We start from the raw sequence: 144,179 nt of genomic DNA, 5'->3' as shown, positions 1-144,179 counted from the left end.
CAAAGATATCATACTTTCACTCACTATTAACTGTGGAGGGCACAGAGTCACTTGGTGAGCCAAATGTGGATTCCCATGAACACTAGGGGAGAAAAAAGGCTCATGAGGCCATGAAGAAAAACCTAGTATCTTTCCCCAGCCCCTGAATCTACATGGGGCCTTTCTACGCAGGCCTTCATCATGTCCTGCCCATGCAGTCTGCATTGGGAGGGTAGTCTGGTAAAGATAAAATGAAGTATCTGCTTATGGAAACTCATTCAATTAGAATGCATTCTTTTTTTCACTTTTGAATGCCTAGCGCCTACAACTATGCCAGGTAACCTATAGGTATCCACTTATAGAATGATTTCTGCACTGTCTTGTGAATTGACTTACTTTTCAAAAACTTTCCCAAATTTCTTGGTTTGACCAAATCAAATGCCATTAAAAGTAAACACAAAAGAATAAGTGAGTATCATAGTCAAAGTAAAGATAAAATTAGTGTTCACTGACAATGGCTTCTCATACCTCTACAAAGGAATGATATGCTTCCAGTTGATTCCTCCCTTGAAAGGGATGAGTCTGGTAATAACTGCATCTTTCAGATCACTGCTTAGCTCCAGTGAACCTTCATTTCTGGTAATTTGCCTTGCTCTTATGGAGAAAGTGAACAGGGTCTAACTGCGTGTCAGTACTGCTTAGCTCCAGTGAACCTTCATTTCTGGTAGTTTGCCTTGCTCTTATGGAGAAAGTGAACAGGGTCTAACTGGGTGTCAGTGCATCATTTTTGCAAGCAAGGTAGGCAACACTGAAAGTGCTTTTTAAGAAAGAACACTTCTTTGCCTCTTCCTAGCCTCTGGTGGTTCCCAACAATTTTTGGTGTTCCTTGGCTTATAGATGCATCACTCCAGTCTCTGCCTTTATCTTTATATGGCCTTCTCTGTGTGTCTCTGTATCTGAATCTCTTTTCCCTGGTCTTACAAAGACACCAGTGATTGGATTTAGGGCCCACCCTAATCCAGTGTGATCTCATCTTAACTAATTGCCTCTGCAAAGACCATGTTTCCAAATAATGTCATTTTTATTTTGAGGCTGTGGGTAGACATGAATTTGGGGAGGACACTATTCAGCCTATTACAGATGGGCAGTAGGAAAGAGCACACTCTTAACTTAGGCCTGAAATGGAGATTAGGTATACACACCTTTAGTGTGGAGTCTTACATTTATCTGGCTAGGAGTTAGGATACTGTTTGCCATAAGCTGTGGTTTCAGAGGCTGAAATTATATCTAGTGGCCTTGTTTTTCTCTCCCATTTTGTTTTTGAGTTTTCCTAAAGCCTCCTTAAATGGGACCTGAGGTTTGCAGTTCTTTAGCTGTAATTCTATGTTCTATAGAACTAACTGAGGTGGTTGTTAAGTATTAAGGGTGGAACAGAATTCTTTAGTTCTGTGATCAGGTTTCAGTCTTTCAGTGAGTCTGAGTTGGGTAATTTCCTTCTCTCATGTAGAAGACTAGGGAAGGCTTGAGTTGAAACTTCCTTTTCTACACAGAAGGCTAAATGGGCCTGGAGTTGGGTATTTCCTTCAATGCATGTTGGTTAGGCTTTGATAAAATAGTTTTCCTTGCAGGAAAGGCCTTGTTAAGGAGAACAGACAGCTTTGGATGTACTTCAAAGGTACTATTTTTCTCTCCTTTTGATAGAAGCAGAACAAGATTTTCTTCACAGTGAGAATTTAATAGGAAGGTTCCTAGAGGTAAAACTCTCAAGTGTGGGGTCAGCACTAGGACTCTGTCCCCTCAGAATTTTTGTCTCAAACTAGTCATACTGAGAATCCAGCAATTCATCAGTTATCGTTTAAATTATTCTTACAGCTATTGGCTACTACTCTGGGCTTCTGCTTCTAGTAAGCTGTAATTTTCTTTATCTTCCTGTCTGTATCTTCAGTTTTCAGGGAAGTTGTCTAAACCCAGCTCGGCCATGTAGCCACATGGTTCTTTCTTCACCTAACACTATATCCTAAAGCATTTTACCCCTATTAACAAGAGCTGACATCTATTAGCTAAAAAACAAAAACTCAAAACCCACCCTGTTTCCTAAAAATTAATCAGTGTCCCCTAAAATAATTATCTGTGCTTTTAGAGAAGATTAGTATCAAAACAAGGCATGCATATACTTTGACAAATGTACCCCCTCCCCTCGAATATCTTGGCATGCAGAAATCCAAGGATACTTGGAAAGACAGGGCTGATTTCACGGGAGTCAGGGAGCCTCTTGAGAGAAAAAGCCTCTCTGGAGTGCGATTCCTTTTCTGGTTGAGACTTATGATTAATAGAACCCATCTCAAGATTGAAATAGTCCTAAAGTAAATTCAGTGAGCAATAAAAGACACTAATCTCCATGGCTTTGTCTCATAACAAAACTTAATAGCAAATGATTGAGTAGCTTGAATTGTTGACCTACGCTGTACATCCGGGCCTGATAATCATGGGGAATTGCTGATTCTCTTAACCCGGACATTTGGTATTATGAACACAGTTTGTCATTACTGTCAGCGCATATAAATTTTAAATAAAGTGTCATAATAAAGAGAACAGAAGCATGGGAAGAACTCAGGGTGGCATAACCAAACAAGAGAGTCTTTTCCTTGTTAGTGCGTCACTCCCTGAGAGACACGGTGACTTCAGCAGAGGCACAAGCACAGCAACACGGCACCGGCCACCAGCATGCTTCACCAGTGATTTTCGTGACAATGACAGAGTACTTTCCACTTTAGCCACAGTTGGTCCTAGTAGGTTCTCACTTGGTACCACCATGATAAATGCCTTGTCAATGGCCACAGTTCTTTGGTTTTGACACATAGGATTTTTCACAGTGATAGCAGGATAAGCTATGACTTCTGTTCTGAAATAACCAGCTCCTGGTGGGGATTTTAGTAGACTGAGTCTCCTTCCCTTATTTCAGCTCAAAAGGGAACTCTGATCAAGACTGATATTTGTATGAGTATGCATCCTTAGGGAATGGAGTTGACTTGGAGAGAAAAAGGAAGGATGTCTTTCTGTGGTCTGATAAGGGCACTGAGTTATGGTAGTTGGTAATTAAAAGATATGTGATTTAATTCACACCCCAAACCAATCAAGTAGGACATGTCAGTTATATGGCTGACCATTAGTTTTTTAAATCTCATTGTCATGAAGTGTAAAAGCCCAACATTTATATGACTAATCTATTAAATGTAGAGAATAAAAAGATGGCTTCTGGAGCCAGAATACCTGGGTTGGGTTCGAATGCCGGTTCTATCACTTACTAGCTTTATGACCCTGGCCATATATTAAATCTCCTGTCTCTCCATTCCATCATCCAAAAACTATGAATAAATAATAGTCTGTATTTCACAGAGTTGTATTGAGAACTAAACAAGCTAATGAAGAGTACTTAGAACGATGCAGAGAACATAAAAAGTCTCTAATAACTCTTCGTATTATGTATGTGCATCTTTCATAACTAAAAATATATTTTTAAAAGATAATTGCACCTTAGAATTGCCATAATACATTAACACACTTCTAAATCTGTCATCAGTGGAGAAGCACTGGCCAATTGAGAATGCATTCTTGCTTAACGAGAAAGCCTTCCTCTACTGGATAAATCCATTATTGTACTAGAAAAGTAACTGTTGGCTGGGGCCTGGGTCAGCCAGGATCTGAAGTCCATGCCATCTTGGTTCTCTGGAGGAAGAAGGGAGCATTTTTTTCCTGCTACTCTGTGCCCAGCATCTGTTAATTGGGAGAAAGGCAGATGGATGAGACATAGCTCAGTGCTGAGTGCAGACGAGAGACATCCCCCAGAGAAGTTTTAAAAATCTATTTTCTTTGGAGTCAGGCCTTCTAAACCTGACTTCGTTTTTCCAGCTGCATCTAAATGGGTGTGTTTATTTTCAGACATTTCCCCCTTCCTTAGAGTAGCAGTCAGGCCAGAGCTCACATTCTTCACTCTGTCTTGCATAGAGGTGTTTGGGGAGGATTGTTTTTCTTTTGCTCTTTACTGGATCCACTTTTTTTTCTCCCTGACTTCCCTCACTTCCCCCACCCCCACCCCCTGCGCCCACAATGAGTTCTCTTCCCAGAGCCTCTTCTGAGATGGAAAATTGAGTTAAACTTTAGGAGCTGTAGTGACATGCTTGAAAAGGAGTAACAACATGTGTGGGGCTAAATTTCTATCAGGTCTTATCTAGTCCACAGCAACATTAAACAATTGACTCCACTAAGACCCTTGATATTAACATTTTTTTCTAACTAGAAAAACCATCAGAATCATAGAGAAAATATACACTCATTTGGATATAAAAATCAACCGTTATTTTCATGCAGTTGAGTTTCTGAGCTCTTTCTTCAGCAGTAAAAAAAAAATAAGACTCATGAAAAGAGAGTAAACATTATGATAAGATAAATGGTAATTCCCTAATGAAAAGCATTTCATAATCACCCCTTTTTCATTAAAAAGCAAAACTAGAAAGATAATATAATATTTTAGGACTGTTTTTTTAAAATGTCTTTTTTAAAAGGCCAATTTTGTGTAAATGGCTTTTAATAGGAGCTTTCATCATGCAAAATCCCAAGGTTCCTTTGGACCATTATCTACAAGTTAGAAATGAAAATCACATGTCATTGAAACCAAACATCTGTTTTTAGGGAACTGCACTATAATTCCAGGATTTCGATTGCCTTGTATTTTAAACAATCTTAAAATCTCTTGTATGACATAACAGCTATTCATTCATTTTTCAAATATGCCTTGACTGCTTATTGTATGTTCCCAGTCACTGTCCCATTTGGAGCTGGAGAAACACATGTTTCCGACCCTCAAAAAGTTTAGACACTGGAGAGAAAGAATCATTCCTTATGACACTTTTTACTTAACTATTTTATCACCTCTGCAATATCATTAACACTAGTTGAGGGTAAGGTTAATATGCCATTCTTTGTATTCTTGCTGGTACCTAATACAGTACTTGCAAATAGCAGATGCTCAACTCATGTTGACCAGCACGGTGTTATAGAAATTAGTCTATTTGACAATTGTCTCATTCTTTAAAGAAATGTGTGATAATACATAGATTGTGATCAAGAGCCAGTTCTTTATCTGTCTCCCAATTTCTATAAATTTTATTCAGGTTTTTGGTGGAAGCAACCTTCCCCTGCTCCAGAGTAAAACTCCAGCAGATCCCATTACTTTTCGATGGTGTTGACACTGTAAGTCATAGAGTCTCAAAGCACTAGTTAGACTGCTCAGTTGAGGGTAAGAATTAAAGCTTGTACTTCATGTAGGGTTTAATATTTTTTTCCCCAGCTCAGCACAGATTCAGTCTTAATCAAGGGCCACAGATGTCATCTCCCTCTTCTTTTCCCGCTCACATCTTGCATTCCTTGTGAGTTGCTGTTTTTCTCCTCTAAGTGTGTGTCTGTAACGAGGGGGCAGGAGAGAAGTAAGGGTATCCAGCCTACCTGGTCATGCTTCATTCTCTCTGGGCCCTGCAGGTTCATAACTCTGTGGGATCTCTGGTAAGGCCTTCTCCACAGGAGATCGTTTTTCAGTCCTACCCTTTTGTGGCATGCCTCCTTTCGGCTTTTGGCTGCCTCCTCAAGCAGTCTATGGACAAGATGGATAGAAGATTCCATTCCGGGTCCCTCAGGAGCTAAGCCCTCAAATGATTTCAAGTGAACAAGAAATACTCTGACACTTCTCCTATAACAGAGTCCCTGAGGGCAGGAACCCCAGGATGACAGCACTGTCCTGGATTGGCTGCCCAGCCTGTGAATTCAGGTTTCCTTGAGTGTCCAAGTGGGAGTCAGGTCTGGGTCCACAGTGAGGTTCAGCTTTCTCATAAAACCTGCCCTATGACATCTGTGTCTCCTCAACACAGAAAACAGATTTTGGAGCTTTTTTAGTCTTCCTTTTGAAATTTGTCCTTCTCCCCACCCCAACCACCACCTGTATGAGTATCCACACATACACACTCACACACACACACATACACACAAACACACGTGCCTTAGAGTTGTAAAGTAGCAAGGCTCCCCCTTGCCACAAAGGGGAGGGGCTCATAAAACATCACTAATTCTCTCCAAAGAATTCCTTCTCCTAACTGCTGAGTTCTTTCTCCTAACTGCTGAATTCTTTCTCCTTTATCACTCTGAGGCATCCAGGTGTAGTGGGACAGTTACTTTCTCACACTCATTTTCTTATTAAGGTAGCTGAACAAGCTGTTCCTCAAGTGAAACTGAGGCAGAAGGCCCAGGTCTAAGATCCCAGCTGTGGAACTAGCCCAGGGTTCATGCAGTTCCCTGATTTGCCTCATCAGAGTTACTGTGTGAGCAGTGAAACAGTTTGGCCTTGTTTGTCTGTAAGGAAGAATTCTGCACATGTCACTTAGTGTTTGCAATATGCTTTACTGTGACAATGGAGAGTAATATCAATTAGCTTTTCAGGCCCCCTGAAAATAGTGACTATAAAAACTGTTTTGGGCTTGATGATACAGACTATAGAAGAACAATACAAGCAGCCCCTCCCACTCATAGGCTGAGAATCTTTCATCTAGCATAGGGGTAAGCAAACTATAGCCTGTGATCTAAATCTGATTCATCACTGGTATTTTTAAATAAAGCTTTATTCGAACATTGGTATGCTCATTTGTTTATGGGTTGTCTATGAATCTTCTCATGCCAAAATGGCAAAGATGACTAGTGCAATAGATACTATATGGCCAGCAAAGCCTAAAATATCTCCTATCTAGTCCTGTACAAAAAACGTTTGTGACCCCTGATTTAGAAGGACGCTCAAGTAAGTTACTAAATTAAATACACAGAAAGCACATCCATGAGAATGGTTCTGCATCCAGATGCTAAAAGAGGGAAAAGAAGCTTCTCCATGTTGGCTGCATTGTCTTCCTGAGAAACAAGGAGTCTTACTGCTATTTGTATCCCGAAATCTGTTTCACTTGATTTTTCTTAGGCTGCAGTGCTTCTAGATCGCTTTATGTTGGAAATATTTTTTTTTCCTGAAGCTACAGAAATATTTTGTATTTATTTATTCATTTAACAAACATGGTTTTAGTACTGGTCACAAGACAGGCATTGAGTGAGTGCTAGGAATAGAATATCCTCAAGGTGCCTAGGGTCTAGATGAGAGGCAGGTCAGGAATTGGGCAGTTACAGAATTCTGCAGTGATACCCAGGGCAAAGTCAAGCACAGGGTACTAGGGAGTTGAAAAAGAGGCACCTAATGCTGCCTGGAGATGTTGCACAGGGGCATCAGGGAAGGCCTACCAAAAAGAAACAGTGGCAATGATGAGAAGTGATGGCTGAGTAGAGGTTAGGCATCCACTGGGGAATTACTAAAGGAAAAGCTATTTTCAGACAGAGGGACCAAAAAGCTCAAAGACCTGGGATTTGAAAACCCACAGAATGGTTGACGGAACTCACAGAAAATGATAACACTTACATGCCATCCTGGAGAAAATAAAAGAGTCTGTTTGTAGCTGCAGGCACCAGTCTGGGTATTTCAGCCACTTCAGGCTATGAGAGTAGAGGATCAGAAATTCAGCACATCTCTAACCCTCCTGGCCCATGGCAAATAGCCTTGTTAGCCATGTTGACTGATTTGCATTACATTAGGAGAAAAATGCAGATGCACTGAAGGGTTTTACTCCAAGGTTTCATGATTTGTTTTATATTTGTTTAAATTGAGGTTATAGGAGGTGAATATGACTATTAGTACATTTGGCTATAGAAGGACACTCCACCAACAAGGAAACACTTTTAAAAAAGTATTTAGCATATTAAGAGGGTTACTGCATGCTTATCAATCTCTAATCCTCACTACACTGCCTTCCAATAAATAAAAGTAAATGCAAGTATATTTATTGTTGACTATGTGCTTGCTACTTTGAAGAACATTATCTTATTAAATTTCACTATCACCCAGTCAAGCAGATATTATTATTCCAATGTTCAGAGATGAGGAATAAAACTCAAATAGTTTAAATAATTCATTGAGAGTTACAAAGCTAGAAAGAGGCAGATCCAGGAGCCCTAGGCTTGATTACAGATGCATATGCATTTGGCTAGGTAGACATTAGAGCAAGGGTGTTTCAGGGAAGAGAAGCAGCACTGTCCAGGTCTAGTGGTGTGAAACAGTTCACTTTCAGGGAATGGTAAGAAGCTTATTTTAACTTTAGATTATCATTTTCCATAGTATAGACTAGGTATTAGTGGGTATTACATGATGGTTATATTTCATATTCAAATACATTTGGAAAATAGGGGTGCGATGGTTAATACTGAGTGTCAACTTGATTGGATTGAAGGGTACAAAGTATTGGTCCTGGGTGTGTCTGGGAGGGTGTTGCCAAAGGAGATTAACATTTGAGTCAGTGGGCTGGGAAAGCAGACCCACTCTTAATCTGATTGGGCACAATCTAATCAACTGCCAGTGTGGCTAGAATATAAGCAGACAGAAAAATGAGAAAAGAGAGACTGGCTTAGCCTCCCAGCCTACATCTTTCTCCCATGCTGAATGTTACCTGCCCTCAAACATACAACTCCAAATTCTTCAGTTTTGGAACTTGCACTTGGTCTCCTTACTCCTCAGCCTGAAGACGGACTATTGTGAGACCTTATGATCATGTGAGTTAATACTTAATAAATTCCCCTTTATATACATATATATATATATATATGTATTCCATTAGTTCTGTCCTTCTAGAGAACCCTTGACTAATACAAGGGGTCAAACAAATTTATCTTTTTTTTAAAAAAATAAATTTAGGACCTCTCTGAGACTCCTAATGCATTGTTTGAGCCTCTAAACCATAAAGTTTATGGTGTTTCAAAAAACTTGTTGGTTCACTAAGCACTAGGGTAGCATGAGACATGGCAGTGATCCTCTGAGTACATCTGGAGGAAGAGCTGCTCATGACATCATCCAGTGCAGGCCAACAGGAAGACTATGCTTGACACAGATATTCAAGGGCACTTCTTTTCATCTTGGGGTATCATTTCCCCAAGGTCTCTGATGACTTCTCCATTTCAACATTCAATAGAGAAAATAGTAAGAATTATATGGGGAAGGTTTTTAAACACTAGGTCTGTAAAATGGCTCACATAACTTACACTCACATTTTCATGCCAGAACTCAGTCCTGTGGCCACGTGGAATTGCGAGGAGGCTGACAGTGTGACCTACTTGTGTGCCCAGGAAGAAGAGGTGCATTTAGATCTTATGGAGTTCTAGCAATCTCTGACACATGAAAGAATGGCCAAAGAGGAGAGAGGAGGGTCAATCTTTTCATAAAAAATAAAGACAGGTGAACGTTTCAAGTTACATAAGTTTTATCCTTCTATGTTCAAATAGTATAAGTTCTTCAATGAGGCTGACATTTAACATTTCATTTATCATTGGCGGTTTCAATGGATGAGTTTCATTTTAGTGACTGAGAGAGTCAGGCAGAGATTGAGGAATGAATGACAGAAGATTTGAAGAGAGCAATAATATTTCACTTAAACTGGTATTGAAGTAAGGAAAATCAATGGAGGTATAGCTTGATGAGTCAGCAGAAACAAATTTTCTGTTTTTTAAGGGTAGATGAACATATTTATAAGTGTCACAGAAAAAAAATCAAGCAGAAACAGAAAAGTTCAAGTGTAGAAAAAAGGTAAAATTTGTAGAGCAAATTTCTAAGGTGATGTTATTCAACTTTTAGATCAAGAAGTCAGTTTTTAAAAGAGAAAGACAACTTAGAGACTTTTCTTTCTTAGATACTTTTTATTAGCTCATATATAAATGCTTATGTATGAGGAAGAGGAAGCAGTCAATGTTTGCCAGATGAATTTGTTTGGTGTTGGGAGGAAAGGAAAGGGAAAATGCGAAGATTTAATCTTGAACTCTATCTATGTTCTTGAAACTAACGGGGGTCAGGTTCAAGTTCTGTGAAAGGAACCAGAAGAAAACTAAGAAAATGTGTGGATATCTGGAGTTTCCTCCAATGGAAAAATGGGGAAAAAACAAACCTTTTTATTTTAAAAATAGCTCCCCAAAATTGAGATTTTGTAGAAGTTAGAAACCATACTTCTGTAACGATGACATGAAGAGTTACATGATTTCTTGCAGAATCTCAGACCAGAGTAGAACATACGTCAAGGGTCTGAGAATGAAGAATAAGGAGCAAAGAGGCTTTGAAAGGTGAAGGTGAAGGAAGAATAAAAGAACAATAAGTTTTGAAGACATTTGGCCAGAAGAAAGTGGTTGAAGGATTGAAATGGAGAGACTGAGGCCAAAAACAGCTGATGATTTTACTCTTGGCACATTAAAGAATGGGTTTGCTCCAAGTAGGAATGGAAAATACCTGCATTAGAATGACGTGGGAGCTAATTAAAAATGTAGATAGCAATTGGAGAGAAGAGCCTTGCAATGTTCTTGCCAGGAAGCTCTGAGGCGATTCTTAGGCTCTGACATGAAAAACAAAATAGTGTTGGCTGTCCGGTTGCAGTGGCTCATGCCTGTAATTCCAGCACTTTGGGAGGCTAAAGTGGGTGGATCACTTGAGCTCAAGAGTTCGAGACCAGCCTGGGCAATATGATGAAAGCCTGTCTCTACCAAAGGGAGGCAGAGGTTGTAGTGAGCCCAGATCGGGCCATTGCATTCCAGCCTGGGCAACAGAGTGAGATTCTGTCTAAAAAAAAAAAATAAAAAGAAAAGAAAAATAGTGTTGGAGACTGTGGCTAGTGTCTAAGCAGGCATTTGAAGGGAAGGGCACAATAGATGGTCCCAGGCTCTTTCTCCCTGTGCAGTCCCTTTGGCTGCTGCTCTTTTCCTGTTTATCCACCCCTCTAGTTGTCAGAAATAGCTGCATGTCCTTCAGCCAAACACAAAGGCCTATGTCTACTGAAAATGAGTTCCTGCCAGAAAGAAAAGAATAAATTCCAGAGCTAGATTTAAGCAATATATTTTGTCCTCATTTCTAAAATTGCCCAGGAGCAAAACTGCCCTGATTTAGATGAGCAGATAGATGCTACAAAAGAAATAAAATGGAATGAGTGATGATCAAATTCCCTATTGATCAATATTCTGAGGACAGGCATAATATGACAGGGCTGTTTACTAGACTGGAAGCTGGAGAGGAAAAAACAAAAATTACAGTTTTTGGGATTCATCGCTGCCCGCTTTCAAAAGAAAATGGAAATACTAGGCAGAAGTAATAAAACCGAATATAGCTAAGTTTCTTCTTCAGGACTGGAAAAATTCAAATTGCTTCCTATTGACCATGGATCCAGCTATTCCCACATTCCTTTATTCACTCAGTGTATCCGTCTCTTTTGAGTACTTTCTAGGTGGCCAAATGACACACTTTATATTTTGGACAGAAATTGTCATAACACATAATCCTTGCACTTGAGAAAGCCATAGCGGTCTGGGAAGGAGACAAGCAAGCATCTAATGACCACGTGGTGCAAACCACAATCAGTGCAGTACATACAAAGTGCCGAGGCCTCCTAGAGGAAAGGAGCAAGATGCTCGGGAGATGTCATGAAAGAGGAAGACCTTGAGTTTGGACTTAAAATATGAGTAGATGTTCACTAGGTGTTCCATGCTGCTCAGGAAACAAAGTAAATATTCAAGTAAGAACTTAGTTCTGGCATTATATCTATGCCACTGGTGCAAGAATGATTTTGGAGAGAGTTTGGTATTTTGTTACTATTATACCTTCCTTTTATCAGAACTTACTGGAGAAGAGCAAGACCATAATGAAGCAAAACAAACCAAAAGCTTGCTTTCTTTTTTTCAGTAGCCAGCAGAAAGTAAGCTTGAGTGTTCATATTAGCCTTTCAGCCACACAACTAAAATAATTGGGAACCTTGGTAATGAATTTATGAAGCACCTGTCACCTTGAAAGACAGCTCAGGAAGTGAGAGCAGGTGAATAAATTGAATAAATTACATACAAAAGGAATGGACTTCAGAATATGGTACTTTATACTGTATAATAAATAAAGAATAAATAAATAATAAAGAATAAAGAAAGCACATAGGATGGCTGTAGAACTTTGTGGATTTAGGTCACCATCACTTACACGGCAGGAAGTCTTACATAGGACTAGAGGGAAAAAAAACTAGGAAATTTAAAAAAGAAGACGCAAGTACTGGAAACAGTAGAATAACCAGAAATGATTCTAATGTGCTTTATGGGTGAAACCGGAGATGCAGTATCAGCCTCCTCAGGCTTTCCCCAAAGAGGTGAGTTGAACTGCTACGCCAGGCTGTCCAGGATGCTGAGGCCTGGATGTTCTGAACTGACTGCACATATAAGCTCACCTTGGACCTTTCTTCTGAGAATCTGGTGTCCCAAGGAGAGAAACCTTCTTAAATGATTGCTCTCAAATTCACGGGAATTGAACAGGAAGAAATTTTTCTTGGCATTCTCTAATATTTTCTCACTTTCTGGCAGATTTTTTTCCACTAAAAGAACAGAAAGCGAAGGAAGCAGAGAAAGTCTCACAGGCATTTTGATTTTGCAGATGCCTACTTATACACGACCTTGGAGAAAAAAGCATCCAGCACGGCAGGTACAAGTATGGGATGCATTTCAGCTAAATTATTTTCCCTGGAAAAGGGGAAGCTTTATATCTGGCCCTGGACCTCTGGGTGTGTGTCTGTGTGTAATCGTGAGTATTCTCTAAAATATCTCATTAAATATTTACTGAATAAAAAACAAATATTTGGTCATCCTACATATTGCATAAGGGTATTTCAGAAAAGGAATGAATGTATATACCATAGCTACTAATACACACACACAAACACACACACACACACATACTCACATACATAAACAGTGTAACAGGTTTTTTTTTTCCTCCCCAGTTTTAAAAACTGTGTTAGGCATCTAAATGCTGAGCCTCCCACTTCCCATGAGAACCTTGAAGGCTAAATAAAACATCTTGCTTCAAGAAGTAAGATACCTTGGGCCAAATAGCCCTCTGATAGAGTGGCTTACAGTTATGAAACTTGATCCCTATAGGCATTAGGATAACAATTTGCAGAATTGCAAGGGATAAATCTTGGGCAGCACCGAGGTGTACGAGTCTGTGTAGCAACAGCAGCAGAATCCCAACCTCTGCAGCAGTAAATGTTGATGGTCTATGACGGATGCTACCAATTACCTCCGAAAGTTCCTGGCCTCTTAGGCTGGGATCTAGTGGTGCTTTTTATTTCTCTGTGTGTTTCAGACCACTTCCTATACAAAGGCCACAAGTGGGATAATTATGGAAATAGATATGGTTTTAGAGCTGGAAGGGATCCTAGAAATAATATGAGCCTAGGTCTTTACTTTGCAGATAGGTAACTAACATCTAGAAAAACCGCTCCACAGAGCTTGTTTACAGCCAAGCTGGGGACAAAACATGATACTCAGTCCAGGCCTGTGTCTATTTCTTCTTACACTAGCAGTGGTTCCTGTTCACAAAGGAAAATAATCCAAATTCTGATACATGACATTTCATGATCTGCTGAAACCTCTCTGCTTCTCTAGCATTATTTCCTTTTGTTCTTCCTTCTCACTTCCATCCCCTCCTTTTATCAGGTACTTTCAACGCCAGCCACTTCCAACCTCCCACAGTGTTTTTTTTTTGTTGTTGTTTTGTTTTTTTTGTTGTTTTTGCTTTTCTTTTTCACACCATGACATTTTGTGCTTTGAGCGAGTGGTTGCTAATACTAGCAACATGCTGGATTCTTCTCTGTTCAGCTTTAAATGCTTGGAGGACATCTTACCTCCTCCATGAAACCCTACTCATTTCCTGAGCCATGGTAAGTTGCTTCTTTCTGGCATTCTCAAAGCAGTTATTTAGCAGCAGCAGTCGGGACGAGTTTTTAAATTGTTAGTCTGTCTCCTTAAAGACCAAGCCCTTATCTTGCTCTATTTCTTATTCTTTCCCCAATCCTTTCCCAGCATTTGGCACAGGCCCAAAGCAGGGCAAAATCTCAATAAACAGTAAATGAAAGAATGAATGAGTAAGCTAACTGGACTCTAAATTGACAAAGAGTAGTGTCACTGAATGAGACACTGTTATAACCTATAACCCATATTGGCCAGAGAGGCAATTCTTTGAAACCACACTTCCTATCTCAAAGCCCAGTTCTGCTGCTTACTAGCTAGTGTGTGGCAGTTCACAGATTACTTAGCTTTTTTGTGTCTCAGCCATCTTTTATGTAAATTGAAACTAATAATAGTATCTAACCCTTAGGGATTCTATAGAGATGAAATTTTCACTTAGAACAGACATTTAGGAAGTGCTAAATCATCTCCTCTCTTTGTTACTTCTTTCCTTCTTATTATAACAGTTATTATTAATAAACTTAATAAGTGGGGGCTGTGGTGGGAAAAAGGAGAAGCCAAGAAAATAAAGAACATGCTAAAGGGGAAAAATACATCAAATATAATGTACGGATGATTAAGGGATATGTTAGTGGTTAAGAGTGCAGAATCAGAAAAAATGTACTATTTATTGAGTACCTAAAATGTGGTACTAACATTACTGGAGTAACCCCTTTACATGCATCATCTCCAATTTCTGGGACAGAACCCTGAAAAATAGGCATTATCCTGTACATTTCACAAATTATAAAACAGGTGCAGTGAGAAATTTGCCCAAAGTTGCATAGATGGTAAAATTTACAGCTGGGATTTATTATGTGGTCAATGATTAAGATGTCAAAACCCTGAGCTCAAAGCTATGCCAACCACCCAACGGCTATGTGACCATGGGTAATTGGCTTAACTTTTCCATCTCTGTTTCCTCATCTATAAAATTGGTACAATAATGGTGCATACATCACGGGATTGTTAGCAGATTGTATGAGTTCACACATGTCAAGTCTTAAGAACAGAGTCTATCATATGGGGTGCTCCTGCCCCAGTAGAGCAAAGCACCACTGGTCAAAATGCTCACTTGATAAAATTACTCAGAGTTCCAGAGAAGTAGCTTTTTCATATTTATTCTATCTAAAGGGATAAATCGTTATGAAACCTATAAATAATGAAAATAAAAAGGTAAATTGATTCTTGTTACCTGGACTTAAGTCAATATTCAAATATATTCCTTCTCAAAAGGCTGTTTCAAGTGGGGTTAGCTAAGTTTGTGATTGCATTGATGATTCTCAGCTCTAACATTAAATAGAAATGCATGTTTTGGGGTACATCATTATTCATTGGCCAAGGAAAAGTCATTCTAGTTTAAATGGGACTCCACTTCTCTTTGATGGGCGGGAGAAGGCATTTGGAATGCCACGTAGAGACTTTTTATTTGACCTTATAATCATGCCCATTTAATTTGCCAGATAGAGCACACATGCAAAAAGAAGGACAAATTCTGCATCCATAAATGAGAACCTTGTATGAGTCTACTAGATGACCAACATTCAACAATTACCAAGGTCTAAGCCAAGTGCTCATTATGCACATAGGGCAGCAACTGTTGAGAATAACTTTTGCTGGGGTTTGGCTCATTTGGCTCTACAGATCAGCAGGGGAAGGGAGAGAGCACAGGAGAACACAATACTAATGAGCATACAGTTCTGTCTCCAGTATGCACACAATTCAACCAAAGCAGAAGTAGGGCTTCCAGAACAAATCATTTCCATTCCTACCACCCACTTCACTGTACTTCATGCATTACAAATACAAAACTCTAAGCCACTCTATAAAGGATGACAAAGTTGTTTTTAATTGGTGCTTATTAAAAGCTTCTGCTTGGAACAACTTTAGCAACACAATAAATAACTATATTGGATCATAACACAAAGAATTAAATGGCATGAATTCATATTGATACAAATGAGTAACTAAATAAATAAATGAAGGAGAAGCAACAACTCTTCCTTAAAGAAGAATTTCAATTAATAACTATAGAAGGATTTAAGGAATTAGAAAATCACCATTAGAATACCACATTCATCATTTCCACAGACAAGAACCACCAATGGATGCTAACATGACTGGGCAAAAGTTTAAATAGAAACAGGAATATTTGCGTAGTATCCAAGTACCCTCTTCAAAATATTTAGTAATTACAGAGGACAATGAGTAAATTTACAGTGAAAAATCCTAGCAGAGACCATTTTAACCAAGGAATCAAGTTTAACATAATTGATAATACATATCGATACTGCATCCTCAATCAAATAATGAGAAAACACCAGAAAAACTCAAATTGAGGAGAATTTTACAAAATGACTGATCAGTTCTCTCCAAAGTGTATGGGTTATGAAAGACAAGGACAGCCTGAGGATCTGTCACAGATTACAGCGGACAATGTCAGGAATGGAAAGATTGGAATGTTCTCTGGGAAGAGAACAAGGATATCAGTGAAAAAAATCAGTGAAATCCAAATGAGCTCTGTACATTAGTTAACAGTATTGTCCCAAGTTAATTTCTTCATTTTGATAAAAGTTTTATGGTTCTATGAGATGTTTACCTAAAGGGAGCCAGCTGAGTGAAGGATAACAAGAATTCCCTATACTATTTTTGAAACTCTCCTGTAAGTCCAAAATGATCTAAAATGTTAAAATCAAAGGTTCCTGGAAGGACTGTTTTGTATTTGGAATGTATGTGCATTCTTTCCTATTATTTGATGGACTGAAATAATGGGGAAGTCCATAGCCTTACTGCTGTGTAAGTACTCGTAGAAGAATAATTTCTTGTCCTACAAGGATCCATAATTGAAACCCAAAGCTGAGTGGGAATAATGTTTTCTGCTGTCCTCCCCCAGCAAAAGTTGTTTCCTCTGTGTGGCAAAGTTTGTTTTAGTCTAATGATTTTTATGAAAGAAGTTGCTGAAATTAATATTGGAGCCACGGATAAAAGGGAGTGGGGTAAGGAACAGCTTACTGTTAAAAATAGGACTCAAATTTGGTAATACAAAAGTCTTAATGAGCTGCTAGGGGTTACAGCCATTTAAAGGGGTACTTTGGAGCCTGTGTGAGAATTTTATTTAGCATTTCCCAGAGAACACTCAGCAGAATATTAATATCATAAGAAATCTTGGGAGAATGGTTCCATTACAAATATGCTTGGGAAATCCCTATATATTCCATAGAAGTCATATTGGTAATTGCCAGTGTTGCTGCTAAGAAAAAAAGAGGCAGGTCGGGGGAGGGAGAAAGAGGGAAAGAGAGAAAGAGAGAGAGAGAGAGGAACAAAACTATTGAACTTTGCTTAAACTATTTCCTAAACATTTGGAAAAAAAGAGATTTAAAAAAATATTCTGCCTATTACCATTGTGAGGGGCTAGTATTCTACAAAGTTCAGAGATTGGTGTTGTATCACATAAGTTTTCTTCAACAGCTCCACATAGTAAAGAAAGCAGAATTGGAAATGAGAAGGGGGTAGTGAGGGGTATAGTTTATTCTCTCTTCCTGCAACTTTGAATTAAAAAAAAAAGATACGGATTTTAATATCCTGTAGAGAAGGAAGACGTAGGTCAAATGTGGATGGGGAAATGAAATGAAATTTCATGGTCTTGGAGCATTAATATACTGTTAGGGTTTTTTTTTTTTTTTTTTTTTTTTGTGGTAAGTAGTAGAAATTGTAATTTCCCTAGCTGTCTAGAGTCATAAGTAAGGAGAGGAATAGTGGAATTTAGTGCTTAGGAACCATGTATAGATAGGAATATTTTATTAAATTAATTCATCTGAAATTAGTAGCACTTCCCCCAATGACCTGGATTAAACTGTACACAATTTCAGTGTTCTGAACACTGTATTCATTGTTATTTATTTTACTTCTCCATTCCTGATTCAAAAGGACACATAAAATATGCATACAAAATATTTGATGCATAAAAGAATGACTAAAACATGAACATGTATTCCACATACATGTTTGAGGACATTGCCCAAGGTTAATTTAAAAACAGGATATTTCATTTAAAAGCAATGTGCACCTAAGCTGACTACAGGGAAATTTTATTTTCCTTATTTCTAATTCTTCTCAAGTGGTAGAAATATGACTATGACTAATAAATGTCTCCCAGTTTTCTGTTACTTTAGAGGTTATTTTAAACTTTTCTTCAATTTCACCTGTTTAAAAAGGAAATACATAAAACTTATTAACAATGTGAATTACGTTGTCATGGCAACAAATTTTTCCAAGTATGTTGCTCTTATGCAACTATTAACCCCTAGTATCTATTTATTATTCAAGAGAAGTTGTATTTGGGAAGGCAAAAAATTGCTTGTCATCTGAAAGGACAAGACCCTCTGTGTAAATTCAAATTATTGCACAGATGAAAATAGCTTTTCAGTCCTAAAATGATTAGAATTTGCATTTTTCATATTTTCTTCCTTTTTTTTATTCTTATGGGATATGAATCACTGGGATCAAAATTTACCATCTTGGCTGAAGTATTAACTTAAGATTTGTGACAGAGACAGTTAGTTGTACATTAAAATTTGTGCTCCTGTTTCACAGCTTTCACTGAAAAGTGGTCACGCTATTAACAATGTTTTCCAGCCTGCCTTGCATTGACGTGAGTCCAAGTGCTGAGTTCTTATCTATGGAACGTGAAAGGGCATAAATCAGTATCATTCCTGGGCTAAAGTATTTGTGAGTCAGGTGTGCCTCCACTGTATCGCTTGTCCTTCTCCTAGGAGGATGCAAAGAACATTGAGGTTCCACGGGACAGAGAAAAAAAGCACAGAATGGAAAGAACTTGCATACGTGAAGTATCACCTGGAAGCCAGCTCCCATTAACCAAGAACACAGTGTATTACATAAGAGAGAAATAAGCCTCCATTGGGTTAAACCTACTGAAATTTTGGTGCATTTTTAAAAATTGCAGCAAGAATAACCCAACCTAATAGTGATATCTTATTAGTTAATTGGTTCAAAAATATAATAAATATATTAGGAAAGATTAGTAATGGTTACATGTCTCTACCTACTTAAAAGAAACCAGTAGGTTTTATTGCACATGGTGGATGGCCAAAACCAAAGAATGACCATTGTTCTTCTCTGTCATTTTTAAGATGTGGGTTTCTAATACTTAATCAGTTTTGGACCCAGTGATTTTTGTTTTTGGGTAACAAATTATTTCAATTAATTAAGGTTGTAGTTCCAAAGCAAGGCTCACAAATTAGAGTCTGCACACGTGGTTAATTTTACTTTTCATGAACGATTCATTGTTAAGAGGTAAAGGCATTACTGGCTAAAAATTCTTATAAAAATAAATAACTTAGAAAGGGCATACAAATTTCAGTAAAATTTCTTGGTCCCAGGAGTAGGAATTTGCACTCATTTCATGAAATTCGGCCCATTTTCCAGTCTTTTAGCACCTTTATTAAGTTCTTACCAGCATCTGTCCTATTGATCACATCACTATATACAGATAGATAGATAGATAGATAGTGTGTGTATGTATATATATGTATGTGTGTGTGTGTATCCTTCGTGAATCACTGAATAAAAGTTGAAGAGATCAGAAAGGAATTAAGCGGAAAATCTGTGGTATATTCCAAGAAAATTCCCACAAACTTAATCTATAGATTTTTTCAATTCATCCCTTCCATAAGTTGCTGTTTATTGAGCAGCCCCACCTATATTCACTTGGCATTTTACAAGTGACCCACCACCCCTCAGGGCTCTTCCATAAATACTTCAGAAGAATATTCTAGAACTCGTGAATCTTAATCTTCTCTCAGCTCCCATAAAAGACATTCACCATTTAATTCATCATATAATCATAATTTCTCTGGCATTTGGTCTTTATTGCTTTTATGTATGTTACAAATTTTTCTAACACACTTTCTTGAGGAGAATATTGTTAAATTTCTGGATAAATAGCATTGTATTAGCTAGCCATGTAAGAAAGAGAGAAGATATAATTGCCAAATGCTATCACAGCCACCTCTAATGAACACTTGTGCCATATTTACTGTTTCTGGAACTTGCTTTGTATATCTATCTATCTGTCTATCTATCTATCTATCTATCTATCTATCTATTTTTCTATCTTAAGGCTTAGGGTAGCCAATGAATAGGTCTATAAATCAATATTTCACATAGCTATTATTTACGTAGTCTGTAACAGAATCCTTTTTTTAATTTTTTTTTTTTTTGATGGAGTTTCTCTCTGTCACCAGGCTGGAGTGCAGTGGCATGATCTCGGCTCACTGCAATCTCCGCCTCCCAGGTTCAATTCTCCTGCCTCAGCCTCCCAAGTAGCTGGGACTACAGGTGCGCACCACCACGCCTGGCTAATTTTTGTATTTTTGGTAGAGACAGGGTTTCACCATGTTGGCTAGGAAGGTCTCGATATCTCGACCTCGTGATCCACCCACCTTGGCCCCCCAAAGTGCTGGGATTACAAGCGTAAACCACCATGCCTGGCCCTTTTTAAAATTTCTTTAGTGATGGGGTTTTCCTATGTTGTCTAGGCAGAACTGGAACTCTTGGTCTCTCCCACCTCAGCTGCTGAAATAGCTGGCACTACAGGTGCATGCCCCTGCACGCAGCTCAAAATCACATTTTTAATATGCAAATCCCTAGGATCTCCATTCTAGATGTTATAAATAAAAGTCACTCAGTGTATGGCTTGAGAAACTTCATTTTAAATAAACATCAATGATGAGTCTTATGTATAGTATATAAAGTTGGCGAACAACTGATATAAAACATGAGCTTTTTCTTTATGGTCACAGCAAAAGTTGGGGTGTGAAGGCAGAGATTTGTTAGCCTTTTGGCTACTCAGTTATTTACACTTTTGTCTAAAATATGGCTGGGTTGACCACACACTGTGACTCAAGCTCGGTCCACTCTTTCCTTCTAATTATCAACACAACACACTGGGGAGGAGGTCATTGCCTGTGGGCCTGCAAGGGAGTTTCAGAGGATAGCTGAGCTCCAAATGGGAGCCTGGGTTGGGATGATCCAAAGAGACTGCCTGGCCTAGTAACCAGTCAGAGCCAGTCCTAAAAGAACTCCACTCTAAAATAGAGATGAATAAGCTTTTTGGCAAATAAAGTATCACCATGCAAGAGAAGGAACAGTGATTAGAGGGTTAATCAGAATACCCTACTCCATCTGTGTTCCCCACTGATTACTCAATAACAAGGAGGGTTTAACCAGTTCCTGACTTCCAGGACTTGAAAAACTTAGAGTGGGTTCGTGCAAATATGATAATCTGATGGTTTGGGAGACTGACTAGCTTTGTGTGAGATGCCTTTTAGGCTTTCTCTTGTTTACTTTTCAATCGTCCAGAGATTAGTACAAAGAGTATTAAGGAAAGAAATAAATTATTTTCCCACTTCTTACAGGATGTCTGCTATACAGTCGAATTTAGTGCATTAAAATAAAAAATACTCAGGTTCAAATCCTGACTCACCACTTCCCATCTTGGTGACTCTGGGGAGATGCTCATGGTTTCTGGGAAGCAGTGTCTTATGTTCTCATTGGTGGTGGTGGTAGTAGACGGTATAGGGAGTGAATGTTAGCTGGCTTAATTGTTTCCTAACTCTTTAAATTCTAAGCTGTTGGCACAATCAATTCTGGTCATTATTTTTATTATTTTTTGTAGTTATCATTATAACTTACATTGGGGAGCAGCTCTTAGACTGGAGAGGACATTGGGCACCTCTCTTCCGGAAGCAGCACAGACAGGGTACCTGAATGTGGTACTTGAACTAAGAGTTTTGGTTCATTCTAACATAATCCTCATGAAGTTTGTTCCATAGTAGGCACTGATTGTCTTCATTTTCTGGGAGACAGATCATTCGGTAAAATGGAATAAACATACGAAAATATGTGCTATCTATTTATTTAACAGCTTACTTTCCCAGTTCCTGCAGAGGCTATAGGAAGAAGACTGCCTTCCCACAGGAGTGAGATGCCATCATTTTATCCTATCTCAGTGGGTCAGGAGTCACTTAACTGGGGTGCCATTTGATTGACTGTTCAAACTCAGTAAATTTTTAGGTTCATGGCCGCATGACTTAGCACAAGCTCAGATGGAAAACAGTGGCTAACCTGTTTATATGTGTTTTTTGTTTGGTTGGTTGTTTTGAGACAGAGTCTCTCTGTGTCACCCAGGCTGGAGTGACGTGGCACGATCTCAGCTCACTGCAACCTCTGCCTCCTGGGTTCAAGTGATCCTCCTGCCTTAGCCTCCAAGTAGCTGGAATTTTAGGTGCACACCACCATGTCCAACTAATTTCTTATTTTTTTGTAGAGATGAAGTCTCACTATATTGCCCAGGCTGGTCTCAAACTCCTGGCCTCAAGTGATCCACCTGCCTCAGCCTCCCAAAGTGCTGGGATTACAGGAGTAAGCAACCATGCCCGGCCTGTTTATATGTATTTAAACCTGGTCTTTATTTCCCTGATGAACATATATGTACGCTATAATATGGTAGAGACTCAGCATTAGAATTTAAAGGCAAGGAGCAGAGAAAAAGAAAGGTCAATTTACTGCACTAAGGTTGAAGCCATTCAGATGCCAAATTCTTACTCAAGTCTTAGAGATGGTTTCTTAACTAGGATTTCCTGAAATAGTGGCTTATATTTCAGTAGTTTAGTTGGTAATATAATCCCAGTGGACAGAAATAGAGAACAGTGGAATAAAACAGAGAAGAATAAAGGTGAAAGAAAGGTGTCATCCATCTATGAGTCTACGCCCATGAGTTACTAGGGCCCAATGCTACTTGGACTTTCTGAAAAGGCTTAAGAAATACAGTTCAGACAGTTCCATGAGAATGAAAGCGGAAACGGCCACTTGCTCTCACCACGTTGATTAAAAATGACCCCACAGGCATTAACTCCACTCTAAACACACACATACACACACATTTTAGCTGCTAAGGTGTAAGACAAGAAGATCCCTTCCCCACCACCCCAGGAAGGAAGGAAGAGCTACTTCGTTAACCTCAGGAAAAGGCTGTACCTGCTAGAAGAGGATCCTCTGGAAGCCAGCAAGAAACTAGTTCCTGCAGCTATAGCTGGAGTCACAGGTGAAGCAAGATGATTTTGAAGTGGTGCATGAGAGGGATTTGATAACAGAAAACAGATTCCTTGCAAGGTTGTTCTCAGATGTTTATCTCTATTTTGCAATGGTCCTTCATTAGGTATGGTGAATATGTGGTATAGTAGAACTACTTTGTTAGGGAAAAAACAAACAAGCCAAAAAAAAAAAAAAAAAAAAAAAAACCTCCTTGACCTCAATAAGCAAATAAGAGAAAATGGGAATATTTGAAGCAAATTAGGGAATATTAAAGACACTACAGCTGAGGTCCAAAAAAGCAGAAAGTACTGAGACTTGGGCTAATTCAATCAAGGAAGACTCTTGGAAACTGGGTGGTCAGAGGGCCCTGGGAGGGTGAGTGTAATCATGTTGTGAGGGTGATCTCCCTGTAACACCCATCACCCCATTGATTTCCAGTATTAATCTGGTAGCAGTAACTATCAATCTACATGTATTTACATAGTAGCTTATAGTTCACACACAGTATCACATACACTGGCACATTAAAAAAATCTTTTTTGCTATCTATTGTTACTGAATAGCTAACACTTGATGATTCAAAGAGTTTTTTTTTAGGTTTTATTTTGTTTTTAATTGACACATAATAGTTGTACTTATTTATGGGGTACAGTGTGATTTTTAAAGGCAAAATAAGATGAAAAATTGAAAAAATTATCTGAATAATTCAAACCCAATATTAATGTCATTTGCATCATTCTGTGTTAGTAGACAACTTTCAACTTCCAAATTAACATCAGCATTTTTTTTGTAATTCAATCTTTCAGTAATTAACTATAGTAACTCATCTGCATTGTTCTCTATTTTTTTCTTACCAGGTGAGTAAATTTAAAAGATATTTTACATCTCTTTTTACTCTTTAATCTTATGATTTCATTTAGTATAGATCTATTTTCCTAAAAAATTGAAATCATTTTATTGCTTTACTTGTACCCTTTTTTTGTTCTTTAAAAAGTTTTAAGGTATATGTGATTAAAAACAAACAAGCCAACAAAACTAATATTCTCTCTATATATGATAATAGTAATTATTAAATAAGACTAATAAAGGAAAAATGCCATATCAACATTAAATAATGGTATTAAAACATCAAGAGCTTTCAAATAAATTATTTAACAGTATTACACAGTCTGCAAAACAAAAAAATATTTTTAAAAAGTATTAGGACTTTTATATATGCAAGGAAACTGAGGCTTAGTGAAGTTAAGTGTCTTACTAACTCCATATTTCAAAATCGGAAGAACTGGGACTAGGCTTATATCCTCTGACTTCTGGGCCAGTGATCTTTCTACAGCAGAATCATGTAGGTGAGAATTAGGCACAGAGTCCAAGGCACAACTTGAATATGGGATTCAGTCAATGCTCATACTGTGGGTTATGTGCAGACTGAAAGCATACTCTAGGATGTTCCTTCTAGTGTTTTGAGAACTAGTACAGTTTTAGGAACATAAAGAAACTGAAACTTTCAATGAATGTCAGTCATTGTTACTATAGTTATATAGATGTAGGACAAGGTCTAAGAGCCTGGGGGAAAAACTCAAAGAAGATGCGTAAAGGCAAAGGAGAAGGGTTGGGCAGATATAGCCTTTTTTTTTTTTTTTTTTTTTTTTCTGAGACACAGTCTCATACTGTCACCTGGGCTGGAGTCCAGTGACACGATCTCGGCTCGCTGCAACCTCCGCCTCCCAGGATCAAGCAATTCAGCCTCCCGAATAGCTGGGATTACAGGCGCCTGCCACCACGCCTGACTAATTTTTTGTATTTTTAGTAGAGACGGGGTTTCACTATGTTGGCCAGGCTGGTCTCAAATGCCTGACTTCATGATCCACCCGCCTCAGCCTCCCAAAGTGTTGGGATTACAGGCGTGAGCCACCGTGCCGTCCAGATCATAGCCTTTTCACTGGCAAGAATTTGAAGTTTTTTTTTAACTTTTGCATAGGCTGGGGGAGATGGGTAGAGAGAATCCATCTCTAGTTCTTTACCAGGGCTAAACCAGCATGTTTTACATTTTAATTCACAGCAGTAGTTTTTAGCGTCTTAGTCTTTTCAGTTATTTGGTAACTACTTATTGATTCTAATAAGTGCAAAACACTGCAGGTCTGATTATGAGAGGCACAAAGCTCTATTCTTAAGTAGCGGTTGACAATCTAGCTAAGGAGATAAGTCTTGAACATCTGCATTTCCAATCCAGGGCAGTGAAGCAAGGCTGGGAGAGACTTTCAGACATGTGTTAACAGCAGAAGTGAAACAGAATGATTAGCAACTGATTTGTGTTCTTTCTCCGATATGTCTTTGGAAGCCACCTGTGGTGGCAACGGCTGTTAGGCCCCTCAGCAAGCCTCTAGCAAGACCTGTAGCACTGCAATGTCCAAGTACATTGCATTTTGAATATTTGAAGAAATGCTGTCTGGGCCATAACCAGGATGGCCTTCTTTTCCGCAGGCATTGCCTCTGGGGAGCTCTGCACAGGGCCCCACGCTAGCTCTTAAGTCCAGAGGCAGAAGAGTGATAAAGGATGAATGTTTTGCAAAAACCCATACAGGTCAGCGCTCTTGTCAAAACCTGAATTCACAGAGGCTTGGGTATTTATGCCAAAAAGAAAAATCTGTGAATAAATACATGTACATGGTTTCAAAACAGTGTTTTAAAAATTCATCTTATTTAGGGGTTGGAGATACTAGGCATGACTCTGATTTTTAGGAAAAAACAATGGTACATAAAGGTAAAGGAGACAGTTTCATTACTGGCTAGAGAATACGAAATGGCAAATAGTAAATTATGTATGACTTCCACATTTATCTCAAGTGAAAAGCATAAATGTGTCCTAATATTTCATTTCCATTTTTGCTTTTTAAAAAAAAAAACTTAACTGATCACCAAATGAAAGAAAATATATTTTATTAAAAGAATTGCCTATTCTAATATTACTTTACATGCAAATTCCACTCAAGTCTTCACCCAAGTTTTCATAAATTACGTAGAGAGATATTAAGCAAAATTATGCTGACTACCCATTCTCCTGAAAATCCCAGGATCCTTAGTTGTCAGGAAACATATGATTCTTGTATTAACAATGTGGGTAAACCTGGTCAAGGTTCCTTTTGGCCTTGAACTTTATTGCCAGCCTATAGATGGCAGCAAACTTACACACCATTGCCAGAGTCCAACCTTTCCATTGCTACTTCCAATTACTCTTTCCTATTAGTGTTTTTATTATATGGACAAGTTGTTTATGATTAGAAGTATTATTATTAATTCATATATAAATATCATAGCTTTACCAGAATATAATTCCAGAACACACTAGAAAACTGAGGAAAAACAAAAGCAAAATGAAAATAATCAGGAATAAGATTGGCAAAAAGCTGATATTCTCATAGTCAAAACTTGCTTTTGGATTTAGTGTTATTGAGTAGAAACATGGATACCTTTTAATTAGGCCATTTGGCATAATAACGTTCTTTAGTATTGTTTAAGTTGAACGATGTTGCCCTATTGCACAGTTTAATCATGTGTACTGCCAATAAAGATTTTCTCTTGAAGTAAGTGAGCTAGAGTTGTTACATTTATAAGAAAACATATCCAATATGCCTAAAATAATAGGTAGCAATGACCAATTAGCAATGATAATAAGTTTTCATGTGAAGGAATCATCACCGAACGTTCTATTGCCATGGTCTTATTATCTGTTGCCCTTTCTGGAATATCATTACCACTTAAGAGAGATTTGATTCCATTTATTGATAGTGAGGCCATATAAACCTTTGATATCAGTTGTATTCTATTCATCATTAGCTGAGAATGGATTTTTTTTTCACAGAGAATAATAGTAGATAATGAAGATAAAACCAGTTACTAAAACTAGGGTTCAGTGATCATCAGCACATTAATATTTGCATTTTAGGCCCCAAGGAACTGTTTAGAGGACATCTGCCTTATTAGCCCAGCTTCATGAGCCATAAAGGATTTTGTTTTGCATGATTCATTGTTCAACAAAATGTCATAGGAACCAGACCCATTTGCCTTCTAAAGCCACCTGTCTTCTGGCAGAAACAGGTGTGCAGTCTCCTGGAAGAAACAGGTAACATTCTCACTGTAAAGCAGCACTGACCAAAGAAAGGCCACAAGAGAAATATGCTTACAAGGGAGAAGCTGAGACCATGACAGCTTGGCCATTAGCGCGCAAGTATTGGATATGAGACACCTCTTTCTGTTAGCATCTGTTGAGGCTAAGAATTGGAGCTGGTTAGATATTAACCTCCTAAATTGGTATTTTGGAATGATTATTTATTAGATAATAATCATCATATTTTTGTTATATCCAAGTGCTGGTCTGTCACATATTTATTTATGTGACTTTTTACTTAGGTAGTGATACGGTTTGGCTATGTGTCTTCACCCAAATCTCATGTCGAATTGTAATCCCCATGTATCCCCCATGCTGTTCTCATGTTAGTGAGTTCTCACAAGATCTGATGATTTAAAACTGTGACACATCCCCCCTCCTCTGGCTCTCTCTCCTGCAGCCTTGTGAAGAAGGTGCTTCCTCCTCCTTCCTCTTTCACCATGATTGTAAGTTTCCTGAGGCCTCATCAGGCATGTAGAACTGTGAGTCAATTAAACCTCTTTTCTTTATAAATTACCCAGTCTCAGGTAGTTCTTTATAGCAATGTGAAAATGGACTAACACAGGTAGAATTTAAATGAACTCAGTGATCTTATCCACCTCCTTACCCAACTCTGCTCTGTTTTTATCAATGCAAGAATATCAGGGAAATCATAGAGGGGATGTATTATATATATTTTTTCTAAGACACATAAAAACAGGCACATGATTTAACATTTAAAAATGTTTCTGTGTTTAAACAAAGTTTCTGGCACACTACATGTACTTGATAAATGTTGACTATTGTTATTATAATTAATTTTTGATCTATATAAATCTGATGGATAATCTACAGTCAATTAGAACAGAGTCATTGCTAAAATGTTGCTAAGCACTATGAAAATTGCAGCAGCTTAATTCTTCCATAATATTTACTGAAATTTTGGAATGGGTACAGGGTTTACTTATGCATCATATGCACCAGAATCTGCACAAGGCCCTTCACATATGATGTTATATAATCAAACAAACAATGCTATAAAATAGAGCTAATTACATGCATTTGTCGGATGGGAACACTGAGAGTAGAATTCATTTGTATAAAGCCACAGAGATGGAAGGTAAAGTGTTTTGGACAGGGATCACAAACTCAGAAGCCTCTAGGCACCAAGAATGTGGCACATCAGTAGCTAAGAGCAGGGAGGTGATAGTGCTTGGTGATGTTAGGTAAAGCATTGAGGAGTGCTGGAGCCTCTGGTGAACTGCAGGGTATACATCCATAGTAACAATTTCTCCTGCCACTCAGTTCCAGAAATGTTGACTCAGTTTTTAGATCATTTTTCAACAGAAAGGGGCAATGCAGCTGAGTGCGGTGGCTCATGCCTGTAATCCCAGCACTTTGGGAGGCCGAGGAGGGCGGATCATGAGGTCAAGAGTTCAAGACCAGCCTGCCCAATATGGTGAAACCCCGTCTCTCCTAAAAATACAAAAATCAGCTGGGTGTGGTGGTGTTCACTTGTAGTCCCAGCTATTTGTGGGGGCTGAGGCAGGAGAATCACTCGAACCCAGGAGGCGGAGGTTGCAGTGAGCCGAGATCGTGCCACTGCACTCCAGCCTGGGTGACAGAGCAAGACTCCGTCTCAAAAAAAAAAAAAAAAAAAAAAAGTGCACAATGCAGATTTTTTTTTTCTGTGCAATCTTCTTAGTTTTATTTTTGGCAACTGATTGGAATGTGGGCAAATAAAAAGCTTATCTAATGGTCATAGAGCTACAGATTTTCAACTTCTGCCTCAGAGGGAGCTTCTGACCCACTTCCATTTCCAAAGTAAAAGGGATGCTAACATGGACACATTTGGTCTACTTTACTAAATAAAGACTGAACATTCCCTTAAAGAGCAAAAGTAAAATAAGTTTGGATTATGATAATTACACACACACACACACACACACACACACAGAGACTTTTTTGAGTCCTCTTTCTTTGTCTTGTTTTGTTCCTTATTTTTCTTTTCCTATTCACTCACATTTCTGAAACAGTGATACAAGTCATTACGTGTCTCAGTCTAGAATTCAGACATTATATGGGCCAATAAGTGATGAACAACTTCCTGAAGCTTATACATGTAATGCAGTATGAAAAATTTGGGCTAGAACACCAAAAATCATTTTTTTTCTTTTAAATAGAAAGCACGTTTCTTGTATTAACTTCTGTTTTTTTAAAATATAAAATGAAAACTTTGAGTTTATCATGCCCATACATTTATATGGGCATGACTGAACAGGACTGGGGAATAACTGCAGAGCCTCATTGATATGGTTTGGCTCTGTGTCCCCACTCAATTCTCATGTAGAACTATAATCCCCACATATCAGGGGAGGGGCCTGGTGGAAGTGATTGGATCTTGGGGGCGAATTTCCCCCTTGCTGTTCTCGTGATAGTGAGTTCTCATGAGATCTTGTGGTTTAAAGGTGTGTGGCACTTTGCCCTTCACTTGTCTCGCTCCCCTGCTCCACCATGGGAAGATGTACCTTGCTTTCACCTCACCTTTTGCCATGATTGTAAGTTTCTGCCACGATTGTAAATTTCCTGGAGAGTCAGCCAAGCAGAACTGTAAGTAAATTAAACTTATTTTCTTTATCATTTACCCAGTCTCTGGTATTTCTTTACAGCAGTGTGAAAACAGACTACTACACTCATTTTCAGAACCTGCTGGTTGCTTGGCTGATTTTGGAAAAAGGGTCATGTAGTCAGGGTGTAAGTCATGGCCATTAAGAACATGATTGTTTCTGTTGATGCCATGGTTGATTTTGACAATGCCAAAGATCCACCCACAAATTTCAATCAATCTTTGAAGACTATGGCTAGAGGGATTGGTGAAGGGCCACCCACAAAAGACCTTTTGCTTATTTCAAATTTGACTTCTCACAATACATATTCAGTCTAGTGATTACAGGTAGGGTGATCATTCACCACTGCTTTACAATCCTTTTAGGATGTACCTTCCTCAAAGGATTCTGTATTTGAAAGTTCTTGTCAACCAAACAAATTATATACAAGAAAAATATTAAGTCACCCTCTAATATTACATTAATAAAATACAAAAATTGAGTGTACAATAAAAGCAGTAATTTCCAAATGATGTTAAATTGCCTTGTTTAATTATATATTTGATATTCAGATATACTGTGCTGTTTTACTTTCTAATTAGTAGCACATGTTTTCCTTAGATAATAACTTGAATGTTCTGGAGGCTGTTATTATCAATATCTAGACATCCAGAGACCTTAGAATGAGAACAATGTTCTGTGATCTATGATTTAGAAATTTAATTCTCTATCACTCATTTGTCCTCAGAAATATTTCTGGATACCTTTAGTATGTCTTCTCTTTTAAGGAGGCTTTTGTGATTCACTGGATGCCATGCATTCACTATTTTTTCTCATTTTCTGATAAGCACATGGGAAGAAGAAAACCACAATCTGGGTGTGTTTGCAGGATTAATCTAGAAAGCAGAAAGTGGGCAAAGTGGTTATATACCACTTCCAAATCTAGCCCCAAGTTCCCAATGAGATTTTTTTTCTCATTGAGATTCTCTTTTTGCTCTCTGGTTGTTAGCCAAATACAGAGAATTAATCACAGACCTTCATGGTTACAAGGGTCACTAATACCACTTTGAGCAGAGTCACCCTTCCAAGATTCCAAAGGATCTCTCTCCAGAATTTCTTTCAGTTATACTTGCAATTATATTGTGCCAAGGTTTTGAGCTTTCCAGATTTACCTGTTTCAGCACATAGTGTTACTCTGATTTAAAAAATCTTCTATCTTCTCTCTACTCATTTTGCCCTTCCTTGGGTGCTTGAATGGGAATTTATTTTTTCTTCTTTAAGTGAACCCTTAAAGTTTGTCAATATTCACATGGTAATGCTTCTGATGCTTTGAGTCTGAGACGGGAATAGAATAGATATTTGTATCATCCCATCTTATAGATAAGGGTTCCTAGTCTTAAAGTGATTGAATGACTTGCTCAGTTACGAAGCTAATAATAGATACAGTTGAAACCCAAATGTAGGTCTATCAGCTCAAAATCTTGGCTTTCTTGCCCTAGATGATTCAGACTATTCATTACAAATGCTAAAGCCTTGTTTCCCAGATCCCCAAGACCACATGTGATCAACTAATCAATGCCAATGGAAAAGAGTTCACCATCTTTCTAACATTTGCTAGAAAAACAACATCTTTCCATTTTAACCTTCTAATGGCATATAATCCATTTTTTATCCCCTTTCTTGTTTAATATAAGAAGAATTTTAGAGGACAACATATTGACCATGAGAATTCAGTAAACCGATAATGAGAAATGCAAGTAAAGCAGAAGACGTGTCTCTTATATCATGTTAGTCTCTTCTTTTTATGGTTTTATGTGAGACTAGTCTGACCCATACCAGTCTTATTTATCCATTTTCACATAGGTTTATATTAAAAACAAAAAAAACACTGGTGAACAAACTTAGTTTTTTTCTTCTCACCTAGGGTGAGGATGCAAGAGTAGGAGAAATCAATGCCAACAATTAATATTAACTTTTAGGTATGTTTACTGAGTCAAAGAACATTCTACTTTCATAAGAATTAAACCAAATTCTTTGAATCCTTATATTGATTGACCCTTCAATAGTTTTACCTGATCTATATTGACAAAGGCATAACATAATGCATATATTGTGTCTTTATCTGGCCTGTAGTACAGGATACATGCTCAAAAATGGTTTGCTGAATGAATGAACAGATGACAGAATTAATAAAATGATGGTTCTCAGCCAGGAAACTCATCATAGCAAAGAAAATCAAGCAGGTTTTTTTTTCAGGATTTTTAGAAGTGCGACAGAAACTGAACCTTTCTCTACAATACAGTTGCCCTAGGTTAGCTAAATCACCATGTTTCTTTCCTTTTGCTTGGAACGAATCAGATCAATGTGGCATGTTAGATGCCTCATGTTGCACAGAAACTATGATCGATACTTATATGTCTGATTTAAAAGGAGGAAATGGATTGGTTGTTACATAATCAATATAGTTGAGTAGAAAAAATTCTTCCAGAAGTGACTAATGAGCAACTGTGAAGTGTATTATTATTGGTGGTTGAATATACTGTATACAACTGCATTAAAACAACAGACAAGGGAAATAAGGAACTGTGCCTCATTCAACAGATACCTGATAATTGCTAAGAATCTAAAGAGGATCCATTGGATAGTACTTCATTAAGAAGGCATAAAAGCAAGCAAATGTATTGTTTAATCCAGGAGAACACATACCTAGTTTGGGTCCATCTAGGACTTCACTCTAAGTCTTTATTAGTGTTGAGAAGTATTATTATTCCAGCTTCCAGAAACTTTCTACTGTTGTTAAATTTGAAAAACACATCTTGTAAAATGATAAAAGTTTTTCTCCACTAAAGGTGACATAAAAATTCACAGTCCCAAATGAGTCCTAATTCAACCTGAATTAAGCATATCAAGTGTTGTGTCTGAGTTGTTAGGCCCTCTCTTATTTTTGTTTCTGAATTATGCATACTTTGGGGATCTGTAAAGCCTGGTATAAATCTGGAAATCCCACGAAAACAGAATCTCATGAAATTTTCAGGGCTCCATGCCTTGATCAGGTTGAAAATATGCTGGCACAGTCAGCATCAGCTTCAGCCAAATCATGGATGTGCAGAGGGGCCCAGCAGTACAGAATGCAAAGCAACTTTGGCAAATAAGTTCAAGGCATTTGCAAAACTTCCCAGAAGTAGTGCCACAATTTCCGGGCAGTGGCTCAGGTATGAAAGTTCTCATGTCAAATGCACCTGTCCAGTAATTCCTGGCACAGTCAATTCTAAGTGGATAGAAAGCACAGCTCCCAGTTTGCTCAAGGTCAGCCACGAGTATTATTCTTTTCAACATAAATATCACCCTTCAGTTCTCATTCACTAGGAAAGAGTAACCAGAAGTTAGATTTTACTTGTCTCTTTAATAAAGGAAACCAGCAATTATTAGGGGCTTCATTGTACGATATTCTGTGTGAGACACTTTTTAAATTTTATCTCATTTAATCCCCATGAAAATATTTATTGTAAATATTATATTTTTATGTCACTGGAGACGCTCAGAGAGGTTGAGTAACTTACCCAAGGTCACACATTACTGAGCATTAGAGGCTCAAACCTCACTCTGACTTGAAAGTTCAAGCCCTTTTCAATATACTGAGAACTTACTTTGGAGATTGCTTTAGAATTTTGGAATACAATATATTTTTGAAAGATTTTTCTATTTTTTTGTTTATCTCTAATATATACATGTAAGTCCTTCTCATGATGAGAGATTACAATGGCTCAAAATCCATTTTTTACAGTGAAAGTTCACTGAACTCAAGGCTCTGCCTGTTAGTAATCAAAAGATAAATGACATTTTAAGTCTTGTTGTTTTGAAATAATTTTATGAGTTTTATCAAAAGCAGAAAGGAAATAATTCACAGTGATCAATGATCTCAAATGGGTTTTCTTTCTTTGTCTTTTCTTTGGCTTCTTAACCCACTTACAAGGTTTTCTGCAGTACATTTAACAGAAAATGAAGCTTAAAGCTGATTTAAAAAAAAGTGACAAAAATGCTGTTGGGCTCAAGGATATACAAGAATGGATACAGGTGGCCGATGGAGCTTGGAAGATAGCGACCAAATATGTGGGAGAGTTTTAACACTCCACCCACTGCCCTCACTCAGAAAACCTTATTACTTCCACACCACCACCACGTACTCATGGACAGATAGGTTAATTTCGATTGCCATTAGGCTCATCATGAGTAACTCTAGGAGTAGGGATTCCCATTATGGGACATGGAATTTAGTGGCATTGAGGTTAATTTTTGAGGCAAATCACAGGTGGTGTGAGTTGTGATTAAATTGCTGGAGATTTCACGGGAGCCAAGCAGGAGGAAGGGTCTCCCAAATAAGAAAACAAACAAACAAAAAACCCCAAAACGAAAAAGTCAGACTTTGAATTGCATACATTTTGTTCATTTTCATGTGGCTGATAAAGACATACCTGAAACTGGGAACAAAAAGAGGTTTAATTGGACTTACAGTTCCACATGGCTGGGGAGGCCTCAGAATCACGCTGGGAGGCGAAAGGCACTTCTTACATCTGAGGCAAGAGAAAAAATGAGGAAGAAGCAAAAGCGGAAACCCTTGATGAACCCATCAGATCTCGTGAGACTTAAAGCACTATCAGGAGAATAGCAAGGGAAAGACTGGCCCCCGTGATTAAATTACCCACCCTGAGTCCCTCCCACAACACGTGGGAATTCTGGGAGATACAATTCAAGTTGAGATTTGGGTGGGAACACAGCCAAACCATATCAGATGCTTAGGGACCATCTGGTACCAATCCTACAATTTCAAACTGAGACTTGGTAAGTTAAGTCACTTTTCTAAGTTCACACAGCTGCCAAGGGGCTGAGTTGGTCTTCAGATCCATGACCATGATTTCAAAGCATAGAGTCTTTAATGACTAGATTCATTCTTTGGCTTTGACCAATGAACTCCTGTAGGATTCTATTCTGTTATCTAGAAAACGGGAATGATCATAACTAACACACTAGGCATTTGTGGGGAGCACATGTTAGTATGTGAAAAAGAAGGAGCTGAATGCTTAGCAAGGAACTCTGCAATTGATTACTGGGTTTGCAGTAGTAGTTAAGCAGTAGTAGAAGCAGTTCAGTGATAGTAGAATTTGGGAGAAAAATTGTGCCTGAAATCGAGGCATTAATACACAGCTGAATGCCCTTTCCCATAAACTGTGTTTTAATTTCCTCAAATAAAATTCATTATTTGTGGAAGATTTGCTTGTATAGTTTGAAAAGTCATTAAGACATAGGCTTTGGGGATTAAAAATATGTATCTATTAAATCTATTAAATAAGTAAGGTTTTGGTCTTTGGGATAAATGGATCTCTTATTGTTTTTCTACCAAATAATTGCAAGGTTTGATTTCCTTTGTGTTAAACCACAACTGATTTGTCTCATAATTTTATTTTCAGTACTTATCCTCAGTCTTACCTATCATAAATCTCCTGTGATGTACTTCAAATTCAAGCCACTGTTCTTAAACAAAGATACACACAGGAATATATGCAACTATTGCCCAATATACATAGAATGTATTTGTTCTTCTGCTAAATTACCTTTAACTGCTAAAAAATAAATATAAGTTTGTGTGGTGTATATTACAATTAGTTTTCAATTTCAAATTTATTCTATAATCCTGGAGCTATATTTTATGCAAGCAAGAATTTACATGTGGAAACTCATCAAGTAGTTTTAAAATTCTTTAGTTAAAAAAAATTTAGAATATTCTCATTCAGACATAAATGAAAATATCCTAAATATTTATTTACATAAACTAGTCTCTATGCTTCCCATCAGAACTGAAAACATAACTAGGTGGGGTTTTTTTTTTTTTTTTTTTTTGAGACAAAGTCTTGCTGTGTCACCTAGGCTGGAGTGCAGTGGTGCGATCTTGGCTCACTGCAACCTCCAACTCCCAGGTTCAAGTGATTCTCCTGCCTCAGCCTCCCAAGTAGCTGGGACTACAGGCAGCTGCCACCACTCCCGGTTAATTTTTGTATTTTTAGTAGAGACGGGGTTTCACTCTATTGGCCAGGCTGGTCTTGAATTCCTGACCTCGCTGATCCGCCTGCCTTGGCCTTTCAAAGTGTTGGGATTACTGACGTGAGCCACCGCACCTGGCCAGAAAACATAACTGGGTGTTCTTTACCAGAGCTATAAAGCTATTAAAATGGAAAACTAAAAATATTTTTGGAAGAATACATTTTCTGGTTGATTATATTGGTGAGGTAACTGAATGACAGGGACTGGGTGTGAAAGAAACTTTTTGTTGTGTACTTCGGTTGTACTTATACATTTTGAATCATATGAATGAATCATTTAGTTACAAATGAAGCCTTTGAATTGTTATTGGCAACATTTAAAAGACTTTTAGACATATGACCTATATATCTTTGTAGTCATGAGAGTGATCAAAGTTGAAGTTATTTACAATATTTGAAATTTTTATTAAAGTTTGCTTCTGTCTTAGGAGAAAAGTAATAAGAATATTTCTTATTAGAAAAAGAAATAACATTCAGGGATATGAAAAATGTAGACAAAATGTACAATATGGTAGTCACTAGTTATGTGTGGTTGTTGAGTACTTGAAATGTGGTTATTCTTGCTTGAGGTATAGTGAAAGTATAAAATACACACTGGATATCAAAGATTTTTGGAAAAGAAAGACTGCAAAATGTCACATTAATAGTGCATATATTGATTACATACTTAAATGCTAACATATATTGGATTAAATAAAATATATTACTAAAATTAATTTTGTATGCTTCCTTTTACTTTTTAATGGAGCTACTAGAAAATTTAAAATTATATAGTTTTCCATTCATAGCTCACTTTATTTCTCTTATTTCTCTAAAGCACTATTCTAGATAGAGGATTAGTAAATAATGGCCTTTGGGCCAAATCCTATCTATCGCCTCTTTTTGTAAATAAAATTTTACTGGAACACAGCCACGTCGATTTACTTACATATTGTATATGGCAGAGTTAACTAGTTGAGACATATGGCCAGCAAAGCCTAAAATATTTACTATCAGGCTTTTTCTAGAAAACATGTGTGGAGCTTTGCTATGGACTCTAGGTTTCTAAAAGTAACATTATTTGCAGGTAGTCTGAAGTGCATGTTCATTTTTAAAAAAGGCTTGAAAAATGCAAAACATACAGAGAAGATAAATTTAGGCTAAGAATGTGTAACACAGTGCAAGTCCCCTTCAAAAATTACCTTTACTTCCTAATACTGAAATAGGAAACTAATGTAGGCGAGCCATAATAAAATATTGGATAGATGAGTAAATATTCAATAACTTCCATTACAAAGTTCTAAAACAATCAAGGTGAGTAAAACCTTGGGGTTTCACAGTTGAAAAATATCATCTCTGTCATATTCCACAGGAGTATTTGCTATAGTTTGGATATTCATCCCCTCCAAATCTCATGTTGAAATGTGATCCCCAGTGTTGGAGGTGGGGCCTATTGAGAGGTATTTGGGTCAGGGGAGTGGATTCCACATGACTAGATCAATGCTCTCTTAGGAAGGGAGTGAGTGAGTTCTGGCTCTTTGAGTTTCTGTGGGAGCTGGTTGTTAAAAAGAGCCTGGCACCTCCCTCCTCTCTCGTTCGTATTCCCTCACCATGTGATCTCTACATGCCTGTTCCCCTTTGTTTTCCACCAGTATTGTAAGGGTCCCGAGGCACTCACCAGAAACAGAGGCTGGTACCATGCTTCTTGTACAACCTGCAGAAGCACAAGGCAAATAAACTTCTTTTCTTTATAAATTACCCTGCCTTGGGTATTCTTTACACCAATACTAAATGAACTAACACAGTATTTAATAAAGAGTGCCTTATGGAATGCTAGTCTCATTCATTGTTAAAAGATGTTGCCCAAAAGAGTGTTATATGATCAAAGAAGTTTGCTTTTTAGTCTAAGAAAGTTTAATGGGTTTACTATAGATTTTTCAGAACACTTAATATATTAATATGCATTGTATGTATCAAGGAAGAGAAATTTCTATAGAATATGTTCCAAAATTATTAGATTGTCGAATCTTTTTTTATTAATTTGCAGTGACCGTATTTAGTATACAATGGTACCACTGATTATTACTTTTATTGCCCAATAGGTGGGCCACAGTGCCCAAATATTTGGTTAAATATTATTCTGAATGTTTTGATGTGAGGTTTTTTTTTTTGGATGAAATTAAGATTTAAATCAGTGAGTTGTGAGTAAAGTAGATTTCCCTCCAAAATGTGTGTGGGCCTCATCCACTCACTTGATGGCCTTTATAAAACAAGAGTGACCTACTCTGAGCAGGAAGAAAATCTTCCTGCAAATGATCTTCACATTTGAACTGCATGATCAGCTCATCCCTGAATCTCCAGCAGATAGCCTACTCTGCAGATTTGGACTTGGGGAACCTCCATAATCATATGAGCCAATTCCTTAAGAGAGAGAGATTGGATTTATATATATAATTTATATATGTATAAAATTATTATATAATTAAATAAAAATTATAATTAAATAGATTTATTAATTTATTATAAATTTAATTATAAATAAATTTATCAATTTATTATAAATTTAATTATAAATAAATTTATCAATTTATTATAAATTTAATTATAAATAAATTTATCAATTTATTATAAATTTAATTATAAATAAATTTATCAATTTATTATAAATTTAATTATAAATAAATTTATCAATTTATTATAAATTTAATTATAAATAAATTTATCAATTTATTATAAATTTAATTATAAATAAATTTATTAATTTATTATAAATTTAATTAGAAATAAATTTCTAATTAAATAAAAATTATATATATTATATATAATTTATATATATATAAGCCAGTAGGATATATGAATATATGTATGAATATATAGATATGTGTGTATGTATATATGTATATATACATCATATATACATGATATATATCATATATACATATATGTATGTATATGTGTGAATATATAGATATGTGTGTGTTATATATATACATATACATACACACATATATATATTCATACATATATTCATATACACTACTGGTTCTGTTTCTCTAGAAAACCTTGACTAATCTAGTATCTAAGACTTTAGGGTCTTGTATTGGCTCTAAAATTGCCATTGGAGGTATCTGTTAACCCAACCTGTAGGTAACTCTGCTTAGACCTCAGCAGAGAAGAAAAATGCTCTCTTACATGAAAAAGATAAATCTAGCTTCTTCATCTTCATAACAAAATGTCAATTTTATCTTGACTGTTCTTCAGCACCTATGAGAAAAGGAAGAATTTAGTTTTTTAAAAAATAACATGTAAAAGATGTGTCATCTACTCAGAATTCTATATCTAAATAAATAATTGTCAAGAATGGGTGAAGAGTGTGAGAGTTTACCCTATTTTCAAGCTGGTAAGTTACTCTATCACAATTTTGTAGATGCAAGCAGTAGACATGAAACTCCAGGGTAGTAAACAAGGGCTTTATTAGTCAAAGCAAAAGCAGTAGCCAGAGTATTCATGTTCTCTTCCACTGGTTCCCTAAGCCCCAATTACGATAGGGTGACAAACAGTGGAACAGATGGCATTTTCAGTGGGTTGCATACAGCAGAGAAACCCAGAGCTTAGGGAACTAAATGTTTATAATGATGTAAGCATGCCTTTCTCCCTGTTTCCAAAAGGAGATAATATCTCCATCTTCAATACTTTTTGCTATATACACTTCCCTGAAAAAATTGCCGAAACAAGCCCAGGTAGGGGTGACTCACACCTATATTCCCAGAACTTTGGAAGGCTGAGGTGAGAGAACTGCTTGAGACCAGGATTTCGAGACCAGCCTTGGCAATATAGTGAGACTGTGTCTCTACAAAAAATCAGATTAGCTGAGCATGATAGCGCACAACTATAGTCCCAGCTACTTGGGAGGCTGAGGTGGGAAGATTGCTTGAGCCTAGGAGATAGAGGCTTCATTAAGCCATGATCCTGCCCCTGTCCCTGCACTCTGGGCAACAGAGCAAGACCCTGTCTCTAAAAAAAAAAAAAAAAAAAAAAAAGCCAAAGCAAAGGCAACAAAGGCATTCAGTGTCTCTGCTCACAAAATATGTTAAAATGGTAGCTGCCCATGGATAATTATCTATCAACAATAAGCAAGTATGTAACTATGAATTATGTATGTACATATATACATACACATATACATAAAATATATTTAACTTTATCCTTTTATGAACTCAGAATAACAGGAAAGTATACAATCAGCCTCATCTCAACAGATGGGTCACCTTTCTGAAATATATTTAGTAACTTATTGTAATAGTATACATTATTTATTTTACAGAAGTTTGATCCCAAAACTAATCATATGAAGATCACTTCTGCTTGTTATATAAAGCCATTTTGAAGATAATGTTAATTCCATGGACCCAGAATTATATAAAGATTTACTTGTTAACTTTTTTTTTTCCAATATGGCATCACGGAAAACCTTCTCTCTTGGATAACTGTTATGTTTTCTTTAGCATGATAAAAACTACTCAATATACTACTCAATAACAATATAATAATATAATAACTCAATAACAATATAATAATGTCACTAACTGTTAATTAGCCAGAGCTATAATAAGTAAAATAAATAAACCAACAGGAAGCAAATCTGGGTTGGGCATCTTCCCTTTTTATACAAGCTCAAGAGCGCTCCTGACTGATTTTGGTTATTTCATAACAACAAAGAAAAATAGAAATAGATAAATAATATAAAAGATTAAAACAATTAAAAGAAAAGCCAAAGCTTCTGTGTTTGAAGGATTGCAATCTTTGGTTATATGCCTCCCTTTTTCTAAACACTTTCATTGAATCACACATTACATATACAACTCTTTAGAGCATTCCCAATCATTTTTTATTTTTCTCTTTAAAAACTATTATCCTACTTACCTAATGGTGGAAATCCCAAATTTCCTACCACCAAGATAATACTGCTATGGCATATTTATTTATTTATTTAGTCATTTAAGATGCATTGAGAACTGAGTCCTGTCTATTGGAAATACATGAATAAAACACAATAGCTATTTTTAAAACGGCTTAAATCTAAAACAGTTTTGTTCAACATTTTAAACTATAAATATAGACCTAACCTTATAAATGGAAATAAATTGTAGATGGAGCCAAGGTTTAAGCATAAAATATGAAAGTATGAAAGTGTTAGAAGAAAACATGATAACAACTAATATTAGGGGTCAGGGATGACCTTTCTGGACATGTCACAAACCAATGCATTGAACTCCCTTTGAAGTTCAGCCACTGTGATTAATAAGCCTTAGTTTTGGCACATGGCTTCTGTATGCCCCTGCTAGAAGAGATGAGGGCTTTTTTGTATGCAACTAGAGAGGACTTCTGTTTTGCACCTGTCTTTTACTTCTGGTTCACTCCCTCAGCTCTTCGTTATTTTTATGTAAAGAGCAACGTTGCTTAGCAATAGCCATCTAATGTTATATCTTTATAGCTATTATTTTCCTTAGATATTTTAATGCCTAGAACTTCATGTCCAGCTGCATATTCTCTTCCAACTAGGTACCCTCTCAAATTCTTACCAGTTCAAAAGCCACCTTGTGCCAGGGACTGCGTTCTACCTACCACCAATGATGAGTTTCCCATTGCCTGCTGAGCTGTGGGTGATCAAGGTCCAAACTCCATCCTGCTATCTTGGGCTATCCTCAATCCTATATGTTGCAGGAGTTAGTTCTCAGGGACCAGGTGCTGCAAGAAAGTCTGAGGTGTAAAAAATGGTGATTGGAGATCAATATCTGCAAAAGAAATGGGGGAAGCAGGATTGAGTAGAGAAGTTAAACTCTAGTACAGGCTTGGAAAAGCCTGGAGTGACCTCAGACAGCCCAGTGGGCAGCCCTAGAGCAGGACTTTATAACTCCACCTGGCTCAGCTATGGGCTGTCGCTGTCCTGGGAAGTATATGAGATTAGACAAGGCAGCTTTTAGCAGCTGAGGCAGATTCTGAAGTTACTGAGAGCTGGAAGGTATCTGGTGACCACATAGCTTACTGCTAGGTAGCAAGTCCTTCCTTGAAGGGGTATCTAAGAGAGTATCTCTGTGCCTGCCACTGCAAAACACATGTAGAACACACAATACACACACACACACATGCACACACTCACACACACAAAGAAAGTTAATCTCAAGAACTGACAACTTAATCCATAATGAGCTGAGAGTATCTAACTTGCCTCTGCAGTCTTTCTTTGAGCTCTAGCACATTGACTTTCAAAGTTTGAGATTTTAAATGACTGTCATTCACTACCTGTTTGAGGAAGAATCAGCAAAGTCATTAGGGTTTTGGCTGGAGACATGAATAAAGTTGTCCGTGTGGATCGATGTCACCCTGCCACTATTAGCCAACATGACAGTGATTGCTAACTGCCTTCAGGGCATCTGCTCAAATGCTTATATCACCATAGGAACAAGGCTGACCAGAACACTTCTCATGACCTCCTCCAGCGGGCACAAGGTGCCCTCTGATTTTTATTATGAGAAGCAGATTATAGCAGTCTGGCTAGCTTATTGTCATAAATTTGCAAAATTTTGAAATTCCATTTTTCATGGTTAAGAATTACCTATATTGCTTCTGAGCCTCAGAAAACAATTTTAAGCACCGGAGAGAAACTGGGGATGAGTGAAAGTGTAATTTTACTCTTCACTGGATACAGCTAAGAGGGCTAAGACTCTGATATCACTAACGATTCTGTGGCTCTTCTCTAGTCTACTAAAAATAATTAAAATAGCTGAAATTTCTTAAATGAACTGTGCGCCAGGCATTTTATATACTCTATCTTTTGTGATTTCAGAAATAACCCTAAGAAGCATATTGGACATTGAGGCTTAGAATAGATAAGGATGTTTCCTAGAGTTGCAGGAGAGGCACGCAGTGTTAGAAACCCCATCTTTGTGACTCTAAACCAATTCCCAGCTCCTCCGCCAGACAACTCACCAGATAAAACCTTTGCATTTGCAGCAGAAAGTGAAGCACCTTAAGATTAAAGGTATGTTTAAATTCATTTTAAAATGTTAATCCCTACAATGATCCTTTACTTTAAGTAGAGAAGTATCTTATTCCTTTCTTATAGATGAAGGATTTAAGGTTCGTAGGATCAAAATGACTCACAGACGATAACGTGGCTAGTCATCTGAAGATACGGAAATTGAATCCAAATGCGTGTGTGTTGTTTTCATTTTCTTTTTCAAAAAGGCAGCCACAAATGAGATGCAGAGGAAAATATTGCATGTAAGCTCTTAATAAATACAGTAACTCCAAATTGCATATTGCCAAACTATATAAACAATCTTCCACAAATAATGCATTTGGTTTGAGGAAATTAAAACATGGTTTATTGGAAAGGGCATTCAGCTGTGCATTAATGCCTGAATTTCAGTCATGGTTTCTCACCCAAATTCCACTATAACTGAACCACTTCTGCTACTGCTTAACTACCGCTGCAAATCCCAGTAATCAATGCCAGAGCTCCCCGCTAAGTGTTCAGCTCCTTATTTTCCATTTACTGACATGTGTTTCTCACAAATGCCTAGTGAGTTAGGTGTAACCATTCTTATCTTCTAGATAACAAAATAGAATCCTACCGAAGTTAATTGCTCAAAGTCAAAGAATGAAGCTCGTCATTAGAGACCTCACACTCTGAAATTATAGTCATGGACTTGAAGACCAGCTCAGCCACTTATCAGCAGTGTGAACTTGAAAAAGTGACTTAACCTACCAAGTCTCAGTTTAAAGATATAGGATTTGTACCAGATGGTCCCTAAGCGTCCATTTAGCTCAGTCTAATTTTTTTCACTCCCTAATTTAAGTAGACCCTCTTTCCTGCTTGCGCTTCCATGAAACCTCCAGCAATTTAATTGCAAGTCATGCCTACAAAGATAGATAGGTTATACGTCTAAAAGTATTTTAAATGTTGCCAATAACAATTTAAACGTCTTTGTTTGTAACTAGATGAAGCATTTATATGATTCAAAATGGGTAGGTACAACAGAAGTATATATTGACAAAAAGTTGCTTTCATAGCCCAGTCCCTATCATTCAGTTGCCTCACCAATATAACAAACCAGTAGGCTTATTCTTCCAACAAATATTTTTAGTTTTCCATTTTAATGCCTTCACAACTCAGGTAAAGAACGCCTAGTTATGCTTTTAGCTCCAATGAAAGGCATAGAGATCGGTTTATGTAAATACCTATTTAGGATATTTCCATTTATGTCTGAATGAGAGTGTCCTATACATTTCTTTAAGTAAAGAGTTTTTTGTGTGTGTGTGTGTGGTTTTTTTGTTTTGTTTTGTTTTGTTTTTTTGAGACAGAGTCTTGCTCTGTTGCCCAGGCTGGAGTGCAGTGGCGAGATCTCGGCTCACTGCAAGCTCTGCCTCCCAGGTTCACATCATTCTCCTGCCTCAGCCTCCCAAGTAGCTGGGACTACAGGCACCCCCCCACCACACCCAGCTAATATTTTGTATTTTTAGTAGAGACGCGGTTTCACCGTGTTAGCCAGGATGGTCTCAATCTCCTGACCTCGTGATCCGCCTGCCTCAGCCTTCCAAAGTGCTGGGATTACAGGCGTGAGCCACCGTGCCTGGCCAGTAAAGAGTTTTAAAATTATTTCTTGATGAGCTTTCCCATTTAAGCTCTTGCTTCCAGGATTGTAGAATAAGTTTGAAACTCCAAACTAATAGCAAAATGTACCACACAAGCTTATACTTATTTTTTAGTAACATAAAGTAATTTAGCAGAAGACCAAATATATTCCATCTATATTGGGCAAGAATAGTTGCATATAGTCTTGTGTGCATCCTTGTTTAAGAAGAGTGGCTTGAAATTGAAGTACGTAAGAGGAAATTTATGATAGCTAAGACTGATGACAGGTGCTGAGAATAAAATTATAGAACAAATCAGTTGTAGTTTAACACAAAGGAGATCAAACCTCGCAATTATTTGGTAGAAAAACAATAAGAGATCCATTTACCCCAAAGACCAAAACCTTACTTATTTGATAGATTTAAAAGGTATATAATTTGTAAATCCCCAAAGCCTATATTTTAATGAATTTTCAGAAGTCCTAATTGACTCAATCTTTGCAATAGTGACTATAAATTTAAACTACCTATTCAATTTGCCAAGAAAGAGAGCTTCATTTTAAAATTCTGCAATATAGATTTCCTTCAGAATTTGACATCAGGTTACACTTCACTCTTTTTACAAAACACATCCATCAGCAGCAAGGTAGAGAACAGTTGTACTTATTTAGTGGTGAAGTAAATCTCTGTATCGCATATCTCCTTTTGCCATCAAAATTGTATCCACAACTATCCTTAACAAAATGATCTGGTTGAGAGCATGTCAGAAAGACCAGATTTATGCCTCTCATGACAGCTATAACTTGTCCACAATGCATGTAATTAAGGTATCAATTTAACAACCTGTACAATAACAAAGTTGTATACAAATGCAGGAAGCATTGAGTTATAGCAGTTATGGGTCGTCCCTCCAGTGTTGAATTTCCTCTTTGACAAGCATTCGTATTCACTGCCAGTGTGTCTTTAAGAGACATGGAGTGACAGCTGTCTGCTGATCTCCCTTTCCTGTCGCTGGTCTCTTGTAAACCTTCTTCCCCTGCCATCTAAGTCTTGCTCCCCTGATGCCCAGCACTGCAATGCTCAATAGTTCACTTTGAAAATGATCTCTGTGGCCTCTTGGGCACTTTAGAAAGAAGGTAACATAGAGTTACCCAGCCACACTGAGGGTTTTATTGAAAAAATAAGTCATTTGTTGCAGACACACAACAAAGTCAAGCCAGCCTTTCTCTAGAGGGCATCTGATTCTGAGCTGGAGTTTTTCTCTTACGAGAAGTACAGGCAGCATACCATGAAGTGAGACTAAAAGGCGAAATTGAGTAAACCATCCATGAACTGACAAGAGTTGAGATGATGAAAAGGATATTTACCAACTTTTTATAAAACAAGAAGAGACTGAACATTGCAAAATTTTTTAAATATATAAAAATAAGAAAACATAGTAGAAAACGTAATTTTTTTCACAAATATGATTGGATATTCTGGTTTTATTCCTGGGATGCTCGTCTATCCCTTGGTTCTTCTGGGGAGTCCTTGTTTGTCCATGTGTCCTGCATGGTGAAGGTGGTGCTTATGTCCTTGTTAGGTTTTCACGTAATCTCTCTCTCCGTTGAACTTGCCTACACAACACATGGTTAATCTAAATCATCTTTCTCCCTCACCTGATGAATTTATCTTAGGAAAGGATATACAGCTTTGTCCCATTTGTTTTGTTGCCTAAGGAGCAGCATGAATGAAATGGGGTGGGGTGAAGGCAGCCAGGAAGGTCAGAGTGGAAAACTACTGTTCTATCTTTGGTTTTTCCTCTGAAAGAAAATCATCTCGGTGGCAAACTGACGTAAAAGAACCAGCAGCTCAGTTCTTGCAAAATTCTTTAAGCTGCTTTGGGAATTCACAGCTAAAGAAACTCTCAAGGCTTTTAGAAATGTATTTCTAGTGAGACCTCCCCAGTCTTCAAAATCTTTCCTAAAAGCAATATAGCATCAAATAAAATACAGAATTCAAGTCCTAATTCAGCCACTTTGATAAAGCACTTGACCTGAGATTTTAGCATCAGCATTGTAAAAAGGGATGGTAATTATAAAATGCACCTCTTATTCTTTTGGGGATTCAGTGAAATATGTATGTGTAGAACATTGGCAATTTTCCTCATAATTATTATTAGTTAGTACCGTTAGTTAAAAACTAATAGTATCCACTGTTGTCATAATGATAAGGATAGGACCAGTGAAGAAAATGAGGTATTTATAAAATGCTGGCTGCCTTCTATGAGCTGGTGTGGGTTCTCCATTATGCTTCACAGAAGACAGTGTTCACTTGTATTCTTAAGAGTAAAATAATTCAGAATTATTTAGTATTTTTAAATTTCAGATATGTAAGAATGTGGGATGTTATGCTATGAGCTCTATTTATCAAGTTGATTGGGTGACCTCACTTTCATCTGGAATCACTCATACACATTCGCCAACTGATCTTCCCAGTTGCACAATAACATCCTGATGTCAGAGCAGGCTGCATTTTAAATGAAGTAACCTCTGTTTATGCTGTAAAAACAACCCAAAACAGAAAGAGCATTTAGATCTCCTGGTCCTGTGACCAAAATCAATCCACCAAACTCTTTAACAGCCTTAAAAAACAAACATAAAACAGAACAAAACCATGCTCATTTGAAGTGTATGCAAGTGGTCTCTAAGAAAATCTCCAAAGTAACAGTGAACTGAACTGCAACTTTAGAAAGCCAGAATAAAGAGGAGTTGATGTATAAAAATGACGCTAGACCTGAAGCAAAGAGGGCTTCCCTCTGAGACAGGATGGATCACACGCCAGGGCTGGGAAGCTTCCTGTTGCTTCATGGTATTGTGCAGTTGCTAAGATTGAATACTGAGAGCCCCCGTACTTGGGATCATGAATAAAACCTTGTGACACCTTTGATAAGACTGTTACCCTTGGAGCTGAACCAAGGTCCATTTGGGAGGCTGCACTTCCTATCTATTTTTCAATGGCTTTATATAATTCCATCTTACTTTAAGTTACTCTGCCATTAATCATTTACCTCATTTCCTCTCATACTCTGGAAACTATAATAATAAAAACTCATCACATAATGGCTAATCCACTGTGCCAAACTAAAACAAAACAAAGCAGCCATTAACAGAGGAAAGATCTATAAAACAATTCTCACCAGCTCCCTGGATCGTGATGCAGGAAAAAGAACATTGTTCTATTTTACAAGAGAAATTGCCTAGAAAACTATGGGGTCAAGGGCTGAAACTGACCTGCTTGCTGATCAATCAATAGCATAATGAATTATTGAATGGGTATCAAGATAATTACTAATGTGCCTTTTATAATTGATGGTTTAGACATGTTCCACTTCCATCTGAGGATTTTTAATTCCTATTCGTCTATTTGTAGGATTTTCCTTTCATCTTGGTTGGTTGGGAACTGCTATTGATAAAGCATAAGAAGTAACTTAAGATGTCACGTGTAACCAGGTAGAGCTGAAAAATACCTGCCGATATCAAATCCACTGTAAAAGCTGAATCGTTAGCCACATGGAAATGTTCCTTCATCGTACTTCAGCTTGGGTTACTGTCTTAGTCATTTATGCTGCTATAACAAAATACCACAGACTAGGTAATTTGTAAACAATAAAAATTTACTTCTTATAGTCGGCGAGGCTGGGAAGTCCAAGATCAAGATGTCCACAGGATTAGTGTCTGGTGAGGGCTGCTCTCTGCTTCCAAGATGGTGCCTTGTTGCCAGATCCTCCACAGGGGAGATATGCTGTGTCCTCACACAGGAGGAGGGGAAGAGGGTGCTCCCCTGGACCTCCTGTGCTTGTATAAGAGCCCTCATGACTTAATCACCCCAAAGGACACATGTCTTAATATTGTTGCATTGGGGATTAAATTTCAACATTCGTTCTTGAGGAGATACCCCTCATTCAAATCCTAGCAGGTACTGAGCTCAGAGGTGAATTTCAGAGGACATCAGAGGCTGAGCTTTACTCATACTCTCTTCAGCTTTGTCTTGTTTGAACTTGCAGAATCTGAAATGCTTTTTCTTAACTGATCTTCATAATCACACATGATACTTAAGCATCTTTTATCCAAATTGTCCATGCAAATATATCATGAGGTTTAGTTACTGCATTAGGGCACTTCCTTGAAACAACAGATTATCACCAAATCATTGAAATAGAACAAATGAAGCTGGAATTAGGCCTGGCCCTCGCCTCCTCTCTCTCTCTCTCTCTCTCTCTCTCTCTCACACACACACACACACACACACACACAATTGAATCCATAACCATAGCATTGCACATAAAGACCCCTCTTGCCTCCGCTGGATGTTTCCATTGGGTGCTCACAGCTCACATCTTTATTGGATAGTGAGAGGAAGGCAGACAAATACGGGAAATGGACATCTGCTTTGGTGTCCCACTTTCTTATTTTGTCTCCAGATATGCTGTGTAAGTTTGGGGATAAAGTTCTTACCCTCATTTGCTCTTTATCTCAGAGTCCTTAATCCACATTTGTAAAATAGACGTCTCCTCAAGGATGTCAAGATATCTATAATATCTCAGATCATCTCCTGTCCTTTTTGCTTAATTTTTAAAAACCATACTTAGCAGGCTCTTCTGAAGTTGGCTTTCTGCAGTGTGAGAGGCAGATGGTCCAAAAGGAAAGCTTATTTCTGATCTAGACACCTCTGTGCTCCTGAACCATACCAATGATTTTGGAAAGTAAGAACGAACAACAGTCAAAAGCTAAGAACAATAAGACACATAAAACTAATCTTGAAATTCTTCTGTGATCAGTGTGGGTCCATTGGAAAAGCTGTGCCATGAATAAACCCCAGTTAAATTTATCCAGGAGCTAAGTGAGAGCACTCACAGAGTAAAGGAGATCTTGAACAAGTATACGCTATGGTTATGAACTCTCTGGCTAAAGGATGGAAGGCTTTTCTCTTTTACCAGTTCAGTGTTAACTTCATTTCATTGGTAAGAAATAGAAACATAGTAGTCGCATCTAGTGTTTTAGTAAAAAATATGATCTGAAAATTGCATGGCAAAATAGATAACAAACATACTGCCTATCTTCTTTCACTAAATGTTACACCATGCATTTCTGAAGACAGGTAAACCCAGCATGCTTATGGATTTTTTTTTTCTTTAAGCTGACCTAAATGGTTTTATAAGGTCTGTCATTGCAAACCAATATGAAAGAGAGAGAGAAAGAAATCGACCTGCTGTCACATGAGAGATGTGAAATATTAGATCGTTCCCGGAATACGGGGACCACTGAGCATGCCAACCCACTCTCAGCTAAGCTCTGATGGAGGAAAGAGTGACAGCTATTTATTAGAACAGAAAACAGGGTATGTACTTTAAAGATCAGCAACATGATGTAAATATTGACTCATCTCAATTTCTAAGCTGATGAAAGAGTGTTTGTAATGTTAAACCCTCCTTCTGCAAATCGGTCCTGTCAACACGAGACGACGGGAGGGGTGGATATTGACAAGAAATGAGAAAGGATTTACTGATGGAGTATTTGTATCTTTTCTCATTTAAAATACATGGAGATACTTTATAAGTCTCCGTGAAGCAGTAGAAAGTCAGGCTCTCAATTCCTGGAGGAGCTGGACAGGCACAATCTCTATCTCCCAGTTAAAGAAGGACCTAAATAACCATGTTCTTCCCAGAGAAAGATAACTATGCTAATGTTTTAACATTTAAATTTTCATTTAACTTACTCAGATGAAAACGTTTATTTCTCTTTTTAGCAGCTGTTGGGAATGTTCAAATTTGAGGTTTGAGGAAAGTGCTGGAAACTTAGAAGTTTGCATGTGTATCCTGCTTTTTGGAAGTCTGTCCCTCGGAACAATAATGATAATATCTTTATTCCCCATGTAGGAAGACTTTCACTAACACAGAGGAAATCCATTTGTTTTCTTGGATAATTTCACTGACTCATAAGGGCATCAGGAATCAACTTACCTCAGAGTCTCTATCTTCTTATCTTTAAAAGTACAAAACATTTCCCTGACACCTGCCTTAAGTCATAGTTTTAATACTTGATTTAGAAGCACACACAGAGTTTAAAAGCTTCCTTTTGAAAGGGAAGTTGCTATAAGCCTTAAAGTTTCAGGCACTCAGATTCCTTTGCCATTCCTCTGATGAATGCCATTGAGGCTCTTGAGCACATCTCAAGTGGTAGTATTTCAGGTCAGTTTTCAAGATAAACGAATGATGCAATACATTCAATCAAATATGTGCACTCTCTTTTGTACAGAAGTACATAAAAATGAAACTTAAGTTATACCCTGGAACATTTTGTGCTTCTATGCACCTGTATGTTCCAAGTATGATTCCTAGTCAGTCAAATTCTGGGTCTGAAAGTAATAACCTCCCACTTTTTTTCTTTTTGGTACCTATCACACATTAGAGTCCATTCAGCTTCATAAAGAAAGGACAACATACTGAGGTAACAATACATGGCTGCAGACTTGCTTGATGTAGTACAATATATCAGATGATTACTGAGAGATGGATGGCTCACCCTCTCGTTAGAAGGTAGAGGCAAAAAATCACCAAAACAGCTTTTCTAGATGTTTCCTTCTATCTTTTTGTGATTTGTTCAGTAAACATTTGAGAGTCAGCCCTGACTGTGTGCATACTTCTGGCAATTTAGCATTATGCAAGTATAAGGCAGCTTGTGAACTCACAGGTGAGGGGGCTGGGAAAAAGGAAATTTAAAGGGCTCAGCTGAGAGATGAGAGGAAATCCATATGATGTTAAGGTAATAGACATATCTGTGGTTGAATCATGGCTCTGTCATATTTACATGACTTTGAGCAAGTTTTGTAACATCTTTGAGACTTAGTTTAAATCTCATTCTCCTTCTATCTTTCTAGCTCTATCTCTATTTCTATCTTTATATTTCTAATCTCTGCCTCTCTCTGACTTGTAGCATGTGCTCATTTCCATGATGTTATAACCCCTCACTGCAGCCAACTTCAAATTACTAACGTAGTGTCAGTGAAAGTGGAGGTGGGATGAGATGTGCACAACTGGCCCATGTGAGCAGGCTCCAGCATTCCAGTAGGGGGAACCACTCATTACAAGGTGTAGCACATACTGAGATATCAAAGGAGGTGTGGTTGGATCATACTAAGGAAGGGGAAGAAGAGAATTTCAGTCTTTGCAACAATCAAAAAAACAGAAGGTGTCTATCTCTAGAAACTGTGAGGGGAGACAGCATCTCTTGTTTTTAAGGCAAAGAGAAAGTTGAATGAATATCCATTCTGAGCTCAGAAGTAGGCTCATAGTGATACAAAGTTGAGTCATTTATGAGAAGTTGAGTAGAGTCAAGGGAATCTGTGGGTTGTAAGCATTATTCCTGACTTTCTTAAGAATAGATACAATTAAATTTAATCACTTTCAGCAGTGCCAGGCTCCAGGCTAGATTCTGTTAATACAAAAGTGTCCCTTCTCCCAAACACTTTATGAGGTGTAGGAGAATAGAGATATCTAGACAAATCAATGCTGGTATTATAGATGAGTTTGAAGATGGATCCCATCCCACAATGGGGTAGTAGAGTTTTCACAGTTTACCTTGGAGAGTTCAAGGCACTCTTTAAAGAGGAGCTGACCTTTTTCAATCTTGAAGAATGTGTAAGAATTTCACAGAGTATCTGAAGTTGAGAGAATCTCGGCATGCAAAGGCTTGGAATAGGAAGGAGCATGGTGTGTTTGAGGACCCAGCAGTATCTCAGTGCAAATGGGATGCAGAGTGTGAGAGGTGGTTATACACAACCATAGACAGGCAGATGGGGGTTATGTCTCTCAGGCTTCTCCAGAGAGGCAGAGTGAATGAGATAGACATATAAAAGGGATTTTAAAAAAACTTTCAGTAGTGTTCAGGGTACAGGTGGTTTTTGGTTACATGGATAAGTCATTTAGTGGTGATTTCTGAGATTTTGGTGCACCCATCACCTGAGCAGTGTACACTGTACCCAATATGTAGTCATTTATCCCTTCCCTCTCTCCTTTTCACCTTGAGTCTCCAAAGTGCACTATATCATTCTTATGCCTTTGCATCCTCATAGCTTAGCTCTCACTCATAAGCGAGAACATACAATATTTTGTTTTCCATTCCTGAGTTATTTTACTTAGAATAATGGTCACCAGCTCCATCCAAGTTGCTGCAAAGACCATTATTTTGTTCCATTTTATATCTGAGTAGTATTCCATGGTGTATATATACCACATTTTCTTTATCCACCCATTGATTGAAGAGCATTTAGGTTGGTTCCATATTTTTGCGATTGTGAATTGTGCTGCTATAAACATGCATGTGCAAGTGTCTTTTTCAGATAATGACTTCTTTTCCTTTGGGTAGATAGCCAGTAGTGGGATTGCTGGATTGAATGATAATTCTACTTTTAGGTCATTAAGCAATCTCCATACTGTTTTCTGCAGTGGTTGTACTAGTTTACATTCCCACCAGCAGTGTAAAAGTGTTCCCTTTTTACCACATCCACATCAATGTCTATTATTTTTTGATTTTTTAAATTATGGCCATTCTTGAAGGAGTCAGGTGGTATCTCAGTGTGATTTTAACTTGTATTTCCCTGATAATTAGTGATATTGAGCATTTTTTCATAAGTTTAATGGCTGTTTGTATATCTTCTTTTGAAAATTGTCTGTTCATGTCCTTTGTCCACTTTTTAATGGGATTTTTTTTTCTTACTGATTTGTTTGAGTTTCTTACAGATTCTGTACATTAGTCCTTTGTTGAATGCATAGTTTGCAAGTATTTTCTCCCACTCTGTGGGTAGTCTGTTTACTCTGCTGATTATTTATTTTGTAGTGCAGAAGCTTTTTAGTTTAATTAGGTTCCATTTATTTATTTTTGTTGCAGTTGCAGTTGCTTTTGGGTTCTGAGTCATGAATTCTTTGCCTAAGCCAATGTCTACAAGACATTTTCTCATGTTAGCATCTAGAATTTTTATGGTTTCAGGTCTTAGATTAAAGTCTTTGATCTATCTTGTGTTGATTTTTGTATAAGGTGAGAGATGAGAATCCAGTTTCATTCTTCCACATGTGGCTTGCCAGTTTTCCCAGCACCAATTATTGAATAGTGTTCTTTCCCCATTTGATGTTTTTGTATGCTTTGTATTTGGTTTTATTTCTGGGTTCTCTATTCTGTTCCATTGATCCATGTGCCTATTTTTATACAGTACCATGCTGTTTTGGTAACTATAGCCTTGTAGTATAATTTGAAGTATAAAAGGGAATTTCTTATGGGAATTGGCTCACTTGACTATGGATGCCAAGAATCCTCACCATTTGCAGCCTGCAAGCTGGAGACCCAGAAATGCTGGTGGAGTAATTAATAATTTGAAGGTCTGTGAACCAGAGAAATCAATGATGTAGTTCTCAGCCTGAGACCAAAGGCCTGATAATCACTGTGGCCACTGGTATAAGTCCCAAAGCCTAAAGGTCCAAGAACCTGGAGTTTTGACGTCCAAGAGCAGGAAAAGATAAATATCCCTGCTCCAGAAGAGAGAAAGAATTCACCCTTTCTCTGTCTTTTATTATATAGAACCCCCAAATGAAGTGAATGATGCCTACATTGGTAAGGGCAGATCTTCTTTACTTGGTCTCCTGATTCAAATGCTAATCTCTTCCAGAAATGCCCTCACAGACACACCCAGAAACAATGTTTTACCAGCTATCTGGGTGTCCAATAACCCAGTCAAGCTGACACGTAAAATTAACTTTTACAGGAAGCAAGTCCTTAAGGGTCCTGTGCATCCAGAACAAAAGTGTTACTTTCATCGTACAGAAATGGCAATGCCTGGCTAAGTAATGCTGTCACACCACTTGTGTGAAACAAAACACTATATGGGTGGAGAAGTGATGAGCTTTGCCTCGTAAAGCTGATATTTGCCTGAATGGTGTTCTCTATACAACTCTTATGAACCTGTTTCTCAGGTTAATCACCATCCACCAGACCCTTCCTTAATCAGCTTATTTAAATTTCTTGAATTTCTTTTTTTTCCATAGGGCTTACAATAAAAATAGTTTCTGTTTTATAGATATGCATTTCAGTTTCAGATGTCAAAGATACACCACATTTGCTTTCCTCTATGTGAATTTAATTCTGACCATAAACATCTATCCTGCCTACATGATGAGAAGAAATCCCACCCCAATCATATTTGGAGTTTCCTGTACAAGAGCTCTGGACAGTTCCTGGGGTAATAGCTAGCATAGTAGGGAGATTCCTCACATCATGTGACCTCCTTTTCCCAGCCTCACGTGTCCCTTTACCATAGTAAGGGCTGTGTCTTCTTTACCACAGTAAAGGCATGGAAAAATTCGGAGAAATTAGGGCCCAACCTCCCCACAGGTATCACACAGTTTTTCTCTCCTCAGGTCTGATCACTACTAGGGGTTCTTCATGAGCATGTGATTATTAGGCAGAGACTTGGTTCTTCTCCCAGGCTCCTAGAAACATGTGCCCCTTCTGCTTGGCAATCTGCTTGAAGTAAGACAGAAACAAACACACAAACAAACAAACAAACAGCAACAACAAACCCCATGGAAAGATAGATAATCAGTTTTTAAACATTTTTCAGTTATAATTTTTAATATTTATTGTGTTGGGGTATCTGCTCCCACTCACTAGGCTATGGATCTTGGGGGAGCAAGATCTTCTCTCTTGTTCCTCAAACAACTGGCAGAGTGCCTGCGTGCAATAGGGTTTTTATAAATATGTGTTGAATAACTTCATTTATTCTAACCCACTAAATAAATTTTTACCAACTTAATTTTGCACAAGAAGTAACCTAAATATAATTTTTTGGTACTTAGCAACAACTTTACAACCAAAGAGTTGAAATAACTGTAAATATTCCAACTAGTTTTGCCCACGACATCACAGGTGGTTGTTGCTATAAAGCACCTGCAAGACAAAATTAAAGTATCAGGAGTTCTAGATTCAACCTTTTTCCCTCTACACAGGATTTCAAGGTCCTTAAATCATGCATATAATTAAGTCTTTAGGTTTTCTTTTTCCCAAACAGGTTGACAGTTTCTTTTCCTCTTCCAGCCAAGATACTACTCTGGTAAAAAATAAAAAATAAAAAAAGTGGTTGAGGGGGATACAGAAAGAAAGTTTAAAATCCTCCCCCTTACACTGAATTTTCCATATAAGTGTGTGAATGATTAAAGACACTGATTTTTTTCTTCTCACAAAGAGATGGACTTAAAATGCTATTAACTAAAAGCTATATAGGTACATGACTAGTCAATAAAGGGTAGATTTGCCAGCAACAAACAGAAAAGCCCACATTGAGCATAAAACCAGTGAAACGGACCAGAATACGCACATGGAGATCACACCCTTAAGTTAGAAAATGTTTATATTTATTTATACCTCAACATTTTTAAATTCAGAAAAATCACCTTTCTCTAATTTAAATGATTCATAGAAGGCTGTTATCCTACAGGGTTACTGATAGGATCTTGATTGTCAGCATTTTTCAGGTCCAAATGCTATTTCTCAAGTCCAAATAGGTATTCCTGTAATCATTACACCAAATTAATTATGTTTGGCCACTCAACAGTCATCTATATTCACTCTCTCCTATAGTAATCTCTATTTTATTAGCATGTTTCTGCTATGCTCTCTTGTAGACAAACATTGTGTCTTAAAAAAAGGCATACACTTTGGATTTGGAAAACTTAGTATTTCTGGCAGAAAAAGTAGGGCAAATTTCCATACATCACTCAGGCTTAGCTTTCTCTGAGACAACACATGCTCTTGAGGTAGTTATGAAGATAAATCAAATGCAGTGATTTTAAAATTATGCTGGACAGAGTCTTAAGGATTCCCGAGAAAGAGGGGTCTTTCAGATCTCTTGTAGACTATGGAGGCTATATGTTACTATGCCCTTGCCTCAAATGTCTCACCTCCACCATAATATCTCTAGCTTAATTTGTTATATTAATAAAATAGATGGGCCTTCTCTTTGCACTGTATTTTGTTTATAGCAAGATTCTGCTCTTAACACTATTTTTGAATATCATTAAACTGAGGTGTACAAAACGTTGTATGAAAAGTAAAGGACTGTTATCATACTGTTATTTTTAATTGGGCTATGAGGTTAGGTTCTGTTATTAGCAAGACATAATAAATTTTAAGCAAAAAGATTTATAAGTGTGTTTAGTTTTTTTTGACCAGGATGCCTGAATTTTCTAGTTCATACTGTTTTTTTAGTCCCCAGCCATGTGGCTCAGTACTAATTGTTGTGCTTTGATCAAATGTGATTTATGCATGTGTATGTTTCAACACTGATTTTTAAAGACTGATTAACAACATACAGAGGCTGGCTGATCAGCCAGTAAGAGCACTGCCTCTGCTTACATAACTGTGATCTTAAATACACACTTTAAGAAAAATAAACCTTGAAGCCAATAGTGCATTACAAGAGTAATTCTCAATATTCAGTGTAATATAAAACTCAGCACATCTATTCATTGTCAAATTGGGATTTTATGTTTAGTTTTGCTGATGCTGTTCATAGGTTGTATCTACATACTTTATAGTTTCAATACAACACTGTGATAGTCCCAAGGGTCTCAGATCTTATTTGCTTTGGAACAGTGGAACACGCTATTTGGACACATCAATATTGACCTTGGATTCTCTGGAGGATTTTTGCCTGGATTCTAAGCATTCAAAGACTAACATCATCAGTAACAAGTTATTTGCTGAAAACAGGAGCTAGTTTTAATAAGAGAGAAGCATCAAATAGACTTAACGTTTTAAATGGAAAGTTTGACAATTCAGATGAACAAAAGAACCATTCTGTGGAGCACCCTGGCTTTTGAACACGTCTTCATTTCCATATGAGGTAGATCACACTGGGACTGCAGGCGTCCTTTGATGCAAAGTGTCTGATATTACATGTATGTAATTAGTGTAGACAGCATTAAGTACTTCGGCAGTTTATAGCTTGTTTCAGTCTCATCTTTCATTTCCTTAAATATAATCAGGGAACATAGTTACCTCAACCAAAACAGATTGAAAGAGACATCAAACAGATGTCACTTAACTCCTATAGAAGAACACGGGATTGGAGAAACATTACATAGATGTTATAATCCAACAGCTGAACACCAGGCAAAAATTCAGCTCTTAGAGTGCTAAGATTTCATTTTGCAAAGAAAGAGGGCTGCCAGGACCAAGGAAGGTGGAACAGTGGCTCTCATTTTGAACTAGGATAAACACTTCTTGGTGAGACCAATGTACTACCTTCATAATTTTCATGTGTTTAAATCATGTTGCTATGTTTTACAGGGGAATTTTGTTAAATTGAAAACAACACAGTGGTCCTCCCTTATTTATAGTCTGCTTTCTAAGGTTTCTGTTATCTGCCTTCAGTGGAGATTCAGAAATACTACATCACTACTCTTGTGTTTTGGGGCCATTATTAAGTAAAACAGGCACCGTGGTACTGCAAAAGTTTATCTGATCACCAAGATTGCTGAGAGACTAAGGACAATCCGGGCAGAATGGAGCAGGAAGGCATGAGATTTCATCATGCTGCTCAGAATGGCACACTTCCTAAAACTGAGGAGTTGTTTGTTTTTGACATTTTTCACTTTCATCACAATGCTTACATCATTCACCTCACTTTGTCTCCTCATATAGGCATTGTATCATCTCACATCATCAAAAGAAGAAGGCTGAGTACCATTTTGAGAGAGAGAACCACATTCACATAAGGTTTATTTCAGTATATCATTACAATTGTTCTATTTTATGATTATTGTTGCTAATCTCCTACTTTGCCTAATTTATAAATTAAACTTAATCATAGCTATGTGTGTATAGGAAAAAAATACGGTATTACATAGAGTTTGGTATTATAGCATCCGAAGTTTCAGGTATCCACTGGGGATCTTGGAATGTATTCCCTGTGGATAAGAGCGAACTACTGTAACCGATAGCTTGGCTTCAAAATGCATTTTGAAATTTTTCTTTTTCCTTTCTTACTTTTAGCCTTGGAACACAGTTTAAAGCTTCGTTTCCCTACCTTTCCAACAGACACTCCCTTGCACTGCTGGCTTATCTAATTATGTGTTTGCTTAGAAATTCCAGGGACTAATATTGAGATGAACCAGGCATGGAGACCAAGCTGCAAAATTCCAGAAATGACCTCCAAGTTGTTAGTCTACAACCCAGCCATCGTCAAGATAACATTAGACTGCATTCCAGGTGGACCATGACTCAAGATAGCCACCAGACCAAGGCACGGAGACCTAGCACCCAGCACTGCATGCCTCCCACTCTAAGTTCCCCTTTATAAACACCTCTCCCCAGCCTAAAGTTTGAAATCGTCTTTTAAGGGCATGAGCCTGGCCATTCCCAAATCTTGGCATTTGAATAAAATAGCTTTCTGTTCATCACACCCCGCTTCTCGTGTTTTCAGCCTCTGAGTGGCTAGCAGCCAGACTTGCGTGTGGTGACGCTACTGTATGACTACATCAAACAGAAATAGAGACCAAAGAAGAGAATGAGGAGAGTAAAGTTAGTAGGAGAAGTGGAAAAAGAAAAGACAGCTCTGGGGCCAGGCGCGGTGGCTCACGCCTGTAATCCCAGCACTTTGAGAGGCTGAGGCGGGCGGATCACGAGGTCAGGAGATTGAGACCATCCTGGCTAATACGGTGAAACCTCGTCTCTACTAAAAATACAAAAAAAATTAGCCGGGTGCAGTGGCGGGCGCCTGTAGTCCCAGCTACTCAGGAGGCTGAGGCAGGAGAATGGCGTGAACCCGGGAGGCGGAGCTTGCAGTGAGCCGAGATCGCGCCACTGCACTCCAGCCTGGGCGACAGAGCGAGACTCCGTCTCAAAAAAAAAAAAAAAAAAAAAAAAAGAAAAGACAGCTCTGGAAATCACAGAGCAAGGTAGGAATAACCAGAGTTTTGGGAGAAGAGTGGCAGCCTTCATAAATCCAATTCCATATTTACTTGGACGTAATTTGAGGAACAAAAAGAGCCATAGAAAACATTCTCATTTTGTGTTACTCTGACAAGTAAAAATAAGAAACCAAATACACATACAGTGTGTACCACAGATTATAGTCTTATATCCTTACAAAAACATTTAAGAATTAAAGAGGTGATGATTCTCATTTTCCTAATTGTAACAACAGAAAGACTGAGGTCTAACAAGTAACTTTCTCTACGGAAGCTATGAACCAATACAAACCAGAGCAAAGCACTCCAAATCCTGCATTCTTTTCACATCTTATACCAAGTTGCCTGCTGGTGTTCTGATGCCCAAGCCTGTCCTTTCTCCTCTTAGATGAATCACATTCAATTACAATGTAAACAGTGTAGAACAATATTTTGGCAATCTGCTATAGAAACCATAATCAGAGAAAATATTAATAACCCTGGCAGGGACCGAGTATATTCATACACTCCACCTATAACCTGAGAAAAACACTGTCTCCTTTCCATGAATATTACATGCTTTGTGAGGCAGCACATCAACAATATATCACCTTTATTGTCAACTTCACAGTAAAATGTGATGGCATATTATAAATGGCGTGAGACACTAGTTGGGGAGCCAGATGATGGCTTTCTTAGGTACTAGACAAAGGTCTAATGGATGGTCGTTTTCCAGAATTGTATAGCTTTGTTTCACTTTGCATAAATATTGATTACACAGTATACATGTGCTCCTACTGATTAGATGGACTGGGTCTCAGAAATTTTCTATAGACTAGGGAAATGCTTTTTGAAGTGAGTTTTACTTGCTTCTTTATTACCTAATAAGAAATCCCTTCTACCTTCAAAAGGTCCAATAAAATTATTGCTAAAACCCAAAATTCGGAAGGGCTTTTCTTTTCTTTTCTTTTCTTTTTGAGATGGAGTCTCACTCTGTTGCCAGGCTGGAGTGCAGTGGTGCAATCTCAGTTCACTGCAACCTCTACCTCTTGGGTTCAAGTGATTCTCCTGCCTCAGCCTCCTGAGTAGTGGGGACTACAGGTATGTGCCACCATGCCCAACTAATTTTTGTATTTTTAGTAGAGACGGGGTTTCACCATGTTGGCCAGGATGGTCTTGATCTCTTAACCTCATGATCCACCTGCCTCAGCCTCCTAAAATGCTGGGATTACAGGCTTGAGCCACCGCACCCAGCCGGAAGGGCTCTTCTTAATCTTATCTTCTTACTAACATGACGTAATCAGATTCTAATATACTATGTATCAGGAACTATTTTCATTTCCATTTCATATTTAGAAACCTAAGCCACTGAGGAGTTATAGTTGGTTTTGCTGTATATATGTCCCTAATATTTTCACAGCAAGTACATGTCAAAAAAGATAGAGTAAGCTTATAGTTAATTGACTGACTGGAGGGCTTTTTTGGCATAATAATTGCTATATGTATTTATGTTAAGAATTTTAAAACCCTAAGAAGCAAATATTTCAATTATTAAATATTATCTCCCCTTCTGCAAGAAAATTTTTTTCCTTAATCGATTTTCTTAAGGTTTTGGTAATAATGTCTCTAACCTCTCTCATTCACACAATAGCTTCCTTCCAATCTTCATGAAATTACCTGTAATTTATGTATCACTCAGGAGCACTGCAACTCACATTATCCATGGTTGTAATCTCACATTGAAAATCGAAATATTGTGTGATTCAATTAGAAAGAATATGAAATAACTTCATTCTTTAAACTCAAGTGCAACTCTTCGCTTTGAACTTAGTGAAAGGATTCTCTTTGTTTTGGCTTTGGAGATGACTCATCTTGCAGAAAAAGAAAAAAAAAACCCTAACATTGTCTTGCCTACTGCCCATAACTCACCTTAATTCTTAGTTCATAAATCAGGGTTTTCACCTTTCTCAGCTTCTGAAAACAAATCCAAACCTTCATAAATGCATTTTCTATTGATCTGGTGGTTATGAAAATCTTTATATTTTCACTGGGGTCTACCATTCATGCCTGTCTCCCAAGATCAATCACAATTTCAAACTGAGACGAGTTAAACTGGTTCAAACACATTTTGAAATGGGATCTCCCTCCATGGAAAACAGTTTGGCTTTGAAGGGAAGATCAGTCTTGGAAAAAAAGTTCTGTATTTTCCCAAGATCACCAAGTGAGATTTTTGCCATGTTCATTTTCTTAGATGCACTTGGTTAGGATAGAAAAAATGTCAATCTGTTAAAATTGGAGTGAGCTCATAGAAAGTCAAAAGTTCACAGGATGAGGCAAGAGCAGGAGGAGAGTTTTGCCTGGCAGGAGCAAAGTGATGGCATTGCTGAGTGACAAACTGCCTGAGTAGAAGAGATTGGGGAAAGGACAGGTGAAAGCCTTTTGGATTTAAGTTGAGCAACAACAGGCAAGACAGCAACTGTCATTTCTTTATGTGAGAAATGATGTCACGAAGAGCCATGCCCTGAAGTTTTGTACCAGAAGCTAGTGAAAGATGGGTTGGGACTGGGATAGTGAATGATTCTTGTAGGGCTATTGAGTTCTGGGTTGAGAATAAAACAGAAAAACAGTGGTAGCAGGATCATGTAAAGCACAATTTGATTCATCTGCTGATATGTCTCTTTTTGATAGAAAAAAAAAGCAAATAGTAACACTGACCTTCAGCCATCAGCCATTTCCTTAAAGTTGCATATTTAATTACATAACACAGTGGTTAAGAACATAGGTTCTGAATCAGATTGCCTGGCTTTAAATTCTGGCCTCAGCATTCACTATGTTATCACTTTGAGCAATTTTGTTGACATTTACCTGTCTTAGTCTCCTTTCTGTAAAATGTACCCACCTCATTATTAGGATAATGTATTAGTCTGTTTTCACACTGCTATAAGAACTGTCCAAGATTGGGTAATTTATAAGGGAAAGAGGTTTAATTGACTCACAGTTCAGCATGGCGGGGAATACCTCAGGAAACTCACAATCACAGTGGAAGGCAAAGGGGAAGCAAGGCACCTTCTTCACATGGCACTAGGAAGGAGAAAAGTACAAGAGAGAACAGGGAAAACTACCTTATAAAACCACCAGATTTTGCGAGAACTCACTCCCTATCACGAGAATAGCATGGGGGAAACTTTCCCTGTGATTCAAATACCTCCAACTGGTCTCTCTCTTGCCCCATAGGGATTATGGGGATTATAATTCAAGTTGAGATTTTGGGTGGGGACACAGCCAAACCATAGCAGAGCACTAACATGAGGTAACCCATGTGAAGTATATAACATGGTGTCTAGCACCTAGGAACTATTTTTTAAGTATTAACAATTATCATTATCTTAAAACTCATGTGAAATTTTCATTTACTTGATTATATAACCCTATTTGCTTTGATACAACAATAAATATGTAAATTATTTACTACTCAATGAAACTGTTCAGGAAATAGCCTGATGGTTACAATGTGGCTTTCTTTATGTATCTCTGTCATGACCCAGCCATCCTTGGTGGCTTTGTATTCCAGTGTTAGGACCACAAGAGTATGCAAGAATGCTAGTCTCTTATTTTTGTCTGCTGGGACTGTTGGAAAAAGAAGCCTAAGAACTCCATTTATTTGAGGGGGGAGTTCCTTGAGGATCATTCACTAGCTTGGTCATTTTTATGCACTTGTCAAGTAAGAACCAGGTGAGTTGGAATTGGACCCCACCAGCTAAAATTGGTGTCCAGCGATAGAAATGGATCTGTAACTGTAATTAAACCCTTTCTTTGAGGTACCTCTGGGCCATGAACAAAGGAAAATCATCCCCATAACATTTTCAGGGTCATTCTTTATCCTACAAAAGGAAAATATCAAGCAGCTGAAGGATGAATATCAAAGTCAAAGAATTTTCTTCCCCATCCCCCACCCCCAACGAACTCTCAAAGGAACTAAAACTTACTCAAAGAACTCTATGACAGAAGGAATAGCAACTGTCTTGCACTGGATATATCTCTGGAACCCAACAGAGTCCCTGACACACATTAGGTGTTCACAATACAATTCGTTGAATGAATGATTGCATAAACATATTCTTGGCTTGGCAGAAAAAATTAGGAAACTGAGATTAGTTTTATTGTCAATAGATAATTTGAAGGAAGACAACATAAGAAATAGCATGGGCTGGGCGTGGTGGCTCACGCCTGTAATCCCGGCACTTTGGGAGGCCCAGGCGGACAGATCATGAGGTGAGGAGATTAAGACCATCCTGGCTAACATGGTGAAACCCCGTCTCTACTAAAAATACAAAAAATTAGCCGGGTGTGGTGGCACGCGCCTGTAGTTCCTGCTACTCAGGAGGCTGAGGCAGGAGAATCGCTTGAACCCAGGAGGCAGAGGTTGCGGTGAGCGGGATCATGCCACTGCACTCCAGCCTGGGCTACAGAGTGAGCTTCCATCTCAAAAAAAAAAAAAAAAAAAAAAAAAAAAGAAGAGAGAGAAATAGACAGCGCGAGTTAAAAATAGTGTATTAGACGTATTTCAAGTCATTTATCTTGTATGGTTCAGGATATGACCAACTGTGAAGAATTCAGATTGATGGTATTTATGCCTGAGGAGGCAGTATATGGTCTGAAGAGCTTTCTGTAAAAGAAATCTCATGTTTTTCCACACGGTAGAAGGATATATGCCAAGAGTTTTGTAAAGTACCCAAATTTACTTCTTTTATTATTATTATTACTATTATACTTTAAGTTTTAGGGTACACGTGCACAATGTGCAGGTTAGTTACATATGTCCATGCTGGTGTGCTGCACCCATTAACTCATCATTTAGCATTAGGTATATCTCCTAATGCTATCCCTCCCCCCTCCCCCCACCCCACAACAGTCCCCAGAGTGTGATGTTCCCCTTCCTGTATCCATGTGTTCTCACTGTTCAATTCCCATCTAGAGTGAGAACATGTGGTGTTTGGTTTTTTATCCTTGCGATAGTTTACTGAGAATGATTGTTTCCAGTTTCATCCATGTCCCTACAAAGGACATGAACTCATCATTTTTTATGGCTGCTGGTGTATATGTGCCACATTTTCTTAATCCAGTCTATCATTGTTGGACATTTGGGTTGCTTCCAAGTCTTTGCTATTGTGAATAGTGCCACAATAAACATACGTGTGCATGTGTCTTTATAGCAGCATGATTTATAGTCCTTTGGGTATATACCCAGTAATGGGATGGCTGGGTCAAATGGTATTTCCAGTTCTAGATCCCTGAGGAATCGCCACACTGACTTCCACAATGGGTGAACTAGTTTACAGTCCCACCAACAGTGTAAAAGTGTTCCTATTTCTCCACATCCTCTCCAGCACCTGTTATTTCCTGACTTTTTAATGATCGCCATCCTAACTGGTATGAGACGGTATCTCACTGTGGTATTGATTTGCATTTCTCTGATAGCCAGTGATGGTGAGCATTTTTTCATGTGTTTTTTGGCTGCATAAATGTCTTCTTTTGAGAAGTGTCTGTTCATGTCCTTCGCCCACTTTTTGATGGGGTTGTTTGTTTTTTTCTTGTAAATTTGTTGGAGTTCATTGTAGATTCCGGATATTAGCCCTTTGTCAGATGAGTAGGTTGTGAAAATTTTCTCCCATTTTGTAGGTTGCCTGTTCACTCTGATGGTAGTTTCTTTTGCTGTGCAGAAGCTCTTTAGTTTAATTAGATCCCATTTGTCAATTTTGGCTTTTGTTGCCATTGCTTTTGGTGTTTTAGACATGAAGTCCTTGCCCATGCCTATGTCCTGAATGGTAACGCCTAGGTTTTCTTCTAGAGTTTTTATGGTTTTAGGTCTAACGTTTAAGTCTTTAATCCACCTTGAATTAATTTTTGTATAAGGTGTAAGGAAGGGATCCAGTTTCAGCTTTCTCCATATGGCTAGCCAGTTTTCCCAGCACCATTTATTAAATAGGGAATCCTTTCCCCATTGCTTGTTTTTCTCAGGTTTGTCAAAGATCAGATAGATGTAGATATGCGGTGTTATTTCTGAGGGCTCTGTTCTGTTCCATTGATCTATATCTCTGTTTTGGTACCAGTACCATGCTGTTTTGGTTACTGTAGCCTTGTAGTGTAGTTTGAAGTCAGGTAGCGTGATGCCTCCAGCTTTATTCTTTAGGCTTAGGATTGACTTGGCGATGTGGGCTCTTTTTTGGTTCCATATGAACTTTAAAGTAGTTTTTTCCAATTCTGTGAAGAAAGTCATTGGTAGCTTGATGGGGATGTCATTGAATCTATAAATTACTTCTTTCCTACTCTAACATAAACCATATCAACAGAGAATCTGAAAAGTTCATTGATGACAGCCCAAGACTCCCCTCTGACTATGACCTGCCCTCTGCCAAAGATTGGAAATGCACATTGTAACAGAAACTCTGTCAAAATTAAAACCTTTTGGACAATATGCTTGAGAAAATTACATTGGGTATTAATGACAAAACTAGAATCAAACAATAGGATATTTTAAATTGGAGCAGCAAAACTATTCTCACAGACACACACAGAATTCTGAAATAGTATTTTTTTGGGGGGTACATTGCCCTGTTCTGTAAATTTTAACTGTTATTAGAAGTAAAATAAATTCTTTCAGCTAAAAGTTATCTATTGAAGAATCTGTGTAGGAAATACCAAGCCATCTGATCAACCATCATTTTGTCAAGTTCCTGACCATCTTTTAATTTACACTCATTATTATCACTGGTGTAACCTAAACTTTCAAATTCTGGGGTTTTTTATAGGCAAAAGCTATGTCTCTCTTAACTTCTTTCTATTCACCTATGGCCTTTGGGAGATAATCTACATCTTTGCATGTAAATGTGCTACAAGTGACAAAATAACAATCTAAAATAAAATGTGTCAACAATTTGAGACTCATAAATCCTTTCTAAACATAAAAATTTAATGTTTTGAACTTTAAAAACAATTTGTCTTTTCATAGCTAAAACCACTTGAAACTATTGAAAATAGTCTGAACAGTTAAATTACATAGAAGGAGATTCAGACATTAAATATTCTCTTTATTTTTCATTTTTTGTCTTTAATAAAAGACAAAAGCTACCTTCGAAAATTTACACAAAAGTAAACTCCTCAAGCCTAACCAGTCAGCAAGATTTCCTTTAGCCAGAGACAGGAAGTGTTTTGAAATGTCCCATTATGATGATAGATTTGTGTACTTAATTTAATACATTCAATAGATTTTGTTTCATACAAATGAGGCTACTTTATTAAATATAAACATTTAATCTTCTTGGTAAACTTTTCTCAGTTACTGTTATGTCAAGTAGACAGATCTGTAAAGACACAGAGATTTGAAAAACACAACTAATAGGCAGAGTCAAATGAACCCATACATTTTTCTTTTAATTCTTCAAAGAAAAATTAGAATAGACATTCTTTTCAACCATTATGGTAGATTTTACTATTGTCCTCATCTTTAAAAGTATTATTATTCCCATTTGTGTCATGCCTCCAGGTACATTGGTTATATGCCCCTGCCCCAATGTCACACTTCGTCAAATGACTTGCTTTGTCCAAGAGAATGTGAACAATCCAGGCACCAATAAATAACTATAATTCACTTATGGGGTTTAGTTTAGCCTTAGGAGTTTCAGCTGTTTATCACGAGGACAGCATGTCCCAGAGAGATGCTGATCCTTCACCATAGGGTGAATGGGAAGAAATGGGGAGCTCACCTGAGCCCAGCTGAGTTGAACACAACTGGAGCTGATGCTCAGCCTTTCTACCGTGAGTTAAATAAAAGTTTTGTTGTTGCAAACCATGAAAAATTGGAATATTTGTTTTTATAGTAAAAGATGACTGACACAAGCCTGTTGTGCTAAGATACAAACTGATTCTTATCAACTTTTAAAGAATTAACATCATATAGAATTTTTTTTCTTTTTTTCTTTTTCTTTTTTCTTTGAGATGATGTCTTGCTCTGTTGCCAGGCTGGAGTGCAGTGGCATGCGATCTCGGCTCACTGCCACCTCTATCTCTTGGGTTCAAGCACTTCTGTCTCAGCCACCCAAGTAGCTGGGATTACAGTGCCTGCCACCATGCCTGGCTAATTTTTGTATTTTTAGTAGAGATGGGGTTTCACCATGTTGGCCAGGCTGGTCTTGAACTCCTGACCTCAAGTGATCTGCCCGCCTCAGCCTCCCAAAGTGCTGGGATTACAGGTGTGAGCCATTGCACCCGGCCAACATCATACAGAAAATTTTCTCTAAACGTATTGTAGATAATTTAAACAAAAGTATAAAACATAGATACTTGGAAGTTGGAAATAAAACTTACATGTTTCATGGCTCCAAGAAGAAATCAATAAATTTTTTAAATATGCAGGAATGAATGATAGGGTAACATTATATATCAAAATTGAGGAACACAGACAAAGGAATAATCTGAGGGCAATTTCTAGTCTTAAATGTATATATTGGAAAATAAGGAGGGTGAAAAATAAATGAATCTATTGTCCAGTTTAAGAAGTTAAGAACAGCAGAATAACTGGAGTACAAAGGTGAAAATAAAAATGAAAGCAAAAATCAATACAGAGACAAAAAGAATCCACAGTCACAAAAGCTGGTTCTGTTAAATACCCTGTAAAAGAGATAACCTCTGGCAAAATAGATGTCCTTTCAACTAAAAAGAAAGAGTAGACAAAAAAACCCAGCACTATGAATAAAAAGGGCTATCATAGCAGGTACTACAGATTCTTTTAAAGGCAAGAAAGAATCCTGTCAAATTTACTTCCAAAAAAATTAAAAGCTCATCTTACTAAAGCAAACTCAAGAAAAAAGGTAAGTTACAAATAGTTCAGTCATTAGAGGGGTCATTTAAAAATTATCCCATTCAGCTTAGACAGATTAATAAGTGAGTTTGCTTAAATAGTAGAATGTGTTAAACATAAAAATTCTTTCAGAGAAGAGAAAAACACAGAGCTTATTTCATTTGAGTATTATATTTAGCATATTTTTATACCAAAAATTTGTGAGGTATAGCAGAAGAATAGAAAGTTTAAATTCCCATTTCCTCACATTTTAGTTTGAGAAAAAAAAAAACTAAAAATATAAGAAGCCCAAACAACAGAGAATAAATATAAGATTTTACTTAGTAACACAAAGATATTTTAATATTTAAACATCTTTACATCTGCATGGATATAAGCCTAATATACAAGAGTCAATTACATATTTACACGACAGCCAAAAAGTTAAAGAATACACTTTGTAAAAATAGATCAGTTTTAACATTTACAAAAGTATAAAGTTTCTGGTTAAATATCTGTAATGAAACTGTTAAAGAAATGCAGAAATTATAAAATTGCATCAAAAGTCAGCTCAACGACGGAAATAAAATGGAGATAGCTCATTTTCATGGAAAGAAAGAATTGATGTCATAAAGATATCTGTTCCCATCACTTTGTTCTGAAGATTTAATAAAATCCATATGGAAATCAAGACAGAGTTTATTGTTTCTTTATTTATTTAAATACAAATTCATTATACCAAACAATATATTTTATTTATAAATGCTTGACACACACCGAAAATGAAATCTGAATGATATCTTTTACAATAGCATCTCAAGTAACAAATATCTAAGAATAAATATATATAAGATTTCTATATATGAAATTCAGTCTTTATAGAGAGATTTAAATACCACTACACAGATGACTATAAAACATCCTGGGAATAACTAATAATGAAAAGACACCATTTTCATAGATTGAAAGAATCCACAGACATACAGATTTCCCTCTGATTGTTCATAGTTTTAAACCAATTGTAATCAAAACCTGTCATTCACATATGTGTGTATGTATGTGTATGTATAAATTGAAAAGATTATTTAAAATATGATATAGAAATGCAGAGATCTAAAAATAGATGATATGCTCTAGGAGTTTTAAAATATGGTATGAGAACTTAAAATGTTTGTATAAAAAATAGGATAATGTTGACCAAGTATAAATAGTACAAAAAATACGCCATAAGAAAAAAACAGAACCATATCCACATTGACACTTAATTTGAGAGAACGGTGCAATTTCAGAGTAATAGGCAGAAAGTCTTTTCAACAAACAAATGGAAGCAGTTTGATATCCAGAGTTGTAGGGGAGAGGGACTGGGGAAGACTCTTGGCCCCAACCTTACACCATACGCCAAAATAGCAATTTCACATGGAGTATACACTTAACTATAAAAGAGTACCAAATATATAATATATAAGCCATGAGCAACTTTTAGAATATAATGCAGAAAAATTCTTTTATGCTTCGGGGTGGGAAAAGATTTTGCAAACAGTATACAAAATGCACCAATCACAAAGGAAAATATCAACAAATTTGATTACATTTATATTTAGAATTTCCATTCTTGGGAAATACATATATATATATTTGTACATATAGACACACACACACAACAAGAGGGAGAGAGAGAGAGGGGTGCTACCATTAAGAGTGTGAAAAGGCAAACCACACAGTTAGAGAAAATATGTACAACAAATATAACCAACAAAAGATTATGTAGAATATAAAGGAGTCCAACAATTCAAGGAGAAAAAGAGACATCAAAAAGGAAAAATGAGTAATTACAAAGGAAAAATATGTTTAGCCATCAAACATACGGAAATGGACTCAATATTATTAGTAATCAAATAAATACAATTTTAAATTGTGATATACCACTACCCATCCATCAGAATGGCTAAAAACATTAATAAATTAAAACAAAAACTCACTCAAAACAAAAACTCAGTAGATGTGGATGAAAACATAGAAGAATAAGAACTTGTATATATTTCTTATGTATGTTCAAATTCACTCATTCATTTCAGCATTTTCTATTAAATTTTAATTTGTGCATCCTTTATGACTTATAAATTTTAGTCTCAGTATTACTCTAGAGAAATGTATGCATATTTGCAACAATTCATGGAGATGCTATTCTTAATAGCTCCAAACTGAAAACACCTAAATTTCTATCAGATAAATTAATTGTGGTATACATTCATACAGTGGAATATTATATAGAAATAAAAATGAATGAACTATACCTAAATGTTACAACATGAAGGTATCTTAAAAGCTTAATGTTGTTCAAAATAAGCCAGATACAAAATAATACTATATTTTCCCACTAATAAAATATTCTAAAGCAGTAAAATTATACTATATTACTAATGCACACTTATAAAGCTTGACAGGGTAGTGATTACCAATAAAAGTAACAAAATGATTACATTCAGAAAGAAGAAAGAGATTGTGATTGAAAAGAGGCATTTGGAAAACTTCTGTGAAGGAAGCTTTGTTCTATTTCTTGGTGTTTACATTATAATATTTTATGCAGCTGCACATTTATATTTTATGCACATCTCTGTAAGTATGTTCTCTTTCACAGTAAAATAGTGTTTTCAAAAGTGTGTATAGACTTGTGAATTGGCTAGATGGTCTAATATATTTTTGAAAGAGTATATTTAGGAGGGGCCTATAGAAAAACTTATAAAAAGTACAACTAATTAAGACAGTGTTACGTGTATACAGAGATCACACTGCCTTAATGAGTGTGTGACCCAGTGGAACAGAATAGACAGCTCAGAAGCAGGCTCTTATGAGAATTGTGTATAGAAACGAGGTAGCATAGCAAATTACTGATGAAAGAATGTATTGTTCAATAAATGTAGATAAAATATGTATTATGCCTAAGTTAGAAATTAGATCTCTAGCTAAGACCGTGTATGTAACTAAGCTACAGATGAATTTAAGCATTTAAATACCAAAAGAAAAAAATTTAAACTTGTAAAAAAATAAAAGAATATCTTTCTCACCTCAAGATATGAAAGCATTTCTTAAACAAACACAGGAAGTCCTGATCATGACTACAAAGACTAATACTTTTGTCTATATTAGTATCAGAAAGTTCCGTTCATCAAAATACACCTTTAAAATATGAAAATGAAACCTAAAAACTAGGAGAAAATATGTACACCACATTTAACCAACAAAGAATTTCAAACAAGCATATATAAAGAACATCTATATATCATTAAGAGAAAATTCAACAGCAGTAGACTTGAACATATATATATATATATATATATATATATATATATATATATATAAAAAATAGCCATATGAGTAAATATCAATCTCACTACTAAAAAGAAAAATGCAAATAAGGAACATAATGAGAAATTATTCTACAATCACTTGATTGGAAAAAGCCGAGAAGTCTGACAATACCCATTGTCAATCAAAGTAATATTTTATACAATGCTGGTAGAAGTGGAAATCAGTAAAACCACTTCAGAAAACAATTTAGCATTGTTTTATTAAGTGGGATATTCGCAATAACCTATGACTCACTAAAGCCAGAGCTAGGTATACATGCAAGATAAATTTTATGTTATGTGCCAGAAGACATTTCCAAGAATATTCATTGTATTTCTTCTATTTATAATAGGTAGTAAATAACGAAATAACTTTCAATGGGAAAACTGACTCAAAAAATGGTGGCCACAATGGAATATTATAAAGCAGTGAAAATAAATGAACTGCAACTTAACAAACAAAAGATAGGTCCTAGTAGCATAATTTGGAACAATTTGACATTAAAAACACAAATTAAAGAAAAACAAATTTTATTATTTTAATAACATTTTACTCATTTTAGTTATATAGTAGTCCTTCCTTATCCAAAGGGAATACACTCTAGGATCCCCAGTGGATACCTGAAAACACAGTTCATACCAAACTCCCTATATTTTATGTTTTTTCCTACATGAACTTATATGGTAATGATATATTTAATTTATAAATTAGGCATAGTAAGAGATTAACAATAATAACTGGCCTGGCACGGTGGCTCATGCCTGTAATCCCAGCACTTTGGGAGGCTGAAGCGGGTGGATCACCTGAGGTCAGGAGCTCAAGGCCAGCCTGGTCAACATGGCAAAAACCCATCTCTACTAAAAATACAAAAATTAGCTGGGCGTTGTGGTGAGCGCCTGTAATCCCAGCTACTGGGGAGGCTGAGGCAGGAGAATCGCTTGAACCTGGGAACCCAGGAGGCTGAGGTTGCAGTGAGCTGAGATAGTGCCACTGCACTCCAGCCTGGGCAACAAGAGCTAAACTCCATCTCAAATAAACAAACAAACAAACAAACAAAACACAATGATAACTAATAACAAAGAAAGGGAATTATAACAAAATACTGTAATAAAAGTTATGTGAATGTGGTCTCTCTCTCTCTCTCAATATCTCTTATTATACTGTGGTCACTTATTTTCAAAGGTGATCATGGGTAACTGAAACCCCTAGTAAGAGGGCACTACTGTATATGTATGCATTCACATGTATTGTAAAATGTATAGTAGAGTAATATATCTGTATATATAAGCATTGAAGGGGTGGCCTGCCCCTCCACACGCCCAGTGCTCAGCATATGGAGGACCTGCGCTGGCACTGGTCTCTGAGTTCCCTCAGTATTTATTGATCATTATCTCTACCATCTCAGAAAGGGGGATGTGGCAGGACAATAGGGTAATAGTGGGGAGAGGGTCAGCAGGAAAACGTGAACAAATGTCTCTGTGTCATAAACAAGGTTAAGAAAAAGGTGCTGTGCTTTGATGTGCACATACATAAACATCTCGGTGCATTAAAGAGCAGTATTGCTGCCAGCATGTCTCACCTACAGCCTTAAGGCAGTTTTCTCCTATCTCAGTAGATAGCACATACAATAGGGTTTTACACTGAGACATTCCATTGCCCAGGGATGAGCAGGAGACAGATGCCTTCCTCTTATCTCAACGGCAAAGAGGCCTTCCTCTTTTACTAATCCTCCTCAGCACAGACCCTTTACGGGTGTTGGGCTGGGGGATGGTCAGGTCTTTCCCTTCCCACGAGGCCATATTTCAGACTCTCACATGGGGAGAAACCTTGGACAATACCTGGCTTTCCTAGGCAGAGGTCCCTGCGGCCTTCCGCAGTGTATTGTGTCCCTGGGTACTTGAGATTAGAGAGTGGTGATGACTTTTAACAAGCATACTGCCTTCAAGCACTTGTTTAACAAAGCACATCCTGCATAGCCCTAAATCCATTAAACCTTGAGTCAACACAGCACATGTCTCTGCAAGCACAGGGTTGGGGGTAGGGTTACAGATTAACAGCATCTCAAGGCAGAAGAATTTTTCTTAGTACAGAACAAAATGGAGTTTCTTATGTCTACTTCTTTCTACATAGACACAATAACAGTCTGATCTCTCTTTCTTTTCCCCACAAGAATATTATATGTACATGTATATATACACATGATACATCCATGTGTGTATATGTCATATTTTTATATATATATATATATATATATAATAAACACAAACTTAAACAGAGTGGTAACTGGAAAGGAAGATGAGAACATACCAGGGTGAGATAGAGGAAAAGCCCAAAGGTATGATTAAGTTATTGGAAATATTCTATGTTTGGGACTGGATAATAGTTCCCATTTACTTACTATACTACTGCCAATAAATGAATAAGGGGGTGAGCTAATGGAGATAAAACCATAAAATTGCTTGTGTTCTCTGTATATTAAAATTGAGTTTCTTTCATCAATTGCTATGAAGATTGGTTTTACTGTAGATTTCTAGCACTAAAACCACTACTTAGACATTATTTACCAGCATGCACTGGTCTACTTTCTTTCCATTACAAAGTTTCTTATTAGCCTTTAGCTAGCTATGTAAACTGAGGCAGCCAGTTAAGACCTAAAAGCTCAGATTTCTTTCTTGCTGTAATGGAATAAAAAATACCAACCCTGCCTATTTTACGGGGTTGTAGCCAGTTCAAAAGAATCAATATAGGAGAAATCTCTGTGAATCCTATCAACTACACTGCTATTGTAATATTTCTATTAGAATAGAATAATGCTTCTTAATGCATTATTATTAGAAATTGCACTCAAATTTGAATGTTAAATATAGTCTACTAATAAATATAAAGCTACATTTATTCATTGACTTGTAAATTATATATTAGTAAGCATGTTCTGGACACAAAAGACCATTTGGAGTTTTGGGGTCAGAAAATTCACAGTAATCTGATAGACTCTGCCTAATAAAAGTTAACTGTACATTTAGGTAGGTGATGCTGACAGATGCATGCCAGTCCTAATCTCCCATGACAACTAAGACAGTCATCCCCCATACTGCTACAGGCTTCAGTAGCGAGTCTTCCTTAATTTCCCTCTTTGCTCTGTATATCCTGTTTTAACAGCCCCCATCTCAACAGCCCTGCATTTCCCCATTCAGGGGTGCTTGGAGTGGAAAAATCTACAATTTCTTTTTTTTTTTTTTTTTTGCGATGGAGTCTCACTCTCTCACCCAGGCTGGAGTGCAGTGGTACGATCTCGGCTCACTGCAACCTCTGCCTCCCAGGTTCAAGCAATTCTCCTGCCTCAGCCTCCCAAGTAGCTGGGACTACAGGTGCCACCACCACACCCAGCTAATTTCTTTTTTGTATTTTTAGTAGAGACGGGGTTTCACTATGTTGGCCAGGCTGGTCTTTAACTCCTGACCTCGTGATTCACCTACCTCAGCTTCCCAAAGTGTTGGGATTACAGGAGTGAGCTACCATGTCCGGCATAATTTCTTTTTTTAAAAAAACTGATTTTGGCTCCCAAAGCCCTAATTTCAAGATACATTCTTTTTCATGTGGATCTATTATTTATGTAAGAGATGCTTGCTCAAACGTTCATCAAGTCAGATGTAACTTGATAAATCTCAATTAGATCATTGTGGACTCTTTTCTTATCCAGTGAGAATAAACTGACTTTTCTCCACCTCTTTTCCATAATATGGCTTGAAACCTGACACTATTTGGGTTGAAGGAGGCAAAACTTCTTTGACAGCAATTACATAGTTATTTAAGCATGATGACTAAGACTTGAACTGTCTCCAGGCAAGATTTTTAACAGGAGGCTTTATATTCTTAACAATGCCTCAGGTAATTTCTACTGTTTTTTTCTTAACTTCCTATCTCAGTATCTGTACCATTTCCTTGGAAAAGATGTCAACAGAATTTCAAATTGGCAAATGGGAACTGGGATAAACTTAGAGGTGCCTAAGATACAGATATGATATAAATAGGTAGATGAGATGAGATAGATGATAGATAGATAGATAATCACTTTGGTTTTTATAAGATAGTTTGCAAGCTAACTCATCATATAATTATAATAAATATTGAATTTCCTTACACAACATCTTCATTTTTTTCTCAACTGAGGATCAACTCATATTCTACTTATTTCAATATGTTAATCACACCTTGATCTAGCAGATTTAAAAACAAAAATCAGAAATAATAAAATGAAAACATGTACTCTTAAAAAATAACATCTTACATGAAAAATAAGAAGAAACTTTTTCAAGTACATTTTATGTTATCTAAGTAATATTCCAAATTGGTTTCAAGAAGAAACTAATTTTGACCTCTTAAGCAAACATTTTCTTGTTTGGTATGTGTTCTTAAATTTGGAAATTTAATATAATTGTTGGCATAAAGTTACTGTATGTTAGCTTTCTGAGTCATTGTGCTTGTCAAAAATCAACAATTTATTTGAGCATAAGGAATCCTTCAAGGATGAATACCAAGAGCTCATATTAAGATTTTGGTTAAAAGGGGAGCTGAGAAAGTTAGTATTTATCTAATTCTTACATAATCCTTATGTAGGCAATATAATTTTTTTTTTCAAAAATCTTTTGAACTCTGAGATTAACTATGTAGGGGATAAAGAACTAGAAGGCATCCCTTTATGATTAACACCTAGTATCTGGGGACCAGCAAAAGGGATTACTTACTACCTTAATTGCCCAGCTAATGGTCTTTGGTCTTATCTAAAGAAGTAACAGCAGGTGCTGACTGCAATACATTAAGAGTCTATAACGCTCAGGAATGTTGGAAGCCAAAACTAACAGATACTCACCATATCCTTTGAAGTGCCCTCCTAAACTCTTAGTACTCTAAATATCTCTAGAAAAGAATACTTTTGCAAAATTAAGACGCTGTGGTGCTTTAAAATATCTCATGCTAAAATTTCAGGACTTTAGGGATGCCCTTGGATATTTCAGGGTCTAAATACACTGTTAAGAATGTAACAGTTCTTCACCTCCCCACAGGCGACAGTTGGCATGAAATGCATGTGGCCTCCCTGGCAGTTGGGAAATCCCTTGTATCTTTCATCAATGACCCGCAGGTTAAAAAAAAAAAAAGAAACTACTTAGCTTTTACTCAGCGTTTAATAAATGTTCATTGGGATGAATCTACCAAGTTGAGATAAAATTATCTTTAAAATGTAGGCCATTATCTGTTGCATATACCCCTGGTAAAACCTCACAACGGTATTTTTTTATTTACTGCACTATTGCTTTTGGATTACGCAAACTCATAACCTAACATATATAAGCTTTTCTTGGTAAGTGTTAGTACAACTAGACTAACACATGTCCTATAATATCTTGCATTAATCATTATATCCAATCTCTACATATCAGCCAAGGAAGATGGATATTACAGCATAACAATTTTTTAAAGAAAACTTGAAACGTAACAAAAACATTTAAAATGAGATCATTTAAAGAGCAGAAACATTAGGAGATTTAGAAACTGGCTAATAATACTTCTGTCTTCCATGTCAAGAAGTAAGCATTAAAGAGATAGCATCTCACATCAGTTAGAAGGGCGATTATTAAAAAGTCAGGAAACAACAGATCCTGGAGAGGATGTCGAGAAATAGGAACGCTATTACACTGTTGGTGGGAGTGTAAATTAGTTCAACTGTTGTGGAAGACAGTGTGACGATTCCCCAAGGATCTAGAACCAGAAATACCATTTGACGCACCAATCTCATTACTGGGTATATACTCAAAGGATTACAAATCATTCTACAAAAAAAAAAAGACACATGCACACTATGTTTATTGCAGCACTATTCACAATAGCAAAGACTTGGAACCAACCCAAATGCCCATCAATGACAGACTGGATAAAGAAAATGTGGCATATATAAACCATGGAATACTATGCAGCCATAAAAAAGGATGAGTTCATGTCCTTTGCAGGGACATGGATGAAGCTGGAAACCATCATTCTCAGCAAACTAATACAGAAACAGAAAAACAAACACCGCATGTTCTCATTCATAAGTGGGAGTTGAACAATGAGAACATATGGACACAGGGAGGGGAACATCACACACTAGGGCCTGTCAGAGGATGGGGGGTTAGGGGAGGGATAGCATTGGGAGAAATACCTAATGTAGATGATGGGTTGATGGGTGCAGCAAACCGCCATGGAATATGTATACCTATGTAACAAACCTGCACATTCTCCACATGTATCCCAGAACTTAAAGTATATTACAAAAAAAGAAAGAAGAAAGAAAGAAACAAACAAACACAGCCCAATAGTGCTCTCAATCAGACAGACTGGGTTATTAAAATACAGTCTTTTGAAGGGACAGAACCTTGTCCCTTTAGTTCTCTAGTTTCCTGAGATAAATAATTGGACATCTGCTTACAGCCAAGGGACACATTCCATTACATTCAACTATTTCTATTTCAGAGAGTTCTGTATACTTGCAAACCTACATCAGGGTAAAATCTTTACCTCTGTGTCCAAGAGCAGTAAGGAAATGTTGAAGAAGCCTATGCTATATTCCTCATTTTAACCTCTGTCTTCTTATAAATGAGTTTCTTATTTTAAAAGCTTGCATGCCAGTATGTCTAATTCAATCATTCTCAATCAGGTTAGTAAGAGAAGCAGAAATTAGAATGCTGAGCATTATAAGCTTTCACTTTGTGATAATAAAATAGCAGAGTTTCCATTATAGTTTCTGAAAATTTAGGCAGAGCCAGATTCCATTTTCTTTCAGATAGGTCTGCCTATACTGAAAGTTTTAAAACTCCCGGGTTACATTTAAAGCAAAGGAAGAATTTTTCCATTTTCTAGGTATCTAGCATGGATTGTTGAACCTTTATAGCTGTGGCATGAAGGAGGAAAAACATTGCGCTCCTTTGATAGGCAAGCAATATCTTTCTTTCCTAGAGCCATTATAATATTATGGCTAAGAACATGTACATGTGTTGAAGATGACACTAGGTGTGTTATGATGAACCACATGCTTAAGATCTCTGAACCTCAACTGTTCTAAGTATAATATTCACACCTCATTGGAAGTTTTGTGAAGGCAAATGAGGTATTATATATGTTGCAAAGGAAAACAGCAGCCTCTGCAATGAATATCTGCCACATCTGTCTTCCCAGTGCTTCTTTGTCCCAAATTAACGTTAGAATGGGAAACAGGTATTTATGGGCATGTACCTTCCCAGTCCTTACCACTTGGTGGCACCGATTGGTTTAAAGATTGAGATGTGATGTAAACAAGTCAATCATAACCCTTCCCTGAAATTGATCCACAAAAGAGACCTGAACATGCAGAAGTCAAGGTGAAAGAGGAGGGGATGGATGTAATTAGAAAGAAAGTGAACGCTTTTATGATCATTTCTGTTCTTGGTTCCAGTGTGCCTGAAGCTTTATCTAACCTCAGACTTAGCAGTTACGCCGTCTAATAAGCTGGCCCCTTCTTTTTCATTGCTTATGCTAATTACACTGGGGTTGTGTCACTGACAGTTGGAAGTTTTGACTCATAGAGTCAGTACTTTCTGAACACTTTGGGTTTTCTTGGAATCCTATTGCAATCTTCAGTCATACGCTGATATAATTAGAAGGCTTTTTGAGAAAGTATTCTCTGCCTTGATTGTCATTGCTACTTTTCACAGTTCAGATTGGTTAGTGGGACAACCAAAAAATAAAAAATAAAAAAACACTTTAATCTATAAAGTTTAAACCCTTAATGCTTTAACAATAAGGTTTTAAATGACTGCTCATCTCAAGCGTGAGAAAAGCTCTTACTTTTAATTATACAATACCTTGTAAATAGAAACTGTGGTGTTTCTTGTTATGCATTGTAGTTGTTTCCAGTAACAAGTCAAGCTTGGTGTAAATATCTATTTTACCACTAACTAATAGGTGATTCTGGAAGAGCTATTTAACCTCCCTCAACTTCAGTTTGCTTTTTTGTAAAATATGAAATTTAATAAAACCTAACTCCTAAAATTTTTATATGAACTAATGGAGAAAATACATGAGCACAGCTTAGCTAGTTTCTGTTGCAGACAATTTTCTCAATTGGTTGGTATTTTTAAGCATTGTTCTTTCTAAGGATATTAACTCATTCTGGCTTTATCAGGCCCCTCTATGGGAATTGCTTAGCAAGGAATTACTTCCTTGCTTTGCGGGTAGACCTGTGTTTATGTACAAAAATTACCAAAATCATTCTGACTTTTCCTTCTTGATCTCTTTTCTTAACCAGACCCTCCATCTATTCTCTAGCTTGTCTATTGCTTTTAAGCTGAATTTACTTGATCAAATGCTTCTAAGTTAATGTGGGTTAAAAATGAAACTCAAGCCAGCTGTACTGATTTGGAGTTTATGAAGCATAATTATTTTTAGGAGACTGTGTAGAGGTTAACATTATTGTTTTGGTTATGAATCACATACAGAACACTTTATTTTTGCAAGGAGTTTTGGCATCGTTTCATAATTTAAAGTCAAAAGTGACTCAGTGGAGGATATGTCACCCGTTGCAGATGCAAAAGGAAAGATAAAAGGACCTAAATAATTGCAAAGCAAGTTCATCACTAACCAGAGGGTCAAAGCTTGGGTTTCCTAAAGACTATTCCTATAAGACTGACTCAACCAAGTTCACACAAGACCATCTCAACCCGGTAAGTAAAAATTCTCACGACTGGATATCATTAGCTTAGCTCTCTCTCTTTTTTACTCCTAAATAAACATTATGGAGAGAAATTTAATTAATAGAATCAACCCATTTTTATGATGGTACAATGGTTAACTCAGATGACAACAGTTCATGGATTTAAGAAATTAAAAAATCTAGGTCATATTGATTTAAATATGGGATGTATTAAATAGTTTAAACTTTCTTTGTTTCAGTGTAATATTTGTCATTTATTAGTCAACTATTGTTACCTTGAACTCACTTTAGAAGGGCACTCTATCCACTAGTTATCTGCCTATACCAACTTGTCAAATGACCAATTAGGGTCAGTCTTCTATAAAAATAATCAGAAATTTCAGATTATTATTCTGTTTTATGGTGTGCTATTTGCTTAAGGCATATATCTTGGTCATTTGAAGTTGCTATTAAAAGATAGCACGTCCTGGGTAACTTAAAGAATAGTTATTCTTCACAGTTCTAGAGGTTGGGAAGTCTGAGGTCAGAATGTCAGCTCAGTTGGGTTCTGGTGAGTGACCTCTCCCTGGTTTTCTCACATGGTACAGAGCGGGAAAGGAAGCAAGCTCTCTTTTGTCTCTTTCTCATAAGATCACTAATGCCACCATGAGGGCTTCAACCTCATGGCCTAATTACCTCCCCAAATCCCCATCTTCAAGTACCATCACATTAAGAATTAGAGGTTCAGCATATGAGTTCGATGGAAACACAAGCCTGCAGTCTGTATCATCCTTTCGGAAAAGACAGGGCCTCATAAATGGTATAAGATGAATTCTATGCAGATCTATTCAGTCGTTACAGGTATTCAAATTTGAGGGTAAATGAGAAAACTCTTTAAATAGATTAAATATCTTCTTTAAGGAGTTAAAAAATACTACTCACCAGGAAATCTTTCTTAAAGAATGAGAATTCATTATTTCTTAAGAAAGAAACCTAAAGTAAATGTGTACATTTACTTCATAAAATGGTTATCACCTGTTTGAAAGTCAAGTGAGATAAAATAAGGATTCTCAGAAATATTTACTTGATTATTTGCAAACATGGAAAAACCACATCAAGTGTTATTAGGCAGAAACAGTAGCAATCCCACCAAGCTTAGGTGTAGGCTTGGGAATTAGTTTGATGCTGGAGTCCAAACAATATCATCAGGAATTGGCATCTCTTCATTTTTTTCTTTTCTTTGTTTTTTTTTTCGTCACATGATGACCCTAGCAAACTCAGTTCAAACTCTCCTAGGCTCAAATCCACCCAAAGTATGAACCTGACATGGTTTCAGAAAAAAAAAAAAATTAAAAAGAGAATTTTCTCTAACAATTTCAACACAAAGCCTCAGATTTGACTCTTGTGTGTTAATTTTAGACCTAATTTAATCATATGGCTACACCGGATCTTGGCAAACAGAATGTCAAGTTGGCTTTAATTTGGATCACATGTATATTTCTGGAGCTATGGTTAGCCCCAAAACCTTATGGAAAGAAAAGGAAAAAGGTAACTTCCTAAAGGAAATTCAACCAACACTGGGCAGTAGGAACAACAGATGTCTATCAAAATAAAGAACAAAACAACTAGTTCCATAGTCATTCATCACTTTACCTATTTTGTACAACAGTTTTAATAGAAATGCTAGAATTATTCTATCTTGTTCACTGACATTTATTTCAATAAACACTGAATTCTAGAAAAAATCTGAGATGGAATCATAGATTTTTTTAGGGTAAAATTTCTATTGAAATTTCCATTTGTGTCTCAGAGAAAATGGCTCCAACTGGCTTTTTCTTAAATAAACAGCCTATTAAATATTTCAACTGTAAAAATCTGTTCCAGAGGACAACTAACTCCTGCATCTGTTTCTTTAAATAAGTGTTTTCTTGTATCTTTGGATTTTACTACTCCTATAATGCTTCTGAGTATTATACATTATACAATATCTGAGAGACCTTTTCTATTTCACCAGACTTAATTCAAGGCAGCCAAATTAAATCATCTCAGTGATTTAGGAATTTCCCAAGAAGACCTTCAGACCTCAAATTAAAAGGAGTCAACTTAAGTGCTTAATTGTTTTACAGATTTTTTCTTCATTGATTTTAATTAAGGTCTTCCTTGTCTTCTGAGCTTGGATAACTTTTATTATCCATTGAAATAACTTTATTTGAAGTCAGGTTGGCCAACAAGTCACACAGACTTAATAATTTTACAGGAGCAAGTTATCTTGATATATCGGGAAACAAAAATCCACCTTCCCTTGTCAGTGAGAGTTAAAACTGCATATTGATTTCTGTTAAACATCAATTGAGTACCTAAGAGGAGGTAGCAATTCTAGGGAATGTGACATATTAGAGCCCAAAACTGTGGGTACAACCTTGGAGAAGGAAATTGGCTGTAAGCAACTGACCTCTAAGTTTCCCTGTAACAATTCATTTTGTAACTCTTCAAATAAGGTAGTTGTTTGGCTCGTTTTCCTAGGGCTGGAAGAGCTTCTACAAGCTTTATCATTAGCTTTCCCCAGTGCAATGGAAACAGCCAGTCTAGGTGTCCTTCCCCTTTCAAGGGGCTGATAGAAGCGAAAAATGTGTTCAATACAGTCTTCTGTTTAAAAGGGGGCAGATTTGAGGTTAGATAACCTGGGTTTCATGTCCCTCGTCTGCCATTCACCAGTGTGTAGCATGAGATAATTACATAACTTCTCCAAGTCTCAGTGCTGAAATCTGTGAAATGGGGAGAACAATATTATCTACTTCAAATCTGTTTAGTGTCCTCTTCAACTCATTTTTTGAGAATGACATGGTGTATCTAATGTTTATAGATGTAACTTTGTGTGATGTAAACTTTGTGTGAAATATATAATAAAATTCTTTTGTACAAAATAAAAGGAAGAAGGTGTAGTATGTTAGTTATGGTTCTCCAGAGAAACTTAATGAGGAATTGTCTCACATGATCATGGAGACTGAGGAGTGCCACAATCTGCCATCTGCAAGCTGCATAACTGGAATAAGCCAGTGGCCACAGGTGTAATTTAGTCAGAGTCCAGATACTTGAGAATCAGGGAGTCAATGGTATGAATTTCAGTCCAAGGGTAGAAGAGGAAATAAGCTGACCCAGTGCACACAGTAAAACGGAAAAAAAAAAAAAGTGAGTTTCTCCTTCATCTGCCTCTTGTATTCTTTAAGTTCTCAACAGATTGGATGACACCCACCACATTGAAGAAAGCAATGTGCATTACTAAATCCACTAATTCAAATGCTAAGGTTATCCCAAAGCACCCACACAGACACACCACGAAATGGTGTTCAATTGGGGCACCCTGTGGTCCACTCAAGTTGACATAAAATTAACAATCACAAGGTAAATATCTTGCATGCTGAATGATCAGGGCAGGAAGGGATGAAGGCCAGATAATGCAGCAGGTCTCATAGTTGCTAAACAGCAAGATTTTATTTGGTGGAGATGTAGCAGAGATTAGTCATAGACTCCCTTTATTTTAGATGCTTTCACATGAAAATCCCCTTTGTACAGGCCCTATTCCCTGAGGGCCTTTAATATGCTTATTGCTTTAAAGATTGTGTTTTTTTAAATAACATAAATCACATGGAGTAATAAAACAATGTTTACATATAAAAATTATGAATAAATGTTCGGTGTTAGTATCATCATATCACTATTATTATTACTTTCTCTATTATCTTCTCTCCATGCCTCTCATATTAAAGATATGAACATAAGCTTGCATGTCACCCAGAGGGAGGCTTGTAGACTCTGGGAATAAATCTAGGTGTTCTCCACTCCTCATTCCTTGTCTAGCATTTTATATTTTCAACAGAAACTCATTCAATCACATCAGATGCAGCCAAAAGTCTGATGATCCCGACACATCAGATACATCTCAACTAGTAAAACAGTCACATCTAAAAGTCCTTCTATCTCTCTTAAATCCTGCCAATTGTCCTGAGAAGACCACTGAGCCTCCATTTGCATAAATTATCACATCACTAAAAATGTTTTACTCTTCAAATCTGAGCGATTTACCTTATGTTTGAAGAAATGCTTTTATATTTTAGACTAAAAGATGCATGTATGATTAAAATTTCATGGCAATAACAAACACATAAACATTCATTTAAATCACTGCTTGAATTAAATGGGAATAGGACTCTTGCCTCCTTATTACAGAACATTGAAGAAAATTTTTAGATTCTCCCCTTATGAAAATGTAAGCCTTTCTCTCCAGTTGTCTCTCCAGTTGAAGCTGGCTCAACAGCTTCAGCCACTGGAGAAATTGAGATACCTAAGTTATACTATATAATGTCATGTAAGTGGTACTTTATTTTTATTTCTTTGTACTGGGAGGTGTTACAAATTAAATTCTTAACTGCAGGGACTTGTCAGGTGACTCAGCTTAGCTATACTTAGCACATCACATGGAATATTGACCCAATCCAATAACATTTAACTGCTCATACTGAGCCTATTTTCAAAGGCATAAATATGTACATATAAAACCTACAGCTTGCTGTAACAGCTATAGAACACACAGAAACTGGGTACAGTCTGAGATACACAGACTGCATTTGTCATGGTTAAGATATCAATTTTTTCATCAATTAAAATGAAGAAGTCAGATATTACAATTAGCCAAGTGGTAGAGAGAAAAGTCTGGGACGTTACCAACATATTTAATCTTATTTTTTCCTTGAAGGTTTTGTTTATCATCAATTTATTTCAAAGCAGCATCTAATTCAGTGCTCATAATTATCTGATTCTATACAGATATTTTTTGCTATTAAAACGCTGCAGTTTTGGACAGATATTTTTCCTCTTTTAAAGATGGAATAAGAAGAAGCAAGATTCTCTGAAAGATCTACACACTGAAAACTATAAAGCAATGAAAGAAATTGAAGAAGATACAAATAAATGGATATTTTTTGTTTATGAATTGGAATCATTTATATTGCTAGAATGTCCATATATCCAAAGCGATCTACAAATTCAATAAAACTCCTATCAAAATTTCAATGACTTTTTTTACAGAAATAAAAAAAGAGTCCTAAAATTTGTATGAAACCACAAAAACCTCAAACAGCCAAAGCAATTTTGATCTGAAAGAACAAGGCATCATAATATCTGATCTCAAAATCCACTACAGAGCTATAGTAATCCAAACAGTATGGTACTGGCACAAATACAGATACACAGATTAATGGAACAGAATACAGAGCCCAGAAATACATCTACCCATTTATGTTAAATTGATTTTAGACAAAGATGGCTAAGAACACATAATGGGAAAAAGATCATCTGTTCAATAAATTGTATTGAGGTAACTGGATATCCACAAGCAAAAGAATGAAATTAGACCCTATATTATACCACATATACAAATCAATTAAAAATGGATTAAAGAATCAAACATAAGACCAAAAATTGTAAAACTACCAGAAGAAAACATAGGAGAAAAGTTTTTCGACATTAGTGTTGGCCAAGAATGTTTGGATATGACCTAAAAAGCATAAACAGCAAAAGAAAAAATAGACAAATGGGATTGCATCAAACTACAAAGCTTCTGCACAGGAAAGAAAATCAACAGAATAGAGACAGTCTATGAAAATAGAGAAACTATTTGCAAGCAATACATCTAATAATGGGTTAAAACCCAAAACACTTAGAAACTCAATAGCAAGAAAACAGACATCCTGATTAAAAAATGGGTAAAAAGCATAAACAGATATTTCTTTAAAAAGACTTTAAAAAGGCCAACCGTGTAGGAAAAATGCTCAACATCACTGTGATGGTTTAATATAATTTGTTACCCTGAAAAACTCATGCTAAATCTTTGTCTTATATGTGGTGGTGTTAAAAAGTGGTGCTTCTAAGAGGTGATTAGGTCATGAAGATAAGTTAATGTCATTTTAGAGAGATTAGTTTGGTTTACTCAGTAATGGGTTAGTTTCTGTGAGAGCAAGTTGTTATAAAACAAAGTTGCCTTTCATGTTTGCCTCTCTTTTTCCCCCCAAGTGCCTGGTTTCCATTCCATTTTTCTACCATGTTTTGACACAGAATGAGATTCTTACTAGAAGCCACCAGAGGCAGCCACCAAATCTTGAACTTCCCAGCCTATAGAACCATGAGCTAAATGAACCTTTCTTCTTTATATATTCCAAGCTCCAGGTATTCTGTTATAGAAGCACAAAATGAACTAAGACAATCATCAGGGAAAGGCAAATAAAGCCACAGTGGAATAGTACTCATGCTTATTAGAATCGCTATTATCAAAAAGACAAAAATTGACAAGCCTTTGCATGGATGTGAAGAAAGGGGAACTCCCCCACACTGTTGGTGGAAACATAAATTAATACAGCCATTTTGAAAAACAGTATGGAGGTTCCTCAAAAAATAAAAACAGAACTACCATATCATTCAGCAACTCCATTTCTGAATATAAATTCAAAGGAGATGAAGTGTTTCAAAGAGATATTTGCAAGAGATAATGCTGCACGTTCATGGTAGCATTATTCACAATACCCAAGATACTCAGTTACTCTAAGTCTCCATTAACAGATGAATGGATAAAGATAATGTAGTATTTGTACACAAGGAAATAACATTTAGTTATCTTGAGGACACTATATTAAGTGAAATAAGCTAGGAACAGAATGGTAAAATATTGCATGATCTCATTTATATGTAGAATCTTAAAAAGTAAACTTATAGAAGTAGAGCACAGAATGATAAATACTGAGGACTAGAGGGGTGAGGTGGGGTGGGAAAAATGTTGAGGCATCAGCCAGCAAAAAATATATTTAAGTATCATAAGTGAGCTGACAGGTATGTTAATTAGCTTTATATTTAATCATTCAATTATGTATCCACATATCAAAATATCAAGTTGTATACTAAAAACACATACAATTTTTGTCAATTAAAAAATAAAGGCCTCTCATTACAAATTTGTATCTGTGCATTTCATGTGCCAGAAACATTTTGCAGTACAGTGGAGAAAGGAATGGCAGTAAAAGAGGGGCACATGCTTAAGAATTTATTGCAGCAGGCAATGATCTAACTAGCAACTGTATGTGTTTCAAAAACTGTTGGTGAATTTCAACCCAAGGCTTTTACAGTACTGGAGATTAGTTTAGATGAACAAAACTAAGGATATAAGCCTGACTTCTCTAACTGGTAAGGGTATCTGTTATTAAATTTCTAATAGTATGAGAGTAATAAATATATTAAAATACCCTTAACTAGCAGGTATTTAGTACTAACTTACTGAACACTAGGTGCTTTACATGGATTATGCCATATGGTCCTCAGAACAAACTCAGGATGCAGAGAGTATAATTATCACGATTTGACAGATGAGAAAACTGAGTCTAAGAAAGATTAAACAATTTGTGCATGATTGCAAATAAGTTAATGGGGATGTGATTTGAACTCTAATGATTTTACATGAAAATCTACACACATTTTGTGGTTTCACAAAGGCTTCTATGACTATAAAATACTGCATAATTTATGGGTTCATATTCAGCTTTTTCTTGTTATAATGTGTAACATATGATTTGATATCTATACCTCAAATTCTAAATTCATTTAAAATTAATTTAATTTTCAAAACTAGTATCGGGTTATAAGGTCTAGAAGCACTGGGGAGACTGGGTGAGACTGGGGAAATTAGATCTTGCCAGGATGTTCTAAATTCTAGCACAGTGTCCAGAATTCTGCTTGCAAAAATTTATTCCACTCCAAGTAGTCCTGGATGTAGAAACATACAAAATAAGGCAAAAGAAGTCAAACAAAGAATTAAGTCATATTTGAGTCCTAAACCATTGCAAAGAACTCTAGTTGGCTGGGTTAGATAGTAGAAGGCATAAACATCTTCAGACTAATTTAAACATGTATCTTAGGACTTAGCAAATTCGATAATTTTTCTTGGACTAGTCAGTGTTCCAGACACTAATTCCAGCATGATTGCATAAGAATCACTAAGGATTTCATACAAATGCAACTCATGAAGCTCAACCCTAGGGGAATATAATTCAGAACTCTTGAGGCAGGGCCTAGATAAGTTCTTTTTTAAAATTACTTTTTATTTTTTTAAAGCTCCCAGTTATTCTGATGTTTGGCTAATTTTGGCACAAACTGTCCAGTTTTTAGACCTTTAGTCAGCTACAATGACTCCATTCCTGGAATATGTGGCCTAATTAACACAGCAAAACTCCTTCTGGGTGGTGTGCCTTGTTCTTATTTCTGTTAAATCGCTGATATGGGCTAAGAGCTATGAGTGTGTATTTGTACTGGGAGGCAGAGGGTAGTAATCCATCAATCCATTGACTCCTCCCAGAGACTGACACCTATTTTGAGCAACACTTTCTGCTAGGATCCATTAACAATGACAAAAATCATTAAAATGAAAGTGGAATACAAATATCCTATGTGAGGAACCCATTAAAACATCTAGGGCTTCAGAAGGAAAAAGCGATTTTCATTGCAGAGATGAAATACATTTTCACGTGCCAAAGACATTTTGCAGTGCAACTGAGAAAGGAATGGTGGAGAGACAGAGAGAGAGAGAGAGAGAGAGAGAGAGAGACATAAGCAAGAGTTTAGTTCATTGTAGGATGCAATGATCTAAAAAATAAATGGCATGTGCTTTAGAAATTGTGGTGAATTTTACCTTCAGGCTTTTACAGTCTTGAGAATTAACTTGCTTCAGGAATAAGGTATCATGTAAATTGGACCTTTAAAGATGGTACGTGTGAGAAAGAATGAGGTTTACATTTAAATTCCATGTTACAAATATAGTGGCTGTGGATGGTTAAATGTTTTATCCAAAATAAACTAAATTTGCCATGAAATGTAAAATAGAATTTAAGAATTTAAGCACCCTAAATTTTCCATTATTTCCACTAATGTTAATATAAATTATGGTTAATGAGATTTTTTTAAATAGAAAAACTGAAGGAGAATACATGCTTTTAGTTGTTACTCAAATATAAAAAGCTTTGGAAAATACACAAGATTACCCAGTATGAATTTACCTTCATTTTCCAAAAATTAGCAATAGCTATAATGCTTATTTATTACACAATCCTCAAAAATAAAATACTAGTGTCAGATTTTTTTCTTTCTTCTAATTACATTTTGAGGAAATACAGTATGCTTTATTGAATGAAGACATGCAAGGAAAACCCATTCATATCTTTGTTTACTACTTGAAGCTAAGACTAGCTTTAAATTCCCTTTGCAAAGAAGCTTCTCAGGAATATCAGGCCTTTTGACAGAGGTAGACCGCAAATTTCTCATCTACAGTGGGCTTTGAAAGAAGGGAGCAATGTTCTCTTAGGAGCTGATTTCATTACTTAGTAGTTATAGAAGACTACCACATGTCTGTAATCAGTATATTCACCTTAGAGTTTAACGCTAATACAAAACCTCCAGAAATCACAAAGATTTGAATCATTAATGTTATTTTTATTTCTGCTTTCAAGGTTAATTTGACTCTTTCCATCATATATATATATTTCTTGAAGTCTCCCTCGTCAGCTTAATGCTCCTTGGAACTCTTTATCTCCACCCTCTTCCTATTTTTCATTTTACTTGATACTTGATTTTGCATTTCCCCCTTGATGATTTTTTAAAACCTGTGTTCATCTAGTCAGATATTAAATTTAAACTTAGTTCATGCTCTCTCTCATCCTTGAAGCATTATGATATATACTAAAAGCTACTAGCCATAGGGAAATCATACTTGTTAATGTGTTTTTCCCCCCAGATTGATGTGTCCTATGTTTAAACTACTTAAGTACATTATAAAGTGCCCACCCACCTCCCTTTCACCTGTGGACACATTATCTGTCATTCATACCTCTTTATAACACCACCCCTAACTACTGTGGCCTTCATTACTTCTCCTGCATGTTTAAATTTCTGCTTCTCATGCATCTCATTAGACTTAATGATTTTAGCATTTTATATCCTGCATACATATAACTTTTCATAATTTACAGTGTAGTAGCATGGTAAGTTGGTAAAGCAGACATTATATTCCTCAATTTCCAGGCAGAAAAGCTGATGATAATTCATCTGCCTCAAATTATCAGGTTAATTTGTGGGATATGCAACATTTAAACTCAGATGTTTTAGCCAAGTATGAACACTTTCTTTGATGCCAAAACAATGCATTCTCCACTCAGTGTTTTATTTTTTATTTAAAATTAGAATATAAGTTCTCTGACAGGAGTTAGCATGTCTTATAATTATTCTTGAAGAAAAATCCTAAATACGTAACATATTTTCTGTAACTGTGTGCTGATTAATAACTGGTTAATATAAATTAGTATTTCATTGTACTTTTATAGCCCAATAGAAACGATACCTTTGTTTTACTCTGCAATCTCAGAAGAGAAGAATGTTTAGTTCTTTTCCCCAAATATAATGGAAAATGTAATTTGGTGGGGGAGGGGTGGCTTACAGTTTTGACCTATGATTCAATTACTTAGGAATAGTCCCCTAGCTATTTTGGAAAACTACTTAGGAAGAAGATAAGACCAGTAGATGGCTCTCTAATTCCTGAATTATAAAGAAGAATGAAGCTAATACATTTGACTTCTGCTGAACAGATTTGATTTGATTGCACCAATGACAGGAATAAACTTCATACAGACTTGCTGAAACTTTATGCTGTTTTGTCATGTAGCTTAAAATGGGAAAGCTATTCTTGACCCTCTTCGTCCTTGACAAGTTCCAGAGATTGTTGAAGGAATCAGCACCAGCAAGAAAGACAATTTGTTCGACTCTGAATAGAATACTGGCTTGATCAGTACAGAGCAACTTCTTCCCCAGGATTTAAGTTACCAGGAGAACCGGAACTAACAGCAAAGAAAATGGATTCAGTTCTCATCATCAGGTGTCTGCAAGTTGAGTTTCGCAGTGGAACATGTGATGAAACTGCAAAAATGTAGGATCTATTTATGTTTACTAAGATGGAACGTGGGGAATTGAGAGACATGGGCTATAGAAAAAAAGAGTATTCCAAATTTATTCTTACCAGACAGCTTTATGCTCTTTTGTGTTTTGGAATAAAAATTTTGAAAGCAAAGATAATGTTTTTAAAGTATTGGCTAAATTCTACTCCAGTGCTAAAAAGAAAACAAAATTTCATTTATCAGCATATGCATGAATGTGTCTGTATAAACATGTTTGTGTATAGTTCTGTTAGTTCTGTTCCTTAAAGACACTTTTCCTCCTTGTTCGGAAAGTGTTACAGCTCTATTATCTGTTGTATATTCAGCTGCTTTTTTTTTTTTTTTTAGAAAACAAGTTTTTAAAAAATTCTAAAAATAAATCTGGCAGAAGACAAATATGTGTCCTGTCAAGACTTACTTCTGTGTTTGAGGTATGATTTATTTCAATATCGCTTCTTACGAACAAGATGAGAAAAGCGCAGGGTGCTGTCTTCAGAAGAACTTGCACCTACAGGTGAAGAATTCCTGGGTACAGTTTGTAATGGGTGGAATGTGGAGCTTGTGCACAACTTTGACTTTCACGGTAACTTTATACTATTTTGAAGACTTATGAACACATGACTTGAATGAAAGTAGCATTATACATTTTTGAGGTTTGGAGTGACACAGTCAACTAACCATTCGTACAGAAAATCACAGTGTCTACAGTGGTGTTATTTCACAGAGCTCACCAAACTCGTAAGGGTTGGATGTGATAGGACTGATCACAATAAGCCAGCCTCAATTATTTCCATGCAATTTGAGGTTCTTAAATGTGCCAGGTCTCTCTAGGATAAAGGAATCTGATTTTAAGCAAGAGCAGACACAGAAGGAGATCCAAGATACCCAGCGTTAGGCAGAGTTCACACAGCTACAGCCTCCCCATCCTGAGATTCCAAGCAAGTCCTGGATTTGGCTGCCTTCACCACCAAGATTATGAGCACAAGAATAAGCCACTGCGTGCATCAATTTGTCAAATTTCAAATCCATGAAATATGAAAATGAATAGCACTTATCTCAAATAAAGTATTCCATAGGAAGCTGAGAGTGCCAACATAATAATAGCTGTCATAAAGCTTTCAACTCTTTGGAGGAAAGAGTATCTCTATTTTCATGCTTACAAGTTACTTTTTGCTGTTGTCATCTTAATCACACTCAAGTAAATGTATTCATAAGGCTGTATTCTTCAGTCTTCTGATTTTTTCTATAAACAGAGGATTTGATAAACATTCACTGAATTTTCAAAACACCTGGTGTCATGTTATTAAGGTCAACTATTTTCATGTTTGGACTGCTGCAGGCACTCAGGGAGAATGGGAAATACTTCAACCAAACAGTAAAATTAATATTTTTCTCTTGAATTTGGAGTATACTTAAGGCAGAAAGAAACTAAGGAGGGAGGATGATAGAGTGAGAAAGAATTTTGCATTTGTTCACCTGTCTTTATAAACCAACTCAACGTGCAAAGCTTAACAGTACTTCTAGTTGGTTCTACTACTGAAAATTTCTCTTCTCATAGGAGTGGGCATAGCAGGGAATACAAGCTATTGTAACATAATTTTAAAATATGCCTTTCTAGATGTCCTGGAATTGATGACTAAACTTAAAGTCCAGGATAAGTGGGCATAAAGTAGCCTCTAAAGAGGGAGATGCCCCAAATGAAGGTGGTACACCTCCCTCAGGTTCGATATGAACTGGCTCTGCTGCCCTAATCCTCATTCCAGTGTCTGCTCTCCCAGGCTTTATAAGGGGAATGGAAAGAAGAGAGAGAACCTTCAGATTTGAGAGACATTAAACTGAAGAGTGCTAGGTCTTTCTCTCTGATACCTGGAGAAGAGGGTGCTAACTACTCCTGTATCTAGTATGGCCGGCACCAAGAAAATCAGTTATGAATATGGAGAGTTTCTGCAAGAAGGGAAGAGGGAAGAGTTCTATCTCCTTCCCACACTGGATATAAGTTTAGGTAGTAACCTTGTTTATTTATTTATTTTTTCTGCATCTATCTTATCTAGGGAAAAGAGATCTGGAAAGGAGATAGCTGAGCACAGAGAGGGTCCAGGGGTGAAACAGACAACCCTTCCACCTTTGTTTGATATAGACAGTTAAGTATCCTCTGGGGTTCAATGTGAACTATAGCAGATTGCTGTGGTTTGAATGGATCCCTTCCAAATTTCAGGTGTTGCCAATATGACACTATTAAAAGATGGGGCCTTTAACAGGTGATTAGGGCATGATAGATGCTCCCTAGTCAATGGGATTAAGGCCCTTTTAAAAGAGGCTTCACACAGCATTAGCTTAACTCACCCTTCTGCCTTCTGTCTTGTGAGAACACACACAGTAAGAAGGCCCACACCAAACCAAATGCCAGTGCCAAGATCTTCAACTTCTCAGCCTCCAGAACTGTGAGGAATACATTTCTCTTCTTTATAAATTACCTCGTCTGTAGTATCCTGCTGCTGTAACACAAACAGCCTAAGATACAGATAGCCCAGCTTTGTTCTCTGGCTGCTAACTCACCCACAGAGCTGACTATCTGTTGATGGGACTATATCACCAAAAGGCTGTGGGGGATCACACGGAAGAACAGGAACTGAGGGGTGAGTTGGGTTGGGGGAACTCTGTCATAAGGAGTCTCAACCAGGAGCACTCATGCTTAGGCTCCAAGACAATGGTAGCCTTAGGCATGAATAGCCAGGCTGAAGATGTGAATATTGAATTTGACTAGACAGGACTTTTAGTAGCTCAACAATGAAGAAAAACTATGAGATCGACCTGAGAAACTGACAATAATAAAACAAAAACCAGGAAAGAGAGGTTCCTGTAGCGCATTTGGAGATGATACTTGGAGAAAAATAGAAGTGTCTGTGCTTGTGCTCCTGTCTTCTAAAGGCTACTATATAAGAAGCAAACTGTAGTCGTGACCCCTTGGAGCACCTGTATGATGGGGACGTGAAGTCTTCTTCTCTATTTGTTTTGATGTCCCAGTGTCCTGTTCACTGCTCTAAATTCCAGTGTTTCATTAAAGGTACATGAGTGTTTTTAGATATTTAAAGTGATAAAATGGCTGACTTACCTGATACCAGCTAACACACTGAAGTTACACCCCATTTCACTTAAATATTATTTTTGCTTCTAGGCAACTCAAAAATTAAAAACAGATTTTTGCCAAAGCCGTGACTGAGCCATAGTGATGTCACTTGCTCATCTGATTCCTATTATAAGATTCAAAGAATTCACAGCTGAGCACTCTCCACCACCTTTCTCAGTTTTATTTGAGCCCAAAATGTTTGTATCTCTCTCTGTGGCAAACCAGTTTGAAAAGAATCAGGACTCCAGAGGAGAGGTGGAGCGGCGAGCGGTGGAAGGGAAGAGAGGCGAGCATGCCAACTGCTATTAAATAAATTAGAAACTGTTGAGAAAGGGGTTTTTACCACAATGTGATTGCACTTACCACTGGAATGTCTTTAAAGGGTGTATTTAAGAACACATTTTTGCTTCACATTTATGTCAAAAGTTTGGCCTGTCCTCTATCACCATCAAGTGAGGACAGGAAAGCAGGAGGGGGGAGAATAGCAAGGAAAGGTCTGAAATGAGAAGGCAGTGAGTACTTTAAAGATGTCTGATTGTCTTGCCCAGTCAGCAAGCAGTAGACAATAAAATGGCCGCACAGAGAATGTGCATACGCTAAGCCTTTACGACCAAGGTGCATTTCTACACTGCCTGTTCCCCCACAAAGAAAATAAGCCACCCTCCTTCACACATGAATAAATTTGATTAAACATGATTAACTAAATTGCTTATTTTCTGCAAATAGGAGACACTTAACTCTCTCCGATGGAAATACAGCTTACTTTACTTGTTCCCTCTTCAAAAAGAAAGAAAACGACAAAGAAACTAAAATGTTATTCATATATTTCAAATATATTTTTGTTTATGGTCTATACATATGCTATATATTATTTAAAACCCCAGCCCTAGAAATCTAGCCCACTGAAAATAATTTTTGACAGTAATATTGGGTGAGAAAGTAGTCATTTCCCATTGCAAGTGTTATGGAAATTCTTATATGGAACATGCCTATTTGTGTAAATAAAACAAGATGCCATTCTGGGAAATGGATTCCTCTTTATGGCTGAGGAAATTAACCACAGATTTGGGAGGCCCAAAGAGAAGAGTAGGGTAATGATAACTGATCTGATTTGTGTGCAAATTATGGGATCTATTTAGACAGATTCAACTGGAAAGATACTATGGAAATCAAGAAGTTTGGCCAATTTGATAACACAAATAACTATTTATTTTTCACAAGGAAGATTTTCAGAATAAACATAGAGGCTTAGTTAGGCATGACCACACTCTTCATGAGGCCCATCTGACTTGTAATGTTGCTATAGTGACCTCCGGTATAATATAAAAATGATGCCTTCCTCTGTGCAAAGTGTTTTTTTCCCTGATTCGTAAAGCAATTTCTACTAACTGTGCCTCTGCATTAAATATGAGGGCAGGCAGGAAATGGCACACAGTGTTGGCTGGAGTGTCTTCTGCAAGCCTTCATTACAGTTTCCAGTCAACATTGTTATCAGAAAAATGGAGAACTGAGACAGTTCCACACATAGTTTATGCAACCAAGGCTTCCATCTTCTAAAATCTGCAGTGATAAATATTTTATAGAGGTGGGTGGCAGTAGATATTGAACTTTGCATCCATTTTAATTTCAAAATAAAAAATAAAATACAATGAAGCCTCCAAATTATTTTGTTATCCCAAACATGCCCAGATATTAGCATTTCTGTGGCTAAAAAGCAGGGCAGTTTTTATCATGTTCACTTGTCTGACTAAATGGTTCTGTCCCTTAGGCTATTACATTTTTAAAGACATACATGTTTTATATATAGCCCAATAAATTATTTCCATTGTGATTTTTTTAAATGTTGCTAGAAGATTTTTTTTTTGTTTTGATCTTTACAAAGAGGTAAGGTTGTAAAGATCTTCCCACCACACTATTTCAAGGTTGAATAATCTGAAAAATTTCCTTACAAAGTGAGAGACACATAGCATAATCGTTAGTAGTGAATTCTGCTACTCACTAACTGACCTCAGCTAGATTTCTTTTCTTTCTTTTTTTAAAGGCTTTTTTTTAGAGCAGTTTAGGTTCACAGCAAAACTGAGAAAAAGACACAGAGATTTCTCCTATTCTCCCTGCCTTACACATGCAGACACTCTCCCATTACCAACATCTTCCACTAGAGTTGGCTAAGGTTTTTAGCCTTGTAATGCCCCAGTTTCCTCATTTGTAAAATGGGATAATAAGTACCTATTGCTAAAAAGGACTAAAGAGGACCAAAGTGTTGCTAAGAGGAATAAATAGTTCATATTTGTAAAGAACGTAAAACAATGCATTGCACATACAAAGTGTTACAAAAGTGGTTGCCAAATCATTTAATGCTGTGTTTAATAAATGTTTATTGATAGCTAAATTGTTTACTTTTTCTTTTTGTAGAGGCAGGGTCCTGCTCTGTCACACAGAGGGGGTGCAGTGAGACGATCATAGCTCACAATAACCTTTGGCTCCTGGGATCAAGTGATCCTCCCACCTCAGCTTCCTGAGTAGCTGGGAGGACAGGTACACGCCACCATGCTCAGCTAATTTTTTTTTTTTTTTTTTTTTTTGAGATGGAGTCTTGCTCTGTTGCCCAAGCTGGAGTGCAGTGGCAAGATCTCGGCTCACTGCAAGCTCCGCCTCCGGGGTTCATGCCAGTCTCCTGCCTCAGCCTCCTGAGTAGCTGGGACTACAGGCACCTGCCACTACACCCAGCTAATTTTTTGTATTTTTAGTAGAGAAGGGGTTTCACCATGTTACCCAGGATGGTCTCAATCTCCTGACCTTGTGACCCACTCACCTCGGCCTCCCAAAGTGCTGGGATTACAGGCGTGAGCCACTGTGCCCGGCCCATGCTCAGCTAATTTTAAAATTTTCTATAGAGATGGGGTCTTGCCATTTGCCTAGGCTAGTCTCAATTCCTGGCCTCAAGCAATCCTTCCACCTTGGCCTCCCGAAGTGCTGGGATTATAAGTGTGAGCCACCACATGCAGCCTGTTTTAAGTATGCTTTACTAAAAGAGGACAAAAGAGTTTTAGAATATAGAGTCAACCCATTTCATGAGTACTTTCTATGATATAGAACATTCATTGGCGATACGTTTAGGGGCAAGGCCGGTCTGCTCATGTGTTGTGTCTGGCTGGGAGGGTTTCCTCCAAAGTCAGACAACCATCACTACCACACAGCTTACTTAGTAGTTTCACTACTATGTCATACTTCTACTCAGTTTGCTGTCCTTCATTGACTTCATTAATCGACTAATATATAATAGTAATATTGCCATAAATAAGCTATTTTTAATTTTCTGAGACCAAAACATCATTCTAATGCACCGCTTCATGGGGAACAGGGTTTTAGACGAAATGGGCTATAAAGGGCTTCTGTTGCTGCTGTTGTTATTGCTATGGGCATTTATTCACTCTAGAGTGTATTTCCATTGTAATATTTAAGGTTCCCAACACATTCGCCAAACAAAAATTTCCCTTATCTACATATTGAGCATTTTTAAATATTTGATAATTCTCTTCATTTTTTCCCCCTAGTTTCTCATAAATGTTTTATGGCCTAAAACTATATGAAGATTATTGTTGACAAAAGTAAAGGACTTTAAATGCAAAACAGGAAAGCAATTTTATGTAATAACAGAAAGAAAGGTAAAGAAAAAGCCTTTTACAAAAATTTAAGAAAAACCAACATCAGGAAAGTATGTGACATTAATCATACTGGCTTTTGGAGCGAGGTATCCTGGTATTGAATTCCAGCATTACTAACTATAAGAACTTGGGATCTGAGATTTTATTTCCCCATCTGTAAAATGGCAATAAAAACATCCACCACATAGAAATGGTGAGGGGATCAAGAGCTGCTTAGCTTAGGGACTGGCACACAGAAAAAGAAAGTTCTCAGTTTAGAAAGCTGTTAAATTAATCAAGACATCAAATCACACATTATAAGCCCTTTGAGAACAAGTACCATACACTCCACCAAACATACCGAGCACTCTATAAAGTAATCACTGATTGGCAGACAAGGCAAACATCTGCTTCTAAAAAGACTATGGAATAAATCAACTGGATTATGGATAGTTCATGAAACATACACCTTGCCTGAGCAGCATCAGCTTTGAGGGCTAGAGTTGCTGACCTTCAGTCTTACTCATGGGATGGAATCATTTTCCTTTATCAAGATGAACATTCAGTTTTAATTCCACAGTGCACTATGGAAAGAAAAGTCAAAAACCAAAAATGATAGCTGTCAATATACACCAATGCTCAAATTGTGATAGAATGATCAATATCTTAACTCCTCCTTGAATGTGTTGATATTCCTACTATTAACTAATAAACTTTGTTTAAATATTCAAAAATTTCTTAAGCTTCAGTTTATATAAAACATTCTTGTTTTTTTTTTTTTAAGTAAGAACTTTTTTTATATAAGTAAGAACATGTGGTATTTGCTTTTCTGTTCCTGCAGTAGTTTACTCAGGATAATAGCCTTCAGTTCCATCCATGTTCCCACAAAAGACATGATCTTGTTCTTTTTAATGGCCGTATAGTATTCTGTGGTGTGTATGTACCACATTTTCTTTTTCCACTCTATCACTGATGGGCATTTATGTTGATTTCATGTCTTTGCTATTGTGAATAGTGCTGCAGTGAGCATTCACACGCATTTGTCTTTACGGTACAATGATTTATATTCTTGTGGGTATATACCCAGTAATGGGATTCCTGGGCCAAAGGGTAGTTCTGCTTTTAGCTGTTGAAAGATTGCCACATTGCTTTCCATAATGGTTGAACTAATTTACACTCCCACCAACAGTGTGTAAGTGTTCCCTTTTCACCACAACCTTGCCAGCATCTGTTTTTTTTTTAACTTGTTAATAATAGCCATTCTGACTGGTATGAGATGCTATCTCACTGTGGTTTTCAATTGCATTTATCTAATGACTAGTGATATTGAGCTTTTTTTTCAAATGCTTGTTTACCACATGTATGTCTTTCTTTGAGAAAGACATACTTTGTCTACTTTTTAATGGGGTTGTTTTCTCTTGTAAATTTGTTTAAGTTTCTTATAGACGCTGGATATTAGACCTTTGTCAGATGGATAGTTTGAAATATTTTCTCCCATTTTGTAGGTTGTCTGTGTACTCTGTTGATAGTTTTTTGTTTGTTTGTTTTTCCTGGCAGAACCTCTTAAGTTTAATTAGATCCCACTTGCCAATTTTTGCTTTTGTTGCAATTGTCTTCGGTGTCTTTGTCATGAAATCTTTGCCTATTCCTGTGTCCTGAATGGTATTGCCTAGGTTGTCTTTCAGAGTTTTTATAGTTTGGGGTTTTACATTTAAGTATTTAATCCATCTTGAGTTAATTTTTGTATATGGGGTAAGGAAAGGGTCCAGCTTCAATCTTCTGCATATGGCTAGCCAGTTATCCCAGCACCATTTATTAAACAGGAAGTCTTTTCCCCATGCTTGTTTTCATCAGCTTTGTTGAAGATCAGATGGTTGTAGGTGTGCAGCTTTATTCTGGGGCTCTCTATTCTGCCCCATTTTTCTATGTGCCTGTTTTTGTACCAGTACCATGCTGCTTTGGCTACTGTAGCCCTGTAGTATAGTTTGAAGTCAGTAACATGATGCCTCCAGCCTTGTTCTTTTTGCTTAGGATTGCCTTGACTATTTAGGCTCCTTTTTTGGTTCCATATGAATTTTTTTAAATTTTTCTCTGGTTCTGTGAAGAATGTCATTGGTAGTTTGATAAAAATAGCATTGAATGTGTAAATTGCTTTAGGCATTTTACAGATTATTTATGATTATTAGTGGTATAATATTTCCCTTCCCTTAAAAAAATTAAATTCCATATTGTGGAAGCCAGGACTGGGTTCTAGAAATCTCTGACACTTAGTTCATTTAGATTTGTATGAATCTCAAATTGGTTGGACAGAATGGTGTTTTAATACATGCCTTCTCTAGAGGAAAATCTGTTTGTTTTATGTAAATGAAATGCATTTGCTATTTTCTATCCTTTGCATTTGCAGAGCTGGACATAACTTGAACATTATGTATATATTTCTAATTGAGAATTCCATTTTCATTCTCTAACAAGCTGTTATACCAGAAAGTGAGTCATGGCAAGAAGGCCTTGCTTACTCTGAAAACACATTATTTGGAAATCTAAAAGGCATAGATCTAAAAATGTAAAGAAGCCAATTATGAGGAAAATTCACTGATTTTTTTTTTACTTTATTAAATTTACCCAAAATAACACTTTATACATCCCAGAGTATCATTATATAAGGGTATCTAATATTACCCAAGTTTTCTCCTGAATATTTCTTGGAAGATTATAATGCTAGAAATAAAGCTGGGAAATGTAGCTTTTATGGAACTCAATTTTATTACACATTTTCTGGGGGTTCAACTCTTAGAATTAAATCCATATTACTATATTTTTGAGTTTTAGGAAAGTAAATTAAACAATTTATGGTTTTTTATTGGTCTATCTATTTGCTTTTCTGAAAATCTTGCTTTCTTTAGTGTATTAGAATGGAGGATGCCCATCGTTAGAATCTCTATTCAGCTTGACTGCTGTTGAAACAATATTCAGCAATAAAATGTGAGTTTAGATGTGGTAATAGGCATACATTGTAAACATTTCAACTGAAAATTAGACTTAAGAGCTACTGATTTATACATCTGAGAACCTGTTTGAACAGTTTATTGATTAAAAATTTGGTATACAGGTGGGGCATGGTGGTTGATGCCTATAATCCCAGCACTTTGGGAGGCTGAGGTGGGTAAGATCACTTGAGACCAAGAGTTTGAGATCAGTCTGGCCAACATGGTGAAACCCCATGTCTACTAAAAATACAAAAATTAGTCAGGCTTGGTGGCACACGCCTGTGATACCAGCTACTCGGGAGGCTGAGGCACAAGTATCACTTGAATCTGGGAGGCAGAGGTTGCAGTGAGCCAAGATTGCACCACTGCACTCCAGCCTGGGCAACACAGTGAGACCCCATCTAAACAAAATTGGTAGACATTTTGAAAAAACAGTTAGATAAAACTTCCAATGTAAAAAATTTAACTCAACAAGAAAATAAACAACCCACTTAAAACATAGGCAAAAAACCTGAACACACACCTCACCAAAGGAGATACACTCACAGCAAATAAGCACATGAAAGGATGCTCAACATTCTGTGTCATTATCAAACTGCAAATCACAACAACCATCAATGGTAAGCCACCAGACAACTACTAGCATGGCTAAAATCCAAAACACTGAAAATATCAAATGCTGGCAAAGATGTGGAGCAACAGAAACTCTCATTCATTGTTGGTGAGAATCCAAAATAGTAAAGCCATTTTGGAAGATAGTATGGCAATTGTTTACAAAACTAAACATCTTCTTACTATGTAATCCAGTAATGATATCCCTTGGCATTTACCCAAATGAGTTGACAATATATGTTCACATAAAAACCTAACAATAGAAGTTTATGTCAGCTTTATTCATAATTACCAAAACTTAGAAACGACCAAGATGCCCTTCAGCAGGTGAATGGATAAACAAATAAACTGCAGAATACCCAGACAATAGAATTTTATTTAGTACTAAAAAGAAATGAGCTTCAAGCTATGAAATGACATAAAGAAAATTAAATACATATTACTAAGTGAATGAAGCCAACCCTGCAATGGCTATATACTGTGTGATTCCATGGATATGGAATTCTAGAAAAGACAGAAGTATGGAGACAGTAAAAAGACCAGGCTGGGTGCAATGGCTCACGCCTGTAATCCCAGCACTTTCGGAGGTCAAGGTGGGTGGACCACCTGAGGTCAGGAGTTCCAGACCAGCATGGGTAACATGGCAAAACTCCACCTCTACTAAAAATACAAAAAAAATAGCAGGGCATGGTGTGCAAGCATGTAATCCCAGCTACTCAGGAGGCTGAAGCAGGAGAATTGCTTGAATCTGGGAGGCGGAAGTTGCAGTGAGCCAAGATCGCGCCACTGCACTCCAGCCCAGGTGACAGAGCGAGACTCCGTCTCAAAAAAAAAAAAAAAAAAGACCAGTGGTTTCCAGGAGTCGAAGGAGGTGATAAATAGGCTGAGTACCAACAATTTTTATGGCAGTGAAACTATTCTGCATGACACTGTAATGGTGGATACGTGTCATTATACATTTTTCAAAACTCATAAAATGTACAGCACCAAGAAAGAACTCTAATGTAAACTATGGACTCTGAGTTACTATAGTGTGTCAAAGTAGGTTCATGGATAGTGTCCAATATACCACTTTGGTCAGGGATTTTGATAGTGCGGGAGACTTTACATGTGTGGGGATGGGGATGCATGGGAATTCTCTGTGTTTTCAGCACAATTTTGCTATAAACTTCTCAAAAATGTAGTCTATTTAAAAAAATTAAGACATAATTTCTATAAGATAATGGAAACAATGAAAATTCTGTACATTCAACTGTGTATTAGAGGACCTCAAAACTCTTGCGAATAGGTATGCTGAATTATACATTTGCCTAATCAATACAATTTAAATATTCATCTACAGCCTTATTTAATCACGGAATATTTATTGATACCTAATTGTGGTGAATTAAATAAACTATAACCCACGTGTTCAAGGATCTTACAATATGGAGAGATAAATAGACCCTTAAGTAATCACAAAGTAGTTTTATTTAGAATGTACATATCATTATAAAGGTTTAGTGGAGAAATATGCATATCAGAATCTACCAGAATCAGGAGGTCACGGGAATTTGCCTGGAGGCTATGGCACAGCTAAATTATGACCATTAAGAAAAGGTATTCATATAAGAAAACTATCAACTATTATCTCATGTCTGCATAAGAAGTACAGCCACATGGGTCTCGATGGAGACACCCTCAGCTAGCAGAGACCCCTGATTTAATTCTGTATACTCTTTTTCTACAGGTTTATTTAGTGTTTTGTTTTTGTTTTCTTAATTTCCAGAATAAATTATTCACAGAAGCAATGACTGAGTGAGAAATAAGAGATGAGGTGAGGAACTTTTGTAAATTCAACATTGTTTAACTGGGCATGAGTGAGAGATTGAGTTTGGTTTCTATTGGAAATTGTTATTGGGCACGCACTTTTACAAAGGCATATGGAGTCAATCATTCATGGATGCAGGGCTTGCAAAAGATTTAAAATAGCTGGGTTAAAACCTAAACATGGAGACTGTTTCTTGGACCAATGGCTGGTCTGAACTTCATGGAAACATTCGACGAAGAGTCACCCAAAGTGAGACAAAGGCCAGGTGATTAGTTGCTGCCACCTTTGAATCCTAAAGTGAGCACCTTAGAGATACCCAAATAATCTTTTCAAATGTCTGGCCTAAATTCTTTTCATTAATATTAATAATATATCTGGGGTAGAATTGTGGAGATAATACTGTGGACAACCTGCCTAGAAGTCATGTTTGACCCAAACACTCAACTTTACTTCTATAATGCCTAGTCCCAAGATATCTTTTAAAATATTCATATCTAATGTATTGACATTTCCACTTCTTTCATATCTCCTCTTTTGAGACACACTTTATGTGCTGATGCCAGAGTAACTAAGCTACTTACTGTTTTCTCATAACAAACCTGATCCTTTGTGAGTGATATATAAAAAAAAAACTTTCTGGTTTATTTTATATTCATTTTTAGTGCCTTTGAAATATAGAAACATTCTTTCCTCCATTCTATCATTTCCATCTCTTACGTGTGTAGCAATAAGTGTTTGGATTACACTATATGATGGCAGACAACTATGCTATTATCTAGAGTTTTGCATAATTAAAGTATAATGCATTCACTTTAGAAAATGTCCATACTTAACGTAAGTGCATAATGCTGCCAGGATATTTTTCCCCTCCCCTCTGGGTTTGAAGCTTTGCTTTGCATCTCATCTTAGACACATAATTAGTTGTAGCAGCTATATTATAGTGGTCTCACAGCCTACATCACCCAAATCTTCTTTAAACATCATTTTAGCAAAGTAAACCCAGGAAATTCTGTCCACCTTACTTAAATGCTTGTAACTTTAGTATTTTTACAATTCTTTCAGGCTCAGCACAGATGGGATTTTTCAAATGAAAACCAGATGAAAGTAAACATCAATCTCACCATCGAAACTAAAGGTAGGAAGACGAAGACCTAGCTCTGTGCTGTAACAAGATCCGCTTTTGCTGTGAAACTGTGTTTCCAATAATTGCACAGTTACCTTTCATTAGAGACTCATATCAGCATTTTATTTTTCCTGTTATAATTTGACATGGTAAAAGGAGAAGTGGGCTTTCAAATCTCTAAACTGTGTCAATCTGAGATGAAGGTTTTTAGCATTCTGCCTCTGTGGGGATATTTGGATTTGTGATTCATTTTCCAAATCCTGTTTAACATACAATTAAATAATAATGTAAATATGTGATATAATCTCCCCTGGCTACAAACTTTCACTGACCCTGGTGATTTCCTCCCCTTGGGGTTTTAAATTTGATTTCTATTGCCCTTCCTTACTAAAACCTATATCTGTGTCCTTTTCCGTTGCAATTTGCTAGTCATTTAATTTGTATCCTTTTTTAAATTTATTTTAAATAATTCTTTTTGGAACAAAAAGGAACACTTGATTAGAAAGGAATTATTCTAACTCTGTTGCCAATTTATTTTGGATTTATTTTTATTCTTAAATTATACACCTAGATCATCTCCAAAGTAGCCTCCTAAATTGGTGCACATTAAAATTATGCAAGAAGCTTTACAAATGTAAAGCCTCATCTCCTGATGATCTGATTTAACTGGTCAGGATCAGGACCTGGGCATTTACAAGTTTTAAAAGACTTCTTTATATATCCTAATATGCAGCCTAGGTTGAGAATCATTCTCCTAGGGTCTAGATCCCTTTCTTGAAGGGGTTTGTTCTTAAGTTTCAAAGTTTTGAGTCCTTTTTACACCACCTTCAGGAAAGTCAAGGAATTAGTCAAGCCTAGAAAGAATGTGAATTCTATTGCACACACTCAGATTGCAGGAAGAATCTTTAGCAGTAACAATTGATCTTAGCATTATATTCTACTTCTAAGAATGAACATATGAAATGAAGTCATCTGCACTTAAACTACTTTGAGTCTCTCTGCAGTGCATTATCTGATCTCTTATCAGCATTTAGCATAAACATTCTCAAAATCAGAGGCCTGTAGGCCTTCATTCCATTAGCCCCACATACTATGGTACAGTTAGAGCTGACCTCTGACATGGCAAAGATTTCAAAACAACAAGGTGTGATATAACCTCATGAATACCTGTAGAAAAGACAGTCTCTCTGGGGCATCTATATTTCTTCTCTTTCAGGTGGTCTTCTTGCCTCTGTAAATGGAGAAAGGAAAGACATAGGTCTGAACCAGCCAGCCAGGTATGATTAAAGTGGATGATGCAGGTTTTATTTCACATCATTTCAGAAAATTTATGAACATGGTTTTCAAATCTAGACATGATGTTATACACACCTGGGTTATTTTGAATGATTATTATTTCATTCAGTGGTCTTTCACTCTCCTAATAGAAAAAAATGCCATTCATGATAGTCAAGTTTTATCATTAATAGGATGGCTAAATATTTTTATTACAAATAATTGAAAAAATTCACTTTTAAGTAACATATATACTATAAATGATTAAGAAATCCACTTAGGAAAATTATATGTGGTGCATCTTTAGTATTTTTCAAGATCTCAAGCTACTAAATTGATGTCATTGGATTTATTAAAATAATTCGTAACTAACATCATAAGTTTTAATTCCAATAAATCATCCTTTCAAATGTGTATCCTTCTTAGCTGATAATTAGAATACCCCCAAAATGTACTTGGGGTCACTTGACATCTTTTATTTTATTTATTTATTTTTTTCTTTTTCAAGATGGAGTCCCACTCTGTCACCCAGGCTGGAGTGCAGTGGTGCGATCTTGGCTCACTGCAAGCTCTGCCTCCCGGGTTCAAACGATTCTCTTGCCTCAGTCTCCTGAGTAGCTGGGATTAGAGGCACCCGCCACCATGCCCAGCTAATTTTTGTATTTTTGGTAGAGATGGGGTTTCACCGTGTTAGCCAGGATGGTCTCAATCTCCTGACCTCGTGATCCGCCTGCCTCGGCCTCCCAAAGTGCTGGGATTACAGGCGTGAGCCACTGTGCCGGGACGACATCTTTTATTTTTTTAAACAAAGACCTTGAGAAGAGCAAAGAGGTGTTTTGCTGTATATACAGATCCAGGTGTAGCAAACTTGAGACTCTGAGTACTTATGTTCCTCTTAATTACTCTGAAATAATGGGGGTAAGAAGTTCAGACAAGTTATAGGGAAACAGTAAATATGATTAAAAGGCAAATTAATAGATAGAAATAGATTGTGTGAATTTAATGTGTTTAATGTACCATGTCTAACGGACTGACTATAGAGGAGATTTGAAACCAGTGGAGAAATATGTAAATAACCTAGAGGAGAAAATCTCACCTTACCTTGAATGGATTCATGATGGAGACTGATAGTAAAAGTGATTATACGGCCGGGTGCGATGGCTCATGCCTGTAATCTCAGCACTTTGAGATGACAAAGTAGGGGGTGGATCATTTGAGGTCAGTGGTTCAAGACCAGCCTGGCCAACATGGTTAGACCCCCTCTCTACTAAAAATACAAAAATTAGCCAGGCAACAGCGGCTTTCCCCTGTAATCCCAGATACTCAAAAGCCTGGGGCAGGAGAATCACAAGAGTCTGGGGGGCGGAGGTTGCAGTGGGCTGAGATCATGCTACTGAACTCTGGGCGACAGAGTGAGACCCTGTCTCAAAAAAGTAATAATAGGATCATATTTAGAAATATAAACCATGTCAAGAAAAATCTCTGAAAGACAGAGAATTTAAAAACATAAATAAAATAAGATATTTGGAAAAGTTACCATTACGGTATCCTTTTAGATTTCAGAAAGAAAGATTTATAAAAGATGTGTTTTTAGCAAGAAGAAATGTCAAGGGAAAAATGTAAGATTTAAAGTCACAGATCCTAGTTTGAATTCTTGATCTGTCATTTAGAGTACAACACAAGGCATATTACCAGCACATTTATAAAACCACATTTATAATTTATTTTTTCATGGATGTCATGGAAACAATAAAATGTTATTACGTTATGTAAAGTGCTTTGCAAATTATAGAGGTGCTTTCAAAAATAGGTCAAGATGTACACCTCAAAGTGAGATTCTGGCTTTCCACAAGAGTTCCAAGTTGGTTAGTATTTAATATCCACAGTCCATTTGGAGAAACACTGGTCTAAAACAGTGGGAACTGAACAATGGAAGAAGTCCTTAATTTTGGAAACGGTCAACTTTAATTTAGATTGATAACGCTTGAGCAAAATTGCAAAAGTCTCTGAGTCTTCTTTCTCCTCATCTATAAATCTAAGAGTGGGAACCTTTTTAGAGACCTTCTGAGATTTCATGACATAAGTGTTATAATCAGTTGTGAGGGATATTTCAAATTAATAGTTACTGGTATGAGTTAGCTTTTGTTAATGATTCATATTTTGTTAAGTGTTTGTTCAGATTATTTCTATAATATCATTCTCATTCTCCTGCCACCTGATATGCTTCCTTGAAAGGAACAGAGGTGAGAATTACCTATACCCTACAGTTTATGTGGACAGATAGGTCCTATAGAATGTGAGTAGTAGTCTGTGTTAAGAACCATCTATTACAAGTGTATGCAAAAAAAAGAGAAAAAAAGCTGAGAACTTTTGGAGCGAACTATGTTTGAATCTTCCTTAAGCTCTGAAACAAACAATCAAAAAACAGTGAGTAGAAGCAGAGCTTACAAAGCCACGGAGGGAAATCAAAGATCCTGAATTAACTATTTTCTGCTTGGATATCACTTAATCTTTTTTCTGTCTTTGATTCCTTTCAATATGAGACTAACGAATAATTTGTAAATAATGACCAGAGCTTTCTTCTTCACAATGAGAGCTACTTAGCCATGCAAACAGAGTAACATAAAGGAGAGGAACAATTAACCTCATACATCCACTAGATAGCCAAACACCTAGGAAGGACTGTGAAATCATAGGGGCAGCCAGGTGTGTAGGCACACTCAGAGATAGGTGCTGGGTGCTGGCAACCACCTGAGAGCACTTACTAAGACTGAGATAAGAAAATAGGAAAATTATGAAGGATGCTCTGAAGAATCCTGGGTAAAGAGATCTTGACTCTATATCAGAGAGGAACATAGATTAGGTGGATGGACTATGGCTCGTTTAAGAAACCACCACCAGATCATGATACCTAGTCATTAAGGGTGACAAGTTGAATTGAACTTGCTCCTGCTTGGATCCAATGCCTATCTCCTTCCTAACTCGGCCCCATTTCTCATTTGTAATCCTGTTCTTTGTTCCATCAACTGTCTGGTCCTCAGCCAAGGAATCTGGACATGGATTTTGGCTTGGGTACAATTTGCTGATCTTGTTTTCCACCTTAGTCTGGGCATCTCTCACCCAAGCCTGCCAGCCTGCATTTAGACTAGAGCTTACCAGTTACTCAAAAGATGGGACTTCTGACAATCACATTTTTAAAACACCACATTGAGGTATAATACTTTATACTGTATTTGTTTGTTTGTTTGAGACAGAGTCTTGCTCTGTCACCAGGTTGCAGTGCAGTGGCACGATCTCGGCTCACTGCAACCTCCACTTCCCAAGTTCAAGTGATTCTACTACCTCAGCCTCCTGAGTAGCTGGGATTACAGGTGCGTGTCACCATGCCCAGCTAATTTTTGTATTTTTAGTAGAGACGGGGTTTCACCATGTTGGCCAGGATGGTCTCAATCTCTTGACCTCATGGTCTGCCCACCTTGGCCTCCCAAAGTGCTGGGATTACAGGTGTAAGCCACCGTGCCTGACCAATACTTTATACTACAAAGTTTATCTGTTTAAAGTACAGGATTCACTGATTGTCAGTATATTTACAGAATTGTACAACCATCATAATAATCTCATTTCAGAACATTTTCATCATTCTCAAAAGCAGTGTTGTACCCATTAGCAATAATTTCCCATACCACCATCTCCCAGCCTTAGACAGCCGCTAATGTATTTTGTCTCTACAGATTTGCTTATGCTTTTTGATAAATGATTTAACCAGTCACAGAAAAGATTCCATTTTTTAATCCTCAAATTGCTCACCACATGATCTCTAACTTCTCAGTATGAAGTTGTATTATGGTTTGGAACATTAGCTATTAGAAATTTATTTTCTTATGGGTGTAATTTTCAAAGTTCAATTAGGGATTCTCAAATTGTTCAGATAGGTTTCGCTATTTTTGCTGAATTTTCTTCTGTCTTTTAGCAGTGAGAGAATGGGCATAGCAGTAAAATTAAGAACACATGAAATATCAATAAGTTGACTTCTTTCCCACCACTGAATTTGTGTTTAGTTCTATGTGTCGCTGAGACATTCAGGGCATGAAGTGCCAGCTCTGGTCCTTGATTGCCCAGACTTGTTTCTTGAATTCCATAGCTGGTCACCCACTAGTCACCTATAAAACACTTATTCCCAGTTATATACACTTACAGCCCTTGCCAGGTTATAATTATACCATGTATTTTTGCTTACTAATGTTAGGAGTAGAGAGGATATACAACTAAATAACTTTATGACAGTTTAAACGAGCACAAACACACACTAATTTTGGGGAGAGATTACTTTGATAGAAAGAGAATTTTTACACAGTAAACTAATATTGGTATTGATAAAAAATTAGAATCATTAATTTTTATTTTATAAAATTTTATTGTATTTTTTATTTATTTTTGAGACGTCGTCTCGCTCTGTCGCCCAGGCTGGAGTGCAGTGGTGGGATCTCGGCTCACTGCAACCTCCGCCTTCCAGGTTCAAGTGATTTTTCCGCCTCAGCCTCCCGAGTAGCTGGGACTACAGGTGCATGCCACCACGCCAGGCTAATTTTTTTTTTTTGTATTTTTAGTAGAGACGAGGTTTCACCATATTAGCCAGGATGGTCTCCATCTCCTGACCTCATGATCCACCTGCCTTGGCCTCCAATTTTTATTTAATAATAATATATTTTTTGTGTGCCTATTTTAAACATTTAGGGGGTGTTTGATGAAAGGCATCAGAAACAGATGGAAGAAAATAGAAAAATAGAAACTGATTTATTGAAAAGATAAAGGTTGGCTCATAGAATTAATGGAGAGGGTGAAAATATGTGTCCCAGAGTGGGCAGACATGAAGGCAGCCTTGGAAATTTTGGAGTGAGGAATTGACAGAGGGTACTTTAGGACACAGTAGTCAGGATGAATAAATTTCCATAAGGTCTGTATATCTCCTTATGAGTCAAATTCTAGGGAGAGATTGTCTAATTAGCCCAGCTGTGGTCACATCCTCATCTCCTCAGCCAGGATTTGTTGAAGCACCTGGATTAAGCGCATCACTAAGATTGTATTCAAATGGAGAAGGTGACATTTCCCAAAGCAGACATGGGATGATGATTCTAGAATTAGAGGGAATGAATGCCAGACTGTTAATAGCCAGCATAGTATTTATTTTTCAAAAACTTACATAGTACTTACTCTGATCTGGGTAGTGCTTCAAGCATTTTATAATGAATTCCTCATTAAATCCTCATAATAATGCCTGTGGTAGGCACTATTATTTTCAACTCCATTTTATAGGCCCAGAGTAGTAAAGTGAGTTTCCTGAACTCACACAGCTAATAAGAGAGAGAGAGAGAGTGGAGAGATTTGAACACAGTCCGGCTTCTGAGTCCCTGCTCTCAACTGACACTATGCTGACTCCCTCTAAGCACAATTAGGGAATATCATTACATTGCTTTTAATAAGAATCCTGTGAAATAAATTACCATTTCAGAAATAAGAAAATCTACATTCAGGAAGCTTAGAATTTGACTAAGGCTGCAAGACTTCAGCACTCATACACTTCCAATCACATTATACTGTCTTTTGAACTTTTCATATAGAGGTGGGCGTTAACATTCTATTAATGGCTTAAAATGCCACCTAGATCTCTATGCTGTGTTTTTCCCTATGTAACATTTGAAAGCAGTCTTTTCCTTTTACAATTCTGTCTGCATTTCTTTCAATAAGAAGGCAAATATCAAATCTCTGAGGAATGCCATGTGAATAAGACAGTCTCTGAAAAAGCTGAATCAAGATGCCGTTTGCGTCTTGCCTTTCGTTTTCCCTTCTTCTGAACCACCTACAGTTCTTCAAAAGAAGCATTTTCCTTATTCTGAGTATGCCATGGATTCAATTCCCCAGCAGATCAGCCCAGTCACTCATGGAGCTGAAACCTTTTTAGTGCCCAATCTGTCCAAGATCTTAAAAAAAGAGAATTTCTAATTTTCCTATGTGAATCCGAAAAATAAGCTAATTCTGAATTTTGCTTATATCATGTAAGTTTAAAAGTCCAAATGCAGACATTAAGCCCTTCTCTGAATATTTTTACCTTGGAGGCATCTGACCGGACTTTTTTTCTGAAAGATATATATCTTAAAATAACACAAAAGTACAGGATTTGGGGAGAGGATTTTTAAATCTTTTGCTTCTAATCAGATTTAATCCATTGAGCAGAAATGTGACTGATGGTGACCACACTCTCAGTATCCTTACTAGCAAATGCAATGTGTTTTACCAGCAAGAATATAAAATGGCTGTATTGACCCTTCATTCTTCAGTGGCTGACATGACATGTGACAGGTGACATGGCATCCCAGGGAGATGAAGCCTAGGTTGTGGACAACCCCAGGGATACTGATTACATGAGCCCGCCATTCACTTTGACTCAGGAGGATATTGCACACTGGTTAAGAGTGGCCTCTTAAGATTGACTGCTAGGATCCAAACTGGGCTCCACCACCTTCTAGCTAGGTTACATTGGGCAGCTCACCTGTAGCACTCTGTTTCAGTGTCCACAGAGGGTGACTGTGAATATTACATTAGACCATGCATGCCTTAGAAACCAAAAACTAACTGCTATATTAGGCATCACAAGAGTCATTAGTAAAAGTGAAAGAATCAACAGTGTACAGTGTATAGCAATTTTTGGAAATATAATTTTGTTTATATGTAGAATGGGGTTTCTTCACAAAGCATCATTTTTTAAATTGCTTGAAAGTATCTTCAGAACAATTAATAGATATCATTTGTTTTCATTGCAGTAGAGAACCACTGATCTAGAGGTCTGGTGAAAGCAGCAAGTAATAGGATGAAAATAAAAAGCAAGAGGACCAGATAAGCAGTCAGAATTACAGTGTATGAAATATTTTCTCCATATTTATTTTATTAAAATATCAGTTATGTCTTCCATAATCTGACTCCAGCACTTTTTAAAGTGTCCATTAGACAGGAAGGGGTTGTAGAAATTTTCCATGGGTGACATCAGGGACTTCAGGACTTCATCTGTATATCGATGCCTGTATGTATATTTTTTATGTTTTAAACTTTTTATTATGGTAATTCAGAAACATACAAAAGCAGGGAGAACAGGATAATGAACCCTCATGGACCCATCACCCACCAATAACAGGTTTGAACTCTTGGCCAATCTTGCTTCATCTTTGTTCCCACCCACTCCTCAGACCTTAAATTAATTTGAAGCAAATCCTAGATATTCTGACATCCCATCTAAATAATATTTCAGTATCTATTACTAAAAGACAAGAACTCTTCACTTAATTAGTTTTTACGTCCAACTTTTATTAGATTCAGGGGGTAGGTGTGCAGGTTTGTTACATGAGTAAACTGCATGTCATAGGGGTTTGGTATACAAATTATTTTGTTACCCAACAAATAATCTACCCAACAGGCAGATTTTCCAGATTTTCCATTCTCACCCCCCTCCTACTCTTCACCCTCAAGTAGGTCCTGGTGTCTATTTTTCTCGTCTTTATGTCCATGTGTACTCTTGTAAAATGTAACCAAAATACCATTATTATACTTCCGTAAAAATTAATTTCTTTATATTATCAAATGTCCAATGTGTGTCTGTAAACAAATTATATATATATACACACACACATATAATTTTTACAGCTTATATTTTGAATCAGGATCCAAACAAGGTCTACACATTGATTGGTTAATATATATGTAATATATATGTCTTTTATATCTCTTTTATTTTATTTTATTTTGATTTCCAACTTTTAAGTTCAGGTACATGTTCAGGATGGGCAGGTTTGTTACATAGGTAAATGTGTGCCATGGTGGTTTGCTGCACAGGTCATCCCAGCATCCATCAGCTATTTCTCTTGATGCTCTCCCTCCTCTTTCCTACCCCCACACACTCCGATAGGCCCCACTGTGTGTTGTTCCCCACTACGTGTCCATATGTTCTCATGATTTGGCTCCTGCTTCTAAGTGAGAACATGTGGTATTTGGCTTTCTGGTCCTGCTTTAGTTTGCTGAGAATAATGCCCTCCAGCTCCATCCATGTCCCTGCAAAGAACATAATCTCATTCCTTTTATGGCTGCATAATATTCCATGGTGTAATGTACCATATTTTCTTTATCCAATCTATCATTGATGGACATTTAGGTTGATTCCATGTCTCTGCCATTGTGAATAGTGATGCAGTGAATATACACATGCATATATCTTTATAATAGAATGATTTATATTCCTTTGGGTATATAGACAGTAGTGGGATTGTTGGGTCGAATGGTATTTCTGTCTCTTAAGACATTGAGGAATCACCACCCTGACTTCTACAATGGTCGAACTAATTTACACTCCCACTAACAGTGTAAAAGCGTTCCTTTTTTATCCACAACCTCGCAGGAATTTGTTGTTATTTGACTCCTTAATGACAACCATTCAGACTGGTGTGACTTGGTATCTCATTGTGGTTTTGATTTGCATTTCTCTAATAACCAGTGACACTGAACTTTTTTTCACGTTTGTTAGCCACATGTATGTCTTCTTTTGAGAAGTGTCTGTTCCTCCCCTTTGCCCACTTTTTAATGGGGTTGTTTGTTTTCTCTTGTAAATTTATTTAAGTTCCTTATAGATGCTGGATGTTAGAGCTTTGTCAGATGGATAGATTGCAAACATTTTATACCATTCTGTAGGTTGTCTGTTCACTCTGATGATAGTTTCTTTTCTGTACTGAAGCTCTTCAGTTTAATTAGAACTCATTTGTCAATTTTTGCTTTGGTGCAATTGCTTTTGGCATCTTCATCATGAAATATTTGCCCATGCCTGTGTCCTGAATGGTATTGCCTAGGTTTTTTCTAGGGTTTTTATAGTTTTGGGTTTTACATTTTAGTCTTTATCCATCTTGAGTTAATTTTTGTATAAGGTGTAAGGAAGGGGTCAGCTTCAGTTATCTGCATATGACTAACCAGTTCTCCCAGCACCACTTATTAAATAGGAAATCCTTTCCCCATTGCTTGTTTCTGTCAGGTTTTGTAGAAGATCAGATGGTTGTAGGTGTGCAGTCTTATTTCTGGGTACTCTTTTCAGCTCCATCTGTGTCTGTGTGTCTTTTCTTGTGTCAGTACCATGCTATTTTGCTTACTGTAGCCTTGTAGTATATAGTTTGAAATCTGGTATTATGAAGCTTCTGGCTTTTTTTTTTTTTTACTTAGGATTGTCTTGGCTATTAAGGCTCTGTATTGGTTCCACATGAAGTTTAAAATAGTTTTTTCTAATTCTCTGAAGAATGTCAATGGTTATTTAACGGGAATAGCATTAAATATATAAATTGCTTTGGGCATTATGGCCATTTTCACGATATTGATTCTTCCTATCCATGAGCATGGAATGTTTTCTATTCATTTGTGTCCTCTCCGATTTCTTGGAGCAGTGGTTTGTAGTTCTCCTTGAAGAGGTCCTTCTCTTCCCTTGTTAGCTGTATTCCTAGGTATTTTATCCTCTTTGTGGCAGTTGTGAATGGGAGTTCATCCATGATTTGGCTCTTGGCTTGCCTGTCAGTGGTGTATAGGAATGCTAGCAATTTTTGCACATTGATTTTGTATCCTGAGACTTTGCTGAAATTGCTTATCAGCTTAAGAAGCTTTTGGGCTGAGACAATGGGGTTTTCTAGATATGGGAACATGTCATCTGCAGACAAAGATAGTTTGACTTCTTCTCTTCCTATTTGAATACGCTTTATTTCTTTTTCTTGTCTGATTGCCCTGGCCAGAACTTCCAATACTATGTTGAATAAGAGTGGTGAGAGAGGGCATCCTTGTCATGTGCCGGTTTTCAAGGGGAATGCTTCCAGTGTCTGCCCATTCAGTATGATATTGACTGTGGGTTTCTCATATATGGCTCTTATTAGTTTGAGGTATTTGCCTTCAATACCTAGTTTATTGAGAGTTTTTAACATAAAGGGATGGTGAATTTTAACAAAGGCCTTTTCTGCATTTATTGAGGTAATCATGTGATCTTTGCCTTTAGATTTTTTTATGTGATTAATCAAATTTATTGATTCATGTATTCTGAATCAACCATGCTTCTTGAGGACAATGCATACTTGATCGTGGTGGATAAGCTTTTTGATGTGCTGCTGGATTCAGTTTGCCAGTATTTTGTTGATTTTTGCACCAGTGTTCATCAAGGATATTGGCCTGAAGTTTTCCATTTGGTTGTGTCTCTGCCAGGTTTTGATATCAGGATGATACCGGCCTCATAGAATGGCTTATGGAGGAGTCCTTCCTTTTTAATTTTTTCGAAGGGTTTCAGTAGAAATGGTACCAGCTCTTCTTTGTACCTTAGGTGAAATTCAGCTTTAATCCATCTGGTCCTGGGCTTTTTTAATGGTTGGTAGGATATTTACTACTGCATCAATTTTAGAACTTGTTATTGCTCTATTCAGGGATTCAATTTATTACAGGTTCAGTCTTGGGAGGTATGTGTCCATGAATGTATCAGTTTCTCCTAGATTTTCTAGTTTATGTGCATAGAGGTATTTATAGTATCCTCTGATGGTTGTTTGTATTTCTGTAGGGTCAGCAGTGATATTCCTCTTATCATTTCTGATTTTTATTTGAATCTTCTCTCTTTTCTTCCTTGTTAGTCTAGCTAAGATCCTATTTTGTTAATTTTTTCCAAAAAAAATAAGCAGCTCCTAGATTTTTTATTTTTTGTAGCTTTTTTTGTGTCTCTATCTCCTTCAGTTCACCACTGATCTTTGTTATTTCTTGTCTTCTGCTAGCTTTGGGGTTTGTTTGCTCTTGGTTCTCCAGTTATTTTACTCATGCTGTTATGTTGTTAACTTGAGACCTTTCCACCTTTTTGATGTGGGCATTTAATGCTATAAATTTCCCTCTTAACACTGCTTTAACTGCATCCCAGAGATTCTGGTAGGTTGTACCTTTGTTCTCACTAGTTTCAAATAATTTCTTGATTTCTACCTTAATTTTGTTATTTACCCAAGAGTCATTTAGGAATATGTTATTCAGTTTCCACATAGTTGTGTGGTTTTGAGCGAATTTCTTAATCTTTAGTTCTAATTTGATTATGCTGTGGTCTGAGAGACTGTTATGATTTCAGTTCTTTTGCATTTGCTGAGGAGTGTTTTACTTCCAATTATGTGATTAATTTTAGAGTAAATGCCATGTGGCCATGAGAAGAATGTACATTCTGTTGTTTTTGGGTGCAGAGTTCTGCATATGTCTATCAGTTCTATATGTATATATGTGTGTGTATTTGTGTGTGTATATATATGTATATATGTATATATATACATATGTATGTATCTATTGGTTCTGTATCTATCTATAAATATTTATGTATCTATCCACTTGATCCAGAGCTGAGTTCAAGTCCTGAATGTTGTTGTTAATTTTCTGTCTTAATGATCTAATATTGTCAGTGGGGTGTTAAAGTCTCTCACTATTGTTGCGTGGGAGTCTAAGTCTCATAGTAGGTCTCTAAGAACTTGCTTTACGAACCTGGGTGCTCCTGTATTGGGTGCGTATGTATTTAGGATAGTTAGCTCTTCTTGTTGAATTGAACCCTTTATTATTATGTAATGCCCTTCTTTTTGTTTTTTGTTCTTTGTTGGTATAAAGTCTGTTTTGTCAGAAACTAGGATTGCAACTGCTGCTTTTTTTCTGTTTTCCATTTGCTTGGTAAACTTTCCTCCATCCTTTTATTTTGAGCCTATAGGTATCTTTTTGCATGTGAGACTGGTCTCTTGAAAACAGCATACCAATGAGTCTCCATTCTTTATTCAGCTTGCCATTCTGTATCTTTTAATTGGGGTATTTAGCCCATTTATAATTAAGGTTAGTATTGTTATGTGTGCAGTTGATCCTGTTATCACGATGCTAGCTGGTTATTTTGCAGACTTGTTTATGTGGTTGCTTCATAGTGTCACTGGTCTGTGTACTTCAGTGTATTTTTATAGTGGCTGGTAATGGTTTTTCCTTCCCATATTTAGTGTTTCTTCAGGAGCTCCTGCAAAGCAGGTCTGGTGGTGATGAATTCCCTCAGCATTTGCTTGTTTGAAAAAGATCTTATTTCTCCTTCACTGATGAAGCTTAGTTTGGCCGGACATGAACTTCTGAGTTTGAATTCTTTTGTTTAAGGATGTTGAATATTGGATCCCAGTTTCTTCTGGCTTGTAGAATTTCCACTGAGAGGTCCATTGTTAGATTGATGGGCTTCTTTTTGTAGATGATCTGACCTTTCTCTCTAGCTGCTCTTAACATTTTCTTTCATTTTGACCTTGGAGAATCTGATGATTTTGTGTCTTGAGGATGATTTTCTCATGGAGTTTCTTACTGGGGTTCTCCACATTTCCTGAATTTGAATGTTGGCCTGTCTTGCTTGGTTGGGGGAAGTTTTCCTGGATGATATCCTGAAGTATGTTTTCTAACCTGGTTTCATTCTCCTTGTCTCTTTCAGGTGCCCCAATTCATCATAGATTTAATCTCTTTACATAATCCCATATTTCTCAGAAGTTTTTTTCATTCCTTTTCATTCTTTTTTCTCTATTCTTATTCACCTGTTGTTTTTCAGAAAGATATCGTCTTCAAGTTCTTAGATTCTTTCCTCTTGGTCTATTCTGTTATTAATACTAGTGATTGCATCATGAAGTTCTTGTAGTGTGTTTTTCAGCTCTAACAGGTCAGTTTTGTTCCTCTCTAAACTGGCTATTTTGGCTGTCAACTACCATGTTGTTTTATCATGATTCTTGGATTCTTGTTATTGGGTTACAATGTGCTCCTTTAGCTCGGTGAAGTTTGTTATTATGCACCTTCTGAATCCTATTTCTGTCATTTCAGTCTTCTCAGCCTCAGCTGAGTTCTGAGCCCTTGCTGGAGAGGTGGCGTGGTCATTTGGAGAAAAAGCGGCCATCTGGCTTTTTGAGTTTTCAGTGTTTTTGCATTTTTTCTCATCTTCATGGGAGTATCTATCTTTGACCTCCAAGGTTGCCGACCTTTGGATAGGGCTTTTGTGTTTTGTTGTTGTTTGTTTTTCTTTTAATAGTCTGACCACTCTTCTTTAAGGCTGCTGCAGTTTGCTGGGGATCTGCTTCAGACCCTAGTTGACTCAGTTTTTTCTGTACCTGGAGGTATCACCAGTGAAGGCTATAAAACAGCAAAGATAGCAGTCCATCCCTTCCTCTGAGGGCTCCATCCCAGAGGGATACTGACCTACTGCCAGCCCAAACACACCCCTAGGAGGTGGCTGGAGACGCTGGTTGGGAGGTCTCACCCAGTCAGGAGGAAAGGGTTCAGGCAATCACTTAAAGAAGCAGTCTGGATGCTTTTTGATAGAGAAGTTGTGCTGTGTTGGAGATTCCTCCAGCCCCTGATCAGTTTGGTCTCTCCAAGATCCATAGACTGGACTGGCTGAGAGTCTTGAATGGCCAATGTGGCAGACTTCCTGCCCCTCAGGCATGCTCTGTCTGAGAAAGTGATTAGAGATCTATTGGCCCTGTAGAACACAGGTGGGGTGGGATGGATGCCCCTGCTGAGAGGACCTGCCTGGGAGGACCTGCCCTATGATGAGCAGTGAATCAGGTTCCACCTAAAGAAGCAGTCTGACCATGCTTTGACCAAACAGCTGTGTCATGGTGGGGAGCCACATCTGCTCCTATTGACATGGACTCTCCAAAGCCCACAGGCTGGAATGGCTGAATTATCCAACCAACCCAGGTGGCAGCTCTCCCCTCCCCTGGGCACTATGTCCCAGGGAAAGATCAGAACTCTATTCATAATAAGTGCAGGCAGGTGTAGCTGGAGGGCCTGGCTGGGAGGTCCCTCCCAGTGATGAGAAATGGGTCAGGGCCCTGCTTAAAGAAGAACTGGCCCCTTTTTTGTTTTATATTTATCTAATTTATCTATATCTATATTTTATACATAATACTGGGATCTTTAAGGGGATAACTGAAAACCAATAGACAGGTAAAGAATTTCAGGTCCTCAGCATGTGCTGAGGACTTGGGTAGGCATTCAGAGGTCTGAACCCGGCAGTTATGGGTCTAGAGATGCTGGCCAAAGTTGCAAGCTCAGTAGAATGGTGTAGGCAGGGTTGGGGGCAAAGTACAGGTCCAAGAATAGCATGAACATCTAAGCAGATGGTTCAAGGTAGGAAAACACTTGGATATTTTGTGCAGATACTGTATTTTTAAAATACACTATCTCATAAGTTCTGGAAAACAATCATTTGAAGAAGATAGCATTTTCTTGATGTTCAACATGAGGACACCGAGGCTTAGATGTTAACTAGTTTCCTCTGTGCTACGTTTTGAACTGAATTTGTTCACCCAAAATTCATTTGTTGAAGCCCTAACCCACAATGTAACTGTGTTTGGAGACAGGGCTTTTATGTGGTAAAGTTAAATAATGCCTTATGTGTGGCACCTGAATCCAGTAGGTTTGGTGTCTTTCTGAGAAGAGGAAGAGAAACCAGAGCTTCCTCCACAATATGAAGAAACAGAAAAGGCAGCTGGCTTTGAGCCTAGGATGTAGCTAAGACTTCAAAGGAAGTTCCTTTGAAGAGGAACTTCACCAGGAACCAAACCAGCTGGCAACTTGATCTTGAATTTTCCAGACTCCAGAACTGTGAGACAATAAATATCTGTTATGTAATTCATGAAGCTTGTGGCATTTTGTTATGGCACCCTGAGCTGACTAATGTAATGTAATTATGAACTACTGATTGGCCAGGATTTGTGGTTCAAACCTGATAGGATGTGCTATGGTTTGGATGTGCTACGGTTTCCAAAAGAGCATCTGTTGGAAACTTGGCCTCCAAAGTAACACTGTTGTGAGGCGGGGACCTTGGAAGGTGGATAAGTTACAAGGATTCCAACCACATGAATAAATTAATGCTGTTATCATGGAAGTGGATTAATTATCACAGGATTGGCTTTCTTATAAGAGCTAGCTCTCTCTAGCACTTGCTTTCTTGCCTTTCTGAATATCCACCATGGGACTAACTTTGTCAGATGCTAGCACAATGCTCTCAGACTTCTCAGTCTTCAGAATTATGACCAAATACACTGCTTTTCTTTATAAATTATCCAGTCTGTGGTATTCTATTATAACAACAAAAGATAGACTAAGACAGGAGTATAGAAAAATGCAAATAGATTTAAGATGGAAGCTGCAGAATATAATTTTGCATTGGTAGGTTGGCTTATACAAAAGTAAAAAATAGAAAGTTGGCATTTGGTTATAGGATAAGGCCTCTGCTTGACTTCAAATAGCTTTCTTTTTTCTTTCTTTAGGGAGATTATGTCTAGCAGGTACTATTCTCCAAAATGGAACAGGGCCTTGAAAATGCCAAAGATGAAAACAGAGACTCCAATCCAGAGGGCCTCTAGGGAGATAGCCTATTTTAACACGATCCCTTCTTTTATTTTGAACACCAAAGCGGTTCTAGATGTAATTGCATCTATTAACCTTTTAACTGTAGTTTTGTTACTTAACACTAAAGTTCTCTAAATGGAATCAAACCAGATACATGTACAGTAGAAGGATGACATGATTTCTATACTAGATTAGAAGACAGATGGGTGACTTTGCTCAATCATCACTCAAGCTTTCCTACCCAAAAGAACATAAGACTACAGTAATATGTAATGTGATTCAACATTTTTTTTGTTTATTTACTTATTTCTATTTTAAGCAGTTGGGTATTTTGAATTCATCTGGCATTTTGATGATAGACAGTCACCAGTGTTGCTTTTTAGTTCTCTGATTCTCATTCTGTTACCTGAAATGTAACCAATGGATAATTATCCTTTTGGTTCACTGTAACTTGGGGGCAGGGGAAAGACAGAAACTCCATTTATTATATAGAGAAAGTACAGATTTACTCAGGAAGGGATTAAGGTATCTTCCTAGTTCAATAGTGTAAATACTTTTCTTTCTAATCAGTCATTTCTAGGATGTAGCTAAGACCTCATAATTCTTTGGTGAAAGTATAATGTTATGATTTCTTTGGTATCCTCCAACTGATAATTTTTGCTGTGTGTCAGTCTGGTCCCTTACTGGGCATATGAATATAATACTATCTCTATATGTGCCCTCTTTCGAATATGAAGTTCTAAGGGCTTCTTATACAGTAGAAGAAATTAAATACTACTTTTATAGTTTTCAGCTAATATTTAAATCAGCAGTGCTAAAATGCCAACAGAACAGTGCTTGCAAGATTTCCAGAACAGTCTTGGCAACCAAACTGCCTGGGGAATTTGTATATAAACTGAAATACCAGCTTGAATATGTTTCCTTTAAACAAAGGCAAACTTGAAGTTTTATCTACCAATCTCAGTGATAAATAAATCTAGAGCTTCAAATTCTGTGACATTTTTAAACCAGACAAAGACAATGGTCCAATGGCGATAAGAATAAACAGATAAGTCTTCCTCCAAAAACTGGTTAAGAAAGTAAAAATGTTGCTGCATCATAAGTACGTCCCATTTCTGTCGCTGCTCCCACCTAATTCACTATTATACAACTTCTAGATTGATTTTCCTATACCATAGCCCTGGTCATTTCTCTCACCTCCTTAAAATGCTTCAATTGTTTCCTGATGTCTACTAAATAAAACTGGTATTTGAGACCAGTTTAACATCTGGCCCCAAAACCCTTTCTAATTACTGTATCTGGCCAAACTCTCCATTGCACTTCAAACTTCACCAAGTCTAAGACTGCTCATGAGTTTTGAAATATTTGCTTTAACAATCTTCCTGAAACATCTGTCACTTTCCCTGTCAACCACAAACCCATCACAGACACTCAGTACAAAGCTGCTTTTGGAATATGGGGTCCTGAACGCAAAAGCCTTCAGAATCCAGGCTTAATGAGTAAAAGACATAAAAAAAGTTTGATGTTTGTCTTAGCTTGAGATGCTACTACAAATGCCACAGATGAGTAGGATAAATAATAGAAATTTATTTCTCACAGTTCTGGAGGCTAGGAAGTCCAAGATCATAGTGACAGCATGGTCAAGTTCTGGTGAAGGCCCTCTTCCTGGCTTGTAGATGGCCACCTTCTTGCTGTGTCCTCATGAGAGAGAGTTTCATCATGGGGGCTCTACTTTCATGACCCAGTCTAAACCTAATTATTTCCCAAAGTCTCCGCCTCCAAATGCCATTACTTTGAAGTTAAGGATTCAGCATATGGGTTGTGGGGGTATACAAATATTCAGTCCATAGTGATGGTGATAACCAACACTGCCTTGGTGATGGATGCTAATAGAAAATAATGGGGCCGGGGTAAACAGGAGAGCACAGAAACACCTAAGGGGGCTGCTGCTACACGCTCTAGTCAGCTGCTGTCATGTGTGAATGCCAGCCCAACTGATTATTTTTTTAAAGGGAAACTATTTGGTCATCAGAATTACTACATTATCTAATCTATACGGTTGGTGGGAGAATGATTAGAAATGTACAAAATGCCATTAGCAAAATATCTTTGAACACATTTGGCAGCCAGTAAATAAATACTAGCTGTATTATTATTAACAGTTTTGATATAAAAGAGGGAGAGAAGAAGAAAAAGATGAAATTTTTTTTAGTATTTTTTTTTTAATTATACTTTAAGTTCTAGCGTACATGTGCACAACGTGCAGGTTTGTTACATATGTATACACGTCCCATGTTGGTGTGCTGCACCCATTAACTTGTCATTTACATTAGGTATATCTCCTAATGCTATCCCTCCCCCCACCCCACAATAGGCCCTAGTGTGTGATGTTCCCTTTCCTGTGTCCAAGTGTTCTCATTGTTCAATTCCCACCTATGAGTGAGAACATGTGGTGTTTGGTTTTTCGTCCTTGCGATAGTTTGCTGAGAATGATGGTTTCCAGCTTTATCCTTGTCCCTACAAAGGACATGAACTCATCATTTTTTATGGCTGCATAGTATTCCATGGTGTATATGTGCCACATTTTCTTAGAGAAAAATATTTTCTCCATCAATTAGGCAGATAATACAAATTTCGATGGTCAAAATTTTCTACGTAGAGCACACATTTTTCCCTTAAAAAAGATATGTTTTGCTATGGATTGAATATTTGTCCTCTCCAAAATTCATGTTGAAATCTGAGTTGTAACACACTAAGTAATGTACATTGTAACAGTACGAAGAGGTGGGATTTTTAAGAGGTGATTAGATCGCCAGGTCTCTGCCCTCATGGGTGGAATTTATGCCATTATTAAAGGGTGAATTTGGCCCTTTCTTGCTTTCTTTTGCCCTCACGAAAGCTTTCATGAGATGCGAGCCTCCAATCATGGACTTCCCAGCCTTCGGAACTGTGAGCCAATAAATTTCTGTTCATTGTCAATTAAAAAAAAAAGAAAAGGATGAAAATAAATTGAAATATATTAAAGAAGATAAAATTGTGAACATTACACTATGTTAAATATTATATGAAACTATAAGTTTTCAGAGAAGGAAGAGATTATTTTCAGCTGAAGATATATTTGAAGACATTATTTGAGACAGAGGTTGCACTCTGGCTTCTCCCAGGCTAGTGTCAGCAAGTGCTCATGTATCATTCTGGTTTCAATCAGAGAAGCAGAGTCCTATGAGTTATACAGAATAAGAAATTTGTTACAGCAATTAGACCTTACAGAATCATGGGAGCTGTTGAAGAGATCTATTTGTGCTTGTTTCCCCCTATATCTACTGTTGGGCTTGAAGTTGATATAGACCAGCCAGGTCAGCATCTGCAAAGGAAAGTGGGACTGAAGTGGGCTAGAATAAGGGAAAACTGACATCTTTGTTGATGAACTGGAACATAAAAAAACAAATTGAAACCTGTATCTGTCTCACATTGAAACCTGTATCTGTCTCTCTCCCAAACCTGTTGATGCAGGTAACCTTCAGGGTATATGGTGTCTTTTACCACAGATCAACACAGGTGCCTCGGCAAAAACTTAACCCAATTTTAGAAGGTCCAGTGCAAGTTGGAGGAGCTAGAAGTCAGGACACTGCCTCATGCCAACAGCATGAGCTTTTGGGTCAGAGTTATCAATCCAGGCCAGCTAGAGGGCTGACTTTCACTTCTAACTTGCAAATCTCACACAAACTTCTCTTATGGCCATGTCTAATACAAAGTCACCTGGGGAAGGCATTTTGAAAAATATAATTGCAGCTTAGCTAACAAAAACTTCAGTAAGAAAACACTTAGTATTTGTCTATTGGCTGCCAACTACGTTCAAAGATATTTTACTAGTGGCATTTCATATATTTCCACTAAATATCCCACCAACCCCATAGATTAGAAAGTGTAGTGACTCTCATGCTTTTGGCTACAAGAAACAAAATCCTTAACAAAAAGTGGCTTAAGTAATAATAATATTTATCTTATTATTTTTTTTTTTTACATTTGAAGAAATCATATTTATTGATGTACTTCTCTTTTTAAATTTTATTTTCATTATTATACTTTCAGTGTTAGGGTACATGTGCACAATGTGCAGGTTAGTTACATATGTATACATGTGCCATGCTGGTGTGCTGCACCCATTAACTTGTCATTTAGCATTAGGTATATCTCCTAATGATATCCCTCCCCCTTCCCCCCACCCCACAACAATCCCCAGAGTGTGATGTTCCCCTTCCTGTGTCCATGTGTTCTCATTGTTCAATTCCCACCTATGAGTGAGAACATGCGGTGTTTGGTTTTTTGTCCAATATTTATCTTATATAACCAGAAGACCAAAGGTTGAGCAGACTGTGGAACTGGTGTGTTATTTCTCAGCTCCACTCTTTGGTCATTCTGTTGGTTCTACCTTCCTCTGTTGGTTGGCTTCATCCTTAGAGCAGGAGGAAGATGGCTGCAGTTGTTTTATGAGCTTTTCTTTACCCACAGGCAACCTTCTTGGATAGAATCCAAGACATGCTTAGGCCGGTTCTTGCACAAATGATCCACATCTGGTCCATAGAAAGCATTCTTACAGCCTCTCACTCCGTATGTGTAGGTCATAAAGGAAGACTTAGGGCATTATTTTCCTTAGGTATCTGCACCTACAACTGTAGACAACATTTATAGTTATTTATATGGTTGCTTTGAAGCCCTTTTTATTAGACGTGAAATAGGATTGATGTTGCCCACCACTCTGCCGCAAAGGAGGGGAAGCACTCACAGTACATCTCTTTCCAAAGTATTATCTTTTTAATCTCCTGCTATTTTCTCAGACTCTATCACCTATAGGCTAAAAGTAGTGGCCATCAACATGTCACAGAACTGTTTTTTTCCCCAGCTCCTTCGCAAGTCCAGCATAGGTGGCCACAATCCCACAGCGGGTTGTGGGAGCCTTTGATTCCTTGGTCTTTCATATGAATCTGACACCAAGTAAGTTATGTTTTAAAATGTAATTATACATACAACATAAATTTGCCTCAAGATGGCATGTTACAATTTGCCATAGCCATAATGGCTTTCTCTAATATGGTTAATCTAGGTACTATTATATTTCACATTAGGGGAAAAGAATCATGTTACTCATTTTCTTGTTTATTAAAACATAGGATCTTCTTTCACCTAGTCAGCAGATAGTTTCTCATATAAAAGCTTTATGAAAATAGGGAATGCATCCAGGGTTTCGTGAATGTACTGATTTGATGCTCAGACATTTACATGAATTATAAAATAATAATCATAGACATGATTTTAGTGTCTACTAGATGTCAGTTGGTTTTATGCATTATGTCAGTTCTCCCAATGATCTTGAGGGTGAGTTACTATATTCACTTTACAGAGGATGAAAATTAGTTGCCACCAGATTAAGGATGTTTTCTGTGGTTCCCTAGCTATTGTATTAGTCTGTTTTCACACTGCTGGTAAAGACATATAAGAGACTAAGAAGAAAAAATGGTTTAATGGATTTACAGTTCCATGTGGCTGGGGAAGTCTCACAATCATGGTGGAAGGTGAAAGCCATGTCTCATGTGGCGGCAGACAAGAGAAGAGAGCTTGTGCAAGGAAACTGGCCCTTATATAATCATCAGATCTCGTGAAACTTATTCACTATCACAAGAACAGCACAGGAAAGAGCTGTCCCCAGGATTCAATTACCTCCCACTAGGTCCCTCCCACAACACATAGGAATTAAAGGTGAGATTTGGGTGGGAATGCAGTCAAACTATATCATCCCACTCCTGGCCCCTCCCAAACCTCATGTCCTCACATTTCAAAACCAATCATACCTTCCCAACAGTCCCCAAAGTGTTAACTTATTGGGGGAAGCAGCCCCCAATATTTCATCGTAGGTTCCTTCCATTTTCTAAGTGTTGGCCGGTCTGAGAAATAAAGAGAAAAAGTACAAAGAGAGGAATTTTACAGCTGGGCCTCTAGAGGTAACATCACATATCGGTAGGTCCATGATGTCCCCTGAGCCACAAAACCAGCAAGTTTTTATTAGGGGTTTTAAAAGGGGAGGCATTGTACGAACAGGGAGTAGGTCACAAAGATTACATGCTTCAAAGGGCAATAAAGATCATACGGCAAAGGCAAAATTAGAATTACTGATGATGGTCTATGTCCTGCTGTGCACATATTGTCTTGATAAACATCTTAACAGAAAACAGGGTTCAAGAGCAGAGAACCAGTCTGACCAAATTTACCAGGCTGGAATTTCCCAATCCTAGTAAGCCTGAGGGTACTGCAGAAGACCAGGGCGTATTTCAGTTCTTATCTCAACCGCATAAGACAGACACTCCCAGAGTGGCTGTTTATAGACCTCCTCCCAAGAATGTATTCCTTCTCCAGGGTATTCCTTGCTGGGAAAAGAATTCAGCAATATCTCTTTTACTTGCATGTCCATTTATAGGAGCTCTGCAAGAAGAAAAATATGGCCCTATTCTGCCCGACCCTGCAGGCAGTCAGACCTTATGGTTATCTTCCCTTGTTCCCTGAAAATCGCTGTTATTCTGTTCTTTTTCAAGGTGCACTGATTTCACATTGTTCAAACACACATTTTACAATCAATTTGTACAATAGTGGTCCTGAGGTGACGTACATTCTCAGTTTATGAAGATAATGGGATTAAGAGATTAAAGTAAAGACAGGCATAAGAAATTTATAAGAGTATTATTAGGGAAGTGATAAATGTCCATGAAATCTTCACAATTTATGTTCAGAGATTGCAGTAAAGACAGGCATAAGAAATTATAAAAGTATTAATTTTGGGAACTGATAAATGTCCATGAAATCTTCACAATTTATGTTTCTCTGCCACAGTTCCAGACAGTCCCTCCATTCGGGGTCCCTGATTTCCCACAACATTAACTCATTTTAACATTAACTCAAAAGTCTGCAGTCCAAAATCTCATCTGAGACAAAGCAAGTCCCTTCTGCCTATAAGCCTATAAAATCAAAAACAAGTTAGTTACTTCCTTGATACGATGGGGGTTCAGGTATGGGTAAATACAGCCATTCCAAATTGGAGACACTGGCCAAGACAAAGGGGCTACCGGCCCCATGCAAGTCCAAAATCCAGAGGCGAAGTAAAATCTTAATTCTACAAAATGATCTCCTTTGACTCCATGTCGCACATCAAGGTCACACTGATGCAAGAGGTGGGTTCACATGGTCTTGGGCAGCTCCCCACCTGTAGCTTTGCAGTGTACAGCCTCTCTCCCAACTGCTCTCATGGGCCGGCATTGGGTGTCTGGATTTTCCAGGTGCACAGTGCAAACTGTCAGTGGATTTCTGGGGTCTAAAGGATGGTAGCCCTCTTCTCACAGCTCCACTAAGCAGAGCCCCAGTAGGAACTCTGTGTGGGGGCCCCAACCCCACATTTCTCTTGCACACTGCCCTAGCAGGGGATCTCTATGAGAGCCCTGCTCCTGCAGCAAACTTCTGCCTAGACATCTAAGTGTTTCTATACATCCTCTGAAATCTAGGTGGAGGTTCTCAAACCTCTATTCTTGATGCCTGTGCACCCACAGGCTCAACACCACATGGAAGCTGCCAAGGCTTGGGGCTTGTACCCTCTGAAGCCATGGCCCAAGCTGTACCTTGGTCTCTTTTAGTCACATCTGGAGCAGCTGGGACGTGGGGCACCAAGCCCTTAGACTGCACACAGCACAAGGACCCTGGGCCTGGCTCACAAAACCATTTGTTTCTCATAAGCCTCCTGGCCTGTGATGGGAAGGGCTTCTGTGAAGACCTCTGACATGTCCTGGAGACATTTTCCCCATTGTCTTGGTGATTAACATTTGGCTCTTCATTACTTATGCAAATTTCTGCAGCTAGCTTGAATTTCTCCTCAGAAAATGGAATTTTCTTTTCTATCACATTGTCAGGCTGCAAATTTTCTGAGCCTTTATGATCTGCTTCCCTTATAAAACGGAATACTTGTAACAGCACCCAAGCCACTCCTTGAATGCTTTGCTGCTTAGAAATTTCTTCCACTAGATACCCTAAATCATCGCTCTCAAGTTCAAATATCCACAAATCTCCAGGAAAGAGACAAAATGCTACCAGTCTCTTTGCTAAAACATAACAAGTGTCACCTTTGCTCCAGTTTCCAGCAAGTTCCTCATCTCCATATGAGACGACCTCAGCCTAGACCTTATTGTTTACATCACTATCAGCATTTTTGTTAAAGTCATTCAACAAGCCTCTAGGAGGTTCCAAACTTTCCCACATTTTTCTTTTTCTGAGCCCTCCGAATCCTCTGCCTGTTACCCAGTTCCAAAGTCACTTCCACATTTTTTAGTATCTTTTTCAGCAACAACCCACTCCCGGTACCAATTTACTGTGTTAGTTAGTTTTCACACTGCTGATAAAAAATATACCTGAGATTGGGAAGTAAAAGAGGTTTAATGGACTTACAGTTCCACGTAGCTGGGGAAGCCTCATGAGCATGGCAGAAGGGGAAAGGTACATCTTACATGGTGGCAGACAAAAGAAGAGAGCTTGTACAGGAAAATTCCCCTTTATACAATCATCAGACCTTGTGATGCTTATTCACTGTCACAAGAATAGCACAGGAAAGACCTGCCCCCATGATTCAATTACCTCTCACTAGATCCCTCCCACAACATGTGGGAATTCATGAAATTTGAGTGGGGACACAGCCAAACCATTTCAGCTATCAAATGATAGATTCAAAGTTTGGTTATCTGTGTTTGATCTAAGACAATATTTTTATTATACATAATATTTAATGCTTTAAACTCATGCATCAAAAATAATGCAAGTGAACAGATGCACAGCTGATATCATACTAAATAGGGAAAGACTGAAAGCATTTTCTCTAAGATCTGGAACACAACAAGGATGCTCACTTTAACCACTGATATTCAACATAGTACTGAAAGTCCTAACCAGAGCAATCAGACAAGAGAAATAAATAAAGGGCATCCAACTTGGAAAGGAAGAAGTCAAATTATCCTTATTTGCAGATGACACAATCTTATACTTGAAAAAAAACTAAAGATTATAACAAAAAAACTATTAGAACTGTTAAACAAATTCAGTGCAGAATACAAAATCAACATGCAAAAATCAGTAATATTTCTATATGTCAACAGTGAACAATCTGAAAAAGTAATAAAAAACAACCCATTTATTATAGCTGCAAATAAAATCAAATACTAGATATAAACTTAACCAAAGAAGCAAAAGATCTCTGCAATGAAAACTATTGAACATTGCTGCGAAATTGAAGAAAACATGAAAAATGAAAAAAAAAATTCCATGTTCATGAATTGAAAGAATCAATATGTTTAAAATGTTTACGCTACCCAAAGTCATCTACAGATTCAACGTAATCCAAATCAAAATATCAATAACATTTTTCACAGAATTTTTTTAAAGTCTTACAATTTATATGGAAACACAAAAGACTGAGAATAGCCAAAACTATCCTCTACGAAAACAACAAAACTTGTAGCAATCACATTACCTGACTTCAAATCATATTACAGAGCTATAGTAACCAAAACAGCATAGTTCTGGCATAAAAACAGACACACAGACCAATGGGACAGAACAAAGAACCCAGAAACAAGTTTATACATCTAGAGTGAACTCATTTTTGACAAAGGTGCCAGAATATACATTGGGGATAGGACAGTTCTTTCAATAAATGGTGCTAGGAAAACTGGATATTCATATGCAGAAACATGAAACTAGACCCCTATCTCTCACTATATATGAGAATTAAATCAAAATAGATTAAATACTTAAATCTAAGACCTTAAACTATGAAATACTGGGGAAACTCTTCAGGACATTGGTCAGGGCAAAGATTTCTTGGGTACTGTTCCACAAGCACAGGCAACTAAAGCAAAAATGGACAAATGGGATCATATCAAGTTAAAAAGCTTCTGCACAGCAAAGGTTATAATCAGCAAGTGAAAAGACAATCCACAGAATGGGAGAAAATATTTACAAACTATCTATCTGACAAGGGACAAATAACCAGAATATATAAAGAGCTCAAACAACCCAATAGGTAAAAAACCTAATAATCCACTTACAAGATGGGCAAAAGATCTGAATAGACATTTATCAAAAGACATACTAATGGTAAACAGACATATGAAAAGGGACTCAACGTCATTGATTATCAAAGAAATGAAAAATTCAAACTACAATGAGATATCTTCTCACCTCAGATAAAATGGCTTTTATTCAAAAACAGTCAATAACAAATGCTGGCAAGAATGTGGAGAAAAGAGAACCCTCATACACCGTTTGTGGAAATGTAGATTAGTAAAACCACTATGGAGAGCAGTTTGTAGGTTCCTCAAACAATTAAAAATAGAGCTACTCTATGATCCAGCCATCTCACTGGTGGGTATATACCCAAAAGCAAGGAAATCAGCATATTGAAGAAATATCTGCACTACCATGTTTATTGAAGCACTGTTCACAGTAGCCAAGATTTGGAAACAAACTAAGTATCCATCAACAGAAAAATGGATAAAGAAAATGTAGTACATATAGACAATGGAGTACGATTCAGCCGTAAAAAGAACGAGATTCTCTTATTTGCAACAACATAGATGGAAGTGGAGATCAGTATGTTAAGTGAAATAAGCCAGGCACAGAAATACAAACATCATATGTTCTCACATAGTTGTGGGACTTAAAAATAAAAAAAAATTGAACTCATGGACATGGAGAGTAAAAGGATGGTTACAAGAGACAGGGAAAGGTAGTGGGATGGGGAAGGCTATAGAAATGGTAAATGTGTACAAAAATATAGTTAGATAGAATGAATAAGATTTAGTGTTTGATAGCCCAACAGGGTAACCACAGTCAACAATAATTTATTGTACATTTAAAAATAATGAAAAGAGTATAATTGCATTGTTTGTAACACAAAGGATAAATGCTTGAGGTGATGGATACTCCACTTACCAAAACGTAATTATTATACATTGGACGCCTGTATCAAAATATCTCACATACCTTATAAACATATACACCTCCTATGTATCCAGAAAAATTAAAAATAAAAATACCATGCAAATGAGAAAGTCTATATCATTTAGGAAAATGTCTATAGTTTACATTTATATAATACATCTTTTTTAATGCTCACATAAAATTTTTCACAGCTCCTCCATGAATTAGGCAAGTGAGTGCATTAGCTTTTCCATTTATCAGATGAGAGTGACTAAGGCAAACACCAATTAATTACCTTGCCCATGTGCTCAGCAAAACCAAGTGGTTACTGGGGCTCGTAGTCCCCTAGGGGAGGAACTAGGTATTAGTTATAACAGTATGCGTGCAGGATGCTGGATGAGAGACGTATGGTTAAATGTGGAATTTGTGACATATCTCTTAATCACCTGCTTTGTGACACAGATCTTTTCTGTAGATTGGATGCTATTCATACTTCCCAATTGGGAATTATAAATGATCTGATAATATAAAGCTTTATAATTCACTGAACACAGAGTTTGGCCATTTTTGCTCAACAGGTGCTCAGGAAATCTTAGCTCTTACACTACTAACTTAGGTGTTTATGACCACACAGGTGAATAAACTAGTCTACTTCCCCCTAGTAAAATGAAATTGATAAAAAAATATGTGGAGAATCTATATAGTGAGAACACATATTCAGTATTGACTGAGGAACCACATTTTCAACTATTTGTACAATTGACTGTGACCATAGATCTGATTTTTCTGATGCTTATAGCTCAAGGTCAGGTAATGCAGGCTTGAATGCTTAAGTTTAAACTTACTAATATCATTTTGTTCTAATTGATAAAATTTGGGTAATTTATCAGAAGAAAATTAAAAAAAATAACACTGAACCTGCTACATTAGTTTTTGGAATAGTTGGGGTGAGTAATCAGCAACAACCTAGAAACTTCTAACTTCAAGGATTTTGAACCTAGTGTATTTTTCCTGCATAATGGTCTTATCTAATATTGTGCACTCCTTTTTTTTTCATCTGTATGCCCATTATTCTGCAAAATTTATAGCAGTTTTTGTATCTTTTTTTGTTGTTACATATGGAGAGCATTTTTTGGCAGTAATTACACAATTTGCATTTTTAAAGAGTAAACTGCAATCAAGAAAAAAATTATCATACAAATTGCTGTGTGTGTTATATGGTATCTGCAGAATACAGTGTTTACTTCTCTGATGTGCACACAAGATCTATCTTAGAAAAATAGCTAGGGAGGAGGAAAAAACAGTTTTCAAAGAGATTAAGAAGACAGTTTCCCACTAAGAAATATTTTTGCCTAAAATTTGAAGAGATTAAAGTATTTTTCTGTATTTTGATTGGGGAAAAATTCTATCTCACTTTTAGCTTTACATAGACTCTCGCACCTCTTTTTTTCTGTTTTTCTATTTCTGTTTGAAAGTATTTGTGGTATTCACTGTTTCCGAAAAATGTGAGCATCATATATTTAATCCTAGATATCTTTAAATGACAATTGAAGAAAAAACATTTACAAAGTGATGTTACCTTTGGTACTAAAATATGGGTAATCAAAAAGGTTAACAGCCCACACTGACAGTAAAATCAAAACAAAATCACAAAAAAGCAAACAAAATAGTAATACCAAACCTTCAACAAAATAAACATTAAGAACAACAAAGCCATTCTTGAGTAAGTGTTCTCTGGTACCTGAGTAATATGGTTTGGCTCTGTGTCCCCAGCAAAATCTCATCTCAAATTGTAATCCCCATGTGTTGAGAGAGTAACCTAGTGGGAGGTGATTAGATTATGGGGTGGTTTCCCCCATGCTGTTTTCATGATAGTGAGGGAGCTCCTATGAGAGTTGATGGTTTTAAAAGTGTTTGGCAGTTCCCTCTTTGTTCTCTCTCTCTTCTGCTGCCATGTAAGAAGTGCCTTGCTTCTCCTTGGCCTTCTGCCATGATTGTAAGTTTTCTGAGGTCTCCCCAGCCATGCAGAACTGAGTCAATTAAACCTCCTTTGTTTATAAATTACCCAGTCTCAGGTAATATCTTTATAGCAATGTGAGAACAGACTAATACATTAAGTGTATGTGCAGAATTCTGCATTTTCTTCATGGAAAAAATATCTTATATTTTGCATAGTCTGTGTAGACAAAGGCTACAGTTGTCCATTTTGTGATTAAGTTTCTTGACCATCTGAATTACAAGTTTTGCATAACTGACTAAATTAGCCAAGCAGTTGTTAGTTGATCACTTAGAAGTGTCAAAGACATTAGGGTGACTTTTTGATCCAATATTTTTGTTTGATGAACTCAAGTAATTTTGTATATAAAATGGATTTTTTTAGAATTCTCACACTGAACTCAATAATTTTATACATAGTTTTAGAAAATCATTGTTTCTTTGTGGCCTGGAATTCATTATACAGTAAACTAAGAGTATCATATTGTTAAGTCTGACTTTGAATTCCAAGTTGACTTTAAAAGTTACATATAGCACATGGAAAAAATTCTCCAATTGAGTATTTACCTTTTCAGAAATCAGTTTAACAAGCACCAGTTTATGAACAGGGCTTGCTATAGGCACGTAATGACATTATTTGTACTCCATGTTGGAAGATAAAGTACTGAGTAAAGATTTTAACATAAAAATTTTGCTTATTAAAATGAACATTAAGTATTGTTTCCTAGACTAGAAGTAGAGGGATAAGTCTGAAAGGGAGTAAATTTGATGAAAACAAAGTTTCATGAAGTCTGAATACTATGTTTTCCTTATGTTTGTGGTTGAGAATATGGTCAGAATTTTTCTTTTAGGTTCTTCACAGTCTCCATTTTTCGTTCTCACTAGGAGTTGAAAGTCAAAAGACATGAAAGAAAAGAAACACGTATTGGAAAAGTTTCAAGTGAATTCTAATATGCAGCTTGATGAGTATTTAATTCTAGAGAAAGGAAACTGCCTGTAGAGTATAAGTGTGAAACGCTCGCCCTTTCATTGTGGCAATGATTTTTTCATGCATGTGTATGAGTTTCCCTGAATCGACTGGAATGTAATACCTACAAGGTTAATTAGACATGCTGAAATGTAAACGTTCAGCACTCTCAAAACGCCTAGTTAATTCAGGTCTCACCTAGGCATCTATGCTATCTTTTTAACCACATTGTTTTCCAAGGTCTGAAATTCATTTATAGGTAACATCCTCTGAACATTTTCAGTAAAATAAGAAGGTACTTGAAATGCATGGTCAGTCAACATCTAACATAAAATCTGAAGCCTCAGGTTTTGAAAAGAACAATGTGGATTAATGAAGGTTGTTTCTTATAGAGCTAATACAATTACTTGTCAAAAGACACAAAGAAGAGAATTACTGTTAGTATTCTGGTCAAAACTGTGTGATCCATCACGAAAACTGAAACTACACTACAGAATGGATGGATTTTGACCTATTTGTGATCTTAGTGAGGGGAATGAAGTCACGGAGAAGATGCACGGATCATAAAGCAAAATCAATGCGGATACTCAGTTAAAGTAAAGCATTTTATATTTGTGTCAATTGAAACGAAAAGGAAACTGTTCCTATAAAGAAAGACAAAATATTCTTACTTAAGAATTTTTAGTTTGCTTGTTCTTTATTAGCATGCCTTTTGCTTCTTCATTTTGAGAATTACAGGATATTGTAAGACAAATATGTTTCCCTCAATTTTACCACTTCATCAATATTCAGCTGGGTACTCTTCTCTGGTCCTGGAGCTTAGGACGAGATCTACTCCAGAATTTGGAGGTAAGGCTAGGCTTTCTTCTGTTTCTTGTTTGTGTAAAAATAAATGGGAGATCAGTAAGAGCTTTTTGCATACAAGAATACTAAAAAAAGTTCCTAATAACCATTTAAAATTATCTGGGAAAATATCACAGTTGATTTATGAAATGACTCCAAGTGATAATTTCCCCAAAACATTAGTTGCTGGGTCAATACACACACACACACACACACATACACACACACACACACACACACCACATATATTCTTAAACAGGATTGTGTGAATTATTTTGAACTAAGAACAATCAAAGATTTTAGTGCTATTATTAAAAGTGAAACCAAACCAACATTTTTCCTTATGCTCAAATTAAAAACCTTTTCTGGGCCTCCATAGTCATCCAATTCAGAATGAAAAGGGGGCATGAAAAAGTTACTCACAATTATATTTAATCACTGTTATTTCCAAAATCATGAATATGCTAATGTTTAATTTCAAGAACAACTCTGGAGAACTTTCATGCAGTGAAGCATGAGTTTATTTATAATGGTCAATTGCATTTTTTTCAGTATGTTTATAATATAACTCCATCAATTTCACATAGTGAAAAAAATTGATGCGGCTTCTAAACCACAAATTCCAGTTTAAGCTTCTTCATTTATGAGCTTTATGACCTTGATCATAATCTCCTGGCCTTGTTTTATCATCTCTAGAACAAATATGGTGAACAAGAACAAGAACATAGAACATAGAACAAGAACATAGCATAGAACAAGTCATATGCTGATGTGCCTACTTCTTAAAAGAACCACTAAGGTAATCCACATATCAGAACTTTATAAGCTATTAAACTACATACAAGTGTAAGAACTGCTACTACTACTACATTTATGTGTGACCCATTAATTACTCCAGTTGGTTAGAGCCTAATATTCTTGAAGCCAACAACTTGAGTTTATTTCCCTAGAGAAATCATTGGTTTCTGAAAAATCTGGTAAATTTATCTTAATATCTCCCCAACTTTTATTTTCATGCTGTTAGCCACAGTGGAATCAGGTATGAAAATGCTGAGGACTCAGTGCAAATGTCTTGACCCACCTGAAACAACTCAAGGTACATGCCCCGATAATAGCTATTCAATGACATCAGAGTTTTCTGTAAAACTCACCTTTTGAAATGCAGTGGCATGATAAACTCTTAGCATCAGGAATAATCTAGATTCATTAGGTTATCTAGTTAAATGATTACGATTTTAGGCTGAGTTTAAATCAAATAGTACCCCCCTTCCACACAAGCATGTGCAAAATATATGGATTATAGCTCTCATTTTCAGAGCTACTCATGAGCACATCTTATGACTTACCTCCTCAACTAGCGAGTGCTTTTAAAAATTTTTATTTGTTTTCAACCAAGATCTCAGCTTATTGCTGTTTATTTTAGGACAGGGTGATTCCAACCTTTATATCAAGAATTTTGGCTCTCTTATCATTCCCACCTGTGTAGAGTTGCTACAGAATTTTATTAACTTTTAGCACTAAACAAGATAGTTCTGGAACATAATAAGGTAAACCCTGGGTTGCATCCATATTCCTTCCTGTGTCCACTGTAGGGCAACAATTCTATCTCACCTTGACGTTTAGAGTCAATCATATCTGACAACACTCTTACACCCTTTTTGTTCTGTTCATCTGTTGGCATGGAGAGCACAAAATGACAAGTGGTAATTTACCTTCCAATTTAATAGATCTGAGTCCTGTTGTGTCCACTGAGGGACAGTTTTCTCTCTTAGGTAATAAAGCCTCTGAACTGTAAAAGTCCAGAGTCATTGGGAAGCAAAGCAGACATTTGCGAGTAGATCATCATATATAATAGGAAGACGTGGCACTCCCACATCTACTCTTTAGTTGCTGTATCTGCGAATACTGACTGTGGAGAAAACAGAAGCATAAATCAGTTGTGGTTCAGAGCCTATCACCTTCACCACGAAGTGTTCTCTAACAATCATGCCATAACGAAGACTTTAAAAGCTATTCTGGCTTTTTCATATGGTCAGCTGTTTCTGAGTCATGGGTATATGAAAAGACCCACAACACTGATGTGCAACAATATATTTCCCTTTATTTACTTATTTATCATTTTATTAGATGTTTGTGTGTTTCTTTGCTTACTGATAACAGAGAGTCCCAAGATCAACAATAATGTTGTGTAGGATGCTATTATTGTTTTTAAAATATGTAGTTCACCTGTTGGGTGGAAAAAAGCAAGAGAAAATCCAGAATATGACTTTTTCACTAAGGGTAAACTGTTGTTTCCACTGAAAGAGGTCACATGACACTGGTTGATTATCTGGTCTCCTGGATGTACGTTGCAATAGTGGGTCTCAGTTTTTCTTTGCTCCTGGAAATTAGATCAGGCAGCAGGAGCACTGGATAGGTGAGTCTTTGCTTCAGAGATCAAAGTAGTTGAGCCTGTACATTCTTGCTACCGTAGTTAAATTGTCCACGACCCTGTTAAGCAATTTCTAAGGTAGTTGGAAGTAATACTAGCTGATATTACTGTAAGGGTCCTTTTAACCTCCTGATTAATAGTAACCTCTGTTGACGTGAGGACATTTTTGTAAAGATTCATATAAGACATAAATTTCCCTACACTGTGAGTCAATTCTTGAGCTCCGCTTACATTATTCATTTCCAAATCTCATGTCATCAGCCATCCAAATGGGTTCCTTATAAGCTCCTCATTATTTTGTCAAACCCCCAAATAATTATACGTCTTATTTCAAACCTTCCAAGATTTTCAACCAAGGCAGGGAACAGCCTCATTAAATTTTGAAGAGTCACTACTTTTGCTATCAAAAAATTCAAAGAGTGGATTGTGTTTTGGTATTCACAATTCTCTGAGACTTCGTGTAAGCCAATTTCCTAAAGATCATAGGCCCATTCTTTCCTGATGAGTGCCTTAAATTTCCTATGAGGAGCTGTGAATTCAATTAACATTATAATTTGGCAACCCACAGAAGCAAATTTTGTGTCTGGGTTTTGGCTTAGTTTAGTGGCTCCAGGAGATAAAGGGCTCTTTCAGAGAAGTCACAGGGATCTTTTAGTTTCCTGACTACACTGGAACCAAAACCACAGAACAAAGACACAGAAATTTGAACTTATCAGACTATTTATTTTAGTTATATAGTCCCAGTGGAGTAAATCTTCTACCTTGCAGTCTTTTTTAAACCAAATTATTTAAGTATGATTGATACATAAAACCCATTCTACAGTCTTGAATTCTATTTCTCATGTCTATTGGCTCTCTAAAGCTTACCATCAATGGGCACTTCTTTCCAGGTCATCATTGATAATAATATAATTGGTTTGTCATTTGACATTTACATTCTAGACTACCAGTACCCATCCCTTAACCCTTATTAGATTTTTTTAAATTGCCTTTAGTTTCCTCTAGCTTCCAAATAACAAATCCTAGATTCTCCTTATTTATCTGAATATCTTTGGCTTGCAACAACTATGTGTACAAATTTTTGTGTTCTCATCCTTGGATTCATGAAGCAGAGAAATGGATTTAACAAAAGAATATGGGTAATTCACAGAATACCCAGGACAGCTATAGAATTAGGCATGAGAAATGGGCAAAAAATAAGAAAGAGTGAGTAGTAGCCAGGACCACAGCAAAACCATGCTACAAAACAGTCTAGTGTCAATGATGCTGATCACTCCTTGTTATAACTATGTTACTTTCAACATGCTGCTGGTCTGTAGCCATCATTGATACTGCTGGTCCTAGAATTTCAATGTGACTGCTATTGGTAGAATGAATGCTCCACCATCTCTGCTCCTTAGCAAACATCCAATCAAAAGGCTGAAGTGGGAGAAACTGCTTGGCAAGACTGACTGGGTACAAGATTTGTATCTGGTGCTTTCAGATTCTATGGTAGGTGGTTTGTGCCTCCCCATCATTACGTATGCATTTCTAGACATGTTCAGATAGGTTGGCTAACTGGACATCCATTCTTGTCTCTTTTCCCTTGACCATCATCTCTAAATACTTTCACTCCAACCCTCTTTTTGAGTTAGGAGTGGCCATCTAAAATATTTATAGCCAATGAAACATATGTTGAATTATGCTGATACATGTTTGAGGATATTTTGCTTTTCCTGATATTAAAGATAATTTCAACTGGTTTTATCTCTTCCTCCTCTTACCCTGCTATGAACGTGGGTATGAGGTTTAGAGTTGTAGCAATCATCTTTTGACTGTAACAGGAATTGGAAAATTACAGAGATGCAAATGTTGATCATATTGAGCCCTTGAATCAATGCCAGCAGAAACAAGATACAGACTTCTTATAATGTAAGGAAAATAAACTCTTGTTTTCTTAGGCCTTTGAACTCATGTTTTCTATTACTTGAAGCTCAGCACATTCTGACTTGTATAATGGAGAATTTCCCAGATCCTAGAGAGGCAATAATTTTAAAAATAAAATAAATAAAGTCACTTTTATTTTACACACTAAATAAAAGTAAACAGACACTGATTTCCCCATGTTCACATCTGAAATAGTTATTAAGAATATTTAGAAATTTGGGCACATGGTGTGTGAGTTGATGACAACTTCTTCCAAATACCTTTGGAAATTTGATCCATAATACACATATTCTTCCTATTAGACTCATGTACCTTAACATGTGGCTAACAGTTTATATTTCTTAAATCTACTATCCATTTCAAGATGAAACACAACCACTGCTTCATGTTTTCCCTTAGCAAATAAGTAGATAAGATGAAGTGTAACAGATGTTTATTTTTTCTCAATATGAACTAATATGCAGGTACGATAATAGAAATCTATCTCTCTGATGCTAAAATAATCACAGGTACAAGCATGATACATAACAATGATCTGTATAAAAATTATAAAATTTAAATGCCACAAAACAAACTTAAGGTATTTAGTTTTGTGACTAAATGTTCCAGCTTATTGGCATAATTGAAACGGTGGTGGCAATCTAAATTCCTATTGGAACTAGACAGGTAACATAAGCGAGGCCTGGTACAAGGGGTACCTTCCACTAGGGATCCCTCACTTCGTTCCCCCTTCCCTCCTAGCCAGCCACCTACCCCTGGAAATATTCACTAAAAGTATTGAATGCCAGAGCTTTACAATTCAGGGATACAAGCAAAACAGGGTGAATATGAGGTTCCCACAGAAAAGGAAGACTTAGTGAAAAATCTATGAACCACTGAATATTGACAGCTTCTATCCCTTTCTTCAAATCTGTTCCAAAAATTCCTGCAGCCAGTTCACATACCCTCCTATGGGTGCTTGTACCTGGGGTAAGATGGCTTCCCTGTGAAGATCCAGGATCTCCCTATGTGGAGGCCTAATGGTCTTACACATGGATAAAGAGTTCCATTCAACAGTCTAGCCTCATAAAATATGAAAAACAGAAACTAACAGGAAAACAAGACCTCACAGCAAAGAGAGAGAATCCAGGGAGCAAAGGAACAAATTCAATGAAACTATAGCTGACATTCTGAGAGATGTAAAGGAACACAGTGTTATAGTTGTTATTGCTTTAATAAGAAAAGATAACTTCTTTATGGCTTATTTGTAAAATGGTACCTCACAGTGTGGTTATAAAGATTACCTTAATGAATATATGGAACTTACTTAGAACACCACCAAGCACATAATAAATAATACATAAGCATTAACTATTATATTTAAATTATAGAATATTGTGTTATAGATTTATAATTACTTCCTAAATTTTTCAGGATTAAAATCTGTATTTAAATTGAATTAATGTTAAAATATAAAAAGGAAATTAAGAAAATAATTTCATTTACAATAGTATGAAAATATTAACATCTTTAGAAATACATTTAACAGAATTAGTGCAGAACTCATACACTGAAAACTATACAACATTGTCAAAAGGAATTATAGAATTATAAAATTAAAAAGATACCTGTATTTATGGATTAGAAGATCTAATATTGTTAAGATGACAAGCATCTCCAAATTAATCAACAGATACTATGCAATTCCTCTCACAATCTCAGTTGTCTTTTTCTGCAGAAATTGACAAACTGATCCTAAAATTCAAATGGAAATGAAGGAACCAGAATAGTAAAAATTATCTTAAAAAATGAAGAACAAATGTGGACAACTCAAATACCTGATTTCAAACTTACTACAAAGTTATAGTAATTAAGACAGTGTGGCACTGATGTAAGGATATGCAAAAAGATGACTAGAATTGGCAGCCTATAAATAAACCCTGATTTATGTCCAATAGTTTTTTTTTTTTTTTTTTGAGATGGAGTCTCGCTCTGTTGCCCAGGCTGGAGTGCAGTGGCGCAATCTGGGCTCACTGCAACCTCCGCCTCCTGGGTTCACTCCATTCTCCAGCCTCAGCCTCCCGAGTAGCTGGGACTACAGGCGCCTGCCACCACGCCCCACTAATTTTTTGTATTTTTAGTAGAGACGGGGTTTCACTGTGTTAGCCAGGATGGTATCGATTTCCTGACCTCGTGATTTGCCCACTTCGGCCTCCCAAAGTGCTGGGATTACAGGCGTGAGCCACCACGCCCAGCCTGTTCAATTGTTTTTAACAAAAGTGCCAAGAAAGTTCAATGGGGAAAATAGTAGTATTTTCAACAAATGGTGCTGGAACAACTGGATATACACACACAGAAGAATAAATTTGAATCCTTACCCAAATCCATGTAGTAAAACTAAACATGGATCATATATGTAAACATAAGAGCTAAAACTATAAAACTCTTCGAAAAAGCGTAGGAGAAAAATTTTGTGACCTTGGTTTTGGCAATGAATCTTATGACAATAAAACTGTAAATAAACAAAAATTAGATACACTGAAACACATAAAAATTTTAAAATTCTGTGCTCTAAAAGACAGCGTAAGGAGGTTCAAGTAACAACCTATGAAACTGTAGAAAATATTTGAAAATCATGTATCTTATAAGAAAAGTAGTTCCAGAATATATAAAGCAGGGGTCTCCAAACCCTGGGTATGGACTGGAACTGGTCCATGGCCTGGTGGGAACCAGGCAGTACAGCAGGAGGTGAATGGTGGGCAAGCAAATGAAGCTTCATTTGTACTTACAGCCACTTGCCATCACTCCCATTACCACCTGAGCTCTGCCTCCTGTCAGATCAGCAGCAACATTAGATTCTCATAGGAGTGTGAACCCTAATTGTGAACTGTGCATGTGAGGGATCTAGGTTGTGAGCTGTTTATGAGAATCTAATGCCTGATGATCTATCACTGCCTCCCATCATCCCCAGATGGGACTGTCTAATTGCAGGAAAACAAGCTCACGGATCCCACTGATTCTATATTATGGTAAGTTGTATAATTATTTCATTGTACATGAAAATGTAATAATAATAGAAATAAAGTGCACAATAAATGTAATGTGCTTGAATCATCCCAAAACCACCCCCTCCCCCCGGTCTGTGGAAAACTGTTTTCCACAAAACCAGTTCCTGGTGCTGAAAAGGTTGGGAATTGCTGACATAAATAACACTTGTGACTCAATAAGAAGAAAACTAGATTTAAAAATAGACAAGCAGATATTTACCCAAGGAAGATATTCAAATGGTCCATAAGCATATGAGAAGATACTCAACTACATTTATCATTAGAGAAATGCAAATTAAGACCACAATGAGATGCCACATCACACTCACTAGTATGGCTAGATAATGAGTGGTACCAAGGATGTAGAAAGTATTTGGCACACTCATATATTGTTATTGGTAAGACTGTAAGATGTCCTAGGCTTTACGGAAAAGAGTTTTATGGTTCTTCAAACTATTAAACAGTTTTACAATATGACCCAACATGACCAACAATCACATTTCTAGGCATATGCCCAAGAAGATGAAAACATATGTCTAGCAAGTCTATATATATATTATATATATATGTCTAGCAAGTATATATATATGTCTAGCAAGTATATATACATATAAACA

The 144,179-nt window shown here is 36.9% G+C and overlaps 1 long non-coding RNA gene across 1 annotated transcript; it reads right to left on the bottom strand.

Annotated features, from left to right (window-relative positions):
- Positions 1–31,734: 31,734 nt before the first annotated feature.
- On the bottom strand, positions 31,735–129,962 carry LOC134760093 (uncharacterized). The gene is made up of 7 exons (XR_010137007.1): positions 129,849–129,962; positions 105,828–105,891; positions 41,466–41,635; positions 39,033–39,104; positions 37,519–37,554; positions 34,277–34,337; positions 31,735–33,128 (listed from the first exon to the last, which is right to left on the bottom strand). It is a non-coding gene; the product is annotated as an uncharacterized LOC134760093 (long non-coding RNA).
- Positions 129,963–144,179: the final 14,217 nt, after the last annotated feature.

Source organism: Pongo abelii, chromosome 15 (genome assembly GCF_028885655.2).
Source record: "Pongo abelii isolate AG06213 chromosome 15, NHGRI_mPonAbe1-v2.0_pri, whole genome shotgun sequence".
In the NCBI taxonomy this organism is placed as follows: domain Eukaryota; kingdom Metazoa; phylum Chordata; class Mammalia; order Primates; family Hominidae; genus Pongo; species Pongo abelii.
Note: the sequence above shows the minus strand (reverse complement) of the source record. Positions and strands in the feature narration are given on the sequence as shown.